The sequence below is a fragment of the Myotis nattereri genome (genome assembly GCF_964212035.1).
Source record: "Myotis nattereri genome assembly, chromosome: 9".
Classification (NCBI taxonomy): Eukaryota; Metazoa; Chordata; class Mammalia; order Chiroptera; family Vespertilionidae; genus Myotis; species Myotis nattereri.
The window spans coordinates 56,843,488-56,987,666 of record NC_138084.1 but is presented as its reverse complement, the minus strand read 5'-3'; the positions used below and the strand labels follow the sequence as shown (position 1 = coordinate 56,987,666).

The 144,179-nt window shown below is 38.9% G+C and overlaps 1 protein-coding gene across 2 annotated transcripts; it reads right to left on the bottom strand.

Annotated features, from left to right (window-relative positions):
• Positions 1 to 87,810: 87,810 nt before the first annotated feature.
• FOLH1 (folate hydrolase 1) lies at positions 87,811 to 136,641 on the bottom strand. Of its 2 annotated transcripts, XM_081100407.1 has the most exons (19): positions 136,390 to 136,641; positions 133,794 to 133,899; positions 126,897 to 127,083; positions 121,771 to 121,872; positions 115,541 to 115,666; positions 113,840 to 114,026; positions 110,723 to 110,816; positions 108,524 to 108,622; positions 108,141 to 108,226; positions 106,355 to 106,474; positions 104,075 to 104,157; positions 102,592 to 102,655; positions 100,416 to 100,483; positions 99,118 to 99,209; positions 97,769 to 97,859; positions 95,514 to 95,778; positions 95,165 to 95,246; positions 91,425 to 91,517; positions 87,811 to 89,198 (listed from the first exon to the last, which is right to left on the bottom strand). In XM_081100407.1, the coding sequence occupies exons 1-19, from the start codon at positions 136,505 to 136,507 to the stop codon at positions 89,009 to 89,011; spliced, it is 2,253 nt and encodes a 750-aa protein (XP_080956533.1). In that variant the 5' UTR covers positions 136,508 to 136,641; the 3' UTR covers positions 87,811 to 89,008. The 2 variants fall into 2 exon arrangements, with proteins under 2 accessions (XP_080956533.1, XP_080956534.1); XM_081100408.1 differs by lacking the exons at positions 97,769 to 97,859; positions 99,118 to 99,209 and having other exon boundaries at positions 136,390 to 136,639.
• Between the last annotated feature and the right edge of the window lie 7,538 nt (positions 136,642 to 144,179).

Sequence of the window (144,179 nt, the reverse complement as noted above, 5' to 3'; positions counted from 1 at the left end):
GTTACCTTGGAGAAGATCCATGCATTCCAACAAATAAATTTGTATAAGAGAACATAGGCATGAAGATATTTACTTTAAATCCCATACTCACCAGATTTTAAAATTATTGGACTCACCTCTGGAAGTTCTTCCGAAATCAGAGTCGTAGGAACTCTTTGCGCTCAACTGGCAGCTCCGACTTTCGTCAGCCTACCCAGGAGACAAAGTGAAGTGGGCTCTGGAAAGACTGGCCTTTTATACCTAAGGCCACACCCACTTGCTGGGATTGGCTTATATCTTAAAAAGGTAATAGAATAGTAGGATTCCTGGGGCAGTAGGATGGCTGATTAATTTTAGAACTTACAGAAAACAACACTGGGGGCTGACACCCTAACACAGTGGTCAGCAAACTGTGGCTCGCGAGTTAACTTTAATAGTTTTGCTATTAAAGTTAGTGTCTGGTTGTTTCCCTGTCTCTTTGGCCCTTTGAGTGTGGCTCTTCCTAAACCTTAGGAGTACCCTAATTAAGTTAATAACACTGTACCTACCTATATAGCTTAAGTTTAAAAAATTTGGCTCTCAAAAGAAATTTCAATCGTTGTACTGTTGATATTTGACTCTGTTGACTAATGAGTTTGTCGACCACTGCCCTAACAGAATGTAAATGTGTTTTGTGATAAGATGCATGAAACTTTTAATTATGCAATACAGTATTATTAACTTTAGTCCCCATCTTATAGATGCTGTAGAAAATCATTTAACAGAAGTGCCATGCTCCATGGTACCAGGTCAGTAAAAAGGGACCTTCAGTACACCTCACATGGCAGGGTGGGGACAGGTGGGAGGTGCTCTGAGAACCCAGGGCAGAAGCAGCAACACAGCCATCTGAACTGTAACAGGGATTTTAACATGACCAGCGCAAGACTACCTTCATATTCTGGCATCTGCACATCCTGAGCAGAGCCGCCTGACTTTGTTATTAACAACCATTGATGAATTCTATTTGACATCAGTGTGATTGAAGGGATGAGTGACCAAGTTACAAAATTGCTTTCAGGACTCCTTGGGAAACTAGAGAGATGTGCACAGCTACTTAAGAAAAACAGCCCCAAAGAGGCTCACCTGGTCATCTGATGTTCAGCTGATATGAGCCATGCTGACTGGAACATCCAGAACAGACCCAGCCCTAAGCCAGTTATCAACTTGGCTTTCTCATCATGCTGGTAGCAACCGCCTGAAGGCAGCAGCTTTAATCTCGGTCAGAACTGGGTTTCAGGTGAACATTGGAAAGTATGTTACAGCCTCTTCTGATGCTATATCTCTTCAGAGGACAATAACCCCTAGCATATTTCCCAATAGTGCTGCGATGCACGTACTGCTCATTAGCGTACTTGGGATTCCACTTACAATATTTCAGAGGTTTTCCTGGTTCAAATGGGAGTTCAATTTTTAATTTGTTTGAAGAAACTCCAGTAATTCCACTCTTAGGAATATATCCCAAGAAACATGAAACACCAATCAGAAAGAACATTTGCACCATTATGTTCATAGCAGTGCAATTTACAATAGCTAAGATTTGGGAACACCTTAAGTGCCCATCAGCAGATGCGTGGGTTAGAAAACCATGGTACATCTACACAATGGAATACTATGCTGCTTACAATAGAAAGAACTCTTACCATCTGCAACAGCATGGATGAACCTGGAGAGAATTACGCTAAACGAAATAAGCCAGTCAGAGAAAGATCAATATCACATGATCTCACTCATTTGTGGAATATAATGAACAACATATACTGGTGAACAAAAATAGATCCAGAGACACAGAAGCATCGAACAGATCATCAAACCTCAGAGGGAAGGCAGGGGAGATTGGGCAGGGGGTGAGGGGGAGGTTGGGGGGGGGGAAAGAGATCAATCAAAGAACTTGTATGTATATATGGTAAGCATAACCAATGGACACAGACAATATGTGGGGGTGAAGGCCAGGGCTGGGGGGCAGGTGCAGGTGGGAGAGGACAATAGGGGAAAAAGGGGACATATGTAATACTTTCAACAATAATGAATTTATATATATACTAGAGGCCCGGAGCACAAAAATTTGTGCACTCGGGGGGAAGGAGGGGTCCCTCAGCCCTGCCTGTGCCCTCTCGCAGTCTGGGAGCCCTCGGGAGATAATGACCTGCTGGCTTAGGCCTGCTCCCAGGTGGCAGAGGGCAGGCCCAATCCCTAGGTGCAGCCCCTGGTCGGGCTCAGAGCAGGGCTGATTGGGGAGTTGGGGCACCGCCCCCTGTCACACTCAAGGCAGGGTCGATGGGCAGGTTGCAGCGCCACCCTCTATTACGCACAGAGCAGGGCCCATCAGGGGGTTGGGGTGCCGCCACTCTCACAACTCAGGGCAGGGCTGATGGGGAGGTTATGGCTCTACCCTGTCACACGCAGAGCAGGGCCCGTGGGGGTGGGGAGCTTGGGGCGCCGCACCCTGTCACACACAGAGGTGCAGGGCGATCAGGGGGTTGGGAAGCTCCCCCCTATCAGACACAGAGCAGGGCTGATCAGGGGGTTGGGGCACCTTCCCCTGTCACAAACAGAGCAGGGTGGATAGGGAAGTTGTGGCCCTGCCCGCTGTCACACACAGAGCCGCAGGGCAATCAGGGGGTTTGGGCGCTGCCCCCTGTCACACTGATCCCAGTGCTGGGAGGCATATTACCCTAGAGGCCTGGTGCATAAGTAGTGGCCGGCTGGTTTGCCCGGAAGGGTGTCCTGGATCAGGGTAGGGGTCCCCACTGGGGGTGCCTGGCCAGTCTGGGTGAGGGGCTGAGGGCTGTTTTCAGGCTGGGACTGAAGCTCCCAACTGCTCCTTTTTTTCTTTTTTTTTTTTTTCTGGGCCAGCTTTAGCTCTGAGGCTCCAGCTCTTAGGCCTCCTCTCCTGAAAGCAGGTATCTGGTTTCCATATCTCCCTGATTAGCCTATGGGAAGGGTAGTGGTTGTACGCCAATTACCATGTTTCTCTTTTATTAGTGTAGATATATATATATTTCATTCAGAAGTACTCATGAAACCCAATGTAGCTATTGCTTTTGTTAGACGTGTTTTTCAAGGAATATGTTCATAATCATCTAAATTTTCAATTGCATAGGCACAATATTGTTCATAAAATTCTCATATTACCTCATTAATGTTTGCCTTCTTATTATTGGTCTTGTGTTCTTGATTTGAACACCTTCTTTTTCTCTGATGTTTATCAATTTAATTGATTTATACAAAGAGCCAATTTTTCATCTTATCTATTGCATTTTTTTCAATTTCAGTGTTTCCTGTAGTTATGATTATAATTTTATTCCTAATTTATTTGGCATGGATTTTCTTCTCTTTTTCTTTTTTAAAATTGATTTCAGAGAGGAAGGGAGAGGAAGAGAGAGATAGAAACATCAATGATGAGAATCATTGATTTTCTGCTTCCTGTATGCCCCACAGGGGGGATTAAGCCTGCAACCCGGGCATGTGCCTTGACCTGGAATTGAACCATGACATTCTGGTTCATATTCCATCGCTCAACCACTGAGCCATGCTGGCCAGGCAAATTTGCTTTTCTTTACTTCCTTGAGATAGGCTTTTCTTCTTTTATAATATATTCATTTAGTACCCCACATTTTTCTCTAAGCATTGCTTTAATTGCAACTCAAAATTTTGTTTGGATGCATCCTTAATTGTACTCAAAAATACTTCCAAAAATATACTTCCATCATTGTTTTTCCTTTAATCCATTCAGTTGCAAGAGAACCACATAGGAGAATAAATCCTGTGCCAACAGGATGGACTGTGCCAGGCTGGGACTTGTATGTACTCAGCCTCTTTCCTCACCTCCTTGCTCCATATCAAAGGTAGCCCGACAGCACAGGCTGAGACTCCCAAGCTTTCACAAAGTGGCTTCTAGCGGACACTGGAAGGACATTAGAGGGTGAGAGGAAGGGAGAAGCACTGTATTTCTCCACCCTGTCTCTACCTGGAGCACCATCTCCTTCAAGTTCCAGGTTCCCTCCTGAATTTTGGCCTTGAGGGCTGGTAATACGTTTACATTTTTATTTCATGCTTTAGGATGGTAGTATCTCCCGCTGATGCTAGTGTCTGGCTGTTGCCCTGTCTCTTGTTTGGCTTCTCAACTCTTCCTTCACCAGTATAACCAATTCCTTGCATTATATCCCCTCTTTTAAATGCCCTGATTAATTTTCTTCCTTTTTTTTTGTTTAGATTCTTAGAGAATCTAGCTCTCTTTCATATTTTTAAGCCTCAAGACAAATTAGAATGGGATACAGCACTGTGTAACAAATTATACCTTAAAAAATAAAATAAATGCCAAGCTGTAATCTGTTCAAAAGTAAACTCGGTGTACCCTATTTGTATTTCCAAGATGAAAACATAATTGTTCCTCCTCTTTTTTTTTGTCATTTTTTTTGTAATCCATACCTGAGGATATTTTTCCAATTGATTTTTATAGAAAGTGGAAGGAAGGGGCAGAAACAGAGAGAAAAACATGGATGTGAGAGAGATGTGTCAATTAGTTGTCTCCCACACACACCCGAACAGGAGCTGGGTATGAAGCCTGGATGGAGGTACTTGCCCTTGACCAGAATTGAACCTGGGACCTTTTAGTCTGCAGGCTGAGGCACTAACTGCTGAGCCAAACCAGATAGGGCTTGTCAGAGATTTTGATTTACACATAACTATGAGCTGTGAATCAGTAAGTTTGAATAGTATTTTTTAAACTACATCTACAAACTAAAGGTTTTGAAGATAATATGAAGAATTTTATTCCACTACCTGTATTCCCAGTTGATTTAACACAATCAACCCATTTATATGAAACACTTGTTTTCACCTTAGGGTGGTTTTACGTGTCTGGGATGAACCAAAATAGGATAACTGAGACCTCTCCCCACAGAGAATTATTGTATAATAAGGAGGATGAGACAAACACCAAACAATTTGGGAGACATGCCAGATTTAATGAAAAGATTTAATAAAATAGAACTTAATGCTTAATTCATTTAAATATTTAAATAGTAAAATTTAGTACAGAAATATATTCTGAGCCCCATATGTATATTTAAATTTTCTAGTTGCCACAGAACAAAACCATTTAAAATAAATTTTAATAATATATTTAACCCAATACATCTAAACCATAATATTTTCAGCATATAGTTACTATTGAAAATATTAATGAGATATTTTACTTTTTTTCCTACAATTTTTGATATTCTGCATTCATTTTACCCCTACAATACAGCTCAATTCAGACTTCTCACATTTCAAGTGCTCAAGATCTGCATGTGACCACCCAACTAGACAAAACCAAATTAGACAAACCACCCATCCACATGGGGGACACCTTGTTTTGAAATCCTTAACTGACAGAATAATTTCAAGTATTCTAAGAGAGGGTGAGTAGAAACCCACATTCTCTAAATTCCACAGAAGGCCAATATAAACAGTCTTATGGTAATAGTTTTGGAGGAAACTTTGTCAAAGTTAGCCAGTCTGGTTGCTTTATAGAGCATGATTCACGGGAGGATGTAACTTGGCATTCTAATAACCCCCAGTGAGGGACTTTATTTTCTGGAAAATGTGGAGGACTGAATTTCATTCCTAAGTTCTTCTGTAGAATTTACAAAGACTAGACAATTTTCTTAACATTTGGATGGACTACACTCTTAACCAGAGATGAGGTTATGGTTGGCGCAAACAGGAGGCCCTCTGTTTGACTGGATTTACATATTGTTTAATCTATTTAAAATGGAAACAACATTTGGTGATAGATAATGAGATCAGTTGGTTTGATTCCATTGCTTGATTTTACATTTTTTACACCCACATAAGGTGACCATGTATGACTTTCAATGACCCTTCACTCTAAACATAAAATATATTAACTACAATAGGTCTTCTGCATAGATTTTTTTCAAATAGACTTTTGAGAACAGTTTTATGTTCACAGCAAAATTGAGGGAAAAATACAGAGGTTTCCCATATGCCCACTGACCACCTTATTCTGAATATCCCCCATCAGAGTGGTATATTTGTTATAATTGATGAACCTACAATGACACATCTTTATCACCCAGAGTCCCATACATAAACCCATAGTTTACCTTAGGGTTCATGCTTGGCAATGTACATTATATTGGTTTAGACAATTTATAATGAAATGTAATCACCATAATGTATCATACAGAATAATTTCACTACCCTAAAAATCCTCTCTGCTGCACTTGAATTCATTATTTGATTATAAATCTTTTTATAGTGGAGAATATTTTCCTACAAGGAAATTAAAAATAAATATTTTCTTATATAAATAACAAACTCTGAGTTCTGTCAGAAAATTAGGTTGAAATGCTTTATAAGCACTTGGTGTGTATATATTTTATTTTAAAGAACTGTTGTTTTTTGTGAACTTTTTTTAAGTTAGAAAAATTTCACAAAACAAGAAGGTTTTGAATGACTTTGACAACATATTTACTACTCAATAGCAGTACCCTTATGGGCGCTGAGTTATTGGTCTGAAACTATAACCATTGTGGGCCATGGGACCGGTGTCCTGAAGCATAAATTAGTTGAAGTGACTTAGAAAAATTCTGAAATCATAGAGCACAATGATTTCATAGATCAAAAGTTTGCAGTGGGTTGATGAGGTTCCCTGAGGATTGTCTAAATTTCTATAACTATGAAAAAAAGCAATCAAAACATTTTTGATGACATGGGTCAGACTGAGCAGTGTCTACTTGGTATAGGGTCCTTTCAACTCTGAGTTAATATAGTATGGAGATTATCCCTTATTGTGATCTGATCCACACATGCTTCTAATTTATTCTTGTTCAATAATCCTCTTGACTCTGCATCTAAACTTGCAATCTTCTTGTCCTATTATTATGATATTTTTTGCTTCCCCTGGTAATAGATTTCATTCTATCTGATGGTTGTGACTGAATTTCAAGGGTAGAAATCTTAACAGTATGCACTTTCATTCCATACTTCTTTGTGGCTTGGCTTTATGTTCTTAATCCTGTTGTTTTTAATCTCCTAACTTGAAAACACACACACACACACAAACACACACTCACCCTTAGGGGTGGGAGTTGGAATTGAATTATGAATATTGAACTGATTAGATGCCAGGCTATGGAGAACGAGTTGAGGTTATGCACCCTCTGGCAGATGACCCACTACCTGGAGTACTGCCCCAGGAGGCCTCCACTGCCCTGGGGCTGCTGTGCATGCCTGTGGCTGCAGGGATGTGCTCCCTCGCCTCACAGGTTCAACAGTATTACCAGCTCTCCTGGACCCGCTATCGCCCAAATCAGAGAACCCATGTGGAGCTGGTGGCGCAGGCCATGCAGGAACTATTTCAACACTGACCAGGCCCCAACTGGGGCCCAGTGCTGGCGCTCCTGACATCCATGGGGTTCCTGCTGGAGAGACCGCTGCCATGCCACACGTGGGCACTGAAGGAGTGGGTGCCACCATTGCCAAGGACTGCCAGAGCCTGGTGACCTTGCTGTGAGCTAGGCTCGTGGGGCTGCGCCGCACCTGGCTGGAGACACAGAGACACAGGGCCGCTGAGATGGCTTCTGTCAGGACTTCAGAGCTGCAAGGCCTCCTCGGAGCAGACTGCTGGCTCACGCTTCTGCCTTGCCTTACACTAACAATCTTAGCCTATTTGGGTACAAAATTATTGTGAGTTGCAAAAGTTTTACCCCATTTCTATCTGCCTACCTGTGACCATTCAAATGAAATTGAGACGTGAGAGAACAGAGTAAAGAACCTTCTGAGACCTTCTTACCAGCATCTGGATAAGGAGTCCTGTGGTGATACTGCAGCCAGTGTTTTAGCTCCTGACAAATACTCAAAGGTGTTAAGACAAAGGCACTTGAGTGGCTCTTCTCTGTCTGGGCGCAAATGGGAATCTAAAGGCTTAATGCTCCCATGAATAGTAAAAGAAACTGCATTTCATTAAAAGGGAAAACGGTGCTATTTCCTACATTTAGATTAATATGAGTATGAGACTGTCATCTATCCACAAATTTATGTGCTACTGCTGGCCAATTATCCAGACACTTGGTCAGGTGTGAAATGATATCAAAAGTGCTCCAATTACCATTCTAACAAAGAATGTAACAGTAGCACCTTCATAAGGAATTCTTTCTTAAGCCTTTTAAATTGAATTCTTGTGTTTCTAGAGTTAATATTAAGATGTTAGCCCTAGCTGGTTTGACTCAGTGGTTAGAGCATCAGCCTGTAGACTGCAGGGTCCTGGGTTCAATTCCAATCAAGGGCACATGCCTGGCTTGTGGTCTTTATCCCCAGAAGGGGGTGTGCAGGAGGCAGCCAATCAATGATTCTCTCTCATCATTGATGTTTCTATCTCTCTCTCTCCCTCTCCCATCCTCTCGGAAATCAATAAAATATATATTTTAAAAAATAGTTACTAATTTGATACACACATAACAGAACATTATTTTCATTTGTATTTTTGAATTATTAATGAATTTTAATATTTTTAATATCTGTTTCTGTACAGGTAGCATCCTCTTTTAAATTGTTTATCTTGGCAATGGACATGGCCAGCAGTATTTCCAACTTTGAGCTTTTGGATTTTCTTATTAATTTTCAAAGAAAATATTTTTATAATGGTTATATTGCTCCCTTTCCACATTTGCTGGAATGTGGAAAAACACAAGAAAAGAGGAACTGTCTTTGGGGAGGAGGGCGGGGAGGAGCAGGAACTCTTATGACAATGTGAGCTCCCCTCTCTCCCATCCTCGGACAATAGTGTGGAGACAGCCTGTCCCTCAGGGACTTCAGAAGAGGTTCCCCACTCTTTTACCTTTGTATTTGATAATTAGTTTTCATATAATTAACCATTGCATTGTTCTCAAATCTGGTTGGATTATCATTTCCCTATGGCTTGTAAACTTGAAATGTTACTCCCAAGTTTAAAATTTGACTAAAGAGTACTTCCACACCTGCTGCTTATGTTTGAATGTGATGTGAAGTGAGACCTTGAATTCACTTATCAGTTGCTAAAGAAACTTATACAACATTATGTTTGCATATGTCTATCCCCATTGATCTTGTATGTATCCTTCATTACAAATACATCCTTATAGAGCACTAGCTTATTTTCAGACCATCTATTCTTATATTTCCATGTCGTTTTTAAAAGATTTTTATTGAATTTTAGAGAGAGAGGGAGAGGGAGAGAAAGAGGGAAACATAGATCTCTGCTGCCTGCTACCTGGGATGGAGTCTGAAACTCAGGCATGTGCCTTGATTAGGAATCAAACCAGCAATCTTTCAATGCAGGGCTCTTTCTATGTAATTGTGCATTGATACCCAAGGATATATGTGTGTGATCATAAGGTGTTTAAGATAACATAGATGTTCACTCACAAAATTCTAACTTAAAAAATCCTTCATGTTTAAATATTATTTTTCCTCGTCTAAAAATATGTTCAAGTTAGGTTTTATTTGTGTGACTTTATACAGAATTAATCCTAAAATGATGGCTTTACAATATTTGTTACACGTAGAATTTTCCCAGGCAGAAGTGAAAAAATAACTCTTTGTGGAGATAATGACTTTAAGGAGAGAGAGAGAGAAGGTGTGTTCAGGAATATGAGTGTTTGGCTGAAGTATGATGAACAGAAACTGAAAGCACCAGAGAAAGCTGGAGAAGGCTTTGGTCACACGGTGGAGGCCCTTCAGTGGTCAGCGGGGGATGTTGCACCAATGAGTTGGCAGTGAAGGAGGCACCAGCATTTCTCAGCAGCACCGTTGCCACTCAGGATGTCAGAAGTGGGTCTTTCTTTGAGAAACATGGCAGCCTATATGCTTAGAGTGAAGGGTCGGAAGCAGCAAAAACTTGCAAAGATATTTCAACAAAAATGTCCATTTGAATCTCTTTTTAAGAATATCTATTATACACTTAAATTGTATTTGTGAAACATACTTGTTTTTATTCAAGTCTTTCAGTTGCTCGCTGAACTTGGAAGCAATTTCTGTAGTGTTCTTCACAGCAGAAAAGAGTGAGTCTGAAAGAGAAATTGATACCTACTGGTATTGCTCTACAGCTGAAGCAAATAAAACAAAAAAGTAAACTGTTTTCTTGGTATTTTACAAGGTATTTACATTTTGTATATTATAAGATAAGCATGAGTGAAATAAAAATTAATTTATAGACATGAAGAAAATATTTGATCATATAGAACAGCAATGAATAAAAATGGACCTCAGGCAGGTCATCATATTTTAGAGATTCAGAGAAACACACAGAAAATGAATTCTGAAAATGTATAGCATACCAAAGGACACACTGTATGTTTTCATCTCCTGTGGGTGTTTCATTGAAAATGTTGCAGATTTTGCCCGCATACTGTGTTAAAACTACAGCATAATCTCAACATTGGAAAGGGAGCACGATGGAACTGGCTAGTTCATATACCATCCCTCCTCCAACCTGGGCCACGGCATGGTGATATGTAAAAAGGTGGATCATAAAATTTTTCCACCAATTCATAGGTTTCATAAACACTGTGATACAGTGGATAGCTGCTGAATTTGTTTATTGCCTACAAAAAAAGCAAAGAATAAAATATATCTCTTGTAAGGTAGCTTATAATAAAATACAGTGCCATATTTACTATTAATATTAGTGAGACTATTTCGGACAATAATGAATAAAGGAAAGTGTTTAAGTACCTCAATAAGCCACATACTAAAGGGTTAATATAATATGAAAATCTGTCCCAGGTTTTTACTAGAGTAAACCCTACATTTTGGGAACCACGATTTAATGGGCTTTGTATGTAATAGACAAAAAGTTCCTGTCCTTATGTCATATGTGAAAATTAACATCCTGTCAATTTTAAAATGTTTTTAACCAAGATTTGCTTATAATTGAATTTACAGGTTATTTTTTGTTATTAATTCACTGTTATTTAGAACCAATTTTACAAAATAGGCCTTATGTTCAAAAAACAACACTGTAGTAATCTTACCACATAAATACATATTACATGTCTAAAAATGTAGTCTACATACTTGAATCCAAGTGGCAGCAGCCCGGATTTTAGATCCCAGTCAGAATCATGGGCAGCAGGCAAGGTGGCTCCTGGGTCCTCGGGGTGCCGCCATGCCTGCGACCCGGCTTTCCAAACGCAATCACCCGCTGGGGGCAGGCAAAGGCGCCCCAGTTCTCTGATCCAGGGCTAGGGAGCAGGGCAAAGTGCACATGGCTCCTGCCTGCCCCCTGGGTTTCTGATCATCTTTCTTCGATCCTTCTCCTTTCTTCTCCCATCATTGCACCTACATATGCAAATTAAAGGCCATCTTTCTTGGCAGTTAATTTGCATATCACCCTGATTAGCCAATGGGAAGCATAGCGAAGGTACAGTCAATTACCCCGTTTGTCTTTTATTAGATGGGTCTTTTATACTCCCCTAAGGCCAAACCCACTTGCCAAATTAAATGGATTATATGAATAATAGGATTAAGCTTAGAATTTATAGAAAACAACCCTGGGGCTAACAGCCTAAAAGAATGTAAATGTGTTTTGTGAAGAGATTCATGAAACTTTCAAATATGGAATACAGTGTTATTAACTGTAGTCACCATCTTATGGATGCTGTACAAAATGATTTTTAACAGAGGTGCCATGTTATTTGTATTTTGTTGCCACCTATCACAAGTTAGGAAATCAGTGATGCCCTGGCCATGTAAGTTGTTTCCTTAAATGATCAAATCTTTGAGAATTTAGCTCTATTTTATTAAAGTAATCTAACCTTGCAAGAAACATGAAGATTAAAAATCTAAATAAAACTCACCTTGTGCTCCTTTTGGCAGCACATATACTAAAATTGGAATGATACAGAGAAGATGAGCATGGCCCCTGGGCAAGGATGACATGCAAATTCATGAAGCATTCCATGTTTTTAAATAAATAAATAAATAAATAAATAAATAAATAAATAAATCTCATCTTTTAAAAACTATTGAAAAGCAAATAATAAAAGCCATCAAAGCCATCAAAGCCCACATATCCTAGAAAGAGTTGAAGTAGCTGCCCTCTTAATCAGTTTATAGAAATGAAAATTAACCCAAGGATCATTGACCAGCAATGGCACTTCAGGCACTGTTTCCTGAAGAGACCAAGAATAGTGCATATCCTATTAAGATACATTGCCCTAATCAGTTTGGCTCAGTGGATAGAGTGTTGGCCTGGGGACTAAAGAATCCCGGGTTTGATTCCCATCAAGGGCATGTACCTTGGTTGCAGGTACATTCTCAGTAGGGGGTGTGCAGGAGGCAGCTGATCAATGTTTCTCTCTCATCGATGTTTCTAAATCTTTATCCCTCTCTCTTCCTCTTTGTAGAAAATCAATAAAGTATATTTTTTTTAAAAAAGATACATGTACATGTGTATATGAGGACATTTAATAAGTTAATTTTAGGAAATGCCTCAAAAATTTCTCAATAGGTTGCAAATCCTTTACATAAGGTATAGAGAATGAAAAGTCTACTGTTCTCATTTTTTAGACCATATCAAGAATTATGTGGGCAGTCTATTACACGGTACTGTCTCTTACAGGGACTTGTCCAACCTTCCCTTGCAATATTAATTTCTGGATTGGTGATTGCGTCACAAAGCATTTTAAAATTCTAAAACATGGGGCCCTGCAATCTTATTCCTTCTTCAAATAATAAATACAGACAGTAAGCCATCCTAACTAAGTTTTTCTAGGTAGCATAGCAACTACAACAACATGTAAAGATAAAAATGTAAAAAGTGAAAAGCTAATAGGATCTTGAAAAAAAGGTATTATTTGTTAGGCCTAAAAAAAAAAAATACTAGTATTTCAAATATCAGACACTTTAGAAATAAAAAACAAAAGGAACAAAAGCTTTTTTAAAAGAACACTAATGCTCTGTAATGTAATGCTAAGACTTTCCCTTAGATTTCAGTTCACTAAAAAGGTACCTTCAGTTGACTTCCCGTGGCAGGGTGGGGACAGAGTGGGGATGCTGTGAGAACCCAGGGCAGAAGCAGCAACACAGCCATTTGACCTACAACAAGGATTTTAACATGACCAGTGCAAGGCTCCTTTCACAGTTTGGCACCTCCACATGCTGAGCAGAGCCTCCTGACTATGCTATTAGCAACCATTGATGAATTCTAGTTGACATCAGCATGATTAGAGGGAAGAGTTGGTGAGTGTTTCTAGCAGAAGGTGAACAAGTTACCAAATTGCATTCAGGACTCTTTGGGCATCTAGAGAGAGATGTGAAGAGCCAGTTATGAAAAGCAGCTCCCATCAGGCTCACCTGGTCATCTGATGTTCAGCTATTAGGAGCCGTGCTGACTGGAACATCCAGAACAGACCCAGCCCTAAGCCAGTTATCAACTTGGAGTTCTCATTATGCTGGTAGCAGCAGCCTGAAGGCAGCAGCTTCAAGCTCTGTCAGAACTGGGTTTCAGGTGAACATTTTTCTGGGAAATATGTTACCGCCTCTTCAGATGCTATATCTCTTCAGAGGACAGTAACCCCTAGCATATTTCCCAATAGTGCTGCGATGCACGTACTGCTCATTAGCCTACTTGGGATTCCACTTACAATATTTCAGAGGTTTTTCTGGTTCAAATGGGAGTTCAATTTTTAATTTGTTTGAAGAAACTTCAGTAATCCCACTCTTAGCAATATATCCCAAGAAACATGAAACACCAATCAGAAAGACCTTAAGCACCACTATGTTCATAGCAGCACAATTTACAATAGCTAAGATTTGGAAACTGCCTAAGTTCCCATCAGCAGATGCGTGGGTTAGAAAACCATGGTACATCTACATAATGGAATACTATGCTGTTTACAATAGAAAGAACTCTTACCATCTGCAACAGCATGGATGAACCTGGAGACCATTATACTAAAGGAAATAAGCCAGTCAGCGAAAGAGCAGTATCACATGATCTCACTCATTTGTGGAATATAATGAACAACATAAACAGATTAACAAAAATAGGATTAGAGACACAGAAGCATGGAACAGACCATCAAACCTAAGAGGGAAGGCTGAGGAGGTTAGGCAGGGGGTGAGGGGGCAGTTGCTGGGGGCAGTTGCGGGAGGACCTCAGGAGGCCAGAATGGTGAGGGATTATGAATTTACTCATCCAAACACCAGGTGGCTGAGTCTGGATGGCTCCAGCACCCAATGACAGGAGTTGGTGGTATTTAAAGGACTTTAGGTGGACTGTTTCTGGGCGGAGAACTCTCTGTGCAGGTCCGGAGGGGAGGAATAAGCCAACTGCCCCACAATAGCACCAATCGTACATATTTGAACAAAATATCTAAAGAAATCTACCTTAGTAAAAGCTCAACACAGCTCTGATTATAGTGTCCAATTTGACCATCAGCATTGCCCGGATACACTTATAATTTGGAATTTTGCATTGAAACATCACCAGTTCCACCAGCTCCATTATCATCAATCAATTTCCTCTTCATCATCCTCACCTTTCTCTCACTTAGGAGCCCACATCTACCAAATTGCATGAGAGGCACCACTTACCCAGTATTCCTCAGCAGACCGTTGTGCTGGGCTGTGGCTGTCAGCCACATGGTCCAGGGATTCAGAGCAGGGCCCACAGAACAATTCCTTTTCAACATCACAGAAGAGTCCCTTTGCTGCATCATAAGCCACACAGATATAATCCTCAGAATTGTTGACAGAATCAACTCTGGCCTATCTGGCTAGAGAAGTCAGGGTCCTGAGTGGGGTGTTGATATTGAAATCTGGCTTCTCTGGCACTTGTCTGCAATAAGGGCAGCGCATTGGAATCTGGGCTGCATCTCAGCTGAGGCACAGGCAGGGATGGCAAAAGCTGTGCCCACAGTTTAAGGTGACCAGGTCTAGGAAGTAGTTTGTACAGATGCGGCTGGTGAGTTCCATCAGCAAGGTTTGCAAGGGGTGTGACTCCATGTGTCTGAAATTGAAATACAAGAAAGACAGAATGAGAGGCAGAGAGACAGAAAGCTATTTTTCTTCCCAGATGAGAAAAAAAAAGACCTTTGGATAAAGGTATGTCTGCTTGAGCACTATCTACCTATTAACTTGGTATCTAACCTACCCTTTAATTTAATTCTAAAGACCTAGACATAACAAATCTAGACGGGTTGGGTTTATGCTAAAATATAAATGAGAAAATGAGACAAGAGAGTCCTCAGCATGCTTTTTGTTTAAAAAAACAGTGATCTGGGCCCTGTCTGGTAGGCTCAATTAGTTAGAGCGTCATCCGACACGCCAAGGTTTGGGGTTTGATCCCTGTTCAGGGTATATACAAGAATCAACCAAGGAATGAATGAAAGAATAGAACAACAAATCGATGTTTCACTTTCTCTATTCCTCTCCCTCTCTTTTTCTAAAATCGAATTTTTTAAAATAAAATAAAATAAGCCATGATCTCAATCATACCTCACTAACTTGCCACATGCTGATTGCCCACTAGTGTGTATACCGACTATAAATTAATGAACCAGTTTCTCTGTTTGTCTGTCTTTGTCTCTCTGATTCCATGACTTTAAACAAACACACCCTTAATATCTGTGCTAATAGTCTCTATGTGCCCCAATCAAACTGATTTCGTTAAACTATACTGGTTTAGTTTAGTGAAAGTGTTGACTTAACTTTGAACTCCTTAAACTATAAAGAGTTGAATTTAATCCTTAACTTTAATAACAAAACTCTTCCTTTGAAACAAGAAAATGTAAAGTTTTCTGTTATATCTTGTTCAAGAAAAAAAGTTTTCCTAGTCAGTTTATTTAGTCCATCATAGCACCTTCAAATTTTGAATTGGTCAATGTTCAAGCTACAGTGAAAATCAGCAAAAAGTAATCACTTGTTTTTTATTTTGTTGGTTTTTAATTAATGCTCTAACTGGTTAGGCGCAATTAGCTGGAGTGTTGTTTTATAAATACACAAGAAGGTGATGGGTTTGATTCCCAGTCCCTGTGAATGCCCAGTTGGTGTGTTCCATACCCAGATAGGGTACATACTGGAGGCAGCCAATACATGTTTATCTCACATCTATCTCTATCTCCTCTTAAATCTCTCTGCAATCAATTAAAAAAAAAACCCACAAACACGAGAAAACAACAACAACAACATGGGGGATTATTACTACACTAGAAAATCCAGAGATGCAGTTAATGGAAGCATGACTGGTTCATCTTTATTTCTGATAAAATCTCCCATTGTATCCATCTCCACTTCCTGGGAAGCCCTACAGTTGTTCAGATCTATTTCTAAGTTCCAAATGGAACCTGGAAATTTTAGGTTTTAAGGAAAGAGCAAATAGGACCTTAACAAGGCTTTTCTAATGAATTGTACACATACTTTGCAGGTTAATATGTATGAAGACTTATATTTATACATTGTGTTGAACATTATAGGTAGTTTTAGATTTCCATAACTTCACAAAAATATAAAGAAATCTCTTTTAAGACCGAAATGAAATTCCAGTAGCAAATGGTAATAAAATAAAAATAATCAAGTAATCTACACTGAGTGGCCAGATTATTGTGAAGGGCCAGATTATAATGACCACCCCATTAGTACTTCGTAGGGCCACCTTGTGCCTTCAATACTCTGGCGATTCTTCTTGGCATTGACTCCAGGAGATGTTGAAAAGTGATGCGAGGAATCTGACACCATGCCTGATGAATAGTACTGTCCAGTTCTGTGAGATTTGATGGTTGTGGAACCAGCTGCCTGATGGCTCAATTGGATTGAGATCTGGTGATTGTGGGGACACCTAAGCAAGGGAAAGTCTCCTTCATGTTCTTGAAACCACTCCTGCACAATATGAGCACCGTGGCATGCCTCATTGTCTTGTTGGAAGAAGCCATCTCCATTGGGATATGCCATCAACATGATAGGATGAACCTGATCAGCAATGATACTTCGGTATGTTGTGCTATTCAGATGTTTATAATGATCTGGCCCTCTAGCAACTTCAGGGCAAATTATAGCTAATTTGTCTATAAACGTCAGATGACCGTAATAATCTGGCGACTCAGTGTATAAGAGCAAATATCAATATATTACAAGTGCTCTAATCTCAGATACTTTAAATATTGGTATCATTTCTATTAACAACGAAATCTACTTGTTTGCTTGAAGTCTGTCCAAGCACGCCAACAGGTAAATTAAAAGTATTTGTAGAAGAGAACATTGGCATGAAGGTATTTACTTTAAATTCCATACTCAACAGAGTTTAAGATGAGTGGTCTCACCTCTGGAAGTTCTGTCAATATCAGGGTCAGTAGGAACTCTGCGCTCAACTGCCATCTCAGACTTCTGCCAGTATCTCCTGGAGAAGGGAAATGGCCTCTGGAATCATGGGTCTTTTATTCTCCCCCAAGGCCACACATACTTACTAAATTAAGTGGATTACATGAATAATAGGATTAATCTTAGAATTTATAGAAAACAATCCTGGGGCTAACAGCCTAAAAGAATGTAACTGTGTTTTTTGATGAGATTCATGAAACTTGCAAATATGGAATACAGTGTTATTAACTGTAGTCACCATCTTATGGATGCTGTACAAAATGATTTTTAACAGAGGTGCCATGTTATTTGTATTTTGTTGCCACCTATCAAAGTTATGTAATCAGTGATGCCCCAGCCATGTAAGTTGTTTCCTTAAATGATCAAATCTTTGAGAATTTAGCTCTATTTTATTAAAGTAATCTAACCTTGCAAGAAACATGAAGATTAAAAATCTAAATAAAACTCACCTTGTGCTCGCTTTGACAGCACATATACTAAAATTTCAACTATACAGAGAAGATAAGCATGGCCCCTGTGCAAGGATGACATGCAAATTCGTGAAGCATTCCATGTTTTTAAATAAATAAATAAATATGTAAATAAATAAATAAATCTCATCTTTTAAAAACTATTGAAAAGCAAATAAAGAAAGCCATCGAGCCCACATATCCTAGAAAGTGTTGAAGTAGCTGCCCTCTTAATCAGTTTATAGAAATGAAAATTAACCCAAGGTTCATTGACCAGCAATGGCACTTCAGGCACTGTTTCCTGAGGAGACCAAAGAAAGGAAAGGGAATAGTGCATATCCTATTAAGATACAAGGCCCTAATCAGTTTGGCTCAGTGGACAGAGTGTTGCCCTGGGGACTAAAGGATCCTAGGTTCAATTCCCATCAAGGGCATGTACCTTGGTTGCAGGTACATTCTCAGTAGGGGGTGTGCAGGAGGCAGCTGATCCATGTTTCTCTTTCATTGATGTTTCCAACTCTCTATGCCTCTCCCTTCTTCTCCATAAAAAATCGATAAAATATATTTTTTAAAGAAAGATACATGTACATGTGTATATGAGGACATTTAATAAGTTAATTTTGGGAAATGCCTCAAACATTTCTCAATAGGTTGCAAGTCATTTACATAAGGTATAGAGAACGAAATGTCTACTGTTCTCATTTTTTAGACCATATCAAGTATTATGTGGGCAGTCTATTACACGGTGCTGTCCCTTACAGGGACTTGTCCAACCTTTCCTTGCAATATTAATTCCTGGATGTGTGATTGCGTCACATAGCATTTTAAAATTCTAAAACCTGGGCCCTGCAATCTTATTCCTTCTTCAAATAATAAATACAGACAGTAAGCCATCCTAAGTAAGTTTTTCTAGTTAGCATAGTCACTACAACAACATGTGAAGATAAAAATGTAAAAAGTGAAAAGCTAATAGGATCTTGAAAAAAAGGTATTATTTGTTAGAAAAAACAAAAACAAAAACAACAACAACAAAAAACAAAGAAAACCTAGTATTTCAAATATCAGACACTTTGGAAATAAAACACAGAAGCACCAATGGCTATTTTCAATAGAACACTAATGCTCTGTAATGTAATGCTAAGACTTTCCCTTAGATTTCAGTTCACTAAAAAGGGACCTTCAGTTGCTTCCCATGGCAGGGTGGGGACAGAGTGGGGATGCTGTGAGAACCCAGGGCAGAAGCAGCAACACAGCCTTTGGACTACAACAAGGGTTTTAACATGACCAGTGCAAGTCTCCTTTCACAGTTTGGCACCTCCACATCCTGAGTAGAGCCTCCTGACTTTGCTATTAGCAACCACTGATCAATTCTAGTTGACATCAGCATGATTAGAGGGAAGAGTGGGTGAGTGTTTCTAGCAGAAGGTGAACAAGTTACCAAATTGCATTCAGGACTCTTTGGGCATCTAGAGAGAGATGTGAAGAGCCAGTTATGCAAAGCAGCCCCCATCAGGCTCACCTGATCATCTGATGTTTAGCTGATATGAGCCACTCTGACTGGAAGAGCCAGAACAGACCCAGCCCTAAGCCAGTTATCAACTTGGCTTTCTCATCATGCTGGTAGCAGCAGCCTGAAGGCAGCAGCTTCAAGCTCTGTCAGAACTGGGTTTCAGGTGAACATTGGAAAGTATGTTACTGCCTCTTCAGATGCTATATCTCTTCAGAGGACAGTAACCCCTAGCATATTTCCCAATAGTGCTGCGATGCATGTACTGCTCATTAGCCTACTTGGGATTCCACTTACAATATTTCAGAGGTTTTCCTGGGTCAAATGGGAGTTCAATTTTTAATTTGTTTGAAGAAACTTCAGTAATTCCACGCTTAGGAATATATACCAAGAAACATGAAACACCAATCAGAAAGACCATAAGCACCACTATGTTCATAGCAGCACAATTACAATAGGTAAGTTTTGGGAACACCTTAGGTGCCCATCAGCAGATGCGTGGGTTAGAAAACCTTGGTTCATCTACATAATGAAATACTATGCTGCTTACAATAGAAAAAACTCTTACCATCTGCAACAGCATAGATGAACCTGGAGTGCATTATGCTAAACGAAATAAGCCATGCAGAGAAAGAGCAGTATCACATGATCTCACTCATTTGTGGAATATAATGAATAACAGAAACAGATTAACAGAAATAGGCCTAGAGACACAGAAGCATGGAACAGACCATCAAACCTAAGAGGGAAGGCTGAGGAGGTTAGGCAGGGGGTGAGGGGGCAGTTGCTGGGGGCAGTTGCAGGAGGAAGTCACGAGGCCAGAATGGTGAGAGATTATGTATTTACTGAATCATCTGAACACCAGGTGACTGAGTCTGGATGGCTGCAGCACCCTATGACAGGAGTTGGCGGTTTTTAAAGGACTTTTGGTGGGCTTTTTCTGGATAGAGAACTCTCTGTGCAGGTCCAGAGGGGAGGAATAAGGGAATGTGTGCTCAGCAAGTAAAGTATGGTCTCAGCAAACGGGAATGTCCTTAGTGAAATGGCCTGAAAAGTCAGTTCCCGGGGTAGGGCTATCGATTCACTTATTTGACCAGGCCTAAAAGGAAAAATAATGTGATCTAAGGCTTACCAAAGCAAACTACACTAATCCTTAGTTTCCTCATATATAATACAGAAATAATGAAAGTGACAACAAAAAAACCTTATATGGCTTCCATAACCACATATTAGAGATTTTTAATTCTTTTTGGGAAAGTCCTTATAATTACATGAAATAATTCATCTAAAGCACATAGCGCATTGCCTTCCATATTGAATATACTTAAAATATTAATTAATTATAAACGGCCACACAGGAGCTATTTCAACAACTGCCCAGGCCGCAACTGGGGCCCAGTGCTCACGCTCCTGACATCCATGGGGTTCCTGCTGGAGAGACCGCTGCCATGCCACACGTGGGCACTGAAGGAGTGGGTGCCACCATTGCCAAGGACTGCCAGAGCCTGGTGACCTTGCTGTGAGCTTGGCTCCTGGGGCAGCGCCCCACCTGGCTGGAGACACAGAGACACAGGGACGCTGAGATGGCTTCTGTCAGGACTTCAGAGCTGCAAGGCCTCCTCGGAGCAGACTGCTGGCTCACGCTTCTGCCTTGCCTTACACTAACTATCTTAGCCTATTTGAGTACAAAATTATTGTGAGTTGTAAAAGGTTTACCCCATTTCTATCTGCCTACCTGTGACCATTCAAGTGAATTTGAGACGTGAGAGAACAGAGTAAAGAACCTTCTGAGACCTTTTTTACCGGCATCCAGAAAAGAAGTCCTGTGGTGGTACTGTGTTTTAGCTCCTGACACATGCTCAAAGGTGTTTAGACAAAGGCACTTGAGTGGCTCTTCTCTGTCTGGGGGCAAATGGGAATCTAAAGGCTTAATGCTCCCATGAATAGTAAAAGAAACTGCATTTCATTAAACGGGAAACCTGTGCAATTTAGTACATTTAGATTAATATGAGTATGAGACTGTCATCTATCCACAATTTCATGTGCTACTGCTGGCCAATTATCCAGGCACTTGGTCAGGTGTGAAATGTTATCAAAAGTGCTCCAATTACCATTCTAACAAAGAACGTAATTGTAACACCTTTGTAAGGAATTCTCTCTTAAGCCTTGTAAATTGAATTTTTGTGTTGCTAGAGTTAATATTAAGAATTTAGTCCTAGTTGGTTTGACTCAGTGGTTAGAGCATCAGCCTGTACACTGCAGGGTCCTGGGTTCAATTCCAGGCTAGGGCACATGCCTGAGTTGTGGTCTTGATCCCCAGAAGGGGTCGTGCAGGAGGCAGCCAATCAATGATTCTCTCTCATCATTGATGTTTCTCTCTCTCTCTCTCCCTCTCCCTTCGTCTCTGAAATCAATACAAATATCTTTTTAAAAAACTAGTTACTAATTTGATACACACATAATAGACCATTATTTTTATTTGTATTTTTGAATTATTAATGAATTTGAATATTTTTAATATCTGTTTCTGTACTGGTGGCATCCTCTTTTAGATTTGTTTATCTTGGCAATGGACATGGCCAGCAGTATTTCCAACTTTGAGCTTTTGGATTTTCTTCTTAATTTAAAAATATATGTTTTTTTATAATGGTTATATTGCTCCCTTTCCACATTTGTTGAAATGTGGATAAAGACAGGAAAAAGAGGAACTGTCTTTGGGGAGGAGGGCGGGGAGGAGCAGGAACACTTATGACAATGTGAGCTCCCCCCTCTCCCATCCTCTGACAATAGTGAGGAGACAGCCTGTCCCTCAGGGACTTCAGAAGAGGTTCCCCACTCTTTTACCTTTGCATTTGATAATTAGTTTTCATATAATTAACCATTGCATTGTTCTCAAATCTGGTTGTATTATTATTTCTCTGTGGCTTCTAAACTTGAAATGTTACTTCCAATTTTTAAAATTTAACTAAAGAGTTCATCCTCACCTGTTGCTTATGTTTGGATGCAATGTGAAGTGAGACTTTGAATTCACTTATCAGTTGCTAAAGACACTTATACAACATTATGTTTGAATATGTCTTTCTTTCTCCATTGATCTTGTATGTATCCACCCTTATAGAGCACTAGCTTATTTTCAGACCATCTATTCTTATATTTCCATGAAGTTTTTAAGATTTTTATTGATGTTTAGAGAGAGAGGGAGAGGCAGAGAATGAGGGAAACATAGATCTTCTACATTTGCTCCTGGGATGGAGCCTGAAATCCAGGCATGTGCCCTGATTGGGATTCAAACCAGCAACCTTTAGATGCAGGGCTCTTTCTATGTAATTGTGCATTGATCCCCACAGATTTGATATTTGAGTGATCATAAGGTGTTTAAGGTAACATAGATGTTCACCCACAAAATTCTACTTTAAAAAAATAAAGACATAAAGAAAATATTTGATCATATAGAACAGCAATGAATACAAATGGACCTCAGGTAGGTCATCATATTTTAGAGATTCACAGAAACACACAGAAAATGAATTTTGAATTGTGTAGCATACCAAAGGACACACTGTATGATTTCATCTCATGTAGATGTTTCATTGAAAATGTTGCAGATTTTGCCAGCATACTGTCTTAAAATTACAGCATAATCTCATCAGTTGAAAGGGAGCACGATGGAACTGGCTAGTTCATATACCATCCCTCCTCCCACCTGGGCCATGGCATGGTAATACATCAAAATGTGGATCATAAAACTTTTCCACCAATTCATAGGTTTCATAAACACTGTGATACAGTGGATAGCTGCTGAATTTGTTTATTGCCTACAAAAAAAAGCAAAGAATAAAATATATCTCTTGTAAGGTAGCTTATAATAAAATACAGTGCCATATGTACTATTAATATTAGTGAGACTATTTCGGACAATAATGAATAAAGGAAAGTGTTTAAGTACCTCAATAAGCCACTTACTAAAGGGTTAATATAATATGAAAATCTGTCCCAGGTTTTTACTAGAGTAAACCCTACATTTTCGGGACCACAATTTAATGGGCTTTTAAAATAGAAAAAGAACTTATAAACCTAAGAACTACAAATAAATTGAGGCCTAATGCCACAGGGCAAGCTCTGACCTCTGAACCTGCTCAGCATGACTAGGAGTACAGTGCAGCATCACAAGGTGAGCTCAGGAATCACTGGCTGAGGCTTTTGATTCTGCACCAATTCCGTCCTATAAACAATGACATCAGTGGCATTTGGAGGCAAAGATTACTCACACAACCACTCTAAATATCATAGCTTTTCATCCAGGATATTTCATCAGGATCCTCCCACTCTGAGCTAATGGGGTATACACTATAGTCTACCCTCTTAGTGATATAAGAAATGTTACCTAATTTTTTTCTAAAGATATAAATTATATCACATGTCAACTTCCCCATTCTCCTCAGATATCATTGCATTTCTAAAATGATTGACAATCATTTCCTCCATCTACTCCACCCCAGAGAATGCAAACCCCTGGGTATCTGACAGGGAGCAGAACATCCAGGCAGAGCCTTTGGGACTTGAGTCTCAGAGTTGTCACCAATGAGACATTCAGTGTCTGAAAGGGGAGAGTCCACTAAGCCAGACAGCTCTCCCCCTTTTTTTTAGCTCAAGCAAGGAAACCTAACTCCTGCCTGGCAGGCTGCTCCTGAAGGTCTAACTCCTTAGGGGGCACCAAGAGGTCATTCCCCTGAGGTCTGACCTGCAGTGATGGAACAAGCTGAGTCATTGCTAGTCCTGGGAACAAAATCGACCCCCATACATTCATAGCAAAGCTCCTACGCCTGCTCTTTTCACCTTCTACCTGTGAAGTGTAGGTACCTTTTCTGTGATTCCTTAAAAATCACAACTGTGATGTTTATTGTGCTAAATAGGGAGAGGATAGGGGTGACGTGCAGGAAGAAAACCCAGAGATCAGATGTTTTCAGGTACATATGAATTCAGTCACATGCAAAGGAAACTTCTGAGAACAGAAGGCCTCAGGGCCACTTTTGAAAGAAAACAGGAAATACCTACAGAGGACAAGGTTTCTAGCTCAAAACGTGTTCATCTCCCTCATCCAGACGAGAATGACTTTCTCAGAAAGAATTAGTGTTACCTCAACACAGTTTCCAAATCCTGCAAAACAAACAGAAAAAGAAAGGAAACATGCAAAGTGTGTCGTTTTATATGTTTTCTAGAGTTTGTTTTAATAATGTACCTTTTTCTATTCCCCTTGAAGGAACAACCAGAGGCCATCTTAATAACAGCACTTCCACTAAAACACACAGAGCTTCCTCAAGGTGTTCTGAGGATGGCAGAAGGTCAGGCAGACAAGTGAAGTGATGCAACCAGATCTAGGTTTCCAATGTCACTCATTTCCAAGTGTTATTCCCAAGGAGAGATCTGACCATGTATAACAATGAAAGCAACACAAGGCATCCAATAAAAAACAAAGAAAGCTTTAAAATAGATAGCCAAATTCTAGAAATCATACTTAGGCAAAGGTCAAAACCTCAATGTCTTTAGCAAGTTGCTTTTATGGCAGTAACAGAGAGTGACAGTAGATTAGGTGAATGCAAATAGAAAATTATCACAGCAAAGGTAGTGTTGCCCTGCTGAGGGATTGACCACATTTGGACAATCTGTCTGTGGAGGTGGTGCTTCAGATTACACTGAAAGCACCTTATCCTATGTCAGCTACTTAGGCGAAGAGCTCCCAAAGATTACCAGGATACAAGAAAATAAGTGACTGACTGGATGGACACCATGATGGGCGTCCAGGAGCGTAATCACTTAGCTGAGGGTAATGGTGCATGCAGGCATCATAGCCACATTGTCCAGAAAAGGATTCCTGTCTCTATTGATGGACCTTCCCCTCTCACCTTGAGCATCTCCACATCTGGCTTGTGGCACATGTTCATCAGCTCTCTAAACATCTCTTTGAGGCTTTCTGTCTGTTGGGTCATTCTGACTTTGCTTTCCTGCAGTTGTTGGAAGATCTCCTCTGCTTCTCTCAACATTGTATCCAAATAAAGGCGCTCCTCCTCATAGAGAAATAGATGCAACTTCTTATACTCAGCTTTGATTAACACCTTCCTAAGGGCCCATACTCCTGGACAGATAGAGGATCAAAGGAATTACACATTCTCAATCTAAAAAGATTGTCAAACTTCCATTATTTTCCTTAGCCTCATCAAGAAAATATTTGAGAAACTTTTTGCCTCATACTTCAAAGTGTCTTGAGTATTTGTAAGCCCTTCTGTACATCCTTACCTAATGCTCCTGGTCCCTTTTCCAGGTAAAACAAGCCCTCCACAGGGTCACACACTAGCCCACCTGATGTGACTACGGGGTTGGGTGTCCATCTATGAACCAAGAGGTCAGGTTAAATTCCAGGTCAGGACTCATACTGGGCTTTAAGTCTGAATTCCCTGCAGGAGATATAAGGAAGGCAGCTGATCAATGATTCCCTCTCATCACTGATATTTCTATTTCTTTCTCCCTTCCTCTCTGAAATCAATAAAAACATTTTAAAAATAAAAAATAAAGAGTCCCTGTGATGTTGCTTCTCAGTTCTTACTCCATCAATCATTTCTTCTTCACTGTCTTCTTTTTATATTGCTCCTTTGTTTTATTTCATTATGTATTTTAAAATATTTAACTATACACCATATTATACAGATTTTTAAAAATTCTCTATTTTTTTTTCTTGGTGCTACTTTCTTTCTCTCCTCTCTTTCACAGTTAAACTTAGCGTGGTATTGTCTTTTACTCCATTTCTGAAAAGATTTATAAAACCTTCGAAGTTGAACTGGGGATACCTCTAAAGGCTTGCAGACACACAGTTGATTGACCCTTGAACAACATCCATATGGACTGTGATTTTTTTCAATAGATATTCAGTTGACCATCTATGTCTGCATATTTCTTATTCAAGTATTCATCCCTTGGCAGATCCAAGACCATATTTATGGTCTGATGTTGGAATTTATGAACGCAAAGGGTCAACTCTATGCATTGTTTTATAACACTTTATATAAAGAATTTGAACACCCCAAGAATTTGGTATCCCTGGGACCCAGCAAACAATGCCTCACAGATAAGAAAGAATAAGGAAATGGTGGGAAAGCCCAAGGTTATATGTGGATGTTTGACTGCAAGCAGTTGGGACACTGGCCTCTGACCCTGTTCCACAGTCCCCTGTATTAGCATTCTTTCCACTCGCTTCCAGGAGTGCAGAGGGTGAACCGCATGCATTGTTTTAAACCGTGTATATAGTTGGCCATTATATTTGTGATTGCTGATATAGTTTTTAAAACAACTGCTTTTTCCTAGGCAGAAACTATATCCTTTAAGCATTATTTTTGAACTCCAATTTACCGAAAACTATAAGGCAGCATTTCTCAATCCGAATAAATATATTAAAGTAAAAATAAGCAGAACATGTTCATTCCTACCTCCAATGACACAGCTTTCCTAGCTTATTGCTTCACATTGTTTTGCATTTCGTGAGTCATATTCCATAAGGAACACATCCTCTTGAGAAGTTTCTCCTGCAAATATAACCATGAGGTTTACTGACACCTAAGATGGTTATTGTAAATTTTATCCTCTTTTTTATGGTTAAAGGCAGATATTGAAAGCACTGTCACCTTGAGTTAGAATGAAGACGTCTGTTCTTTTCACATTAATCTGATTTGATTCCTATATTTGGATCATCAGAAGTGACAGCGACATATAGTCTGAAGTTTAGGGAGGACCTTACAGACCCTTTCTTGAGAAACTGGCACCCAGATTTTCATCTATCTTCACAATGAAGAAGGCAAACTTCCATGAGAAGCCAGCGTTCCTGGTGCTAGCCACTTGCCCCACTATAGCACCAATCCTACATATTTGAACAAAATATCTAAAGAAATCTACCTTAGTAAAAGCTCAACACAGCTCTGATTATCGTGTCCAAGTTGACCATCAGCATTGCCCAGATACACTTATAATTTGGAATTTTGAATTGAAACATCACCAGTTCCACCAGCTCCATTATCATCAACCAATTTCCTTTTCATCATCCTCACCTTTCTCTCACTTAGGAGCCCACATCTACCAAATTGCATGAGAGGCACTACTTACCCAGTATTCCTCAGCAGCCCGTTGTGCTGGGCTGTGGCTGTGAGCCACATGGTCCAGGGATTCAGAGCAGAGCCCACAGAACAATTCCTTTTCAACATCACAGAAGAGTCCCTTTGCTGCATCGTGAGCCACACAGATATAATCCTCAGAATTGTTGACAGAATCAGCTCTGGCCTATCTGGCTAGAGAAGTCAGGGTCCTGAGAGGGGTATTGATATTGAAATCTGGCTTCTCTGGCACTTGTCTGCAATAAGGGCAGCGCATTGGAGTCTGGGCTGCATCTCAGCTGAGGCACAGGCAGGGATGGCAAAAGCTGTGCCCACAGTTTAAGGTGACCAGGTCTAGGAAGTAGTTCTTAAAGATGCGGCAGGTGAGTTCCATCAGCAAGGCTTGCAAGGTGTGTGACTCCATGTGTCTGAAATTGAAATAAAAGAAAGACAGAATGAGAGGGGGAGAGACAGAAAGTTATTCTTCTTCCCAGATGAGAAAAAAAAAGACCTTTGGATAAAGGTATGTCTGCTTGAGCACTATCTACTTATTAACTTGGTATCTAACCTACCCTTTAATTTAATTCTAAAGACATAGACATAACAAATCTAGAAAGGTTGGGTTTATGCTAAGATATAAATGAGAAAATGAGACAAGAGAGTCCTCAGCATGCTTTTTGTTTAAAAAAACAGTGATCTGGGCACTGTCAGGTAGGCTCAATTAGTTAGAGCGTCATCCGACACGCCAAGGTTTGGGGTTTGATCCCTGTTCAGGGTATATAGGAGAATCAACCAAGGAATGAATAAAAGAGTAGAAAAACAAATAGATGTTTCACTTTCTCTATCCCTCTCCCTCTCTTTTTCTAAAATCGATGAATTTTTTAAAATAAAATAAAATAAGCCATGATCTCAATCATACCTCACTAACTTGCCACATGCTGATTGCCCACTAGTGTGTATACCGACTATAAATTAATGAACCAGTTTCTCTGTTTGTCTGTCTTTGTCTCTCTGATTCCATGACTTTAAACAAACACACCCTTAATATCTGTGCTAATAGTCTCTATGTGCCCCCAATCAAACCGATTTCGTTAAACTAAACTGGTTTAGTGTAGTCAAAGTGTTGACTTAACTTTGAACTCCTTAAACTGTAAACAGTTGAATTTAATCCTTAACTTTAATAACAAAACTCTTCCTTTGAAAGAAGAAAATGTAAAGTTTTCTGTTATATCTTGTTCAAGAAAACAAAGTTTCCCAAGTCAGTTTATTTCATCCATCATAGCACCTTCAAATTTTGAATTGGCCACTGTTCAAGCTACAGTGATAATCAGCAAAAAGTAATCACTTCTTTTTGATTTTGTTGGTTTTTAATTAATGCCCTGACTGGTGAGGCGCAATTAGCTGGAGTGTTGTTTTATAAATACACAAGAAGGTGATGGGTTTGATTCCCAGTCCCAGTGGATGCCCAGTTGGTGTGTTCCATACCCAGTTAGGGTGCATACTGGAGGCAGCCGATCCATGTTTATCTCACATCTATCTCTATCTCCTCCTAAATCTCTCTGCAATCAATTAAAAAAAAAAAACCCACACACAGGAGAAAACAACAACAACAACATGGGGGATTATTACTACACTAGAAAATCCAGAGATGCAGTTAATGAAAGCATGACTGGTTCATCTTTATTTCTGAGAAAATCTCCCATTGTATCCATCTCCACTTCCTGGGAAGCCCTACAGTTGTTCAGATCTATTTCAAAGTTCTAAATGGAACCTGGAAATTTTAGGTTTTAAGGAAAGGGCAAATAGGACCTTAACAAGGCTTTTCTAATGAATTGTACACATACTTTGCAGGTTAATATGTATGAAGACTTCTATTTATACATTGTGTTGAACATTATAGGTAGTTTTAGATTTCCATAACTTCACAAAAAAATAAAGAAATCTCTTTTAAGACCGAAATGAAATTCCAGTAGCAAATGGTAATAAAATAAAAATAATCAAGTAATCTACACTGAGTGGCCCGATTATTGTGAAGGGCCAGATTATTATGACCACCCCATCAGTACTTCGTAGGGCCACCTTGTGCCTTCAATACTCTGGCGATTCTTCTTGGCATTGACTCCACGAGATGCTGAAAAGTGATGCGAGGAATCTGACACCATGCCTGATGAATAGTACTGTCCAGTTCTGTGAGATTTGATGGTTTTGGAACCAGCTGCCTGATGGCTCAATTGGATTGAGATCTGGTGATTGTGGGGACACCTAAGCAAGGTAAAGTCTCCTTCATGTTCTTGAAACCACTCCTACACAATATGAGCACCGTGGCATGGTGTATTGTCTTGTTGGAAGAATCCATCTCCATGGGGATACGCAATCAACATGGTAGGATGAACTTGATTAGCAATGATATTTAGGTTTGTTGTGCTATTCAGATGTTTATAATGATCTGGCCCTCTAGCAACTTTAGGGGAAATTATAGCTAATTTGTCTATAAACGTCAGATGGCCATAATAATCTGGCGACTCAGTGTATAATAGCAAATATCAATATATTACAAGTGCTCTAATCTCAGATACTTTAAATATTGAAAGCATTTCTATTAACAACGAAATCTACTTGTTTGCTTGAAGTCTGTCCAAGCACGCCAACAGGTAAATTAAAAGTATTTGTAGAAGAGAACATTGACATGAAGGTATTTACTTTAAATTCCATACTCAACAGAGTTTAAGATGAGTGGTCTCACCTCTGGAAGTTCTGTCAATATCAGGGTCAGTAGAAACTCTGCCCTCAACTGGCATCTCAGACTTCTGCCAGTATCTCCTGGAGAAGGGAGATGGCCTCTGGAAACATGGGTCTTTTATTCTCCCCTAAGACCACACCCACTTAATAAATTAAGTGGATTACATGGATAATAGGATTAATCTTAGAATTTATAGAAAACAATCCTGGGGGCTAACAGCCTAAAAGAATGTAAATGTGTTTTGTGATGAGATTCAGGAAATTTTCAAATATGGAATACAGTGTTATTAACTGTAGTCACCATCTTATGGATGCTGTACAAAATGATTTTTAACAGAGGTGCCATGTTATTTGTATTTTGTTGCCACCTATCACAAGTTATGAAATCAGTGATGACCCGGCCATGTAAGTTGTTTCCTTAAATGATCAAATCTTTGAGAATTTAGCTCTATTTTATGAAAGTAGTCTAACCTTGCAAGAAACATGAAGATTAAAAATCTAAATAAAACTCGCCTTGTGCTTGCTTTGACAGCACATATACTAAAATTTCAACTATACAGAGAAGATGAGCATGGCCCCTGTGCAAGGATGACATGCAAATTCATGAAGCAGTCCATGTTTTTAAATAAATAACTGAATATGTAAATAAATAAATAAATCTCAGCTTTTACAAACTTTTGAAAAGCAAATAATGAAAGCCATCAAAGCCCACATATCCTATAAAGTGTTGAAGTAGCTGCCCTCTTAATCAGTTTGTAGAAATGAAAATTAAACCAAGGTTCATTGACCAGCAATGGCACTTCAGGCACTGTTTCCTGAGGAGACCAAGGAAAGGAAAGGGAATAGTGTATATCCTATTAAGATACATTGCCCTAATCAGTTTGGCTCAGTGGATAGAGTGTTGGCCTGGGGACTTTATGATCCCGGGTTTGATTCCCATCAAGGGCATGTACCTTGGTTGCAGGTACATTCTCAGTAGGGGGTGTGCAGGAGGCAGCTGATCCATGTTTCTCTTTCATTGATGTTTCCAACTCTCTATACCTCTCCCTTCCTCTCCATAAAAATCGATAAAATATATTTTTTAAAGAAAGATACATGTATATGTGTATATGAGGACATTTAATAAGTTATTTTGGGGAAATACCTCAAACATTTCTCAATAGGTTGCAAGTCATTTGCATAAGGTATAGAGAACGAAATGTCTACCGTTCTCATTTTTTAGACCATATCAAGTATTATGTGGGCAGTGGATTACACGGTGCTGTCTCTTACAGGGACTTGTCCAACCTTCCCTTGCAATATTAATTCCTGGATTGGTGATTGCATCACATAGCATTTTAAAATTCTAAAACCTGGGGCCCTGCAATCTTATTCCTTCTTCAAATAATAAATGCAGACAGTAAGCCATCCTAACTAAGTTTTTCTAGGTAGCATAGTCACTACAACAACATGTGAAGATAAAAATGTAAAAGGTGAAAAGCTAATAGGATCTTGAAAAAAAGGTATTATTTGTTAGGCCAAAAAAAAAAATACTAGTATTTCAAATATCAGACACTTTGGAAATAAAAAACAGAAGCACCAAAAGCTATTTTCAAAAGAACACTAATGTTCTGTGATGTAATGCTAAGACTTTCCCTTAGATTTCAGTTCACTAAAAAGGGACCTTCAGTTGCTTCCCATGGCAGGGTGGGGACAGAGTGGGGATGCTGTGAGAACCCAGGGCAGAAGCAGCAACACAGCCTTTGGACTACAACAAGGATTTAACATGACCAGTGCAAGTCTCCTTTCACAGTTTGGCACCTCCACATCCTGAGTAGAGCTGCCTGACTTTGCTATTAGCAACCACTGTTCAATTCTAGTTGACATCAGTGTGATTAGAGGGAAGAGTTGGTGAGTGTTTCTAGCAGAAGGTGAACAAGTTACCAAATTGCATTCAGGACTCTTTGGGCATCTAGAGAGAGATGTGAAGAGCCAGTTATGCAAAGCAGCCCCCATCAGGCTCACCTGATCATCTGATGTTCAGCTGATATGAGCCACTCCTGACTGGAGGAGCCAGAACAGACCCAGCCCTAAGCCAGTTATCAACTTGGCTTTCTCATCATGCTGGTAGCAGCAGCCTGAAGGCAGCAGCTTCAAGCTCTGTCAGAACTGGGTTTCAGGTGAACATTGGAAAGTATGTTACCGCCTCTTCAGATGCTATATCTCTTCAGAGGACAGTAACCCCTAGCATATTTCCCAATAGTGCTGCGATGCACGTACTGCTCATTAGCCTACTTGGGATTCCACTGACAATATTTCAGAGGTTTTCCTGGTTCAAATGGGAGTTCAATTTTTAATTTGTTTGAAGAAACTTCAGTAATTCCACTCTTAGGAATATATCCCAAGAAACATGAAACACCAATCAGAAAGTACATAAGCACCACTATGTTCCTAGCAGCACAATTTACATTAGCTAAGATTTGGGAAAACCTTAGGTGCCCATCAGCAGATGCGTGGGTTAGAAAACCATGGTACATCTACATAATGGAATACTATGCTGCTTACAATAGAAAGAACTCTTACCATCTGCAACAGCATGGATGAACCTGGAGAGCATTATGCTAAACGAAATGAGCCAGTCGGAGAAAGATCAGTATCACATGATCTCACTCATTTGTGGAATATAATGAACAACAGAAACAGATTAACAGAAATAGGCCTAGAGACACAGAAGCATGGAACAGACCATCAAACCTAAGAGGGAAGGCTGAGGAGGTTAGGCAGGTGGTGAGGGGGCAGTTGCTGGGGGCAGTTGCAGGAGGAAGTCACGAGGCCTGAATGGTGAGAGATTATGTATTTACTGAATCATCTGAACACCAGGTGACTGAGTCTGGATGGCTGCAGCACCCTATGACAGGAGTTGGCGGTTTTTAAAGGACTTTTGGTGGGCTTTTTCTGGATAGAGAACTCTCTGTGCAGGTCCGGAGGGGAGGAATAAGGGAATGTGTGCTCAGCAAGTAAAGTATGGTCTCAGCAAACGGGAATGTCCTTAGTGAAATGGCCTGAAAAGTCAGTTCCCGGGGTAGGGGTATCAATTCCGTTATTTGACCAGACCTAGCAGGAAGTATAATGTGATCTAAGGCTTACCAAAGCAAACTACACTGATCCTTAGTTTCCTCATATATAATACAGAAATAATGAAAGTGACAACAAAAAACCCTCATATGGCTTCCATAACCACATATTAGAGATTTTTAATTCTTTTTGAGAAACTCCTTATAATTACATGTAATAATTCCTCTAAAGCACATAGCGCATTGCCTTCCATATTGAATATACTTATAATATTAATTAATTATAAAAGGACACACAGGAGCTATTTCAAGACTGCCTAGGTCACAACTGGGGCCCAGTGCTCGCGCTCCTGACATCCATGGGGTTCCTGCTGGAGAGACCGCTGCCATGCCACACGTGGGCACTGAAGGAGTGGGTGCCACCATTGCCAAGGACTGCCAGAGCCTGGTGACCTTGCTGTGAGCTTGGCTCCTGGGACAGCGCTGCACCTGGCTGGAGACACAGAGACACAGGGCCGCTGAGATGGCTTCTGTCAGGACTTCAGAGCTGCAAGGCCTCCTCGGAGCAGACTGCTGGCTCACGCTTCTGCCTTGCCTTACACTAACTATCTTAGCCTATTTGAGTACAAAATTATTGTAAGTTGTAAAAGTTTTACCCCATTTCTATCTGCCTACCTGTGACCATTCAAATGAAATTGAGACGTGAGAGAACAGAGTAAAGAACCTTCTGAGACCTTTTTTACCGGCATCCAGAAAAGAAGTCCTGTGGTGGTACTGTGTTTTAGCTCCTGACACATGCTCAAAGGTGTTTACACAAAGGCACTTGAGTGGCTCTTCTCTGTCTGGGGGCAAATGGGAATCTAAAGGCTTAATGCTCCCATGAATAGTAAAAGAAACTGCATTTCATTAAACGGGAAACCTGTGCAATTTACTACTTTTAGATTTACATGAGTATGAGACTGTCATCTATCCACAATATCATGTGCTACTGCTGGCCAATTATCCAGACACTTGGTCAGGTGTGAAATGTTATCAAAAGTGCTCCAATTACCATTCTAACAAAGAACGTAATTGTAACACCTTTGTAAGGAATTCTCTCTTAAGCCTTGTAAATTGAATTTTTGTGTTGCTAGAGTTAATATTAAGAATTTAGTCCTAGTTGGTTTGACTCAGTGGTTAGAGCATCAGCCTGTACACTGCAGGGTCCTGGGTTCAATTCCAGTTTAGGGCACATGCCTGAGTTGTGGTCTTGATCCCCAGAGGGGGGCGTGTAGGAGGCAGCCAATCAATGATTCTCTCTCATCATTGATGTTTCTCTCTCTCTCTCTCCCTCTCCCTTCGTCTCTGAAATCAATACAAATATCTTTTTAAAAAACTAGTTACTAATTTGATACGCACATAATAGACCATTATTTTTATTTGTATTTTTGAATTATTAATGAATTTGAATATTTTTAATATCTGTTTCTGTACTGGTGGCATCCTCTTTTAGATTTGTTTATCTTGGCAATGGACATGGCCAGCAGTATTTCCAACTTTGAGCTTTTGGATTTTCTTCTTAATTTAAAAATATATGTTTTTTTATAATGGTTATATTGCTCCCTTTCCACATTTGTTGAAATGTGCAAAAAGACAGGAAAAAGAGGAACTGTCTTTGGGGAGGAGGGCGGGGAGGAGCAGGAACACTTATGACAATGTGTGCTCCCCCCTCTCCCATCCTCTGACAATAGTGAGGAGACAGCCTGTCCCTCAGGGACTTCAGAAGAGGTTCCCCACTCTTTTACCTTTGCATTTGATAATTAGTTTTCATATAATTAACCGTTGCATTATTCTCAATTCTGGTTGTGTTATTATTTCTCTGTGGCTTCTAAACTTGAAATGTTACTTCCAATTTTTAAAATTTAACTAAAGAGTTCATCCTCACCTGTTGCTTATATTTGCATGCAATGTGAAGTGAGACTTTGAATTCACTTACCTGTTGCTAAAGACACTTATACAACATTATGTTTGAATATGTCTTTCTTCCTCCATTGATCTTGTATGTATCCATCATTATAGAGCACTAGCTTATTTTCAGACCATCTATTCTTATATTTCCATGAAGTTTTTAAGATTTTTATTGATGTTTAGAGAGAGAGGGAGAGGGAGAGAAAGAGGGAAACATAGATCTTCTACATCTGCTCCTGGGTTGGAGCCTGAAATCCAGGCATGTGCCCTGATTGGGATTCAAACCAGGAACCTTTAGATGCAGGACTCTTTCTATGTAATTGTGCATTGATCCCAATGGATTTGATATTTGTGTGATCATAAGGTGTTTAAGGTAACATAGATGTTCACCCACAAAATTCTCCTTTAAAAAAATATAGACATGAAGAAAATATTTGATCATATAGAACAGCAATGAATAAAAATGGACCTCAGATAGGTCATCATATTTTAGAGATTCACAGAAACTCACAGAAAATGAATTCTGAAATGTGTAGCATACCAAAGGACACATTGTATGTTTTCATCTCCTGTGGATGTTTCATTCAAGATGTTGCAGATTTTGCCAGCATACTGTCTTAAAACTACAGCATAATCTCATCAGTCAAAAGGGAGCACGATGGGACTGGCTAGTTCATATACCATCCCTCCTCCCACCTGGGCCACGGAATGGTGATACATCAAAATGTGGATCATAAAACTTTTCCACCAATCCATAGGTTTCATAAACACTGTGATACAGTGGATAGCTGCTGAATTTGTTTATTGCCTACAAAAAAAAGCAAAGAATAAAATATATCTCTTGTAAGGTAGCTTATAATAAAATACAGTGCCATATGTACTATTAATATTAGTGAGACTATTTCGGACAATAATGAATAAAGGAAAGTGTTTAAGTACCTCAATAAGCCACATACTAAAGGGTTAATATAATATGAAAATCTGTCCCAGGTTTTTACTACAGTAAACCCTACATTTTCGGGACCACAATTTAATGGGCTTTTAAAATAGAAAAAGAACCTATAAACCTAAGAACTACAAATAAATTGAGGCCTAATACCACAGGGCAAGCTCTGACCTCTGAACCTGTTCAGCATGACTAGGAGTCCAGTGCAGCACCATGAGGTGAGCTCAGGATTCACTGGCTGAGGCTTTGATTCTGCACCAATTCGGTCCTATAAATAATGACAACAGTGGCATTTGGAGGCAAAGGGTAGTCACACAACCACTCTAAATATCATAGTTTTTCAACCAGGATATTTGATCAGGATCCTCCCACTCTGAGATAATGGGGTATACATTATAGTCTACCCTCTTAGGGATATAAGAAATGTTACCTAATTTTTTTCTAAATTTATCAATTATATCACATGTCAACTTCCCCATTCTCCTCAGATATTATTGCGTTTCTAAAATGATTGACAAACATTTCCTCCATCTACTCCACCCCAGAGAGTGCAAACCCCTGGGTATCTGACTGGGAGCAGAACATCCAGGCAGAGCCTTTGGGACCTGAGTCTCAAAGTCATCACCAATGAGACATTCAGTGTCTGAAAGGGGAGAGTCCACTAAGCCAGACAGCTCTCCCCTTTGTTTTTTTCTCAAGCAAGGAAACCTAACTCCTGCCTGGCTGCCTGCTTCTGAAGGTCTAACTCCTTAGGGGGCACCAAGAGGTCATTCCCCTGAGGTCTGACCTGCAGTGATGGAACAAGCTGAGTCATTGCTAGTCCTTGGAACAAAATCGACCCCCATACATTCATAGCAAAGCTCCTGTTCCTGCTCTTTTCACCTTCCACCTGTGCAGTGTAGGTACCTTTTCTGTGATTCCTTAAGAATCACTCCTGTGATGTTTATTGTGCTAAATACGGAGGATAGGGGTGACGTGCAGGAAGAAAACCCAGAGATCAGATGTTTTCAGGTACATATGAATTCAGTCACATGCAAAGGAAACTTCTGAGAACAGAAGGCCTCAGGGCCACTTTTGAAAGAAAACAGGAAATACCTACAGAGGACAAGGTTTCTAGCTCAAAACGTGTTCAGCTCCCTCATCCAGAAGAGAATGACTTTCTCAAAAAGAATTAGTGTTACCTCAACACAGTTTCCAAATCCTGCAAAACAAACAGAAAAGGAAAGTAAACATGCAAAGTGTGTCCTTTTATATCTTTTCTAGAGTTTGTTTTAATAATGTACCATTTCCTATTCCCCTTGAAGGAACAACCAGAGGCCATCTTAATAACAGCACTTCAACTAAAACACACAGAGATTCCTCATGGTGTTCTGAGTATGAATGAAGGTCAGGCAGAGAAGTGAAGTGATGCAACCAGATCTAGGTTTCCAATGTCACTCATTTCCAAGTGTTATTCCCAAGGAGAGATCTGACCATTTATTATTTTGAAAGCAACACAGGGCATCAAATGAAAAACAGAGAGAGCTTAAAAATTGATTGCCATATTTTTGAAATCATGCCTAGACAAGGGTCAAAACCTCAATGTCTTTAGCCAGGTCCTTTTATGGCAGTAACAGAGAGTGACAATAGATTAGGTGAATGTAAACAGAAAATTGTAACAGCAAAGTTAATATTGCCATGCTGAGATTTTGACTGCATTTGGACGATCTGTCTGTGGAGTTGGTGCTTCGGATTACACTGAAATCACCCTATTCTATGTCAGCTACTTAGGCAAAGAGCTCCCAAAGATTACCAGGATACAAGAAAATAAGTGCCTGAAGAGATGGACACAATGATCAGAGTCCAGGAGTAGAATCAGTTAGCTGAGGGTAATGGTGTATGCAGGCATCATAGCCACATTGTCCAGAAAAGGATTCCAGTCTCTATTGATAGACCCTGCCCTCTGACCTGGTGCATCTCTGCATCTGGATTGTGGCACATAGCTATATGCTCACTAAACATCTCTTTGAGGCTTTCTTTCTGTTAGGTCATTCTGACTTTGCTTTCCTGCAGTTGTTGGAAGATCTCCTCTGCTTCTCTCTACATTGTATCAAAATAGAGGCGCTCCTCCTCATAGAGAAATAGATGCAACTTCTGATATTCAGCTTTGATCATCACCTCCCTAAGGGCCACATACTCCTGCACAGATAGAGGATCAAAGGGCTTACACATTATCACTCTAAAAAGATTGTCAAACTTCCATTTTTTCCTTAGTCTATCAAGAAAATATTTGGAAAACTTTTTGCTTCATACTTCAAAGTGTCTTGAGTATTTGCAAGCCATTCTATACATCCTGACGCTATGTTCCTGGTCCCTTTTCCAGTTAAATCAAGCCCTCCACAGGGTCACACACTACTCCATCTGATGTGACTCAGGGGTTGGGTGTCCACCTATGAACCAAGAGGTCAGGTTCAATTCCAGGTCACGACTCAAGCTGGGCTTTAGGGCTGAATTCCCTGCAGGGGATATAAGGAAGGCAGCTGATCAATGATTCCCTCTCATCACTGATATTTCTATTTCTTTCTCCCTTCCTCTCTGAAATCAATAAAAACATTTTAAAAATAAAAAATAAAGAGTCCCTGTGATCTTGCTTCTCAGTTCTTACTCCATCAATCATTTCTTCTTCACTATCTTCTTTTTCTATTGCTCTTTTGTTTTATTTTATTATGTAGTTTAAAATATTTAACTATACACCATATTATACAGATTTTTTAACATTCTCCATGTTTTTTCTTGGTGCTGCTTTATTTCTCTCCTCTCTTTCACAGTTAAACTTAGCGTGGTATTGTCTTTTACTCCATTTCTGAAAAGATTTATAAAACCTTCGAAGTTGAACTGGGAATACCTCTCAAGGCTTGCAGACACACAGTTGATTGACCCTTGAACAACATCCATATGGACTGTGATTTTTTTCAATAGATATTCAGTTGACCATCTATGCCTGCATATTTCCTATTCAAGTATTCATCCCTTGGCAGATCCAAGACCATATATATGGTCTGATGTTGGAATTTATGAACGCAAAGGGTCAACTCTATGCATTGTTTTACAACACTTTATATAAAGAATTTGAACACCCCAAGAATTTGGTATCCCTGGGATCCAGCAAACAATGCCTCACAGATAAGAAAGAATAAGAAAATGGTGGGAAAGCCCAAGGTTATATGTGGATGTTTGACTGCAAGCAGTTGGGACCCTAGCCTCTGACCCTGTTCCACAGTCCCCTGTGTTAGCATTCTTTCCACTCGCTTCCATGAGTGCAGAGGGTGAACTGCATGCACTGTTTTAAACCGTATATATACTTGGCCATTATATTTGTGATTGCTGATACAGTTTTTAAAACAACTGCTTTTTCCTGGGCAGAAACTATTATCTTTTAACCATTATTTTTGAACTCCAATTTACCTAAAACTATAATCTAGCATTTCTCAATCTGAATAAATATATTAAAGTAAAAATAAGCAGAACATGTTCATTCCTACCTCCAATGAAACAGCTTTCCCAGCTTCTAGCTTTACATTGTTTTGCATTTCATGAGTCATATTCCATAAGGAACACATCCTCTTGAGAAGTTTCTCCTGCAAATATAACCATGAGGTTTACTGACACCTAAGATGGTTATTGTAAATTTTATCCTCTTTTTTATGGTTAAAGGCAGTATTGAAAGCACTGTTACCTTGAGTTAGAATGAAGACGTCTGTTCTTTTCACATTAATCTGATTTGATTCCTATATTTGGATCATCAGAGGTGACAGAGACATATCATCAGAAGTTTAGAGAGGACCTTACAGACCCTTTCTTGAGAAACTGACACCCAGATTTTCATCTATCTTGACAATGAAGAAGGCAAACTTCCATGAGAAGCCAGCGTTCCTGGTGCTAGCCACCTGCCCCACAATAGCACCAATCCTACATATTTGAACAAAATATCTAAAGAAATCTACCTTAGTAAAAGCTCAACACAGCTCTGATTATCGTGTCCAATTTGACCATCAGCATTGCCCGGATATACTTATAATTTGGAATTTTGCATTGAAACATCACCAGTTCCACCAGCTCCATTATCATCAATCAATTTCCTTTTCATCATCCTCACCTTTCTCTCACTTAGGAGCCCACATCTACCAAATTGCATGAGAGGCACCACTTACCCAGTATTCCTCAGCAGCCCGTTGTGCTGGGCTGTGGCTGTGAGTCACATGGTCCAGGGATTCAGAGCAGAGCCCACGGAACAATTCCTTTTCAACATCACAGAAGAGTCCCTTTGCTGCATCGTGAGCCACACAGATAAAATCCTCAGAATTTTTGACAGAATCAGCTCTGGCCTATCTGGCTAGAGAAGCCAGAGTCCTGAGTGGGATGTTGATATTGAAATCTGGCTTCTCTGGCACTTGTCTGCAATAAGGGCAGCGCATTGGAGTCTGGGATTCATCTCAGCTGAGGCACAGGCAGGGATGGCAAAAGCTGTGCCCACAGATTAAGGTGACCAGGTCTAGGAAGTAGTTCGTACAGATGCGGCAGGTGAGTTCCATCAGCAAGGCTTGCAAGGTGTGTGACTCCATGTGTCAGAAATTGAAATAAAAGAAAGACAGAATGAGAGGGGGAGAGACAGAAAGGTATTCTTCTTCCCAGATGAGAAAAAAAAGACTTTTGGATAAAGGTATGTCTGCTTGAGCACTATCTACCTATTAACTTGGTATCTAACCTACCCTTTAATTTAATTCTAAAGACCTAGACATAAAAAATCTAGACAGGTTGGGTTTATGCTAAGATATAAATGAGAAAATGAGACAAGAGAGTCCTCAGCATGCTTTTTGTTTAAAAAAACAGTGATCTGGGCCCTGTCAGGTAGGCTCAATTAGTTAGAGCGTCATCCGACAGGCCAAGGTTTGGGGTTTGATCCCTGTTCAGGGTAAATACAAGAATCAACCAAGGAATGAATAAAAGAGTAGAACAACAAATCGATGTTACACTTTCTCTATTCCTCTCCCTCTCTTTTTCTAAAATCGATGAATTTTTTTAAAATAAAATAAAATAAGCCATGATCTCAATCATACCTCACTAACTTGCCACATGCTGATTGCCCACTAGTGTGTATACCGACTATAAATTAATGAACCAGTTTCTCTGTTTGTCTGTCTTTGTCTCTCTGATTCCATGACTTTAAATAAACACACCCTTAATATCTGTGCTAATAGTCTCTATGTGCCCCAATCAAACCGATTTGGTTAAACTATACTGGTTTAGTTTAGTCAAAGTGTTGACTTAACTTTGAACTCCTTAAACTATAAACAGTTGAATTTAATCCTTAACTTTAATAACAAAACTCTTCCTTTGAAAGAAGAAAATGTAAAGTTTTCTGTTATATTTTGTTCAAGAAAACAAAGTTTCCCAAGTCAGTTTATTTCATCCATCATAGCACCTTCAAACTTTGAATTGGCCACTGTTCAAGCTACAGTGATAATCAGCAAAAAGTAATCACTTCTTTTTGATTTTGTTGGTTTTTAATTAATGCCCTGACTGGTGAGGCGCAATTAGCTGGAGTGTTGTTTTATAAATACACAAGAAGGTGATGAGTTTGATTCCCAGTCCCAGTGGATGCCCAGTTGGTGGGTTCCATACCCAGTTAGGGTGCATACTGGAGGCAGCCGATCCATGTTTATCTCACATCTATCTCTATCTCCTCCTAAATCTCTCTGCAATCAATTAAAAAAAAAACCACACACAGGAGAAAACAACAACAACAACTTGGGGGATTATCTCTACACTAGAAAACCAAGAGATGCAGTTAATGGAAGCATGACTGGTTCATCTTTATTTCTGATAAAATCTCCCATTGTATCCATCTCCACTTCCTGGGAAGCCCTACAGTTGTTCATATCTATTTCAAAGTTCCAAATGGAACCTGGAAATTTTAGGTTTTAAGGAAAGGGCAAATAGGACCTTAACAAGGCTTTTCTCATGAATTGTACACATACTTTGCAGGTTAATATGTATGAAGACTTCTATTTATACATTGTGTTGAACATTATAGGTAGTTTTAGATTTCCATAACTTCACACAAAAATAAAGAAATCTCTTTTAAGACCGAAATGAAATTCCAGTAGCAAATGGTAATAAAATAAAAATAATCAAGTAATCTACACTGAGTGGCCAGATTATTGTGAAGGGCCAGATTATTATGACCACCCCATCAGTACTTCGTAGGGCCACCTTGTGCCTTCAATACTCTGGTGATTCTTCTTGGTATTGACTCCACGAGATGCTGAAAAGTGATGCGAGGAATCTGACACCATGCCTGATGAATAGTACTGTCCAGTTCTGTGAGATTTGATGGTTTTGGAACCAGCTGCCTGATGGCTCAATTGGATTGAGATCTGGTGATTGTGGGGACACCTAAGTAAGGTAAAGTCTCCTTCATGTTCTTGAAACCACTCCTACACAATATGAGCACCGTGGCATGGTGTATTGTCTTTTTGGAAGAAGCCATCTCCATTGGGATACGCAATCAACATGATAGGATGAACCTGATCAGCAATGATACTTCGGTATGTTGTGCTACTCAGATGTTTATAATGATCTGGCCCTCTAGCAACTTCAGGGGAAATTATAGCTAATTTGTCTATAAACGTCAGATGACCATAATAATCTGACAAATCAGTGTATAAGAGCAAATATCAATATATTACAAGTGCTCTAATCTCAGATACTTTAAATATTGAAAGCATTTCTATTAACAACGAAATCTACTTGTTTGCTTGAAGTCTGTCCAAGCACGCCAACAGGTAAATTAAAAGTATTTGTAGAAGAGAACATTGTCATGAAGGTATTTACTTTAAATTCCATACTCATCAGAGTTTAAGATGAGTGGTCTCACCTCTGGAAGTTCTGTCAATATCAGGGTCAGTAGGAACTCTGCGCTCAACTGGCATCTCAGGCTTCTGCCAGTATCTCCTGGAGAAGGGAAATGGCCTCTGGAAACATGGGTCTTTTATTCTCCCCTAAGGCCACACCCACTTAATAAATTAAGTGGATTACATGGATAATAGGATTAATCTTAGAATTTATAGAAAACAATCCTGGGGGCTAACAGCCTAAAAGAATGTAACTGTGTTTTGTGATGAGATTCATGAAACTTGCAAATATGGAATACAGTGTTATTACCTGTAGTCACCATCTTATGGATGCTGTAGAAAATCATTTTTAACAGAGGTGCCATGTTATTTGTATTTTGTTGCCACCTATCACAAGTTATGTAATCACTGATGCCCCGGCCATGTAAGTTGTTTCCTTAAATGATCAAATCTTTGAGAATTTAGCTCTATTTTATGAAAGTAGTCTAACCTTGCAAGAAACATGAAGACTAAAATCTAAATAAAACTCGCCTTGTGCTTGCTTTGACAGCACATATACTAAAATTTCAACGATACAGGAAAGATGAGAATGGCCCCTGTGCACGGATGACATGCAAATTCGTGAAGCAGTCCATGTTTTAAATAAATAAATGAATATGTAAATAAATAAATAAATCTCAGCTTTTACAAACTTTTGAAAAGCAAATAATGAAAGCCATCAAAGCCCACACATCCTAGAAAGTGTTGAAGTAGCTGCCCTCTTAATCAGTTTATAGAAATGTAAATTAAACCAAGGTTCATTGACCAGCAATGGCACTTCAGGCACTGTTTCCTGAGGAGACCAAGGAAAGGAAAGGGAATAGTGTATATCCTATTAAGACACAAGGCCCTAATCAGTTTGGCTCAGTGGATAGAGTGTTGGCCTGGGGACTAAAGGATCCCAGGTTCAATTCCCATGAAGGGCATGTACCTTGGTTTGCAGGTACATTCTCAGTAGGGGGTGTGCAGGAGGCAGCTGATCCATGTTTCTCTTTCATTGATGTTTCCAACTCTCTATGCCTCTCCCTTCCTCTCCATAAAAATCGATAAAATATATTTTTTAAAGAAAGATACATGTACATGTGTATATGAGGACATTTAATAAGTTAATTTTGGGAAATGCCTCAAACATTTCTCAATAGGTTGCAAGTCATTTACATAAGGTATAGAGAACGAAATGTCTACCGTTCTCATTTTTTAGACCATATCAAGTATTATGTGGGCAGTCTATTACACGGTGCTGTCCCTTACAGGGACTTGTCCAACCTTCCCTTGCAATATTAATTCCTGGATGTGTGATTGCGTCACATAGCATTTTAAAATTCTAAAACCTGGGCCCTGCAATCTTATTCCTTCTTCAAATAATAAATACAGACAGTAAGCCATCCTAAGTAAGTTTTTCTAGTTAGCATAGTCACTACAACAACATGTGAAGATAAAAATGTAAAAAGTGAAAAGCTAATAGGATCTTGAACAAAAGGTATTATTTGTTAGAAAAAACAAAAACAAAAACAACAACAAAAAAAACAAAGAAAACCTAGTATTTCAAATATCAGACACTTTGGAAATAAAACACAGAAGCACCAATGGCTATTTTCAATAGAACACTAATGCTCTGTAATGTAATGCTAAGACTTTCCCTTAGATTTCAGTTCACTAAAAAGGGACCTTCAGTTGCTTCCCATGGCAGGGTGGGGACAGAGTGGGGATGCTGTGAGAACCCAGGGCAGAAGCAACAATACAGCCTTTGGACTACAACAAGGATTTTAACATGACCAGTGCAAGTCTCCTTTCACAGTTTGGCACCTCCACATCCTGAGTAGAGCCTCCTGACTTTGCTATTAGCAACCACTGATCAATTCTAGTTGACATCAGCATGATTAGAGGGAAGAGTTGGTGAGTGTTTCTAGCAGAAGGTGAACAAGTTACCAAATTGCATTCAGGACTCTTTGGGCATCTAGAGAGAGATGTGAAGAGCCAGTTATGCAAAGCAGCCCCCATCAGGCTCACCTGATCATCTGATGTTCAGCTGATATGAGCCACTCCTGACTGGAGGAGCCAGAACAGACCCAGCCCTAAGCCAGTTATCAACTTGGCTTTCTCATCATGCTGGTAGCAGCAGCCTGAAGGCAGCAGCTTCAAGCTCTGTCAGAACTGGGTTTCAGGTGAACATTGGAAAGTATGTTACCGCCTCTTCAGATGCTATATCTCTTCAGAGGACAATAACCCCTAGCATATTTCCCAATAGTGCTGCGATGCACGTACTGCTCATTAGTGTACTTGGGATTCCACTGACAATATTTCAGAGGTTTTCCTGGTTCAAATGGGAGTTCAATTTTTAATTTGTTTGAAGAAACTTCAGTAATCCCACTCTTAGCAATATAGCCCAAGAAACATGAAACACCAATCAGAAAGACCATAAGCACCACTATGTTCATAGCAGCACAATTTACAATAGCTAATATTTGGGAACACCTTAGATACCCATCAGTAGATGTGTGGGTTAGAAAACTATGGTACATCTACATAATGGAATACTATGCTGCTTACAATAGAAAAAACTCTTACCATCTGCAACAGCATGGATGAACCTGGAGAGCATTATGCTAAAGGAAATAAGCCAGTCAGAGAAAGAGCAGTATCACATGATCTCACTCATTTGTGGAATATAATGAACAACAGAAACAGATTAACAGAAATAGGCCTAGAGACACAGAAGCATGGAACAGACCATCAAACCCAAGAGGGAAGGCCGAGGAGGTTAGGCAGGGGGTGAGGGGGCAGTTACTGGGGGCAGTTGCGGGAGGACCTCAGGAGGCCAGAATGGTGAGGGATTATGAATTTACTGATTCATCCAAACACCAGGTGGCTGAGTCTGGATGGCTCCAGCACCCAATGACAGGAGTTGGTGGTATTTAAAGGACTTTAGGTGGGCTTTTTCTGGATAGAGAACTCTCTGTGCAGGTCTGGAGTGGAGGAATAAGGGAATGTGTGCTCAGCAAGTAAAGTATGGTCTCAGCAAAAGGTAATGTTCATAGTGAAATGGCCTGAAAACTCAGTTCCTGGAGTAATGTTATCGATTCACTTATTTGACCAGACCTAAAAGTAAAAATAATGTGATCTAAGGCTTACCAAAACAAACTACACTAATCCTTAGTTTCCTCATATATAAAAGAGAAATAATGAAAATGACTACAATAAAGCCTTATATGGCTTGCACTACCACATATTAGAGATTTGTAATTCTTTTTGGGAAAGTCCTTATAATTACATGAAATAATTCATCTAAAGCACATAGTGCATTGCCTTCCATATTGAATATATTTATAATATTAATTAATTATAAACGGCCACACAGGAGCTATTTCAACACTGCCCAGGCCGCATCTGGGGCCCAGTGCTCACGCTCCTGACATCCATGGGGTTCCTGCTGGAGAGACCGCTGCCATGCCCCACGTGGGCACTGAAGGAGTGGGTGCCACCATTGCCAAGGACTGCCAGAGCCTGGTGACCTTGCTGTGAGCTTGGCTCCTGGGGCAGCCCCGCACCTGGCTGGAGACACAGAGACACAGGGCCGCTGAGACGGCTTCTGTCAGGACTTCAGAGCTGCAAGGCCTCCTCGGAGCAGACTGCTGGCTCACACTTCTGCCTTGCCTTACACTAACAATCTTAGCCTATTTGGGTACAAAATTATTGTGAGTTGCAGAAGTTTTACCCCATTTCTATCTGCCTACCTGTGACCCTTCAAATGAAATTGAGACGTGAGAGAACAGAGTAAAGAACCTTCTGAGACCTTTTTTACCGGCATCCAGAAAAGAAGTCCTGTGGTGGTACTGTGTTTTAGCTCCTGACACATGCTCAAAGGTGTTTAGACAAAGGCACTTGAGTGGCTCTTCTCTGTCTGGGGGCAAATGGGATTCTAAAGGCTTGATGCTCCCATGAATAGTAAAAGAAACTGCATTTCCTTAAATGGGAAAACGGTGCTATTTCCTACATTTAGATTAACATGAGTATGAGACTGTCATCTATCCACAATTTCATGTGCTACTGCTGGCCAATTATCCAGGCACTTGGTCAGGGGTGAAATGATGACATGATATCAAAAGTGCTCTAATTACCAGTCTAACAAAGAACGTAATAGTAGCACCTTCATAGGGAATTCTTTCTTAAGCCTTTCAAATTGAATTCTTATGTTTCTAGAGTTAACATTAAGAATTTAGCCCTAACTGGTTTGACTCAGTTAGAGCATCAGACTGTAGACTGCAGGGTTTGGGTTCAATTCCAGTCAAGGGCACATGCCTGAGTTGTGGTCTTGATCCCCAGAAGGGGGCTTGCAGGAGGCAGCCAATCAATGATTCTCTCTCATCATTGATGCTTCTCTCTCTCTCTCTCTCTCTCTCCCTCTCCCTTCCTGTCTGAAATCAGTGCAAATATCTTTTTAAAAAAATAGTTAAAATTTGATATGCACATAATAGAACATTATTTTTATTTGTATTTTTGAACGGTTAATGAATTTGAATATTTGTAATATCTGTTTCTGTACTGGTGGCATCCTCTTTTAGATTTGTTTATCTTGGCAATGGACAAAGACAGCAGTATTTCCACCTTTGAGATTTTGGATTTTCTTATTAATTTAAAAAAATATTTTTTTTATAATGCTTATATTGCTTCCTTTCCACATTTGTTGAAATGTGGAAAAAGACAGGAAAAAGAGGAACTGTCTTTGGGGAGGTGGGGGGCGGGGGGGCGCAGGAACTCTTAGGACAATGTGAGCTCCCCCCTCTCCCATCCTCTGACAATAGTGAGGAGACAGCCTGTTTCTCAGGGACTTCAGAAGAGGTTCCCCATTCTTTTACCTTTGTATTTGATGATTAGTTTTCATATAATTAACCATTGCATTGTTCTCAAATCTGGTTGTGTTATCATTTCCCTGTGGCTTGTAAACCTGAAATGTTACATCTAATTTTTAAAATTTGGCTAAAGACTTGCTCTACCCCTGTTGCTTATGTTTGGATGTAATGTGAAGTGAGACTTTGAATTCACTTATCAGTTGCTAAAGACACTTATACAACATTATGTATGAATGTCTTTCTTTTCCCATTGATCTTGTATGTATCATCATTACAAATACATGCTTATAGAGCACTAGCTTATTTTCAGACCATCTATTCTTATATTTCCATAAATTTTTTAAGATTTTTATTGATTTTTAGAGAGCGGGAGACGGAGAGAAAGAGGGAAACATAGATCTCTGCTGCCTGCTACCTTGGATGGAGCCTGAAACCCAGGCATGTGCCCTGATAGGGATTCAAACCAGCAACCTTTAGATGCCGTGCCGTTTCTATGTAATTGTGCATTGATACCCAAGGATATGATATTTGTGTGATCATAAGGTGTTTAAGATAACATAGACGTTCACCCACAAAATTCTACTTTAAAAAAATATAGACATAAAGAAAATATTTGATCATATAGAACAGCAATGAATAAAAATGGACCTCAGGTAGGTCATCATATTTTAAGATTCACAGAAACACACAGAAAATGAATTCTGAAATGTGTAGCATACCAAAGGACACACTGTGTGATTTCATCTCCTGTGGATGTTTCATTGAAAATGTTGCAGATTTTGCCAGCATACTGTCTTAAAACTACAGCATAATCTCATCAGTTGAAAAGGAGCACGATGGAACTGGCTAGTTCATATACCATCCCTCCTCCCACCTGGGCCACGGAATGGTGATACATCAAAATGTGGATCATAAAACTTTTCCACCAATTCATAGGTTTCATAAACACTGTCATACAGTGGATAGCTGCTGAATTTGTTTATTGCCTACAAAAAAAAAAAGCAAAGAATAAAATATATCTCTTGTTAGGTAGCTTATAATAAAATACAGTGCGATATTTACTATTAATATTAGTGAGACTATTTCAGACAATAATGAATAAAGGAAAGTGTTTAAGTACCTCAATAAGCCACTTACTAAAGGGTTAATATAATATGAAAATCTGTCCCAGGTTTTTACTACAGTAAACCCTACATTTTCGGGACCACAATTTAATGGGCTTTTAAAATAGAAAAAGAACCTATAAACCTAAGAACTACAAATAAATTGAGGCCTAATGCCACAGGGCAAGCTCTGACCTCTGAACCTGCTCAGCATGACTAGGAGTACAGTGCAGCACCATGAGGTGAGCTCAGGATTCACTGGCTGAGGCTTTGATTCTGCACCAATTCAGTCCTATAAACAATGACAACAGTGGCATTTGGAGGCAAAGATTACTCACACAACCACTCTAACTATCATAGCTTTTCATCCAGGATATTTCATCAGGATCCACCCACTCTGAGCTAATGGGGTATACATTATAGTCTACCCTCTTAGGGATATAAGAAATGTTACCTAATTTTTTTCTAAAGATATAAATTATATCACATGTCAACTTCCCCATTCTCCTCAGATATCATTGCATTTCTGCAATGATTGACAATCATTTCCTCCATCTACTCCACCCTAGAGAATGCAAACCCCTGGGTATCTCACAGGGAGCAGAACATCCAGGCAGAGCCTTTGGGACTTGAGTCTCAGAGTTGTCACCAATGAGACATTCAGTGTCTGAAAGGGGAGAGTCCACAGAGCCAGACAGCTCTCCCCTTTTTTTTTCTTTCTCAAGCAAGGAAACCTAACTCCTGCCTGGCAGGCTGCTCCTGAAGGTCTAACTCCTTAGGGGGCACCAAGAGGTCATTCCCCTGAGGTCTGACCTGCAGTGATGGAACAAGCTGAGTCATTGCTAGTCCTGGGAACAAAATCGACCCCCATACATTCATAGCAAAGCTCCTGTTCCTGCTCTTTTCACCTTCCACCTGTGAAGTGTAGGTACCTTTTCTGTGATTCCTTAAGAATCACAACTGTGATGTTTATTGTGCTAAATAGGGAGAGGATAGAGGTGATGTGCAAGAAGAAAACCCAGAGATCAGATGTTTTCAGGTACATATGAATTCAGTCACATGCAAAGGAAACTTCTGAGAACAGAAGGCCTCAGGGCCACTTTTGAAAGAAAACAGGAAATACCTACAGAGGACAAGGTTTCTAGCTCAAAACGTGTTCAGCTCCCTCATCCAGAAGAGAATGACTTTCTCAGAAAGAATTAGTGTTAGCTCAACACAGTTCCCAAATCCTGCAAAGCAAACAGAAAAAGGAAGTAAACATGCAAAGTGTGTCGTTTTATATCTTTTCTAGAGTTTGTTTTAATAATGTACCCTTTTCTATTCCCCTTGAAGGAACCACCAGAGGCCATCTTAATAACAGCACTTCAACTAAAACACCCAGACTTCCTCAAGGTGTTCTGAGGATGGCAGCAGGTCAGGCAGAGAAGTGAAGTGATGCAACCAGATCTAGGTTTCCAATGTCACTCATTTCCAAGTGTTATTCCCAAGGAGAGATCTGACCATTTATAACAATGAAAGAAAAACAAGGCATCCAATGAAAAACAAAGAAAGCTTTAAAATAGATTGCCAAAATCTAGAAACCATGCCGAGGCAAAGGTCAAAACCTCAATGTCTTTAGCAAGTTGCTTCTATGGCAGTAACAGAGAGTGACAGTAGATTAGGTGAATGCAAATAGAAAATTATCACAGCAAAGGTAATGTTGCCATGCTGAGGGATTGACTGCATTTGGAGAATCTGTCTGTGGAGGTGGTGCTTCAGATTTCTCTGAAAGCACCTTATCCTATGTCAGCTACTTAGGCGAAGAGCTCCCAAAGATTACCAGGATACAAGGAAATATGTGACTGACTGGATGGACACCATGATGGGTGTCCAGGAGTATAATCACTTAGCTGAGGGTAATGGTGTATGCAGGCATCATAGCCACATTGTCCAGAAAAGGATTCCTGTCTCTATTGAGGGACCCTCCCCTCTCACCTGGAGCATCTCCACATCTGGCTTGTGGCACATATCCATCTGATCTCTAAACATCTCTTTGAGGCTTTCTGTCTGTTGGGTCATTCTGACTTTGCATTCCTCCAGTTGTTGGAAGATCTCCTCTGCTTCTCTCTCCATTGTATCAAAATAGAGGCGCTCCTCCTCATAGAAAAATAGATGTATTTTCTTATACTCAGCTTTGATTAACACCTTCCTAAGGGCCCATACTCCTGCACAGATAGAGGATCAAAGGGCTTACACATTATCACTCTAAAAAGATTGTCAAACTTCCATTTTTTTCCTAAGCCTCATCAAAAAAATATTTGAGAAACTTTTTGCCTCATACTTCAAAGTGTCTTGAGTATTTGTACGCCCTTCTGTACATCCTGACCTTATAATCCTGGTCCCTTTTCCAGTTAAATCAAGCCCTCCACAGGGTCCCAGACTGGCCCACCTGATGTGACTACGGGGTTGGGTGTCCACCTATGAACCAAGAGGTCAGGTTCAATTCCAGGTCAAGACTCATACTGGGCTTTAATCTGAATTCCCTGCAGGGGATATAAGGAAGGCAGCTGATCAATGATTCCCTCACATCATTGATATTTCTTTCTTTCTCCCTTCCTCTCTGAAATCAATAAAAACATTTTAAAAATAAAAAATAAAGAGTTCCTGTGATGTTGCTTCTCAGTTCTTACTCCATGAATCATTTCTTCTTCACTGTCTTCTTTTTACATTGCTCCTTTGTTTTATTTTATTATGTATTTTAAAATATTTAACTATACACCATATTATACAGATTTTTAAAAATTCTCTATTTTTTTTTCTTGGTGCTGCTTTATTTCTCTCCTCTCTTTCACAGTTAAACTTAGCGTGGTATTGTCTTTTACTCCATTTCTGAAAAGATTTACTAAACCTTCGAAGTTGAACTGGGAATACCTCTCAAGGCTTGCAGACACACAGTTGATTGACCCTTGAACAACATCCATATGGACTGTGATTTTTTTTCATAAATACTCAGTTGACCATCTATGTCTGCATATTTCCTATTCAAGTATTCATCCCTTGGTAGATCCAAGACCACATTTTTGGTCTGATGTTGGAATTTATGAACGCAAAGGGTCAACTCTATGCATTGTTTTACACTTTATATAAAGAATTTGAACACCCCAAGAATTTGGTATCCCTGGGACCCAGCAAACAATGCCTCACAGATAAGAAAGAATAAGAAAATGGTGGGAAAGCCCAAGGTTATATGTGGATGTTTGACTGCAAGCAGTTGGGACCCTAGCCTCTGACCCTGTTCCACAGTCCCCTGTATTAGCATTCTTTCCACTCGATTCCATGAGTGCAGAGGGTGAACTGTATGCATTGTTTTAAACCATATATATACTTGGCCATTATATTTGTGATTGCTGATACAGTTTTTAAAACAACTGCTTTTTCCTGGGCAGAAACTATTATCTTTTAAGCATTATTTTTGAACTCCAATTTACCTAAAACTATAATCTAGCATTTCTCAATCTGAATAAATATATTAAAGTAAAAATAAGCAGAACATGTTCATTCCTACCTCCAATGACACAGCTTTCCTAGCTTCTAGCTTCACATTGTTTTGCATTTCATGAGTCATATTCCATAAGGAGCCCAGCCTCTTGAGAAGTTTCTCCTGCAAATATAACCATGAGGTTTACTGACACCTAAGATGGTTATTGTAAATTTTATCCTCTTTTTTATGGTTAAAGGCAGATATTGAAAGCACTGTCACCTTGAGTTAGAATGAAGACGTCTGTTCTTTTCACATTAATCTGATTTGATTCCTATATTTGGATCATCAGAGGTGACAGAGACATATCATCAGAAGTTTAGGGAGGACCGTACAGACCCTTTCTTGAGAAACTGGCACCCAGATTTTCATCTATCTTGACAATGAAGAAGGCAAATTGGCATGAGAAGCCAGCGTTCTTGGTGCTAGCCACCTGCCCCACAATAGCACCAATCCTACATATTTGAACAAAATATCTAAAGAAATCTACCTCAGTAAAAGCTCAACACAGCTCTAATTATAGTATCCAAGTTGACCATCAGCATTGCCCAGATATACTTATAATTTGGAATTTTGCATTGAAACATCACCAGTTCCACCAGCTCCATTATCATCAATCAATTTCCTTTTCATCATCCTCACCTTTCTCTCACTTAGGAGCCCACATCTACCAAATTGCATGAGAGGCACCACTTACCCAGTATTCCTCAGCAGCCCGTTGTGCTGGACTGGGGCTGTGAGCCACATCGTCCAGGGATTCAGAGCAGAGCCCACAGAACAATTCCTTTTCAACATCACAGAAGAGTCCCTTTGCTGCATCGTGAGCCACACAGATATAATCCTCAGAATTGTTGACAGAATCAGCTCTGGCCTATCTGGCTAGAGAAGTCAGGGTCCTGAGTGGGATGTTGATATTGAAATCTGGCTTCTCTGGCACTTGTCTGCAATAAGGGCAGCGCATTGGAATCTGGGCTGCATCTCAGCTGAGGCACAGGCAGGGATGGCAAAAGCTGTGCCCACAGTTTAAGGTGACCAGGTCTAGGAAGTAGTTCGTACAGATGCGGCAGGTGAGTTCCATCAGCAAGGCTTGCAAGGTGTGTGACTCCATGTGTCTGAAATTGAAATAAAAGAAAGACAGAATGAGAGGGGGAGAGACAGAAAGGTATTCTTCCCAGATGAGAAAAAAAAGACCTTTGGATAAATGTATGTCTGCTTGAGCACTATCTACCTATTAACTTGGTATCTAACTTACCCTTTAATTTAATTCCAAAGACCTAGACATAACAAATCTAGACAGGTTGGGTTTATGCTAAGATATAAATGAGAAAATGAGACAAGAGAGTCCTCAGCATGCTTTTTGTTTAAAAAAACAGTGATCTGGGCCCTGTCTGGTAGGCTCAATTAGTTAGAGCGTCATCCGACACGCCAAGGTTTGGGGTTTGATCCCTGTTCAGGGTATATACAAGAATCAACCAAGGAATGAATAAAAGAGTAGAACAACAAATTGATGTTTCACTTTCTCTATCCCTCTCCCTCTCTTTTTCTAAAATCGATGAATTTTTTTAAAATAAAATAAAATAAGCCATGATCTCAATCATACCTCACTAACTTGCCACATGCTGATTGCCCACTAGTGTGTATACCGACTATAAATTAATGAACCAGTTTCTCTGTTTGTCTGTGTTTGTCTCTCTGATTCCATGACTTTAAATAAACACACCCTTAATATCTGTGGTAATAGTCTCTATGTGCCCCAATCAAACCGATTTGGTTAAACTATACTGGTTTAGTTTATTCAAAGTGTTGACTTAACTTTGAACTCCTTAAACTATAAACAGTTGAATTTAATCCTTAACTCTAATAACAAAACTGTTCCTTTGAAAGAAGAAAATGTAAAGTTTTCTGTTATATCTTGTTCAAGAAAACAAAGTTTTCCAAGTCAGTTTATTTCGTCCATCATAGCACCTTCAAATTTTGAATTGGTCAATGTCCAAGCTACAGTGATAATCAGCAAAAAGTAATCACTTGTTTTTGATTTTGTTAGTTTTTAATTAATGCCCTAACTGGTGAGGCGCAATTAGCTGGAGTGTTGTTTTATAAATACACAAGAAGGTGATGAGTTTGATTCCCAGTCCCAGTGGATGCCCAGTTGGTGTGTTCCATACCCAGTTAGGGTGCATACTGGAGGCAGCCGATCCATGTTTATCTCACATCTATCTCTATCTCCTCCTAAATCTCTCTGCAATCAATTAAAAAAAAAAAACCACACACAGGAGAAAACAACAACAACAACTTGGGGGATTATCTCTACACTAAAAAATCCAGAGATGCAGTTAATGAAAGCATGACTGGTTCATCTTTATTTCTGATAAAATCTCCCATTGTATCCATCTCCACTTCCTGGGAAGCCCTACAGTTGTTCAGATCTATTTCAAAGTTCTAAATGGAACCTGGAAATTTTAGGTTTTAAGGAAAGGGCAAATAGGACCTTAACAAGGCTTTTCTAATGAATTGTACACATACTTTGCAGGTTAATATGTATGAAGACTTCTATTTATACATTGTGTTGAACATTATAGGTAGTTTTAGATTTCCATAACTTCACAAAAAAATAAAGAAATATCTTTTAAGACCGAAATGAAATTCCAGTAGCAAATGGTAATAAAATAAAAATAATCAAGTAATCTACACTGAGTAGCCAGATTATTGTGAAGGGCCAGATTATTATGACCACCCCATCAGTACTTCGTAGGGCCACCTTGTGCCTTCAATACTCTGGCGATTCTTCTTGGTATTGACTCCACGAGATGCTGAAAAGTGATGCGAGGAATCTGACACCATGCCTGATGAATAGTACTGTCCAGTTCTGTGAGATTTGATGGTTGTGGAACCAGCTGCCTGATGGCTCAATTGGATTGAGATCTGGTGATTGTGGGGACACCTAAGCAAGGGAAAGTCTCCTTCATGTTCTTGAAACCACTCCTACACAATATGAGCACCGTGGCATGGTGTATTGTCTTTTTGGAAGAATCCATCTCCATGGGGATACGCAATCAACATGGTAGGATGAACTTGATTAGCAATGATATTTAGGTATGTTGTGCTATTCAGATGTTTATAATGATCTGGCCCTCTAGCAACTTCAGGGGAAATTATAGCTAATTTGTCTATAAACGTCAGATGGCCATAATAATCTGGCGACTCAGTGTATAATAGCAAATATCAATATATTACAAGTGCTCTAATCTCAGATACTTTAAATATTGAAAGCATTTCTATTAACAAAGAAATCTACTTGTTTGCTTGAAGTCTGTCCAAGCATGCCAACAGGTAAATTAAAAGTATTTGTAGAAGAGAACATTGACATGAAGGTATTTACTTTAAATTCCATACTCAACAGAGTTTAAGATGAGTGGTCTCACCTCTGGAAGTTCTGTCAATATCAGGGTCAGTAGAAACTCTGCCCTCAACTGGCTTCTCAGACTTCTGCCAGTATCTCCTGGAGAAGGGAGATGGCCTCTGGAAACATGGGTCTTTTATTCTCCCCTAAGGCCACACCCACTTACTAAATTAAGTGGATTACATGGATAATAGGATTAATCTTAGAATTTATAGAAAACAATCCTGGGGGCTAACAGCCTAAAAGAATGTAACTGTGTTTTGTGATGAGATTCAGGAAATTTTCAAATATGGAATACAGTGTTATTAACTGTAGTCACCATCTTATGGATGCTGTAGAAAATCATTTTTAACAGAGGTGCCATGTTATTTGTATTTTGTTGCCACCTATCACAAGTTATGAAAACAGTGATGACCCGGCCATGTAAGCTGTTTCCTTAAATGATCAAATCTTTGAGAATTTAGCTCTATTTTATGAAAGTAATCTAACCTTGCAAGAAACATGAAGATTAAAAATCTAAATAAAACTCGCCTTGTGCTTGCTTTGACAGCACATATACTAAAATTTCAACGATACAGAGAAGATGAGCATGGTCCCTGTGCAAGGATGACATGCAAATTCATGAAGCAGTCCATGTTTTTAAATAAATAAATGAATATGTAAATAAATAAATAAATCTCAGCTTTTACAAACTTTTGAAAAGCAAATAATGAAAGCCATCAAAGCCCACATATCCTATAAAGTGTTGAAGTAGCTGCCCTCTTAATCAGTTTGTAGAAATGAAAATTAAACCAAGGTTCATTGACCAGCAATGGCACTTCAAGCACTGTTTCCTGAGGAGACCAAGGAAAGGAAAGGGAATAGTGTATATCCTATTAAGATACATTGCCCTAATCAGTTTGGCTCAGTGGATAGAGTGTTGGCCTGGGGACTTTATGATCCCGGGTTTTATTCCCATCAAGGGCATGTACCTTGGTTGCAGGTACATTCTCAGTAGGGGGTGTGCAGGAGGCAGCTGATACATGTTTCTCTTTCATTGATGTTTCCAACACTCTATACCTCTCCCTTCCTCTCCATAAAAATCGATAAAATATATTTTTTAAAGAAAGATACATGTACATGTGTATATGAGGACATTTAATAATTTATTTTGGGGAAATACCTCAAATATTTCTCAATAGGTTGCAAGTCATTTACATAAGGTATAGAGAATGAAATGTCTACTGTTCTCATTTTTTAGACCATATCAAGTATTATGTGGGCAGTGGATTACACGGTGCTGTCTCTTACAGGGACTTGTCCAACCTTCCCTTGCAATATTAATTCCTGGATTGGTGATTGCGTCACATAGCATTTTAAATTTCTAAAACCTGGGCCCTGCAATCTTATTCCTTCTTCAAATAATAAATGCAGACAGTTAGCCATCCTAACTAAGCTTTTCTAGGTAGCATAGTCACTACAACAACATGTAAAGATAAAAATGTAAAAGGTGAAAAGCTAATAGGATCTTGAAAAAAAGGTTTTATTTGTTAGGCCAAAAAAAAAAAATACTAGTATTTCAAATATCAGACACTTTGGAAATAAAAAACAGAAGCACCAAAAGCTATTTTCAAAAGAACACTAATGCTCTGTGATGTAATGCTAAGACTTTCCCTTAGATTTCAGTTCACTAAAAAGGGACCTTCAATTGCTTCCCATGGCAGGGTGGGGACAGAGTGGGGCTGCTGTGAGAACCCAGGGCAGAAGCAGCAACACAGCCTTTGGACTACAACAAGGATTCAACATGACCAGTGCAAGGCTCCTTTCACAGTTTGGCACCTCTACATCCTGAGTAGAGCTGCCTGACTTTGCTATTAGCAACCACTGTTCAATTCTAGTTGACATCAGTGTGATTAGAGGGAAGAGTTGGTGAGTGTTTCTAGCAGAAGGTGAACAAGTTACCAAATTGCATTCAGGACTCTTTGGGCATCTAGAGAGAGATGTGAACAGCCAGTTATGCAAAGCAGCCCCCATCTGGCTCACCTGATCATCTGATGTTCAGCTGATATGAGCCACTCCTGACTGGAGGAGCCAGAACAGACCCAGCCCTAAGCCAGTTATCAACTTGGCTTTCTCATCATGCTGGTAGCAGCAGCCTGAAGGCAGCAGCTTCAAGCTCTGTCAGAACTGGGTTTCAGGTGAACATTGGAAAGTATGTTACCGCCTCTTCAGATGCTATATCTCTTCAGAGGACAGTAACCCCTAGCATATTTCCCAATAGTGCTGCGATGCACGTACTGCTCATTAGCCTACTTGGGATTCCACTTACAATATTTCAGAGGTTTTCCTGGTTCAAATGGGAGTTCAATTTTTAATTTGTTTGAAGAAACTTCAGTAATTCCACTCTTAGGAATATATCACAAGAAACATGAAACACCAATCAGAAAGTACATAAGCACCACTATGTTCCTAGCAGCACAATTTACAATAGCTAAGATTTGGAAAAACCTTAGGTGCCCATCAGCAGATGCGTGGGTTAGAAAACCATGGTACATCTACATAATGGAATACTATGCTGCTTACAATAGAAAAAACTCTTACCATCTGCAACAGCATGGATGAACCTGGAGAGCATTATGCTAAAGGAAATAAGCCAGTCAGAGAAATAGCAGTATCACATGTTCTCACTCATTTGTGGAATATAATGAACAACAGAAACAGATTAACAGAAATAGGCCTAGAGACACAGAAGCATGGAACAGACCATCAAACCTAAGAGGGAAGGCTGAGGAGGTTAGGCAGGGGGTGAGGGGGAAGTTGGAAGGGACAGTTGCAGGAGGAAGTCACGAGGCCTGAATGGTGAGAGATTATGTATTTACTTAATCATCTGAACACCAGGTGACTGAGTCTGGATGGCTGCAACACCCAATGACAGGAGTTGGCGGTTTTTAAAGGACTTTTGGTGGGCTTTTTCTGGATAGAGAACTCTCTTGCAGGTCCGGAGGGGAGGAATAAGGGAATGTGTGCTCAGCAAGTAAAGTATGGTCTCAGGAAAAGGGAATGTCCTTAGTGAAATGGCCTGAAAAGTCAGTTCCCGGGGTAGGGGTATCGATTCCGTTATTTGACCAGACCTAGCAGGAAGAATGATGTGATCTAAAGCTTACCAAAGCAAACTACACTAATCCTTAGTTTCCTCATATATAATACAGAAATAATGAAAGTGACAACAAAAAAACCTCATATGGCTTGCATAACCACATATTAGAGATTTTTAATTCTTTTTGAGAAACTCCTTATAATTACATGTAATAATTCATCTAAAGCACATAGTGCATTGCCTTCCATATTGAATATACTTATAATATTAATTAATTATAAAAGGCCACACAGGAGCTATTTCAACAACTGCCCAGGCCGCATCTGGGGCCCAGTGCTCACGCTCCTGACATTCATGGGGTTCCTGCTGGAGAGACCGCTGCCATGCCACACGTGGGCACTGAAGGAGTGGGTGCCACCATTGCCAAGGACTGCCAGAGCCTGGTGACCTTGCTGTGAGCTTGGCTCCTGGGGCAGCGCCGCACCTGGCTGGAGACACAGAGACACAGGGCCGCTGAGATGGCTTCTGTCAGGACTTCAGAGCTGCAAGGCCTCCTCGGAGCAGACTGCTGGCTCACGCTTCTGCCTTGCCTTACACTAACTATCTTAGCCTATTTGGGTACAAAATTATTGTAAGTTGCAAAAGGTTTACCCCATTTCTATCTGCCTACCTGTGACCATTCAAATGAAATTGAGACGTGAGAGAACAGAGTAAAGAACCTTCTGAGACCTTTTTTACCGGCATCCAGAAAAGAAGTCCTGTGGTGGTACTGTGTTTTAGCTCCTGACAAATGCTCAAAGGTCTTTAGACAAAGGCACTTGAGTGGCTCTTCTCTGTCTGGGGGCAAATGGGAATCTAAAGGCTTGATGCTCCCATGAATAGTAAAAGAAACTGCATTTCATTAAACGGGAAACCTGTGCAATTTACTACTTTTAGATTTACATGAGTATGAGACTGTCATCTATCCACAATTTCATGTGCTACTGCTGGCCAATTATCCAGACACTTGGTCAGGTGTGAAATGTTATCAAAAGTGCTCCAATTACCATTCTAACAAAGAACGTAATTGTAACACCTTTGTAAGGAATTCTCTCCTAAGCCTTGTAAATGGAATTTTTGTGTTTCTAGAGTTAATATTAAGAATTTAGTCCTAGTTGGTTTGACTCAGTGGTTAGAGCATCAGCCTGTACACTGCAGGGTCCTGGGTTCAATTCCAGGCTAGGGCACATGCCTGAGTTGTGGTCTTGATCCCCAGAGGGGGGTGTGTAGGAGGCAGCCAATCAATGAGTCTCTCTCATCATTGATGTTTCTCTCTCTCTCTCCCTCTCCCTTCGTCTCTGAAATCAATACAAATATCTTTTTAAAAAACTAGTTACTAATTTGATATGCACATAATAGACCATTATTTTTATTTGTATTTTTGAATTATTAATGAATTTGAATATTTTTAATATCTGTTTCTGTACTGGTGGCATCCTCTTTTAGATTTGTTTATCTTGGAAATGGACATGGCCAGCAGTATTTCCAATTTTGAGCTTTTGGATTTTCTTATTAATTTAAAAATATGTTTTTTTGTAATGGTTATATTGCTCCCTTTCCACATTTGTTGAAATGTGGATAAAGACAGGAAAAAGAGGAACTGTCTTTGGGGAGGAGGGCGGGGAGGAGCAGGAACACTTATGACAATGTGAGCTCCCCCCTCTCCCATCCTCTGACAATAGTGAGGAGACAGCCTGTCCCTCAGGGACTTCAGAAGAGGTTCCCCACTCTTTTACCTTTTCATTTGATAATTAGTTTTCATATAATTAACCGTTGCATTATTCTCAATTCTGGTTGTGTTATTATTTCTCTGTGGCTTCTAAACTTGAAATGTTACTTCCAATTTTTAAAATTTAACTAAAGAGTTCATCCTCACCTGTTGCTTATATTTGCATGCAATGTGAAGTGAGACTTTGAATTCACTTACCTGTTGCTAAAGACACTTATACAACATTATGTTTGAATATGTCTTTCTTTCTCCATTGATCTTGTATGTATCCATCGTTATAGAGCACTAGCTTATTTTCAGACCATCTATTCTTATATTTCCATGAAGTTTTTAAGATTTTTATTGATGTTTAGAGAGAGAGGGAGAGGGAGAGAAAGAGGGAAACATAGATCTTCTACATCTGCTCCTGGGTTGGAGCCTGAAATCCAGGCATGTGCCCTGATTGGGATTCAAACCAGGAATCTTTAGATGCAGGACTCTTTCTATGTAATTGTGCATTGATCCCAATGGATTTGATATTTGTGTGATCATAAGGTGTTTAAGATAACATAGATGTTCACATACAAAATTCTCCTTTAAAAAAATATAGACATGAAGAAAATCTTTGATCATATAGAACAGCAATGAATAACAATGGACCTCAGGTAGGTCATCATATTTTAGAGATTCACAGAAACACACAGAAAATGAATTCTGAAATGTGTAGCATACCAAAGGACACACTGTATGTTTTCATCTCCTGTGGATGTTTCATTGAAAATGTTGCAGATTTTGCCAGCATACTGTCTTAAAACTACAGCATAATCTCATCAGTCGAAAGGGAGCACGATGGGACTGGCTAGTTCATATACCATCCCTCCTCCCACCTGGGCCACGGCTTGGTGATACGTCAAAATATGGATCATAAAACTTTTACACCAATCCATAGGTTTCATAAACACTGTGATACAGTGGATAGCTGCTGAATTTGTTTATTGCCTACAAAAAAAGCAAAGAATAAAATATATCTCTTGTTAGGTAGCTTATAATAAAATACAGTGCCATATGTACTATTAATATTAGTGAGACTATTTCAGACAATAATGAATAAAGGAAAGTGTTTAAGTACCTCAATAAGCCACATACTAAAGGGTTAATATAATATGAAAATCTGTCCCAGGTTTTTACTACAGTAAACCCTACATTTTCGGGACCACAATTTAATGGGCTTTTAAAATAGAAAAAGAACCTATAAACCTAAGAACTACAAATAAATTGAGGCCTAATACCACAGGGCAAGCTCTGACCTCTGAACCTGTTCAGCATGACTAGGAGTCCAGTGCAGCACCATGAGGTGAGCTCAGGATTCACTGGCTGAGGCTTTGATTCTGCACCAATTCAGTCCTATAAATAATGACAACAGTGGCATTTGGAGGCAAAGGGTAGTCACACAACCACTCTAAATATCATAGTTTTTCAATCAGGATATTTGATCAGGATCCTCCCACTCTGAGATAATGGGGTATACATTATAGTCTACCCTCTTAGGGATATAAGAAATGTTACCTAATTTTTTTCTAAAGATAAAAATTCTATCACATGTCAACTTCCCCATTCTCCTCAGATATTATTGCATTTCTAAAATGATTTACAAACATTTCCTCCATCTACTCCACCCCAGAGAATGCAAACCCCTGGGTATCTGACTGGGAGCAGAACATCCAGGCAGAGCCTTTGGGGCCTGAGTCTCAAAGTCATCACCAATGAGACATTCAGTGTCTGAAAGGGGAGAGTCCACAGAGCCAGACAGCTCTCCCCCTTTTTTTTTTCTCAAGCAAGGAAACCTAACTCCTGCCTGGCTGCCTGCTTCTGAAGGTCTAACTCCTTAGGGGGCACCAAGAGGTCATTCCCCTGAGGTCTGACCTGCAGTGATGGAACAAGCTGAGTCATTGCTAGTCCTGGGAACAAAATCGACCCCCATACATTCATAGCAAAGCTCCTGTTCCTGCTCTTTTCACCTTCCACCTGTGAAGTGTAGGTACCTTTTCTGTGATTCCTTAAGAATCACAACTGTGATGTTTATTGTGCTAAATACGGAGGATAGGGGTGACGTGCAGGAAGAAAACCCAGAGATCAGATGTTTTCAGGTACATATGAATTCAGTCACATGGAAAGGAAACTTCTGAGAACAGAAGGCCTCAGGGCCACTTTTGAAAGAAAACAGGAAATACCTACAGAGGACAAGGTTTCTAGCTCAAAACGTGTTCAGCTCCCTCATCCAGAAGAGAATGACTTTCTCAAAAAGAATTAGTGTTAGCTCAACACAGTTCCCAAATCCTGCAAAACAAACAGAAAAGGAAAGTAAACATGCAAAGTGTGTCCTTTTATATCTTTTCTAGAGTTTGTTTTAATAATGTACCATTTCCTATTCCCCTTGAAGAAACAAAAAGAGGCCATCTTAATAACAGCACTTCAACTAAAACACCCAGACTTCCTCAAGGTGTTCTGAGGATGGCAGAAGGTCAGGCAGAGAAGTGAAGTGATGTAACCAGATCTAGGTTTCCAATGACACTCATTTCCAAGTGTTATTCCCAAGGAGAGATCTGACCATTTATTATTTTGAAAGCAACACAGGGCATCAAATGAAAAACAGAGAGAGCTTAAAAATTGATTGCCATATTTTTGAAATCATGCCTAGACAAGGGTCAAAACCTCAATGTCTTTAGCCAGGTCCTTTTATGGCAGTAACAGAGAGTGACAGTAGATTAGGTGAATGTAAACAGAAAATTGTAACAGCAAAGTTAATATTGCCATGCTGAGATTTTGACTGCATTTGGACGATCTGTCTGTGGAGTTGGTGCTTCAGATTACACTGAAATCACCCTATTCTATGTCAGCTACTTAGGCAAAGAGCTCCCAAAGATTACCAGGATACAAGAAAATAAGTGCCTGAAGAGATGGACACAATGATCAGAGTCCAGGAGTAGAATCAGTTAGCTGAGGGTAATGGTGTATGCAGGCATCATAGCCACATTGTCCAGAAAAGGATTCCAGTCTCTATTGATAGACCCTGCCCTCTGACCTGGTGCATCTCTGCATCTGGATTGTGGCACATAGCTATATGCTCTCTAAACATCTCTTTGAGGCTTTCTTTCTGTTAGGTCATTCTGACTTTGCTTTCCTGCAGTTGTTGGAAGATCTCCTCTGCTTCTCTCTCCATTGTATCAAAATAGAGGCGCTCCTCCTCATAGAGAAATAGATGCAACTTCTGATATTCAGCTTTGATCATCACCTCCCTAAGGGCCACATACTCCTGCACAGATAGAGGATCAAAGGGCTTACACATTCTCACTCTAAAAAGATTGTCAAACTTCCATTTTTCCTTAGTCTATCAAGAAAATATTTGGAAAACTTTTTGCTTCATACTTCATAGTGTCTTGAGTATTTGCAAGCCATTCTGTACATCCTGACCCTATGTTCCTGGTCCCTTTTCCAGTTAAATCAAGCCCTCCACAGGGTCACACACTAGCCCACCTGATGTGACTCAGGGGTTGGGTGTCCACCTATGAACCAAGAGGTCAGGTTCAATTCCAGGTCAGGACTCAAGCTAGGCTTTAGGGCTGAATTCCCTACAGAGGATGTGAGGAAGGCAGCTGATCAATGATTCCCTCACATCATTGATATTTCTCTTTCTTTCTCCCTTCCTCTCTGAAATTAATAAAAACATTTTAAAAATTAAAAAATAAAGAGTCCCTGTGATCTTGCTTCTCAGTTCTTACTCCATCAATCATTTCTTCTTCACTATCTTCTTTTTACATTGCTCTTTTGTTTTATTTTATTATGTAGTTTAAAATATTTAACTATACACCATATCGTACAGATTTTTTAACATTCTCCATGTTTTTTCTTGGTGCTGCTTTATTTCTCTCCTCTCTTTCACAGTTAAACTTAGCGTGGTATTGTCTTTTACTCCATTTCTGAAAAGATTTATAAAACCTTCTAAGTTGAGCTGGGAATACCTCTCAAGGCTTGCAGACACACAGTTGATTGACCCTTGAACAACATCCATATGGACTGTGATTTTTTTTCATAAATACTCAGTTGACCATCTATGTCTGCATATTTCCTATTCAAGTATTCATCCCTTGGTAGATCCAGGAGTATATATTTTGTCTGATGTTGGATATTGAATGCAAAGGGTCAACTCTATGCATTGTTTTACAACACTTTATATAAAGAATTTGAACACCCCAAGAATTTGGTATTCCTGGGATCCAGCAAACAATGCCTCACAGATAAGAAAGAATAAGAAAATGGTGAGAAAGCCCAAGGTTATATGTGGATGTTTGACTGCAAGCAGTTGGGACCCTATCCTCTGACCCTGTTCCACAGTCCCCTGTGTTAGCATTCTTTCCACTCGCTTCCAGGAGTGCAGAGGGTGAACTGCATGCATTGTTTTAAACCATATATATATATATATATATATATATATATATATATATATATATATTTGCCATTATATTTGTGATTGCTGATGTATTTTTTTAAAAAACTGCTTTTTCCTGGGCAGAAACTATTATCCTTTAACCATTATTTTTGAACTCTAATTTACCAAAAACTATAATCTAGCATTTCTCAATCTGAATAAGTTTATTAAAGTAAAAATAAGCAGAACATGTTCATTCCTACCTCCAATGACACAGCTTTCCTAGCTTCTAGCTTCACATTGTTTTGCATTTCATGAGTCATATTCCATAAGGAGCCCAGCCTCTTGAGAAGTTTCTCCTGCAAATATAACCATGAGGTTTACTGACACCTAAGATGGTTATTGTAAATTTTATCCTCTTTTTTAGGGTTAAAGGCAGATATTGAAAGCACTGTCACCTTGAGTTAGAATGAAGACGTCTGTTCTTTTCACATTAATCTGATTTGATTCCTATATTTGGATCATCAGAGGTGACAGCGACATATCATCAGAAGTTTAGGGAGGACCTTACAGACCATTTCGTGATAAATTGGCACCCAGATTTTCATCCATCCTGACTATAAAGAAGAAAAACTGGCATGAGAAGCCAGCGTTCCTGGTGCTAACCACCTGCCCCACAATAGCACCAATCCTACATATTTGAACAAAATATCTAAAGAAATCTACCTCAGTAGAAGCTCAACACAGCTCTGATTATAGTGTCCAAGTTTACCATCAGCATTGCCCAGATACACTTATAATTTCGAATTTTGCATTGAAACATCACCAGTTCCACCAGCTCCATTATCATCAATCAATTTCCTTTTCATCATCCTCACCTTTCTCTCACTTAGGAGCCTACATCTTCCAAATCTTTTTATATTGCTCTTTTGTTTTATTTTATTATGTATTTTAAAATATTTAACTATACAGCATATCGTACAGATTTTTTAACATTCTCTATGTTTTTTCTTGGTGCTCCTTTATTTTTCTCCTCTCTTTCACAGTTAAACTTAGAGTGGTATTGTCTTTTACTTAATTTCTGAAAAGATTTATCATTCGAAGTTGAACTGGGAATACCTCTCAAGGCTTGCATACACACAGTTGATTGAGTGATGAGAGGCACCACTTAAACTGTATTCCTCAGCAGCCCGTTGTGCTGGCCTGTGGCTGTGAGCCACATGGTTTTTGGATTCAGAGCAGAGCCCACAGAACAATTTCTTTTCAAAATCACAGAAGAGCCCCTTTGCTGCATCAAGTGCCACACAGATCTCTTCCTCAGAAGAGGAATCTCACCTTTTAAAAACTATTGAAAAACAAATAATAAAAGCCATCAAAGCCCACATATACTAGAAAGAGTTGAAGTAGCTTCCCTCTTAATCAGTTTATAGAAATGTAAATTAACCCAAGGTTCATTGATCAGCAATGGCACTTCAGGCACTATTTCCTGAGGAGACCAAGGAAAAGAAAGGGAATAGTGCATATCCTATTAAGATACATGGCCATAATCAGTTTGGCTCAGTGGATAGAGTGTTGTACTGGGGACTAAAGGATCCCAGGTTTGGTTCAGGTCAAGGGCATGTACCTTGGTTGCAGGCATATTCCCAGTAGGGGATGTGCAGGAGGCAGCTGATCAATGTTTCCAACTGTCTATCCCTCTCCCTTCATCTCTGTAAAAAATCAATAAAATATATATTTTTTTAAAAGATACATGTACATGTGTATATGAGGACATTTAATAAGTTAATTTTGGGAAATGCCTCAAATATTTCTCAATAGGTTGCAAGTCATTTACATAAGGTATAGAGAATAAAATGTCTACTGTTCTCATTTTTTAGACCATATCAACTATTATGTGGGCAGTGGATTACACGGTGCTATTTCTTACAGGGACTTGTCCAACCTTCCCTTGCAATATTAATTCCTGGATTTGTGATTGTGTCACATAGCATTTTAAAATTCTAAAACCTGGGCCCTGTAATCTTATTCCTTCTTCTAATAATAAATACAGACAGTAAGCCATCCTAACTAAGTTTTTCTAGGTAGCATAGTAACTACAACAACATGTGAAGATAAAAATGTAAAAAATGAAAAGCTAATAGGCTCTTGAAAAAAAGGTATTATTTGTTAGGCCAAAAAAAAAAAAATACTAGTATTTCAAATATCAGACACTTTGGAAATAAAAAACAGAAGGACCAAAAGCTGTTTTCAAAAGAACACTAATGCTCTGTAATGTAATGCTAAGACTTTCCCTTAGATTTCAGTTCACTAAAAAGGGACCTTCAGTTGCTTCCATGGCAGAGTGGGGACAGAGTGGGGATGCTGTGAGAACCCAGGGCAGAGGCAGCAACACAGCCATTTGTCCTACAACAAGGATTCAACATGACCAGTGCAAGTCTCCTTTCACAGTTTGGCACCTCCACATCCTGAGCAGAGCCACCTGACTTTGCTATTAGCAACCACTGATGAATTCTAGTTGACATCAGTATGATGAGAGTGAATAGTTGGTCAGTGTTTCTAGCAGAAGGTGAACAAGTTACCAAATTGCTTTCAGGACTCTTTGGGCATCTAGAGAGAGATGTGAAGAGCCAGTTATGAAAAGCAGCTCCCATCAGGCTCACCTGGTCATTTGATGTTCAGCTGATAGGAGCCATGCTGACTGGAAGATCCAGAACAGACCCAACCCTAAGCCAGTTATCAACTTGGCTTTCTCATCATGCTGGTAGCAACTGCCTGAAGGCAGCAGCTTTAATCTCGGTCAGAACTAGGTTTCAGGTGAACATTTTTCTGGGAAATATGTTACCGCCTCTTCAGATGCTATATCTCTTCAGAGGACAGTAACCCCTAGCATATTTCCCAATAGTGCTGCGATGCACGTACTGCTCATTAGTGTACTTGGGATTCCATTTACAATATTTCAGAGGTTTTCCTGGGTCAAATGGGAGTTCAATTTTTAATTTGTTTGAAGAAACTCCAGTAATTCCAATCTTGGGAATATATCCCAAGAAACATGAAACACCAATCAAAAAGAACATAAGCACCACTATGTTCATAGCAGCACAATTTACAATAGCTAAGATTTGGAAACAGCCTAAATTCCCAGCGGCAGCAGAGTGGATTAGAAAACCATGGTACATCTACATAATGGAATACTATGCTGCTTACAATAGAAAGAACTCTTACCATCTACAACAGCATGGATGAACCTGGAGAGCATTATGCTAAACGAAATAAGCCAGTCAGAGAAAGATCAGTATCACATGATCTCACTCATTTGTGGAATATAATGAACAACATAAACAGATGAACAAAAATAGGTCTCAAGACACAGAAGCATGGAACAGACCATCAAACCTAAGAGGGAAAGCAGAGGAGGTTAGGCAGGGGGTGAGGGGGCAGTTGCAGGAGGAACTCAGGAGGCCCGAATGGTGAGGGATTATGAATTTACTGAATAATCTGCACAACAGGTGGTTGAGTCTATATGGCTCCAGCACCCAATGACAGGAGTTGGCAGTTTTTAAAGGACTTTTGTTGGGCTTTTTCTGGATAGAGAACTCTCTTGCAGGTCCGGAGTGGAGGAATAAGGGAATGTGTGCTCAGCAAGTAAAGTATGGTCTCAGGAGAAGGGAATGTCCTTAGTGAAATGGCCTGAAAAGTCAGTTCCCGGGGTAGGGCTATCGATTCACTTTTTTGACCAGACCTAAAAGGAAGAGTGATGTGATCTAAGGCTTACCAAAGCAAACTACACTTCATTTTATGAAGTTTATGCCTACATTACTTTCTCAAAAGAAAAAGCTATAAAATTATCATTATCATTATCAGCATCAACAATAAAAATAAGACTTGTATTATGCCAGTAACGTCTACCAGAGGTGAAGGTATGAGTTCCCCAAGTCACAAAACTCTGCACTCTCTGGGGCTCCCTGGACATGTGATCGACAGCTTGAAACAGCACACTCCTCACATCCTCAGAAAGGCTCATGCAGAGACTGATGGTTCCATGACTCTGAACATTATCCACTGCAGAAAGAGGCAAAAATCAGGTCAATAAATGGAATTTCCATGGCAAGAGAGGCAGCGTCCCTTCATTTGTCCCTCCTCAAAGGAAATACAAACTAAAGAAAGCAAAGAGAGTGCAGACTGGCTCATATACAAAGAGAAAATGATCTCTCTACCTCTACAGCACACGGAAGTCCTTCACAGTACACAGAAGAGGAAAACAAACCTCTGCAAATATGAAGAGTGTGACTGTGTGAAGCAGAGATTTAATGTCAACCTCTGGGCAGTTTGTTTCAGGTCACACATAAAAACTTTTCTTTCCTTTAGAAAATTCTTTTTGTGTTGATTGTCCTTGATACTATTTAATACATAGATAGCGCTTTGCTATTATGTGGGTTGTTATTGGAGTATAAGTGGCACCTGTTACATTTTCAAGATTATAAATATTTGATGAAAATACATAATATGCATAAGTCAGTAACTGCTGAGGAGAATACTTTGGATTTTCATTATCTGTTCAGACCCTGAATTCTTTCTAATCTCAATTTCACTTCTGGGTGTTTAGATTTGCTCTCTATTATGAGCCTAATATGTATGGACCATGGTCACAAACCCTTCTCTGTCAGTGGTTTTGACATTGATCTAACAGCACTAAAATTATTCTGCTTATAACATTTTCAGTCACTTTTTGGACTTTCTGGTTTCATAAATAATAAATATTCTTAGTGAAATGCATGATATATGCACTTACAATATATAACAGATTTAAATCTATCAATGTCGTATTTAAACATTTAAAAGTGGAGTAACTGATTAAATATATAATATTGTTGGCTACTCTGAATACTAAACATTCTATCTCCTCATGACCACATGGTCAACCTAATTGCTCTTCTCTTCCTCTATGTATACCAAACATCAATAAAAATAGGCATCTTGCTTTGTATTTTCAATAAGTTGCAAATCATTGTGATATGACAAGGGAAGAAGATACTAATTTTGGAAAGTGATGGACTGCCTTCATGACAGAAAAGATTAAATTAAAATAGAAAAAGAACCTATTAACATAAAAATAACAAATAAATTGAGGCCTAATGCTCAGCATGACTAGGAATCCAGTGCAGCACCACGAGGTGAGCTCAGGATTCACTGGCTGAGGCTTTGATTCTGCATCAATTCAGTCCTATAAACAATGACATCAGTGGCATTTTGAGGCAAAGGTTAGTCACACAACCACTCTAAATATCATAGCTTTTCAACCAGGATATTTCATCAAGATCCTCCCACTCTGAACTAATGGGGTATACATTATAGTCTACCCTCTTAGGGATATAAGAAATGTTACCTTACTTTTTTTTCTAAATTTGTAAATTATATCACATGTCAACTTCCCCATTCTCCTCAGATATTATTGCATTTCTAAAATTATTGACAATCATTTCCTCCATCTACTCCTCCCCAGAGAATGCAAACCCCTGGGTATCTGACTGGGAGCAGAACATCCAGGCAGAGCCTTTGGGCCTGAGTCTCAAAGTCATCACCAATGAGACATTCAGTGTCTGAAAGGGGAGAGTCCACTAAGCCAGACAGCTCTCCCCTTTTTTTTTTCTCAAGCAAGGAAACCTAACTCCTGCCTGGCTGCCTGCTTCTGAAGGTCTAACTCCTTAGGGGGCACCAAGAGGTCATTCCCCTGAGGTCTGACCTGCAGTGATGGAACGAGCTGAGTCATTGCTAGTCCTGGGAGCAAAATCGACCTCCATACATTCATAGCAAAGCTCCTGTTCCTGCTCTTTTCACCTTCCACCTGTGCAGTGTAGGTACCTTTTCTGTGATTCCTTAAGAATCACAACTGTGATGTTTATTGTGCTAAATAGGGAGAGGACAGGGGTAAAGTGCTAGAAGAAAACCCAGGGATCAGAGGTTTTCAGGTACATATGAATTCAGTCACATGGAAAGGAAACTTCTGAGAACAGAAGGCCTCAGGGCCACTTTTGAAAGAAAACAGGAAATACCTACAGAGGACAAGGTTTCTAGCTCAAAACGTGTTCATCTCCCTCATCCAGAAGAGAATGACTTTCTCAGAAAGAATTAGTTTAAGCTTACCTTTGGAACACAGTTCCCAAATCCTTCAAAACAAACAGGAAATGAAAGTAAACATGCAAAGTGTGTCCTTTTATATCTTTTCTAGAGTTTGTTTTAATAATGTACCTTTTCCTATTCCCCTTTAAGGAACAACCAGAGGCCATCTTAATAACAGCACTTCAACTAAAACACACAGAGCTTCCTCAAGGTGTTCTGAGGATGGCAGAAGGTCAGGCAGAGAAGTGAAGTGATGCAATGAGATCTAGGTTTCCAATGTCACTCATTTCCAAGTGTTATTCCCAAGGAGAGATCTGACCATTTATAACAATGAAAGCAAAACAGGACATCCAATGAAAAACAGACAACGCTTTAAAATAGATAGCCAAATTCTAGAAATCATGCCTAGGCAAAGGTCAAAACCTCAAAGTTGTTAGCCAGGTCCTTTTATGGCAGTAACAGAGAGTGACAGTAGATTAGGTGAATGTAAACAGAAAATTATAACAGCAAAGTTAATATTGCCATGCTGAGAGATTGACTGCATTTGGACAATATGTGGAGGTGGTGCTTCAGATTACACGAAATCACCTTATCCTATGTCACCTACGTAGGCCAAGAGCTCCCAAAGATTACCAGGATACAAGAAAATAAGTGTCTGACTGGATGGACACCATGATGGGCGTCCAGTAGCGTAATCACTTAGCTGAGGGTAATGGTGCATGAGGCATCATAGCCACATTGTCCAGAAAAGGATTCCTGTCTCTATTGATGGACCTTCCCCTCTCACCTCTTGGATCTCCACATCTGGCTTGTGGCACATATCCATCTGCTCTCTAAACATCTCTTTGAGGCTTTCTGTCTGTTGGGTCATTCTGACTTTGCTTTCATGCAGTTGTTGGAAGATCTCCTCTGCTTCTCTCTCCATTGTATCAACATAGAGGTGCTCCTCCTCATAGAGAAATAGATGCAACTTCTGATATTCAGCTTTGATCATCACCTTCCTAAGGGCCCATACTCCTGCACAAATAGAGGATCAAAGGGCTTACACATTCTCACTCTAAAAAGATTGTCAAACTTCCATTTTTTCCTTAGTCTTATCAAGAAAATATTTGGAAAACTTTTTGCCTCATACTTCAAAGTGTCTTGAGTATTTGCAAGCCATTCTGTACATCCTGACCCTATGTTCCTGGTCCCTTTTCCAGTTAAATCAAGCCCTCCACAGGGTCACACACTAGCCCATCTGATGTGACTCAGGGGTTGGGTGTCCACCTATGAACCAAGAGGTCAGGTTCAATTCCAGGTCAGGACTCATACTGGGCTTTAGGGCTGAATCCCCTGCAGGGGATATAAGGAAGGCAGCTGATCAATGATTCCCTCACATCATTGATATTTCTCTTTCTTTCTCCCTTCCTCTCTGAAATTAATAAAAACATTTTTAAAATTAAAAAATAAAGAGTCCCTGTGATCTTGCTTCTCAGTTCTTACTCCATCAATCATTCCTTCTTCACTATCTTCTTTTTCTATTGCTCCGTTGTTGTATTTTTTTACGTATTTTAAAATATTTAACTATACACAATATTATACAGATTTTTAAAAATTCACTATGTTTTTTCTTGGTGCTGCTTAATTTCTCTCCTCTCTTTCACAGTTAAACTTAGCGTGGTATGGTCTTTTACTCCATTCCTGAAAAGATTTACTAAACCTTCGAAGTTGAACTGGGAATACCTCTCAAGGCTTGCAGACACACAGTTGATTGACCCTTGAACAACATCCATATGGACTGTGATTTTTTTTCATAAATACTCAGTTGACCATCTATGTCTGCATATTTCCTATTCAAGTATTCATCCCTTGGTAGATCCAGGAGTATATATTTTGTCTGATGTTGGATATTGAATGCAAAGGGTCAACTCTATGCATTGTTTTACAACACTTTATATAAAGAATTTGAACACCCCAAGAATTTGGTATCCCTGGGATCCAGCAAACAATGCCTCACAGATAAGAAAGAATAAGAAAATGGTGGGAAAGCCCAAGGTTATATGTGGATGTTTGACTGCAAGCAGTTGGGACCCTATCCTCTGACCCTGTTCCACAGTCCCCTGTGTTAGCATTCTTTCCACTCGCTTCCAGGAGTGCAGAGGGTGAACTGCATGCACTGTTTTAAACCGTATATATACTTGGCCATTATATTTGTGATTGCTGATATAGTTTTTAAAACGACTGCTTTTTCCTGGGCAGAAACTATTATCCTTTAACCATTATTTTTGAACTCTAATGTACCGAAAACTATAAGCCAGGATTTTTCAACCTGCATAAATATATTAAAGTAAAAATACGCAGAACATGTTCATTCCTACCTCCAATGACACAGCTTTCCTAGCTTCTAGCTTCACATTGTTCTGCATTTCATGAGTCATATTCCATAAGGAGCCCAGCCTCTTGAGAATTTTCTCCTGCAAAAATAACCATAAGGTTTACTGACACCTAAGATGGTTATTGTAAACTTTATCCTCTTTTTTATGGTTAAAGGCAGTATTGAAAGCACTGTCACCTTGAGGTAGAATGAAGACGTCTGTTCTTTTCACATTAATCTGATTTGATTCCTATATTTGGATCATCAGAGGTGACAGTGACATATAGTCAGAAGTTTAGGGAGGACCTTACAGACCATTTCGTGATAAATTGGCACCCAGATTTTCATCCATCCTGACTATGAAGAAGAAAAACTTGCATCAGAAGCCAGTGTTGCTGGTGCTAGCCACTTGCCCCACAATAGCACCAATCCTACATATTTGAACCAAATATCTAAAGAAATCTACCTTAGTAAAAGCTCAACACAGCTCTGATTATAGTGTCCAATTTGACCATCAGCATTACCCGGATACACTTATAATTTCGAATTTTGCATTGAAACATCACCAGTTCCACCAGCTCCATTCTCATCAATCAATTTCCTTTTCATCATCCTCACCTTTCTCTCACTTAGGAGCCCACATCTACCAAATTGCATGAGAGGCACCACTTACCCAGTATTCCTCAGCAGACCGTTGTGCTGGGCTGTGGCTGTGAGCCACATGGTCGGGTGATTCAGAGCAGAGCCCACAGAACAATTTCTTTTCAACGTCACAGAAGAGCCCCTTTGCTGCATTATGTGCCACACAGATCTGTTCCTCAGAATTGTTGACAGAATCAGCTCTGGCCTATCTGGCTAGAGAAGCCAGAGTCCTGAGTGTGATGTTGATATTGAAATCTGGCTTCTCTGGCACTTGTCTGCAATAAGGGCAGCGCATTGGAGTCTGGGCTTCATCCCAGCTGAGGCACAGGCAGGGATGGCAAAAGCTGTGCCAGCTGAGGCACAGGCAGGGATGGCAAAAGCTGTGCCAGCTGAGGCACAGGCAGGGATGGCAAAAGCTGTGCCAGCTGAGGCACAGGCAGGGATGGCAAAAGCTGTGCCCACAGTTTAAGGTGACTGGGTCTAGGAAGTAGTTCGTACAGATGGGGCAGGTGAGTTCCATCAGCAAGGCTTGCAAGGTGTGTGACTCCATGTGTCTGAAATTGAAATAAAAGAAAGACAGAATGAGAGGCAGAGAAACAGAAAGTTATTCTTTTTCCCAGATGAGAAAAGAAAGACCTTTGGATAAAGGTATGTCTGCTTGAGCACTATCTACCTATTAACTTGGTATCTAACCTACCCTTTAATTTAATTCTAAAGACCTAGACATAAAATATCTAGACAGGTTGGGTTTATGCTAAAATATAAATGAGAAAATGAGACAAGAGAGTCCTCAGCTTGCTTTTTGTTTAAAAAAACAGTGAGCTGGGCCCTGTCTGGTAGGCTCAATTAGTTAGAATGTCATCCGACACGCCAATGTTTGGGGTTTGGTCCCTGGTCAGGGTAAATACTAGAATCAACCAAGGAATGAATAAATGAGTAGAACAGCAAGTCGATGTTTCACTTTCTCTATCCCTCTTCCTCTCTTTCTCTAAAATCGATGAATTTTTTAAAATAAAATAAAATAAGCCATGATCTCAATCATACCTCACTAACTTGCCACATGCTGATTGGTCCACTAGTGCATATACAGACTATAAATTGATGAACCACTTTCTCTCTTTTTGTCTGTCTTTGTCTCTCTGATTTCATGACTTTAAATAAACACACCCTTAATATCTGTGCTAATAGTCTCTATGTGCCCCCAATCAAACAGATTTGGGTAAACTATACTGGTTTAGTTTAGTCAAAGTGTTGACTTTAACTTTGAACTCCTTAAACTATAAAAAGTTGAATTTATTCCTTCAGTTTAATGACAAAACTCTTTCTTTTAAACAAGAAAATGTAAAATTTTCTGTTATATTTTGTTAAGGAAAACAAAGTTTTCCTACTCAGTTTATTTCGTCCATCATAGCACCTTCAAATTTTGAATTGGCCAATGTTCAAGCTACAGTGATAATCAGCAAAAAGTAATCACTTGTTTTTGATTTTGTTGGTTTTAAAATAATGCCCTAACTGGTGAGGCGCAATTGGTTGGAGTGCTGTTTTATAAATACACAAGGTGATGTGTTTGATTCCCAGTCCCAGTGGATGCCCAGTTGGTGGGTTTCATACCCATTTAGGGTGCATACTGGAGGCAGCTGAGCCATGTTTATCTCACATCTATCTCTATCTCCTCTTAAATCTCTCTGCAATCAATTAAAACATACACAAACACACACACACACACACACACACACACACACAGGAGAAAACAACAACAGCAATATGGGGTATTATCACTACAATAGAAAATCCAGAGATGCAGTTAATGGAAGCATGACTGGGTCATCTTTATTTTTGATAATCTCCCATTGTATCCATCTCCACTTCCTGGAAGCCCTACAGTTGTTCAGATCTATTTCAAAGTTCCAAATGGAGCCTGGAAACTTTAGGTTTTAAGGAAAGAGCAAATAGGATCTTAACAAGGTTTTTCTAATGAATTTCACATGTACTTAGTAGGTTAATATACATGAAGACTTACATGTATACAATGTGTTGAACATTATAGGGAGTTTTAGATTTCCATAAGTTCAGAAAAAATAAAGAAATCTCTTTTAAGACCAAAATTAAATTCTAGTAGCAAATGGTAATAAAATAAAAATAATCAAGTAATCTACATTATGTGGCCATATTATTGTGTCGGGCCAGATTATTATGACCACCCCATCAGTACTTTCACCTTCAATACTCTGGCAATTCTTCTTGGCATTGACTCCACGAGATGCTGAAAAGTGATGCGAGGAATCTGACACCATGACTGATGAATAGCACTGTCCAGTTCTGGGAGATTTGATGGTTGTGGAACCAGCTGCCTGATGGCTCAATTGGATTGAGATCTGGTGATTGTGGGGGACACCTAAGCAAGGTAAAGTCTCTTTCATATTCTTGAAACCACTCCTGCACAATACGAGCACTTTGGCATGGTGTATTGTCTTGTTGGAAGAAGCCATCTCTATTGGGATATGCCATCAACATGATAGGATGAACCTGATCAGCAATGATATTTAGCTATGTTGTGCTATTCAGATGTTTATAATAATCTGCCCCTCTAGCAACTTCAGTGGGAAATTATTGCTAAATTGCCTACAAATATCAGAGGGCCATAATAATCTGGCCACTCAGTATATTATAGCAAATATCAATATATTACAAATTCTCTAATCTCAGATATTTTAAAAATTGATATCATTTCTATTAACTAAGAAATCTACTTGTTTGCTTGAAGTATATCCAAGCAGGCCAACAGGTAAATTAAAAGTACTTGTATAAGAGAAAATAGACATGAAGGTATTTACTTTAAATTCCATACTCATCAGAGTTTAAGATGAGTGGTCTCACCTCTGGAAGTTCTGTCAATATCAGGGTCATTGGGAACTCTCTGCCCTCAACTGGCAGGTCCCACTTCTGTCAGTCTCCCCTGGAGAAGGGAAATGGCTTCTTTTATACTCCCCTAAAGCCACACCCATTTGCCAAATTGAGTGGATTACATGGATAATAGGTGGCTGGTTAAGCTTAGAATTTAAAGAAAACAACCCAGGGGTCTAACAGCCTAAAAGAATGTAAATGTGTTTTGTGATGAGATTCATGAAACTTGCAAATATGGAATACAGTGTTATTAACTGTAGTCACCATCTTATGGATGCTGTAGAAAATCATTTTTAACAGAGGTGCCATGTTATTTGTATTTTGTTGCCACCTATCGCAAGTTATGAAATCAGTGATACCCTGGCCATGTAAGTTGTTTCCCTAAATGATCAAATCTTTGAGAATTTAGCTCTATTTTATGAAAATAATCTAACCTTGCAAGGAACATGAAAATTAAAAATCTAAATAAAACTCACCTTGTGCTAGCTTTGGCAGCACATATACTGATATTGGAACAATACAGAGAAGATGAGCATGGCCCCTGCGCAAGGATGACATGCGAATTCGTGAAGCATTCCTTGTTTTTAAAGAAAGAAAGAAAGAAAGAAAGAAAGAAAGAAAGAAAGAAAGAAAGAAAGAAAGAAAGAAAGAAAGAAAGGTCACGTTTTAAAAACTATTGAAAAACAAAATAAAAGCCATCAAAGCCCACATATACTAGAAAGAGTTGAAGTAGCTGCCCTCTTAATCAGTTTATAGAAATGTAAATTAACCAAGGTTCATTGATCAGCAATGGCACTTCAGGCACTGTTTCCTGAGGAGACCAAGGAAAAGAATGGGAATAGTGCATAGCCTATTAAGATACAAGGCCCTAATCAGTTTGGCTCAGTGGACAGAATGTTGGCCTGGGGACTAAAGGATCCCAGGTCCAATTCAGGTCAAGGGCATGTACCTTGGTTGCAGGCACATTCCCAGTAGGGGGTGTGCAGGGGGCAACTGATCAATGTTTCCAACTCTATCGCTCTCCCTTACTCTCTGTAAAAAAATCAATAAATTATATATTTTTAAAAGAGATACATGTAAATATGTATATGAGGACATTTAATAAGTTAATTTTGGGAAATGCCTCAAACATTTCTCAATAGGTTGCAAGTCATTTACATAAGGTATAGAGAATGAAATGTCTACTGTTCTCATTTTTTAGACCATATCAAGAATTATGTGGGCAGTGGATAACACGGTGCTGTCCCTTACAGGGACTTATCCAACCTTCCCTTGTAATATTAATTCCTGGACTTGTGATTGTGTCACATAGCATTTTAAAATTCTAAAACCTGGGCCCTGTAATCTTATTCCTTCTTCAAATAATAAATACAGACAGTAAGCCATCCTAACTAAGTTTTTCTAGGTAGCATAGTAACTACAACAACATGTAAAGATAAAAATGTAAAAAATGAAAAGCTAATAGGCTCTTGAAAAAAAGGTATTATTTGTTAGGAAAAAAAAAATACTAGTATTTCAAATATCAGACACTTTGGAAATAAAAAACTGAAGGACCAAAAGCTATTTTCAAAAGAACACTAATGCTCTGTAATGTAATGCTTAGAGTTTCCCTTAGATTTCAGTTCACTAAAAAGGGACCTTCAGTTGCTTCCATGGCAGGGTGGGGACGGAGTGGGGATGCTGTGAGAACCCAGGACAGAGGCAGCAACACAGCCATTTGACCTACAACAAGGATTTAACATGACCAGTGCAAGGCTCCTTTCACAGTTTGTAACCTCCACATCCTGAACAGAGCTGCCTGATTGTGCTATTAGCAACCACTGATGAATTCTAGTTGACATCAGTGTGATTAGAGGGAAGAGTTGGTGAGTGTTTCTAGCAGAAGTTGAACAAGTTACCAAATTGCATTCAGGTCTCTTTGGGCATCTAGAGAGAGATGTTAACAGCCAGTTATGAAAAGCAGCCCCCATCAGGCTCATCTGGTCATCTGATGTTCAGCTAATAGGAGCCATGCTGACTGGAACATCCAGAACAGACCCAGCCCTAAGCCAGTTATCAACTTGGAGTTCTCATCATGCTGGTAGCAACTGCCTGAAGGCAGCAGCTTTAATCTTGGTCAGAACTGGGTTTCAGGTGAACATTTTTCTGGGAAATATGTTACCGCCTCTTCAGATGCTATATCTCTTCAGAGGACAGTAACCCCTAGCATATTTCCCAATAGTGCTGCGATGCACGTACTGCTCATTAGCCTACTTGGGATTCCACTTACAATATTTCAGCGGTTTTCCTGGTTCAAATGGGAGTTCAATTTTTAATTTGTTTGAAGAAACTCCAGTAATTCCAATCTTGGGAATATATCCCAAGAAACATGAAACACCAATCAGAAAGAACATAAGCACCACTATGTTCATAGCAGCACAATTTACAATAGCTAAGATTTGGAAACAGCCTAAGTTCCCAGCAGCAGCAGAGTGGATTAGAAAACCATGGTACATCTACATTATGAAATACTATGTGCTTACAATAGAAAGAACTCTTACCATCTGCAACAGCATGGATGAACCTGGAGAGCATTATGCTAAACGAAATAAGCCAGTAAGAGAAAGATCAATATCACATGATCTCACTCATTTGTGGAATATAATGAACAACATAAACAGATTAACAGAAATAGGTCTAGAGACACAGAAGCATGGAACAGACCATCAAACCTAAGAGGGAAGGCTGAGGAGGTCAGGCAGGGGTTTAGGGAGCAGTTGTGGGGGGCAGTTGGGGGAGGAATATACTAGGCCAGAATGGTGGGAGATTCCGTATTTATAGAATCACCCGCACACCAGGTGGCTTACTCTGGATGGCTCCAGCACCCAATGACAGGAGTTGGCAGTTTTTAAAGGACTTTTGGTGGACTTTTTCTGGGCTGAGAACTCTCTGTGCAGGTCCAGAGGGGAGGAATAAGGGAATGTGAGCTCAGCAAGTAAAGTATGGTCTCAGCAAAAGGGAATGTCCTTAGTGAAATGGCCTGAAAAGTCAGTTCCCGGGGAAGGGGTATGGATTCACTTATTTGACCAGACCTAGCAGGAAGTATAATGTGATCTAAGGCTTACCAAAGCAAACTACACTAATCCTTAGTTTCCTCATATATAAAAGAGAAATATTGAAAGTGACAACAAAAAAACCTCATTTCTTTCCCCTCTTAAATCTCTCTGCAATCAATTGAAAAAAAAAAAAAAAAACCACACACAGGAGAAAACAACAACATGGGGTATTATCTCTACACTAGAAAATCCAGAGATGCAGTTAATGGAAGCATGACTGGGTCATCTTTATTTCTGATAATCTCCCATTGTATCCATCTCCACTTCCTGGGAAGCCCTACAGTTGTACAGATCTATTTCAAAGTTCTAAATGGAGCCTGGAAACATTAGGTTTTAAGGAAAGAGCAAATAGGACCTTAACAAGGTTTTTCTAATGAATTGCACATGTACTTAGTAGGTTAATATATATGAAGACTTATATGTATACATTGTTTTGAACATTATAAGTATTTTCAGATTTCCATAACTTCAGAAAAAACAAAGAAATCTCTTTTAAGACCAAAATTAAATTCTAGTAGCAAATGGTAATAAAATAAAAAATAGTCAAGTAATCTACACTGAGTGGCCAGATTATTATGACGGGCCAGATTATTATGACCACCCCATCAGTACTTTCACCTTCAATACTCTGGCGATTCTTCTTGGCATTGACTCCACGAGATGCTGAAAAGTGATGCGAGGAATCTGACACCATGACTGATGAATAGCACTGTCCAGTTCTGGGAGATTTGATGGTTGTGGAACCAGCTGCCTGATGGCTCAATTGGATTGAGATCTGGTGACTGTGGGGGACACCTAAGCAAGGTAAAGTCTCCTTCTTGTTCTTGAATACACTCCTGCACAATATGAGCACCGTGGCATGGCGCATTGTCTTGTTGGAAAAAGCCAACTCCATTGGGATATGCCATCAACATGATAGGATGAACCTGATCAGCAATGATACTTCGGTATGTTGTGCTATTCAGATGTTTATAATGATCTGGCCCTCTAGCAACTTCAGGGGAAATTATAGCTAATTTGCCTACAAATGTCAGTGGGTCATAATAATCTGGCCACTCAGTGTATTATAGCAAATATCAATATATTACAAGTGCTCTAATTACAGATACTTTAAATACTGATATAATTTCTATTAACTAAGAAATCTACTTGTTTGCTTGAAGTATATCCAAGCAGGCCAACAGGTAAATTAAAAGTATTTGTAGAAGAGAACATTGACATGAAGGTATTTACTTTAAATTCCTTACTCATCAGAGTTTAAGATGAGTGGTCTCACCTCTGGAAGTTCTGTCAATATCAGGGTCAGTAGGAACTCTCTGCCCTCAACTGGCAGCTCCCACTTCTGTCAGTCTCCCCTGGAGAAGGGAGATGGCCTCTGGAAACATGGGTCTTTTATACTCCCCTAAGACCACACCCATTTGCCAAATTAAGTGGATTACAAGAATAATAGGATTAAGCTTAGAATGTACAGAAAACAACCCTGGGGGCTAACAGCCTAAAAGAATGTAAATGTGTTTTGTGATGAGATTCATGAAACTTGCAAATATGGAATACAGTGTTATTAACTGTAGTCACCATCTTATGGATGCTGTAGAAAATCATTTTTAACAGAGGTGCCATGTTATTTGTATTTTGTTGCCACCTATCGCAAGTTATGAAATCAGTGATGCCCTGGCCATGTAAGTTGTTTCCCTAAATGATCAAATCTTTGAGAATTTAGCTCTATTTTATGAAAGTAATCTAACCTTGCAAGAAACATGAAGAGTAAAAATCTAAATAAAACTCACCTTGTGCTAGCTTTGGCAGCACATATACTGATATTGGAACAATACAGAGAAGATGAGCATGGCCCCTGCGCAAGGATGACATGCGAATTCGTGAAGCATTCCATGTTTTTAAATAAATAAATAAATAACTAAATAAACTTTTTAAAAACTATTGAAAAACAAATAATAAAAGTCATCAAAGCCCACATATACTAGAAAGAGTTGAAGTAGCTGCCCTCTTAATCAGTTTATAGAAATGTAAATTAACCCAAAGTTCATTGATCAGCAATGGCACTTCAGGCACTGTTTCCTGAGGAGAACAAGGATAAGAAAGGGAATAGTGCATATCCTACTAAGACACATGGCCCTAATCAGTTTGGCTCAGTGGAAAGAGTGTTGGCCTGGGGACTAAAGGATCCCAGGTTCACTTCCAGTCAAGGGCATGTACCTTGGTTGCAGGCACATTCCCAGTAGGGGGTGTGCAGGAAGCAGCTGATCAATATTTCTCTCATCGATGTTTCCAACTCTCTATCTCTCTCCCTTCCTCTCTCTAAAAAATCAATAAAATATATATTTTTTAAAAAGGTACATGTACATGTGTATATGAAGACATTTAATAAGTTAATTTTGGGAAATGCCTCAAACATTTCTCAATAGGTTATAAGTCATTTACATAAGGTATAGAGAATAAAATGTCTACTGTTCTCATTTTTTAGACCATATCAACTATTATGTAGACTATCTATTACATGGTGCTGTCCCTTACAGGGACTTGTCCAACCTTCCCTTGTAATATTAATTCCTGGATTTGTGATTGTGTCACATAGCATTTTAAAATTCTAAAACCTGGGCCCTGTAATCTTATTCCTTCTTCAAATAATAAATACAGACAGTAAGCCATCCTAACTAAGTTTTTCTAGGTAGCATAGTAACTACAACAACATGTAAAGATAAAAATGTAAAAAATGAAAAGCTAATAGGCTCATGAAAAAAAGGTATTTTTTTTTAGGCAAAAAAAAAAAAAAATACTAGTATTTCAAATATCAGACACTTTGGAAATAAAATCAGAAGGACCAAAAGCTATTTTCAAAAGAACACTAATGCTCTGTAATGTAATGCTAAGACTTTCCCTTAGATTTCAGTTCACTAAAAAGGGACCTTCAGTTGCTTCCCATGGCAGGGTGGGGACAGAGTGGGGATGCTGTGAGAACCCAGGGCAGAAGCAGCAACATAGCCATTTGAACTACAACAAGGATTTAACATGACCAGTGCAAGGCTCCTTTCACAGTTTGGCACCTCCACATGCTGAGCAGAGCCTCCTGACTTTGCTATTAGCAACCACTGATGAATTCTAGTTGACATCAGTATGATGAGAGTGAATAGTTGGTCAGTGTTTCTAGCAGAAGGTGAACAAGTTACCAAATTGCTTTCAGGACTCTTTGGGCATCTAGAGAGAGATGTTAACAGCCAGTTATGAAAAGCAGCCCCCATCAGGCTCATCTGGTCATCTGATGTTCAGCTAATAGGAGCCATGCTGACTGGAACATCCAGAACAGACCCAGCCCTAAGCCAGTTATCAACTTGGAGTTCTCATTATGCTGGTAGCAGCAGCCTGAAGGCAGCAGCTTTAACCTCTATCAGAACTAGGTTTCAGGTGAACATTTTTCTGGGAAATATGTTACCGCCTCTTCAGATGCTATATCTCTTCAGAGGACAGTAACCCCTAGCATATTTCCCAATAGTGCTGCGATGCACGTACTGCTCATTAGCCTACTTGGGATTCCACTTACAATATTTCAGAGGTTTTCCTGGTTCAAATGGGAGTTCAATTTTTAATTTGTTTGAAGAAACTCCAGTAATCCCACTCTTAGGAATATATCCCAAGGAACATGAAACACCAATCAGAAAGAACATAAGCACCACTATGTTCATAGCAGCACAATTTACAATAGCTAAGATTTGGAAACAGCCTAAGTTCCCAGCAGCAGCAGAGTGGATTAGAAAACCATGGTACATCTACATAATGGAATACTACGTGCTGCTTACAATAGAAAGAACTCTTACCATCTGCAACAGCATGGATGAACTTGGAGAGCATTATGCTAAAGGAAATAAACCATGCAGAGAAAGATCAGTATCACATGATCTCACTCACTTGTGGACTATAATGAACAACATAAACAGATTAACAAAAATAGGTCTAGAGACACAGAAGCATGGAACAGATCATCAAACCTAACAGGGAAGGCAGAGGAGGTTAGGCAAGGGTGAGGGGTAGTTGTGGGGGGAAGAGATCAACCAAAGAACTTGGATGCATATAAGCATAACCAATGGACACAGGCAATATGTGGGGGTGAAGGCCAGGGCTGGGGCGCAGGTGCAGGCTGGAGGAGGACAACAGGGGGAAAGGGGACATATGTAATACTTTCAACAAAAAGGAATATATATATATATATCACAAAATCCAATGTAGCGATAGCTTTTGTAAGATATGTTTTTCAAAGAATGTATTCATAATCATCTAAAATTTCAATTGCATAGGCACAATATTGTTCATAAAATCCTCATATTACCTCATTAATGTTTGCCTTCTTATTATTGGTCTTATGTTCTTGATGAACACCTCCTTTTTCTCTGATGTTTATCAATTTAATTGATTTATACAAAGACCCAATTTTTGATGTTGCTGATTTTATTTATTTATATTTTTAATTTCAGTATTTTCTGTGATTATTATAATTTTATTTTTAATTTATTTGACAGGAATTTGCTTTTCTTTTCTTCTTTTTTATTGATTTCAGAGAGGAAGGGAGAGGGAGAGAGAGATAGAAATAATGGAGAAAATCATTGATTGGTTGCCTCCTGCACATCCCACACAGCCTGCAACCCAGACAAGTGCCCTGACCTGGAATCCAACTGTGGCCTTCTGGTTCATAGGTCAACACTCAACCACTGAGCCATGCTGGCCAGGCAAATTTGCTTTTCTTTACCTCCTTGAGATAGGCTTTTCTTCTTTTATAATATATTCATTTAGTAGCCCACATTTTTCTCTAAGCATTGCTTTAATTGCAACTCAAAATTTTGTTTGGATGCATCCTTAATTTTACTCAATTAAAAATATTTCCAAAATATACTTCCATCATTGTTTTTCCTTTAACCCATGCAGTTTCATGGGAACCACATAGGAGAACAAATGCTGTGCCAACAAGGATGGACTGTGCCAGGCTGGGACTTGTATGTGCTCAGCCTCTTTCCTCACCTCCTTTGCTCCCTATCACAGGTAGCCCAACAGCACAGGCTGAGACTCCCAAGCTTTTCACAGAGTGGTTTCCAGCAGACACTGGAAGGACATTAGAGGGTGAGAGGAAGGGAGAAGCACTGTATTTCTCCACCCTGTCTCTACCTGGAGCACCATCTTCAAGGTACCAGCATCCCTCCATGATTTTGGCCCTGAGGGCTGGTAAAACCTTAATGTCCTTATTCCATGGTCTAGGGTGGTAGTGTCTCCCTGCTGATGCCAATGTCTGATTTTCTCACTGTGTCTTGTTTGGCTTTTAAACATTGGCTTCACCAGTACAACCAGTTCCTTGCATTATATCCCCCTCTTTTAAATGCAAAGATTAATTTTCTTTTTCTTGTTTTGATTCTTGGAGACCTGGTTCCCTTTCATATTTCTAAAGCCTGAAGACAAATTATAATGAGATACAGCACCATGTAACAAATTATACCTTTAAAAATAAAATAAATGCAGTACTGAAATCTGTTTAAAGGCAAACTAAGGTTTTCTTATTTGTGTTTCAACATAGTCTTTTCTCTCTCCTTTGTTTGTTTGTTTGTTTGTTTGTGAGAGATTTTTCATTAATCCTCAGCTGAGGGTATTTTTCCCATTGATTTTTAACTAAGAGCAGAAGGGAGGGGGAAAGACAGAAAGAGAGTCACATGGATGTGAGAGAGACACATCAATTGGCTGCCTCCTGTACACTCCTGGAATGGCTCAGGAGGTTGAGTCTGTAACCGCGGCATATGCCTGTGTCAGAAATTGAACCTATGACCCTTCAGTCCATAGACAGAGGATCTAACCAATGAGAAAAACCAGCCTAGGCTTATCACATATTTTTTGAAATATATTTTTATTGATTTCAGAAAAGAATGGAGAGGAGGAGAGAGATATAAATATCAACAATGAGAGAGAATCATTGATTGGCTGCCTCCAGTCACCCTCTTCCCCACACTGGGGACATAGCCTACAACCCTGGCATGTGCACTGACCTGGAATCAAAGTGTGGCCACCTGGTTCATAGGTTGACTCTCAATAACTGAGTAACACCAGCCAGACCTTGTCAGAGATTTTGATTTACACATAACTATGAGCTGTGAATCAGTAAGTTTGAAATCAGGCTTTTAAAAACTATATCTGCAAACTAAAGATTTTAAAAATATATAAAGAACTGCATTCCACTACCTGTAGTCCCAGTTTATTTAACACAATCAACCAATTTATAGGAAATACATGTTTTCACCTTAGCACCTTTCCAAGCAACTGGGGTGAACCAAAATAAGACAACTGAGGCCTCTCCCCAGGGAAACTTATTGTATAATAAGACAAGGAAGATGAGGCAAACAGAAAATAATTGGGGAGATACACCAGATTTAATTACAAAATTAAATAAAATAAAACTTAGCTTAATTCATCAAAATATATAAATAGTAAAAAATTTTACAGAAATATATTCTGAGTGCCACATGTATTTTTAAGTTTTCCAGTGGCCACATAAATAAACCAATTGACAACATTTAAAATAAATTTTATTAATATATTTAACCCCATACAGGATCATTTCAGCATGTAATTACTATTGAAAATATTAATGAGATATTTTACTTTCTTTATTGTTAGTTGTTGACACAATTCAAGCATTTTCCCTTTACAAAACAGCTCAATGCACACTACTCACAATTCAAGTGTGCAATATCTGCATGTGACTACCCAACTACACAGAGAAAATTTAAACAACCCACCCGTCCATATGGGGGACACCTTGTTTTGAAATCCTTAGCTGGCAGAACAATTTCAAGTAGTCCTAGGGAAGATTTCTCCAGCATCGGGCCCTGCCATGGACATGGCTTCACCAGCATGCCCTTCCTGTCGTAAAGCTGCTGCTACAGCGCTTGCCTGGTACTTGCAGTTCCCAGTGGCCAGCAAAACCAGCAGCAGGATCATCTTCTTCCAACGCTGCCCTTGGCTGGTTTTGTTGTCAAGTGTCTCTGAAAGACACTTCTCTGTCAACAGCTCCCACCGTGGTCTAGAGTCGGGTTTCTGGGGGGTTCTGGGGTAGATTTACAGCAAGTTCTGCTAGTGCAGCTCCAGAGTACTTCTCTAATAATTGGGAGGACCAGGGTGGGGCAAGACTTCATTGGCTGCTCCATGTCAGACCTGGGGATAGTGACCACTCCTTGTATCTGCTATTCTCTTGTCTTGGAGCTCTCTTTCCCTTTCACTAGACAGTACCTCGTTGCTGCAGTGTTGTTATGATCAATCATTCTTTAGAGTCACTTTCCCTATTGATGTTTCTGTGTCTTGCCTAAACCTTGGCTCATAAATGTAATATTCATGCAAGTATATGCTCTGTGTCAGTGAAATCTAGTGGACTACAGCCACAATAATGCATTCGCCAGCCTCCCAAGGTTAGTGAAAAACTCAAGTCCTAGACTAATGCACGTGGTATAATTTTATTTATTAAAAAAGCTCAAAAAATACACAAAGCCAAAATCACATACATGATCTAGCCATGCGTGGTAAAATTATAAATAACGGGAAACAGCAACAAAATTCAAGAAAGTGGGTATCTCTGCCAGGAGAGGAAGGCACACCAGGCAGCAGCATATGGTGGGGACCAAGGGTATTGGTAATGTTCCTTTTGTTCGTATAGTTATTCAGTTGATAGGGTCACAAATGTTATTTTCTTTATTATTTTTCACCACACGTGTTGTCTATCCTCTCAACCTTGGCAACCAGGCAGGGCTTACGGCCTCTGACCTGGAGCAGCCCTATGAATTTTCCCGTGTGCTCTTACACAAACATGTTTCTCCCTTCCTCTCTTTCTCTCTTTCTTTTTCTTTCTTTCCCGAGGATATTTTTCCATTGACTTTTAGAGAGAGTGGAAGGTAGTGAGGGAGAAGAAAGTGAGAGGGAGAGAAAGAGAGAGAGATTGATCTAAGAATGGCACATCAATTGGTTGCCTCCTGCACACACCTGGGCCAGGGCCTGGGATAGAACCTGCAACCCAGGTATGAGCTTTTGAGTGTGAATCAAACCCGAGACCCTTCATTGCTCAGGCCAAAGCTCTAACCATTGAGCATACTGGCCAGGGCCAAACTGATGCTATCTTTGTGTGCAATGCCAGGAGTAGGTTTGAAAGTGCTGAATTAGACTTGATTCCCTGATAATTCCACATAAGTCTTGACATATTAGGCTGTTCTCCTTCGTTTTAACACAGCGGTTCTCAACCTTGGCTCCACATTAGAATCACCTGGGAATCTTTTTAAAATCCTGATTTCTGGGCCTCATCCTCCAGAAATTCTGTTTCTTTGTTATTAATGTTGTGGCCTCACCCCATAACAAAGAAACAGAATTTCCGGAGGATGGGGCCCAGAAATCAGGATTTTAAAAAGATTCCCAGGTGATTCTAATGTGCAGCCAAGGTTGAGAACCATTGTTTTAACACATACTTCTACTCCAGGATAACCTATTGTAATTAGAAAATAAAAACCATCTATCTCTCTGTTTTGATCCATAGGGAGAAGAAAACAAATACTAAGATACACACAACTTTAATTTTTAGTTTGTCAATACACCCATGAGGATTCTTTCTGAGTGACAGATACTAATTCAATATGGGTTCTCCACAGCAGGGCGTTAGGCTACTTCCCTCAGAGTCCCGGCTGCAGCCTGCACCGTGAAGGCTGCGACAGAAATCTGTCTCTTCACTTCTCCCCAGGCCTTGGAAGGATCCACTTTGCTTTCGATATCAAACAGAGCATCATAAATCCCTGGGAATGACTCTCCTGCGTACTTATTGTGGCTGCTTGGTGCAAAGATGACATGCCTGTTGATAAAAAATGGTTTCCCATCTGTTAGTTGCCCAGTGACATATTCAAGGGAAAACAGGAGCACGCTACAATTCCTGGATCGCATAATTCTAATTTTATGATTTCAGTAAGCCACATCTCAACTTCCAAGTTCAACCACCTCCAAAGACTAGTCTTTGGAATGACTGTGCATTAATTAGCTAATTTAACTTTAGAAAGACAAAGTGGTTCTGAGCAACAAAAATAACAACGATAGCAAAAACAGCTTGTCACCTACTATGGGCCACACCTGAAATAATTTATCTATAATTTTACAATGCTTAAAAATAAACTCGAGAAAAGATAATATTAGCACTTCAAAGAAGGGGAAATTGAGGCCCGGGAGACTAGGTGATCAGTCTCAAGGCACATGGCAAAAAAGTGCTGACTTTTTACCATTCCATTCTATCCTCTGAAGTGCAGCAAAACTATTATTAAAGTCCTATTTGTGACCCACCAACTTACTATTTTGTTTTCCTTCTCTTTAAAATGAAGCCATGCAAACATATTAGACATTCCTCAGCTTAAAGCATGAGGAATCTTTAAAAACAGTTCTGTAATCTTCAACCAGATCTAGGCAAGAGGAGAGATGTTTTGTTGCGAGTTATGTCAGTTTCTATAGTAGCCCTGGCCGGGAAGAACAAGTTCCAAGATAAAAAGTAAAGAGCCGCCGGCATGGCTCAGTGGTTGAGAGTTGACTATGAAACTGGAGGTCAAAGTTTAATTCCAGATCAGGGCATATGCCCAGGTTTCGGGCTGGATCCTCACTAATGGGCATGCAAGTGGCAGCCAATCAATGATTCTCTACCATCATTGATGTTTCTCTCTCTCTCTCTCTCTCTCTCTCTCTCTCTCTCTCTCTCTCTCTCCCCCTTCCTCTCTGAAATCAAACTTCTTAAGTAAAGAAGAAAAGAGGCACAATCATTCCACTCTATCCCCCGAAATGTAGCAAAACTCTGATTATCAAAGTCCTATTTGTTAGCAGCCAAGTTACTATTTTGCTTTTCTTCTTCTTTAAAAAAGAAGCCAGGCAAACATGTTAGAATGCCTAGCTAAAAGCATGAGGAATCATTAAAAACAGTTCTGCCTTGTCCAGCCAGCATATCTCAGTGGTTGGGCATCGACCTATGAACCAGGAGGTCACGGTTCAATTCCCGTTCAGGGCACATGCCCAGGGTGCAGGCTTGATCCCATCCCCAGTGTGGGGCATGTAGGAAGCAGCCAATCAATGATTTTCTCTCGTTAGTGATGTTTCTAGCTTTCTCTCCCTCTCCTTTCTTCTCTGAAATCAATAAAAAAACAAACAAAAAAACCAGTTCTGCCTCCTGCATAATCATCCCACCAGGGAGCCAGTCACCCTGTTTGGACAATGCCCTTACTGCCAATTCCAATCCTTTGATAATCCCTACAGAAAGATTGGGCCATTTATAATTGTCAATAATTCATTCTGCAATACTTAGTAAGACCAACCTGGGGACAGAAATAATTACATCTCTCAAAATTAGAAAGAAAAAATAAACAAAACATGACGTCAATATTATAATAAATATTTGAGTAAATTATTGTTATATATTGTATATATTAATACAATAAGAGTAAATTATTGTTTTTATACAATAATTATTGTTTTTATAACAATTATTGTTTTTTATAACAATAATATTGTTATATATTGTATATATTTAACTATAAATACAGGGATGAGCATAAGTATCTTTACAGTTGTGAGTACATGAAACACAGTTTATTATTATATTATTATTTATTATTGTATTATTTATTTGCATTACAACTATAAAACTGCTTTGCCCAACCTTGTATATATTCATTATGTCTTATGTATATACATAAGCACAAATATATTTAAAATGAGAGAAGAGCTAAAATTATACACATCAAGATATAAACACAATTTTATGTCTGACTGATGGAAAAGGGGAGATTTTTAGTTTCTCCTTGGGACTTTCTGGGTCTCCTAAGTTTCTTATAATGAACATATATTCTTTTACTAGTATAATCAGAAACAAGACACTAAAAAGAAACATAAATACTGATCATTTATATCATATGAAGAAGAAACAGTATAGTCATATGCTGCATATAGTATTTTAACCTTTTCTATTTGCTTGCAAAAAATGATAATTTTTTTACAGTGCAAAAAATGAAATGGAATTTTAAAGTGTCACTTCCCCCCCCCCCCTTACCTATAGAATGGCCTGTCTGGTAGCCCTAAAGGATCAATAAATGCTCGTTCCAGAAACATCAGTTGATCATTCATAATTCTCAATAGCATTAGGCTAAAAAGGAAATGAATACAGTTATAACATCATGAAAATGAGTGCACTACCTTGCAAACAAAAACTTTAGAACAAAACTGAAAATGCTAATGTATTTTAAATTCCTATACTTTCCCAGTAAGAACAATAATGTAGTTACATTTTTAAAAGTTTATAAAATACTATTTTGGTGAGGCTTATAAAACCACAGAAACAGTTATGTGTGCCAATGGAAAAAATGACAGTAATTTTTAATTATGTTGAAATAATTAATTGATTAACCCGGGTAATCAATCAGGCAGACTTCTTGTTGTTGTTAATTCTCCACTGGGGATATTTTCCCATTGATTTAATAGAGAGAGTGGAGGGGGAGAGACAGAGAAAACGAAACATCAATGTGAGAGAGACACATGCATCCCGACCAAGGCTGGGGATCGAGCCTGCAACTGAGATATGGGCCCTTGACCAAAATTGAACCCAGGATCCTTCAGTCCATGGGCTGATGTTCTATTCACTGAGTCAAACTGGCTAGGGCATAGGCAAGACTTTTTTCATCTTGTCATCTTATTAATCTACTCATGGATGTAATTTCAATACACACACCTCTCTCTCTCTCTCTGATCTTGTGGTTATCACTGAAAACCAGCGAATATTTCTTTTACAGAGAGATTCAATGTGAAGTAACCCAGAACAGCAGAGTTCTGTGAACAGGACCTTTCACTCCTGAAGCAGCTGGCCTCCCAAGGAGACGGGAGAATGACAGGTCTTCAGGCTGAGTACTATGTGAGCATGAAGGTACCAAGGAGTCAACACTGTATCCTTTGATGGGTCGAGAAATTGATTCAAGAAAAGCAGGATTAAAGGAGTGTCTCCTCAGATTTTAGTTTTAGTTGAAAAACTCAACATCCAGTTTAATTTATTTTAGCCAGCATTTGCTATTATGACCTGCACTGCACTGCTCTCACTGTTCAGACTTTATAAATATAACATGGAGACACAAACTGTACCTAAAGTATCATTTAGAGCAAATAAAACAAATAGAAATACTCAAGAAAGTAAAGCCGAGTGTCCTTGAAAGCCATAATCCGAGCCATAGGTGGTTTGCCAGAGGAAGAAAATATCATTATTTTAAGACTAGAAAATCAGCTCATAGAATATATGGTGTTTGGATCTCTTTAAAATTTATTTTTCATTGTTGATTTTTTTTGGCACATAAATATTTGGAAAATATTACAAAGTATAATGAATAAAATCTCCATAATAGTCCAGGGTAACACAATTATTACACAAATTGGTTGACTTGTTCTGTTTGTTCAATAAAAATGTAATCAACTAGCTCTGGCCAGTTTTTCAGTGGTTAGACCTTCGGCCTGAAGACTGAAGGGTCATGGGTTCAATTCCTGTCAAGACGGTCCTGACCAATAGAAGTATCTCTCTCACATGATGTTTCTCCCCTCTCTCTGCCTTTCCCTCTCCCTTCCACCATCTATGAAAAAAAAAATCCATGGGAAAAAAATATCCTTAGGTGAGGATTAACAACAGCAACAAAAAAAGTTAAAAAAATGTAATCAACTAATTTACAATTTTATATACTTTTTGTTTACTTCACATTTTATTATAAATATCTTATATTTCTTTTTTAATGATCAATTTTAATGTTTACAAAATGTTTAAATTGGTGGGTATCTAGTTCAAGTAATTTCTTTCCTCTGAAGTATTAAAATTAATTTTAATTATTCAGGATTATAATCCATATTTTTCTTTGAGAAGCCTTTTTTTTTCAAACTTGAAACTCCTTAAGAAAAAGATTCAAGAAACAGAAATACAACAGCAAAGTGTAACAACTATGTGATGGTTCTTAAAAACTTCAGCAATATGTATATTTTTCAGAAGGTTAAAACAATTTACAATGCTTCAGTGAATAGCTTGTAGCAATCGGTACAACCACGATTAAAATAGTTACTAATTTGATATGCACATAGTATAACATTATTTTCATTTGTGTTTTTGAATTATTAATAAATTTGAGTATTTTTATATCTGTTTCTATACAGGTGGTACCCTCTTTTAGATTTGTTTATATTGTCCATTGCCAATATTTCCAATTTTGATATTTTGGATTTTCTTATCATTTTTCAAAAAAATATTTTTTATGTTTATATTACCCCCTTTTCAAATCTGCCGAAAAAGGTTTCCCAAGCTTTTGGGGGGGATGTGAGGGGTCTTAGTGAGGACAATGTGAGCTCCCCCCGCCATCCTCTGGCAATAGTGAGAAGCTGGGCTGTCCCTCGGGGACTTCGAAGAGGTTTCCCACTCTTTTACCTTTATATTTGATAATTAAATTTTATATAATTAACCACTGCTTTGTTCTCAAATCTGGTTGTATTGGCATTTCCCTGTGGCTTCTAAACTTGAAATTTCACTTCCAAAATTTTAAATTTTAGTACAGAGTTCTTCCACACCTGTTGCTTATGTTTGCATACAATGTGAAGTCTTTGAATTCACTTTAAAAAATATATATTTTTATTGATTTTAGAGAAAGGGAGGAGAGAGAGATTGAAACATAAATGATGAGAATCACTGATTGGCTGCCTCCTGCCCCCTACTGGGGACCGAGCCCGCAACCTGGGCATGTGCCCTTGACCAGAATCAAACCTGGGATCCTTCAGTCCACAGGCCAACTCTCTATCCGCTGAGCCAAACCAGAGAGGGCTGAATTCACTTTTTTATCAGTTCCTAAAAGAGCTTATACGACATTATTTTTAATACATCTTTCTTTCCCCATTGACCTTTTTATGTATCTTTCATTACAAATACATCCTTATATATCACTAGGTTATTTTTGGACCATCTACTCTGATCTTTCTATGTATTGATTTTTAAGATTTTTTATTGTATTTCAGAGAGAAAAGAAGAAAAAGGGAGAGAAAGAGGGAAACATCAATCAGCTGCCTCCTGCTGCTGGAGATGGAGCACTAAACCTAGGCATGTGCCCTGACTGGGAATCAAACCAACAGCCTTTTGGTGCATGGGACTATGCTGAATCCGCTGAACACACTGGCCATGGCTCTTTCAATGTATTCTTGCACCAATCCCCGAGGATTTGATATGTGTTTCATTGTAATATGTTTAATATAAAGATATATTCACCTTCAAATTTCTACCATTAAAAAAATTCCTTAGTGCTTTCACATTATTTATTTCCCATCTTAAAAATATGTTCAAATTACATTTTATTTTTGTGACTTTATACAGAATTAATCCTAAAATAATGGCTTTACAATATTTGTTATTCCAGATAAATAGAATTTTCCCAGGTGGAAACGGAAGAAAATAACTCTTTGCAGAGATAATGCCTTTCAGGAGAAGGAGAAAGAAAGTGTGTTGAGGATGAGGTATGATGGAGAGAAACTGAAAGCACCAGAGAAAGCTGGAGAAGGCTTTGGTCACACGGTGGAGGCCCTTCAGTGGTCAGCGGGGGATGTTGCACCAATGAGTTGGCAGTGAAGGAGGCACCAGCATTTCTCAGCAGCACCGTTGCCACTCAGGATGTCAGAAGTGGGTCTTTCTTTGAGACACATGGCAGCCTATATGCTTAGAGTGAAGGGTCGGAAGCAGCAAAAACTTGCAAAGATATTTCAACACCAAATTGTATACGTGGAACCTACTTGTTTTTATCCAAGTCTTGCAGTCTCTCGCTGAACTTAGAAGCAATTTCTGTAAAGTTCTTCACAGCAGAAAAGAGTGAATCTGAAAGAGAAATTAGGACCTAATAGTATTGCTCTACAGCTGAAGCAAAGAGAAAAATAGTGTAAGCTGTTCTTTGTATTTTACAAGGTATTAACATTTTATATATTTCCAGATAAGCACAAGTGGGAAAAATGCACTTAGAGATGTAAAGAAAATATTTGATCATATAGAACAACAATAAATGAAAAATGGACCTCAGGTAGGTCATCATATTTTAGAGATTCACAGAAACATACAAAAAATGAATTCTGAAAACGTGTAGCATACCAAAGGACACACTGTATGTTTTCATTTCCTGTGGATGTTTCATTGAAATGTTGTAGATTTTGTCAGCATACTTTCTTAAAACTATGGCATAATCTCGACAGTCGAAAGGGAGCACGATGGAATTGGCTAGTTCAAATACCATCCCTCCTCGAACCTGGGCCACGGCACGGTGATACTTAAAAGTTGGATCATAAAACTTTTCCACCAATTCATAGGTTTCATAAACACTGTGATACAGTGGATAGCTGCTGAATTTGTTTATTGCCTACAAAAAAAAGCAAAGAACAAAATACATCCCTTGTAAGATGGTTTATCATAAAATACATATTTACTATTAATATTAACTAGGCTATTTTGGTCAGTAATAAATACAGCAAAGTATTTAAGTACTTCAATAAGCCACTTATTAATAGGTTAATATAATATGAAAACCTGTCCCAAGTTTTTACTACAGTAAACCCTCGATTTTATGGACTTTGATTTAACGGACTTTGGATTTAATAGAGAAAATTTCCTGTCCCTATATGATATGTGAAAATTAACATCCTGTTCATTTTAAAACACTTTTAACCTAGATTTGCCTATAATTAAATTAACAGGTTAATTTTTTGTTATTAAGTCGCTGTTATTTTAACACATTTTAGAAAATGGGCCATACGTTTAAAAAAAAACAGCCCTATAATAATTTCGCTGATGTAAAGAAACATTACATATCTACAACTATAGTCTACCTACTTAAATCCAAGTGTCACCACTCGTAATAATGTTTGAGGAATGATTAGTACATGATCACACCACATCCTACACATTAATTGGTTCCGTTGTCACTGAACTGATTTCTACAGCAGTTTTAAACTCGCTGGCCGATTTTCCATGTGCACTAAGCCACCCCCAGCCTTGTGCATTTGTTTGCTCATGCTGAATGGTGAATGCACACGTTTATGCGAGCTATTTAGTATAAATTTAAAATTACAGTGTCTCTCTCATATCAATGTTTTTCTCTCTCTCCTCACCTCACTCCCTCCCACTCACTAAGAAAAAAAGAGAAGATACTGAAAATCTTCGTTTAAAAAATATCAGAGACAAACAAACTGGGATCAAATGACCCAAAATCTCAATAGCAATCCTGAAGGCTGGAAAACAATGAAGCCATGAATTCAAATTTCTGAGGGTACAGAATCTTCAACCAAAAGTTGATGCCCAGTTAAACTATGGAAGAATTGTGTGTGGCATAAATTGTGTGTGGCATAAATAACATGGTCTTTAGCTTTCATAGTGCCTGAAGGATGTGCTCCAAAACACGTAGAGAGTATACAAGAAAGAGGAGGAAACACAATCCGGAGAACAGAAGATGCAATAGAGGAGATAAATGAAGGTACCCTCAGATTTCTCTTTGAAAGAAAATTTCACAGACAGGAGCTGTGTCCCAGGCAGAGAGAATAACCAGAGAACCTAGAGGAACCAGAGAACAAATGTTGGGGGATAATGAAATCTGCCACATCACTTGATGTGTTTGAATATTTGAAGAGTTTGTGATAAATTAGTTATGGGTACATGGAAAAAAACAATAAAAGTCTTCTAATCCACAAATATAGTGTCACTATATACCGAGAAAATATGTTCAGGATTAAGTATTTTCGGGCTGAGAGTAGAGGCCATTTGAGAAAACTGAATGTCTATCATCCCTAGTAAGATGTAAATGGATAATGCATAAAACTGATTAGTTGGCCCTAGCTGGCTTGGCTCAGTGGATAGAGCATCGGCCTGTGGACTGAGGGGTCCCATGTTTGATTCTGGTCAAGGGCACGTGCCCTGGTAGCAGGCGCAATCCTCAGTGCGGGGTGTGCAGGTGGCAACCAATCAATGATTCTCTCTCATCATTGATATTTCTATCTCCCTCTCCCTTCAGGGGTCTCCTAAAACCATCGGAAAACACATATATAATTACATATTGTTTTTGTGATTAATCACTATGCTTTAATTATGTTCAATTTGTAACAATGAAAATACATCCTGCATATCAGATATTTACATTACGATTCATAACAATAGCAAAATTACAGTTATGAAGTAGCAATGAAAATAATTTTATGGTTGGGGGTCACCACAACATGAGGAACTGTATTAAAGGGTCGTGGCATTAGGAAGGTTGAGAACCACTTCTCTAGTGTTTCAGTCACTTTTCTTGATTCAGAATGATTTGTTTAGCTAAAATACATTCTAAATAATTCTGAATTACTTATGGATAGACTTACCAAATTTTTAGTATACCGTGCTCTGCCTGAAGCAATTCCGAGTCTTTGGAAGAACACCTCAAAATCATTACCAGATCCCAACTTGCTAATCCTTGTAGGGATAAAATTCAGGATTATTTGAGATTTCTTCATCAAGTACAGATTAAAGATTAATTAAACATCATTTTTATAGTAAAAGTTAAATATAATTTTTAAATGTATCACCTTAGACACCTAGAAAAACTTTTTAAGAGAAATATTAGTTTTGATCACAAAATATCTACTCCAAGAATATTTTGTTAGGGTGACCATTGTTCTTTTGGGTTCCTGGATCCAATTCCAATGAGTGGGACAGGAGGAAGGGGATTATCCCCACAGCAACAACAAGCAAGTTTTCAGGAAACCAATAGGGTGTCCTATCAGTCATCTCAATACTGACACTATATACCTGGAGATAGCATTAGGTTCTGTGGTAGGAAGTTAGACAGACATGAGCAGAGCAAGGTCAATGGGCTGGCTACAGAAGGTCACCAGGGCAGAAAAGCCCAGATGCCCAGCAACAGACAATCTTAGGATGGGATCTCACTCCCAGGGTGACCTATCCGCCCTTAGCATAAGGCTGGGCTTGCAGTTGGAGCCTCCTGAGCTTCCTTCCCTAGAGATCACATCTAGGCCTCAGTTGTATTTCAGCTCCAGGCCCACAAAGACAGCAACACCAGACAAGGGATGCCACAGCTGACCTCTGGGCCAGCTGTCTTGAATAATGACCCCCAGTCCTGGCTTCGACCAATCAATCAGACCCTGGCCCTGAAAGGACACACCTGGAAAGCTGCTGAATATCCTATTGAGATCTTCCCCCGGGGACCTCCCCTAAAATCTCTAACCTTAATATCCTTAGGATTGCCGGTCCTTTTTACTCAAGTAAATCAATGCTTTGTATATCCTATTACAGTTTAAATTGATTTTGATTTACACAACCAGAACTGCAATGGTGTCTATATTTTTCTTAGAGTCACTAAAATATTTGTTAATTGTATGGTGTTCAGAAAATAAGATAATGTATAGAGCCACTAGGGAAAATATGAGGGGACTTACGCTCCACCATTAAATTCTTCTGTTTACCATGCATATATACTATCTATTCAAAAGGAAAGCATCTCTTGATGACCTACAGATTTATCTTCAAACCCATACATAGTAATATTTTATTTGAGAACCTCAACATCACTTTTCCTTTATCAAATGTTAGAGAATTTTTAAAACAAATAAATTTTTTATTAATGATTGAAAAAAATACTGTTTTATTTCCAACACAATCCCATACTAAATTCGGTAGAGAGTTTTGTCTCTTTGCTTGTTTGATGGTTTACCTGGGCATGCCAATGAGCTCTGGTGAAGGGCTTTTTTTATTCCAGCTCTCATAGAGAGATCTGCCTTCAAAGCCTTCATCAGGACTTTGGAGCTGCACAAGTTGGAGAGAGAGAGAGAGAGAGAGAGAGAGAGAGAGAGAGAGAGAGAGAGAGAGAGAGAATACCTATGAATCAGATGTTTTAAAATCTGAATGTCCATTAACCAGGAAATGAGTAGCTAAACTGTGCTCAGCAAAACAAGAGAAGTACCCTGGCCAGGTTGCTCAGTTGGTTGGAGTGTCACCCCAACACCAAAAAGATTTTGGGAATTTGATTCATGGTCAGGGCACATACCTAGGTTGCAGGTTCAATCCCCAGTCAGGATGTGAACAGGGGCAACCAATCCATGTTTCTCTCTTACATCAAGGTCTCTCTTCCTGCCTCCCCTTCTCTCTTCTTTTCTTTTTCTAAAATCAATGCTCTATCAACTTAGTCAAACTGGCTAAGGCATTAAGCTTTTCTTGGTAATTACATTTCAATTAGTAATTTTATTAAATGGGCAAGTCTTTTTTTTCTTTTCCTTTTCCAATGCAAATTAGCAGTAATAAGAAAAATCTGGCACTCCAAAAACTCATTCATTTTGACTAACTTCAGGAATAATGGTTTTATGAGGCAGGAGAACACAAGTGTAGAGTTGCCTGTCCTTTACGGATTCAGGCATCACCTGTCCACCAAGTTCAGTACCTGGAGCTGCTGTCAGTATAAGAGAACTTGAGCTGTCAGCCCAGCCCAGTAGGACTCCATGGAATGGAGCCCAGGTCAGGAAGTCAGGAAAGGGGTGCATGTTCTCGCCTAGCCTCTTCCCCAGATTGCTTTGTCCCTGGCCGCCAGCACTTGGTGTGTATTTAATTACGTCCTTCCTCAATCAGAAACTTTGTCTTCTGGCATCCAGAGTTACTTGATATCATTCATTATATTAAGGAGTATAAACCGGTTTTAAAATTAAGGAATTAAACCCCAGAACCAAGTCTCAGTTCAGCTACTAGACAAGTTCTGTAACTTCAATGGCTAATGCTTTTTAAGCCCCAGCTTTCTCGTTTTCAAGTGGGAGTGTAGACCCGTTTCTTTAGGGTGATGAGGGGAGAAATGGGATAACGTGTGTAAACATTTTATTAGATGTGATGTCCTATGAAGTGGATATTTGCTATTTGAGGAAAAAAGACAAGTTATAAAACAACACAGATGCTTAACAATGATATCTCAAGACAATAGCATTTGCAGAACTCAGATTTTCTCAAATTATATGTAATTATTTGTACCTCCTTTGTTAGGTTGTATACCAAGCTGTACATCAGTGGAGTACAATCGACTCTCAGAGTGTAGTTTCCTGAAAGACCAGAAGTTTGATTATTTTTTATTTCATTTTTTAAATTTTATTTCTTTCATTCAAAGACCACTCTTAATTCCTTAGTCAAATGATCCTTTTAAAACCTGAGTCCAGTCAAACCTCATCATCCTCAGTGCCAAAGATGAAGCCACCTCAGGTCACCTGCCCAAACCTTCACCTCCCACCCTGCCCACACAGACTCCTTCTCGGGACCTTTGTACACACTGTTCCCTCAGCCTGGAACAGTGTTCGGCATGAGAGCTGCATGACTTACTCTCCCACTTCTCTTAGACCTCTGGCCTAATTTCATGTTTTCTTTGAACAAAAAAGGCAAGAGGCAGAAACATTTATCTGTCATATGATAACAAAAACCCGTATAAGGTAGGAAGAATGTAGTGGTTAGAAAGATAAAGTTGAAACAGACCAGTTTGCCTTGAGTCTCAGCCCCACCCTTTACAATCTGGGTGATCTTGGGAAAGTTACTTAATCCCTCTGAATCTCAGTTCCCTCTTCTGCACAAGAGGGATAACAATACTTACCTCACAGGGTTAGTATGAGTATAAAACTTTTACATATAATGCACTTAAGAAAACTACACTGTGGATTTGTGGGGGCTAAATTCTATATACGTTTGTGTCATTTGTTCTTGATCTTGAACATGACGGGGAGACAATGCAGCATTCTATTTTATTATTATTTTCAAACTATGTTGTTTTCTTAGAGAGAGAGAGGAAGGGAGAGAGAGAGAGAGAGAGAGAGAGAGAGAGAGAGAGAGAGAAACATCGATGAGAGAGGAACATCATTGATTAGCTGCCTCCTGCATGCCCCCACTGTGGATCAAACCCACACCCCAGGCATGTGCCCTGACAGGGAATCAAACTGTGACTTCCTGGTTCATAGGTGGATGCTCAACCACTGAGCCACACCAGCCAGGCCAATGTAGCATTTTACAACAGAGAATGACATAATCAGTAAAATCCCATGATTTAAAAATCTGCATTAAAAAGGACAGACAAGATGATATAAAAAAATAAAATTAAAAAACATTAAAAATCAAATCTTAAAAAAGACTAGCAATAAAGAGAAGAGTATGCTACTTTGGAAAAATATATGGAGTTATGGAGTATTTATTCAGTGTGGCCAAGTGTCTCATTTTACTGTGTGTTTTGAAGTAAGGGTAATAATAATACAAGCTAACATTTTTGAAGATTCACTCTGTGCAGGACAAAGGTCTGGGAGTTTTGCAAATATAAACCACTTTTGCCCTCACAAGCGCCTTTAAGGTATGTGCTTTTAGTAACTCCATATACAGATGAGAAAACTGAGACACAGAAAGTAACAATCTGAGGTCACACAACTAGGAAGTGATGATGACAGGAAGAAGGCCAGGCCCTTAGCCATGAACCTAAGACGAGGAGGAAAGAATAACTGAAATGCACTGTGTAAACTAAGTTAGGAGACAACGTAGCTCACACATGTGAACAAAGAAGAAAAGTGAAGGCCAACATGCCTTCATCAAAAGGGGTTGAGGGCGGAGTGAAAAAGGTGAAGGGACTGAGAGGTACAAATTGGCAGGTACATAATAGTCATGGGAATGCACAGTATAGCACAGGGAATGTAGTCAATAACACTGTACTAACTATATATGGTGCCAGATGGGCACTAGACTTATTGGGGGACCACTTGGTAAGTTATATAAAAGTCTAATCACAGTATGTTCAAACTAGCAATGAATATCAACTGTAATTGAAAAACATTTTTTAAATAAATAAACATCCATTAGTCTGAGAACAAGAACAAAATCATACCTTTTGTGCTACCTCATTCTAAAACCATTGAAATCTTTAGTTCCATGATATACCTATTCATTTAACAGGTATTTACTGAAGTCCTACTCTATACAAGGTAATATGCTTGATGAAGCAAAGTGCAGCTTTCCTAAATTAGCTCTCTGGGCTCAAAGCTGCTGAGTCAGGGGCAGGAACCTGACAAAGCAACAGCAGATGCCCTAACCACATGCCAATCAATTTGCCTTCTTATTAGTGTATGAACTAAACTGCTCCTACTTCTGTGATCCCATCTTTTCCTAGGAGACCAATGATATTCACCTTCTATAGAAGAATCTGCATTAATATAGGCCACACCACGCTCCTGAAGGAGTCTGGAATTCTCCTATAATATGAAAGAAGGAAAAGCATAAACATACAGCCATACCTTCCCCCTTAAAAAATGCACACCTCCATTAAATGTGTGCAGGTTTCTGAACTGAACTGGACTGGCCCAAATTATCCACAAATTTGACATATAAGATTATCAAAATCATTTGTTTGAAGGAATTTCAATAAGAAATATTGGTAAGAATAACAAGTAAAACATTTTTAAGGCTAAAATGTAAGCTAAGATTGTCCACGTTCTTAATCTGGAAAAAGGAAAGGAAGTTGATTTCTTAACCATAGTATAGTTTACCCCTCAAGAAATTCTCTTAGTAAATATGAACGACCTAAGAGGTCATTTCAGTGGAAGCCTTCTCATGAATGTCTCATTTAAGTATAGAATCTTGCCTGATCCACAGGGAATGAGTTATTTCAAATATACCCGTTAAAAATATGTGAACATCAATGTCCTCTACCCTGAAATATGAAGTTCTCCTGTAGGATGCCACCACCTACTGATCAGCATTGACCATTGCAGTTTTAAAACAAAAGTAAGTGTAGCAGTTTCTTTTAAGGTATCAAATGGATTCTGAATCTCTTAAATATGCAATTTCCTAAGCATCTTGAATATAAGAAAGAAAACAGAAAAACAATGCAACTCCACATGGTGAAAACAGTTTGAAAGAGACAAATGTCAATCTTAACATAGTTAGGCTCTTCCTGATGCCAACATAAACTTTGTCTACAGAAATACTACTTTTATTTTTCCCCAAAAGAAAATTGAAGGTTACAGAGCTTCCCATAATTTATGAAGTATAATAGGAGCCCAATAAATACTGATTGCATGACTTGAAGTGAATAGAATCAGTGTCAACTTTGCATGTATTTATAGCAAATGGCTATTACACAAAGCCAACAATACATGCAGGTAAAAATTACTTTCTAGGGGCCTCATAAGTATTATGTGGTGGGACTTTATGCCTCACTCTTAGCATGATTTAGTTCAGATTATGATATAGAGAAGATAATTAAGCATGATTTAATTCAGAGAGGTCATTATGATATAGAGAAGATAGCTGTGAAAGATATACCTTACTACACAAGCTCAGGGGATATTTCAAAGTGCTTAGCTCTAGGAGCTAATTTGGAGAAGGTAATAGAAACATGGTATCTTATTTTGCTGTTGGGTTTCTAGTGAATTTACTTAGTTCCTATCACACTCCCAAAAAATAAAGTTATTTTGACAACAGACATTAACTGGCTCTGAAATGTTCAAATGGAACTTAGTTCTTTGGTGACACAGATATCTTCATTGTTGATTTTTGAACACAGATATATTGCTTCACTGGATTCACGTGTTACGTTCACATCCTTGAGAATTAAGTTCAAACTGTTGTCTCATTATGAAAACATATATTGTAGCAAACTATCAACTAACCTCTGCCCACTCAGTAGAACCAAGAAGACCGAATTCTTCTGCATCCCAGCTTGCAAACAAAATTGTTCTTCTAGGCCTCCAGCCTAAAATAGTATGTATATACATATAAGTGCTGAAAAAAATGCAAACTTTATCCAAGACATTGCCAAGCCCAACAGGAACAACAACAAACAAAACCATGGATTGTTTAGGTTTATAAACATTGGCCAAGCATAGGAAACCATCTGTGACCCGCAGCTGCCTTGAGAGGAAGAAGACAGTGCTCGATGTGGTCTGTGTTTAGAGAGCAGATACAACTTGACAGCTCTTCCTGTTTGTTGTTCTGGCATCATGTGATTGTTCAGTGTCAGCTGGTTGTATGATTTCACTCAACTGTGCCAGGATTCCTCAACAGAAGCTCAGTTAACAATGCCAATGTCTGTGGCTACTGAAACCTACATAAAATTCAACAGGAAGATAGGATAGCTTGGACGCCGTGGTCAGCAAACTGCGGCTCACGAGACACATGCGGCTATTTGGCCCCTTGAGTGTGGCTCTTCCTAAGTCTTAGGAGTACCCTAATTAAGATAATAACGATGTACTATACAGTTTAAGTTTAAAAAATTTGGCTCTCAAAAGAAATTTCAATCGTTGTACTGTTGATATTTGGCTCTGTTGACTAATGAGTTTGCCGACCACTGGCTTGGAGTAACACTGGTGTGAAAGAAAGATCTTATGTCAAACGCTGGTTCTTTCACTAACTAGCAGTATGACCAAGGGAAAGCCACTCAAACTTACTAAACCTCTGTTTCTTCATTGGTATTCCAGGAACAACAAGGTAAAGATACTACTTGATTGTTGGAAGGATTAAATGGTTAGTATTTATAAATATAGCACTTAATAAGTGATCCAAAAAAGGTAAGTTTTCATTATTTTAGTAACTATTTCATTTGTGCTTATTCAGAAGACGTATCCCTATATGAGTTGAGTTCAGTGTTTCATTTTTGTCATGTTTCTTAATAGCATCATTCAAATTCCACTTAATATTATTCTTCATCTTTGCATTCTTTGGCACACTCTAGAATGATCCCAGTGATGTTTTGTGCTTAACACAGGAAGTCTTACAGAATCATGAAAGTTTTTGTAATAATATTAAACACTATCGAATTCATAAACTATGCAAATTCAGGTCTCCATCATTTTGTTTTCTAAAAATATAACATAGCTGTGTGGGGGGAAAAAGCACCTCCAACACTTTATTTTAAAGAGAGACATCATGGTTTTGTGGACTGGAAGCCAGAAATTTGAGTTTAAGCCCTGGTTCTCTGTCTTTGCCACACACTAGCTATAGAACCTTAAGTGAGTTCCCTGATTCTGTAAACCTTGGTTATCTTCATTGTAAAGGGAGAGTAGAAATAAGTAGGTTAACTTCTCCCTGGCGTCTACGAGTTCCATATAGACAACACATGTGAAAGCACCATTTCTCTGATATGCAAATTTAACATGTTTTTTATGGTTGTTTTCTTGTTGTTAAAAAAAATAGGGATCACATTTACAGCCCCAAGACACCTTGTTCACAGAGTCAGTAAACAGAGTGGACTTTCTGCTTTCATTGTATAATCATTATTTTAAAAAGCAACTATTTAAACTAAACTTTATTTGGATTTTATATGAAGATTTAAAATGACTGAAGTAATGCTGCTAAGAATATAAACCTAAATTCTGGAGAACAGTCCAAAGCTTGGGGTTTACGAATATGCAGATATTGAATTTTTGACAGTATCTCATTAGTCGAGAAGACCAGTATTTTTCTGAAAAGCTTTGATCTCCTCAGTTGCTTACACTTGACCTGAGGTGTGAGGCTGGAAGAGCCCAGGAACTTCTGCTCACAGTTCCCAGGCCAGGAAGCTTTGGCTTATGACCTAATTCTGGTGTGTACACTTCTTTGAGGAAAACCATCTCCATCTTCTTAGTTGCTAAGAGCAACCACTTATAGTGTAATCCCTTTATTTCAGATTACAGTTTAATATATAAATATCAATAAAATAAATATTACTATATAAATGCAAGCATGAATAAGCAATATAACTAATTAACCAACGTAAGTAATACAGCCCAGTTCATTGAAAGCTATTCTGTGCTACCACTAAGTACTCTGTGCTACTCAGATGACACAGTCTGCATGTATCCTGTCAGTTCACCCTTCATACAAACCTATGAGGTGACATTTTTACACTCACTCAACAGAGAACTAAACTGAGACTCAAAGAAGTAGGTATTTTTATTCTTCACTTACATTACCTTCTTTTTTCAGAATTCCAAAACTCCTCACAATTTCGTGAACAACAGCTGCTCCACTCTGAGGGTCAATGCCACCAAACACCCATGAGTCACGGTGACCTCCAAGAATGACATATCTGTCTAAAAAGCATCATTGCAAAATTACTTGTCATTCCAAGTCAGTAACAAAGCACACTGCAAGTGATTCCAGAGCATCTGATCACAGAGCATCAAGACTCAAAGGAAGTGCTGGCAGGGTAGCTCAGTTGGTTAGAGCATCGTCCTGATAGGCCAAGGTTTCCGGTTCGATCCCCAGTCAGGGCACATACAACAATAAACCAATGAATGTGTAAATCAGTAGAACATCAAATTGATGTTTCTCTCTCTCTCTCTTTCTCTCTCTCATCAAGAAATTAAATTTTAAAGAAAGACTCAGGAAGATAGCAAGGTTCCTGAACACGTGTGTAAACACATAATGTATTTTTTTCTGATTTTGATGTATGAAGAAAATATGAGTGATAAGCAAATGTATAGTATTATAGCAATTACAAGTATATATGTAATGATAATTAAGTATAACATTATCCTATTCACATCTTTACATAATTCTCTATTACTCCTCTCTTACCTACTTAGCACTATCTCCAGATTCAGAGAGCACAGTGGCCACTTACCAAGTCCTCCACTTCCTACTCCTATTTATTTTTAAGATTCGGGTCAAAGATTTTCCCCCTTTATGAACCATTCCTGGTTTCCATGGGGAGAGGGAATTGCTTCCCTACCCAGCCCTCAGGCAATCTTTTCATATCTGAAAAAGCATTTACCACACTTAAATGTATGGCCCCTCCCAGCCATTAGCTCCTTGTTCCCAGATGATGTCTTTTTTTTTATATCCCACCATCCCCAATGCTTAGCATAGAGCTGGCAAAAAAAAATAGGTACTCAGTAAAATTCAACAAATAGCCAGTTATATATTGTTTAGTTTTCATTGGAGCATATCAATGTTCTTGATCACTGAAGGAAAGCACTGGCTGCTTGTAAGAAAGATATACAATTTAATTCGATCTGTTTTGGTAAAAAATATATAACCCAATAATTTTTAAGGAACTGGAACATAATGAAGTAAGACTCTTTATAAGATATATTAATCCCCAGATCATCTGAAAGCCTTGGGAAATCATGTGTCTATATATTTCATCAACTTCAATGTAAAAAAAAAATTATTAATTCAAAGTTACTTTAATTTTCTGAGTGCTATCTCTTTTTAAAGACTTTATAATTCAATCATAGGGAGGAAAGGAGAGGGAGAGACAGAGAAACATTAATGTGAGTGTGAAACATCAATCAGCTGCCTCCTGCACGCCCTCTACTGGGAATTCAACCCAAAACAAAGGAATGTGCTCTGACCAGAAATCAAACCAACTGAGCCACATGGGCCAGGGCTCTAGAGCTATCTTTTATATAGAAATTTATAGTTATCATGAAGATATTTACGCATGCAAAACTGTGTGGTAAACAAATCCAAAAAACACCTAAAATCCATCTCTCCGTGTGCTTCCTCCCTTGATCCTCTAAGCAAAGCGTGCACACTTTATCAACCTAGCCCCACCATTCACTTCTCTCTCTCTCTTTTTTAACAACATATATCACAGCACAAAATTAGCTCATATTTATGTGTTTTGTATTTCTATGAGTTCCATTGGGACAAAGAGTTGCTTTGCTTTGCTCACCTGATAGACCCAAAGCTTGGAGCAGTACATACCTGGCAAAGAAAAGTTGCTCATTTGCTACGTGCTGATTAACTTACCTGGTTCCACTGCTCCTCTGAGAGTTCCAATCACATTGTAAATTCTTGTCACTTTATTGTTGGAATGGATGTGCATCTTGACTTTTCTAATGCAAACATAAAGAACACATTAAAAAATTACTGGTTGACAGATTACCACCCACAATTTTTAAATCTTACATTATTGTTTATAAGATTTATAAAGGCACACAGGCAAAAATTACATTGGCCACCTGTCCGACTATAATGATGTAAGTGTAGTCTCTCCAACCTGTGATTTTGTTTCCTGCTGATACTAGATAGGTTTTACTTTTCTTAGTCATCCTCTATAATTGCGTATTTTTTAATGGAAAAAAAAAGTGTCCTCCCCCTAAAGACAGTTAAAATAAAAGGAGGCTCTTAACTGTGTAGAGAAGTTTCCAGTAAAGCCAGGTCCAACGTTGTAGGGCACTTTGAGACTTCCTTTCCAACTGCTATCTGGAGGTGCCGTTCCACCCATTTTTCTGTTGAACACAAAAAAGTATTAATAGCTGAAGGTAATTTTGAAGTTGCAAGTTAAAATGTCAATAAACTTGCTTTCTTAAGTGTCTGTTCATATTAGTTTCTATGAGTCAGCAAGAGTGCAAAGTGCTTTGCAGATAATATGCCATTTAACTCTTTACTTCAGTCCTGGCCAGTATGGCTTGGTTGGTCATCTTCCTGTGCACTGAAGGGTTATTGGTTCGATTCCCAGTCAAGGTACATGCCTGGGTTTTGGCTCGATCCCTGTAGGGGGATAAGGGGTGTGCAGGAGGCAGCCAATGGATGTCTGACTATCATATCCATGTTTCTCTCTCTCTTTAAAAAATCTTTAAAAAAAATAAATCCTTACTACAACTCTTATGAAGTCAGTGCTATCATCTCCACTTCACAGATGAGGAGCCTGAGGCTTAGATTAGGTAACACAGCAAAGTCATACAATACAATTTTACATACAAACCATCAAATAACATGAGTAGTCATTTTTACATTGGCAAAAAAGCATGATCAATAGTCAAAACAGAAAAGACTTAAGTATTCAAAAGATGTTATATTAGGCAGGTGAAGAATATATACACATGCTTGGTTATACATAAATATTTCTACAGTGATATATTCTGTACTAATAACATTGAATACCTTTGGGGTGAAAATGAGTAAATGGGAAACTTTTTACTCTATACCCCTTTGAATTTTGAACTGTATCAATGTATTTCCTTTTACATAATTTCAATTACACTATACATTGTTTGAAATCCATTTTTTCTCTTAATAATATAGCATATGCATGCTTCCATATCCGTAAGTATTCCTGTACAATGTGCATTTTAATGGCTCCCGGTACTATCACAGCCTGTGAGGTATTTGACTACTTGTCAATTATTGGAGATTTGAGTAGTTTATAGTTTTCCACTATCAGAAGTTATGCTAAAATCGCTTTCATTTTATTCACTTTTATCTTTTAAATACCATGAATATTTAGACTTTATAAACATATTTAGACAAAAGCATAATCTATGTTGCCCTAAAAATCTGTACCCAACCCTGAATCCTTATCCATGTGGTAAAGCTAAGGTAAAAAGATAAAAAGACCAGAGTGCTGTTATTGAATGTGCCCTTAAATTGGAGAGATCCCTCCAACTCTCTGATGTCAGCCTCCTCACCTGTAAAAAATGAGGGCACCGCATTAGGCTTTATAGGGTTTTCTTATAGTCACTAAAATAAAATGATCAAGAATGTCTTGAACTCAAAGACAACTGGCCAGACAACAGACTAACTGGCCAGACACTGTGGAAGCAATTCTACTTTCAGAAGTCAGTGTCCTCTCCGGTCCTAAAGGATAAGGAAGAAGAGGGACATGCAGAAAGGAGAAAGCAGGGGGAGAAAGGAAAAAGAGTCCCCATGCCAGGTCAAGCAATAACACATTTGGAGGCATTTCAATAATGAAAGCAGAGAGGGAAGAGGAATAGAAAGGAAAACAAAATGGAAATTGTTATCAGTGAGTTATTCCAGGTCCTCAAGAAGTAGACAGTCAGAGGATTAGATGAGTAGGAGATTTATTAGTGGAGAGACCCCTGAGGAAAATAGCAAGGGATGTAGGGAAGACTGAGAAAGCCATTGGACTCCTATGCAGGTCTGATATGGGGTAAAAAGAAAGAGAAGAAAAGAGTGCTGGGTGGTAGCATCGAGTTAAGCAAGGATATTGGGGAGTCCTCGGCCAAAATTTCCCACCAGAAGAGTCCGGTGCTTTCCATAATGGGCCTGGTTTAGCATCCCTGCGGCACTCAGGCACTGACTGGGAGCAGCTGTGGGAAGCGTGGCCCTGACACAAACAGGGTGATGCATTTCAAGGCACGGTGGCTGGAGCAATTGATCAGTTATGCTCCCTGCATTTGGAGACCCAAAAGGCTCGTTTTCATGGCTGTCACACAGGACATACTGATATGTAAAGTAAATTCCAGAGCAGAACCATTGTTCTATAAAATGGTGATACAATTAAGTGTTTCACCCACCTCGGAGAATTTCAATATCAAATAATGGAGATAAAGAGAAGTACGCCATCTGATTGTTTCTTACAAACTTACTCCAGGAGCTTCTGTGCATCAGAGTATCCAATCGGATGAACAGGAATACTTGGAAGGCCCACAGCCTCTGGGATTTCACGTCGATAAGCATATTCTGAAAGAATAAAAAGTCAGTCCTTTTCAAAATATTTTCTGTAAGTCATGTTAAACATATTTTCATATTACATTTACTGGAATTGTTGAAATAAAAAGACAGGCAATTTCAAATGTTAGCCAGAATGGGGGTGGGGGAAACTCTCATACAGTGCTTGTGGAGGGTGTAAAATTGGGCAGTCACACTGGATCACTCTTTTGAAAAGCAATGTTAAACAGGAATGTGCACTATGGCAGAGGATTCTGTTTCTCAGTCAAAAAGATGAAAACATACCGTATCTCCACAAAAAGACTCATGTAAACTGCTCATAAAAGCCCCATTTATCTTAGCCAAATACTGGACACAGTCCAGGTGTCAGTCAATAGGAGAATGAATAAATAATCTGTAATATAGTCCCACAATACAATGCTACTCAGCTGTTAAAAGAAATTACTGCCCTGGCCATTTGCTTAGTGGTTAGAATGCCGGCCTGACCATCAAAGGGTTTTGGGTTCAATTCCTTATCAAGGGCATGAACTTGGGTTGTGGGTTCCACCCCAGTCCCTGTCAAGGTGCATGCAGGAGGCAACTAATTGATTTGTCTCTCTCACATAGATGTTGCTCTTTCTCTCTCTCCACTTGCCCCACTTCAACTCTCTCTAAAACTCAATGGAAAAAAATATCCTTGGGTGACGATTAACAACAACAACAAAAAAGGAACAAATTACTAATATAACATGGATAAATCTCAAATCATTATACTGAGTAAAAGAAGCAAGGCATAAAAGAATACATACTGTTTTATTCATTTTATATTAAGCCCCAAACCAGGCAAACTAACCAATGGTGACATCAGAAAGTGGCTGCTTCTGAGGGTACAATAAAAACAACCAGAACTTTCTGAACTCATGGAAGTGTTCTATATTTTATATTGAGTAACATAGATGTATGCAATTTTTATAATTTATTGAACCAAACTCTAAAGATCTGTGAATTTTAGTGCTTGTAAACTCAACTTCAAAATAGAAACATACATTCTGTCATTTCTTTAGATTAAAAAAATAAATAAAAGCAATTTTTTTCTCCAAAATTTTAAATTATCCACTGAGAACTTCACATAATGGCAAAATCTTTTTCTTTTTATGAGTAAAATGACAATATGTCACGTGACATTTGTTTTAAAATTCTCTAGAGCAGCTGTGGGCAAACTACAGGCCCTACAGCCCGTGGGCTGGATCCGGCCCGTTTGAAATGAATAAAACTAAAAAAAAAAAATGACCATACCCTTTTATGTAATGATGTTTACTTTGAATTTATATTAGTTCACACAAACACTCCATCCATGCTTTTGTTCCGGCCCTCGGGTCCAGTTTAAGAACCCATTGTGGCCCTCGAGTCAAAAAGTTTGCCCACCCCTGCTCTAGAGCAATAACAATAAATAAACAAATAAATGGGGATGAACAGATGAAACAAGATTAACAATGTTGATAATTATCTCTTATCATGTATTATATGTTATATGTTATGTATAATATATATGTTTGAACTGTTCCATAATAAATAATAAAATTTTTAAAGAATAGAGCAGGCGTTGGCTGGAGCTTTGTCCCGATATGCCAAGGTTATGGGTTTGATCCCCAGTCAGGGCACATACAAGAAATCAATCAATGAATGTATAAATAAGTGGAACAACAAATTGATGTTTCTCTTTCTCTCTCAAATCAATACATAAAAGTCAAAATATATATTTTTTAAAAAGATATGGGAATTCAATAACATGACTTTCCTTCCTAAAAAAATATCATGTTAAATTAGAGGGTGACATAAGTCCCAGTATATTTATGTGATTTACAAAGTCAAGGTATGTAAGCTTTAGAGGAATCTACAATTTGGTAAAGAAATAAAAAAAATAAAAGAAACACCAGACACTTGGCAACAGATTTTATTCAAGTTATACACCTCAGTTAATTTTAAACCACACAAACTAAGCACATTCAAATGAATTCACTCCCTTTGTTAATGATCTACAGCTGTACAGGGAACTATTTCAGCCCCAGACAAGCATGTGGACTCTGGAGCCAGACTGCCTGCCTTTGAACCCCCACTCCTCATTTAGTGGTGTCATAATCTGGGGCACACTGCTTCCTACTCCTAACCTCATTTCCGTCTTCTGCCAAATAGAGAGAACAATACTACCACACTTGAAGGATTTTTTTAAAATATATTTTTATTGATTTTTTACAGAGAGGAAGGGAGAGGGATAGAGAGTTAGAAACATCGATGAGAGAGAAACATCGATCAGCTGCCTCCAGCACACCCCCTACTGGGTATGTGCCCACAACCAAGATACATGCCCTTGACCGGGATCGAACCTGGGACCCTTGAGTCCGCAGGCCAATGCTCTATCCACTGAGCCAAACCGGTTAGGGCGACTTGAAGGATTTTTAACGCAGGTGAAGAGCTGGCCTTTAGGAAACACTCCTTAAAAGTTATCACTATTGTCTTTATATGGCAAAGATGCAATATAAAGCATTTTCTGGACTCTGTGTTCTAAATGTCTCGTTTCAGGGGGTTTTGAACTTCTGTTCTACTATCCTTTGTCCAAGATTGTGGAATTCCAAAACTGTGAAAACCATGCATTTGAAGGAGAGTCACTTGGCAACACAAGCCGATTTGACATAATTTACTCTGACAGCAAAATCTGACACAGGCTACTCATACTACTTTAACCCAGCTTGGTGTGATTATTCATACATTTTGCTGCAAAACTATGTATATGCTTGCTTCCTGTATTGTCCCAGCCTGTATTTGAGTATTACGCAATGTATGGTATATGCACCGTATTACTTTTAAATGTTTGAATTCCAAAACCCATCAGGCCCAAGGGTTCCAAACAAGGGATAAGGGAACTGAATTGATAATATTCAGAGTTCAAAACTCTTTAATTTTTTGCTTAGATGCAAAGCGAATAAGCAGAAGACATGCTATGTTGTCCTTTCATAAAGGGTTAATTTTCCTATGATAATGAGGGCCTGGTTGCTCACCATTTGCTGGGTAACCAGGTGTGAGAGGGTCGCCTGCACCATTAAGATTTAAGACATTGCCACGCTGGACACCGCCTCCAGGAAGATTCCAACCGTCTGGATAGGACGCCACCCCAGGAGCAAAGTAATCAGCAGGGTCTGAGTACAGAATGATTCCTTTGGCCCCCGCCAGCTGGGCATTCTTAACCTGTGAAACACAATGTCTCTTACTTCAGGTTGGTTGTTCCAAACCTGGTGATATCAATTCTCAAAATTATCCTTAAGTAAGTAACCAAACTTTCTATTTTTAATCTTTTATCGTTAAACCAACAACAAAGAATAATTCACAGAGAATTGGCTTTTTCCCACCCTACGACAGGTTCTAAAGTGTCAGCCCTAAAAGGAGCACATGCGGATAATGTACCCATTAGTGGTAGCAAGTACTTGCAGTTTTCTTCCACTAGTCTAAAAGCACAACAATCCCGCCAGATTCCCATTTATTCTATGGTTGAAAGGAATACCTTTGAAATTTAATTTCCCATGAAAGAGGAAAAAAATATATATATATATGTAAATATATATATATACAAGTCAAGTGATCATAACTTTAAAAACTGCTATATATACATACACATACTGGTTTCTAACATTACCTATAACAATTCATATTAACACATTGTGGATGGATCACGAGAATTCTCGTGTTTTCTGTTCTAAGGCTTGTGGCCAATCACGGGAATTCTTAAAAAAGATATTAGCTTATAAGAGCATGTAATACATACCTTTGAAATGCAGTGGATATTTAATTTTAAAGCATTCCTTTAACATTTATGTAAAACGTTTTTTGTACTTATTCAATAGAAATTTATCTGGCCACTGAGTAAAGCTAGCAATAAAACTACTGGTCAGCAATGTGGTAAAATTAAATGTAGTAAATAATTTCAAAGTTAATATTATAATAAAAGCTGCCAAATAAAGGTTAACAAATCCAGCACATACTTCTTTGTAGACCATAGGCATAATTTGTAGGCATGGAAAAAATCTTCTCTATCCTCCCTGATCTATCACACTAGCCACATTGCAATGGCCCCTCAAAACCCCTGTCTAGCCCGGCCAGCATGGCTCAGTGGTTGAGCATCAACCTATGAATCAGGAGGTCACAGGTTCGATTCCCAGTCTGGGCACATGCCCAAGTTGTGAGCTCAATCCTCAGTAGGGGGCATGCAGGAGGCAGCCAATCAATGATTCTCTCTCATCACTGATGTTTCTATCTCTCACTCCCTCTCTCTTCCTCTCTGAAATCAATAAAAAAATAATAATAAAGAAACAAAAATCCAGTCTATGGCCCTGACCAGTTTGGCTCAGTGGATAGAGCGTCGGCCTGTGGACTGAGGGGTCCCAGGTTCGATTCCGGTCAAGGGCATGTACCTTGGTTGTGGGCACATCCCCAGTGGCGGGTGTGCAGAAGGCAGCTGATCGATGTTTCTCTCTCATGGATGTTTCTGACTCTCTATCCCTCTCCCTTCCTCTCTGTAAAAAATCAATCAAAATATTAAAAAAAACAAACCCAGTCTATGAGCTAGCAGAGGTGTCCTCACTATAAAGTGGGCATGTTACAGAACATGAGGGGATCATAATCCTCAAAAAGTTTTAAGGATATGATTCTACACATATGACACAATGTAACTTTATATTTGTGGAGAACAAAAAGGAGATTTTTACCTTATTTCCTCTAAAAATTTTCCCATATCTGGCAATAACAATCTTCCCAGAGCAATTGATTTTCATATCCCGCTCGAGTTTAAAGAAGTCTTCCGTCCGTGCATAGTTCACATACACTAGATCACCCTGTTGAGATCATGCATGACTTAGAACAAGTAAAACTGAATACAAGCAAGTTGCTCTGCACTATTTCACATCTTTTAAAATAGGGAAGAGCAAGAGCACACAGGAGGGTCAGAGAAGCATGAGCCTCAGATAAAAGATTCAAGGAGAAAGAACTTGCATTCAGAAGGCGATTAGCTGGATTAGACATAGGAACTTAACAGTAAGTTTTTTTTGTTTGTTTTTTAATTCATCTGTCTCCTCCATAGCATCTATAAAGCCATAGAAGTATTCCCCAGGAAGGAAATGTATATACATATACACATTGCTGCATGCAATTTAAAGGAGTCCAGACACCTTAGGTTAAGAAGTCCTTGATGAGAGCTTTATTCTCTTTGGAGTATATTCAGAAACGGTAGCTTAATGGGTCTTACAACCACTAGGTAAGGGAGAAAGGTCAGAGGTCAGGTAATATCACTGCTCTAAGGTCTGGCTTCATATCATTAGTGTGATTATGTGCAAGTCTTACAACATCTCAGAGTTTCAATATAGTCACATGCTACATAACGATGTTTCGGTCAACCAGGGACGCATTACAGCAGAGACATACCATCTAGCCTAGGAGTGTCATAGGCTCTACTACCCAGGCTTGTGTAAGTGCCCTCTATGATGTTTACACAGTGACGGAGTCGCCTAACAATGCACTTCCCAGAACATGTCCCAAGTGGCATATGACTGGACTCTCATTTATAAAATGGTCTATTAGATAAGATCAATAGTCTTCAAACGTATTTTGCTCACCTACTTCCTATACTGACTTTGAAATACAATATTTTTAAGTTGGCATCTAAAAGTTTTTATCAGGACACATATGTAATAACTTAATCAATAAAAAAATTTAAAATAAAATAAAATTTGTTGTCATACTTTTAAGGAGTTGTAAATGATGCAATTTTCAGTATATAAGTATTAACATTTTTCAAGAAATTTTTCCTCACTTTTTGTGTCCAAAAATATTAAAGACTGTTATGATTTACTATTCAATATCATCATTTTAAAAATACAGAAATACACTATTCTCTTTAGTCAGAATTTTATCATTGTTTCTCCCCTTGAACTTCTGTCCCTCTTCCCCCAAAACATTCTCCTCTAAAATAAAATGTATCTGCGCTGGGCACTGGCATGTGCTGCCAGATCTCCCTTGGGTGAGAGAGTCTTGCTCCAGCTGCAGGAAGGCTCTCAGCAGGCAGCCTTCTGGTGTTAGCCCCTTGCTCAAGGTTTGCTACAGACAGCCACCTTGCTCAAAGTCATGTCCTTTCTTTAGAATGCAACACATTCAATGACTGAATGACATGGAAGTGATAAGACCTGGACATCTTAGTCCAACCCAGGACCAATATGATGGGCAATTCTGACTCCAGAGCTGCCCGTCATGTCAGCTGAGGGTGTCCGTGAGCTGACATTGAGGTGAAACTTCTCCCTCTGCGTAATCCAGCTTGCTTCCCCTCCCTGCCAAAAATATCGATCCCAAGAGAACAAACACTTCCTAATTAACACCTCGCATGTTAAATTCCACTTCAGTCTCTGGGTATGCTTGAGAGTCTTTTATTAATCACTGGCAAACTTCCCTTGATTAACATATAAATTGAATTTTTAAAAATATGTATTTCCTCCCTGGCCAGAGTTAGGAAGTGATTAGGGCGTTGGCACACACCCGAAGGGTTGAGGATTCGATTCCCAGTCAAGGGCACATACCTAGGTTGCAGGTTCAATCCCCAGCACAGGTCAGGGTGTGTAGGGGGAGGCAACCAGTGAATGTGTCTCTCTCACGTTGATGTTTCTCTCTCCCTTTCTCTTTTTCCCCCACCCACCCTCCCTTCCAACTCTTACTAAATGTCAATGGAAAAATATCCTTTGGTGAGGATTAACAAAACAAAACAACAAAAAAGTATTTCCTATGACAGGCTATCTGTGTAATGAAAATGCTCCAGAAGTAAGTTATAATAATAGTAGTATCTAATTGAGTCTAGCAACATCATTACAATTTTTTATAAATTGTACTTAAGCATCAAATTGTACTTGAAAAATATCTCTTGACGCTATGAAATATTAAAAATTGGGCCACGGATCTGTGAATGAACAAACTATGGCTAGAATGAGACAGGACTCAGCATCAGCTCTGTTCACATTTCCTGTTTTTAGATAAAAGTTCTTGGAAACCTTGGGATAGGAATGAAAAAATTTTGTCATGAAACCTTCACTAAATTACTTAAATTCCTCCCAAGTTATAACCCCCAAATCATGCACTGACCTATATCATCCAAGTGAATTCTAACGATAACAGTAGGAAACTTAATTAGGCTCAGCTTTAATTTTGTTCCATTGCAAATCATTTGATTTGTCAAATCATTTGTTACCCAGCCAGCTGTTAGAATCTTGCACCACCATCTCTTTGTGTGGAGCTGCAGGGATTTTTTTTGACAAATCAAAAATATGCTTTATATTGTTTTAGAACGGGTGGGTGATGTCTTTCATTATTAAGAGGAAAAAAATGACTATAAATAAGGAGATGGTGACAGAGGACCAGCAGGATCTCAGCACAGGCTAGTTCCCGCTTCCATCAGAGAGTACACTGAGAAATGGATGACGCAACTCATCTCTTTAAAATGGTCCCCTGCCTGCCTTTGGAAAGTCTTCACACATTCTCGCTTGAAGCCCCTGTCCTAGACGATTTCTAACATCTTTGTTTCCCTCTTTGACTACATTTCTCATGGCATATGCACAGCATATTTATAACAGATACTCAAATGAAGTCATTTCCAAGCGTATTCTAAGACTTGACAAATTTGTGGAAGATATATATATGATTTTATTATGTGCTCAGTAGAGTTCTAGAAATTAGAGATATGTCAAATTCTTGGCCTTGAAGGAACTTACATGCATGTGGAAGGAGAGATAAGATAATAAACAATAAAGTTACTAAGTAAATGACACAGTATATTAAAAGGTGATAGTTGCTGTAGAGAAATTTTTTAAAAAATGTAAATAGAGTGGACAAACAATGAACTGGGACTCAGGCAGGACCATTTTTAAATAAAAAGAGGAAAGGAAAGTCTATTGAGAAGGTGGCAATTGAATCTTTGCTTTGGTGAAAGGATTACTTTTATTTCTCCTAATATCAAAGCAATGTTAATGCACTATTAATGATAGTTCTGTATGTCTGATTTATCACTGTAAGGCCTCTTTGGACTTCACTCTTATTCTAATTGTGACTACAGAGTAATGAAGCAATTTGATTTTAGTGAATTTTGTTTTAGTGTAAGCATCCTACCTGAAATTTATCCATATTTAAAGACTACTTTTTTAAATCTCTGTAAATTTTGGCTATCTTTTGATAAATCTGCAGTTTTCACAAAAATTATAATAGAGAAGGGACTAAAGAGGACAGTAGTTTTAAAATGACAGTAGACTTTGAAAATGAAAACAGTGTTCTAGATATGCAAGTTGCCACTGTGAATTAGAAAAAAGCTTTGTTTTCAGACAATGACCTTGTAAAATTTACACTGCACCATTGTTCTATGACTGGGAATAAATACAATCTTGCACTGTTAGCCTAGAATTTTCCATTTCTTTCAAGCTTCCATCTTTCTGCTCCTGTTAATAGAACACAAAACTCGGAGGCAAGACCAGTGGTTTTTAAAGCATGGTTCTTGAACCCTCAGAATCAACATCACCTGAGACCATGGGAACAAACGCCCAACCTTCACCTATGACCTACTGAAACTCAGGGGGGAGGGACCAGAATCTGAATTTTACAAACCCTCTGGATTACTTTGATTTATGCTAAAGTTCGAGAACCCCTAGATTAGACTACATTTTATTGACATTGTCAAATTGCTAATTTCAAATAGGCTAAAGCAAAACCCAGAATTTCATACTCCAGAGGATTCAGATGAAGATTCAAAATTACTGACAGGGAAATACCTTAAGCCTACAGACAAACAGACATAATTTTAAAAGAATTAACACTCCTTTAGGCGGTTACAGGGGACCCAGTGAGGCATACCAGCCAGCAAACTCATCTAATATTTGAACACAAACAGCAGTCCCATGAAGAATCACATGCTCCTTTGGTCCTCCCATTAATCTGGAATAGCTTAAGTATACTTGAAAAATGTGAATTAATAATCTCTATGGCTCTCTTATGAATAGAATAATTCTGTCAAAGTTCAAAATTATTTAGGGAGTTTTACTGATTATACAGTAAAACCCCAAACTAATGTGGGTATACTTTCCTCCTTATAACCCTGTCTTCCCATCCAGAAATACAATGTTTCTTTATACATAATATTTTCACTGCTCAATAAATTTCAGTGTTCTTCAGCTAGTTCATACTCATTTAACTTTAAGATTTTTAAAGTGTATTTTATATTTTATGGCCATTTTATTTATTTTTATGTCTATTTTAAATTAAATTTGTTATATTTTTTGCTATTATATATTATTTGTGTACACACACATACACACACATTTAACTCCAATCTGGTAATATTATGCTATTTTTATAATAAAGATGTGTTCGTGCTTTTTTATATTCCACTTATACAAACATATCACTATAAATAATGGAGGTGATTAATAAAGGAGATCCAAATTGTATAAAAATAACAATTATACAATATCAAAACTAAAGATTTATTTTAAATAAAGGGCAATGTAAGTAACAAATAGGTGAAAAAACTAGAAGTTATTTGCAATATTTAAACCAATATGAGATGAATAACAAATACTTAAGAAACAATATTGCTTACTGTTATATTCCTTATTTTTATCTCATGTCAATTATAAAATTATTAAATAATTGCAAACATTCTGTTTATGTGCTAATTTTAGGGAAATTTTTTCCAATATTATATCATTAGATAAAATATCAATTACTCATTCAAAGTAAGTTTCAAACAACAACAAGAAATCCTCCAAAGTTTGTGACATTTTAAAATTATAAATAAGTTAATTAATCAAATACATTTGAAAATAATAAAAATAATATAAATTTTAATTTTCTTATTAAAATATGGCATTATCTGATATTAACTTGTCCCTATAAATCCTGATTGGTGAAGATAGTTTTGTAAATATCAATTTAATTCTAAATGTGATTTTTTTAACCCAGGATGCTTCTAATAATAGCCCAAGCTCTTACCTCTCTATTGAGTGAGGCTTCAATATACCCAACTGTCAATTAGCAACTTCTTGTGAATATAACCTAGGCACCTTAAACTCAGTATGTCCAACTTGAATTTACTTCATATTAAATACTACAGCAGGAGAGAAAACTTGTAAAAAGATGCTAATAGATTATATTCAACTGTTTCAAATATAGTTTTCTCATAAAAAACAAAATACTGTGCAAATGCCTGGGGGTTAGCTGTACAGTTTCAGATGACTGTATGCACAGTGCTTTACTGGGCAAATCAGAAGATTCTCTAGAATGGACATTCAAGTTCTTCATTAGAAAATGACTACAATGTGATTATTCGAATTATTTGAAAATTTCAGTGCTATACAACAGTAAAATATTGTATTTTCATACAATAGGAATTACTTGGCAATAAAAAGGAACAAACTTCTGATAAATGCTAAAATGTGAATCTCACAGATTATGCTTTGTAAAAAGAACTAGAAACAAATGATTGCATGCTATACATTTCCATTTATATGAATTTCTATAATAGGCAAAACTAACCAACAGTGGCAAAAATATCAGAACGATGGTTGCCTCGGGGTGTGTGGAGTTGGTTGAGAAGGGGCATAAAGGCACTTTTGGAAGTAATAGCCTATATGTGGATGGGATTTGAATTGCACAGGTATAGGCATTTGTCAAAAGTCAATAAATGTACATTTTGATTTATGAATATCATTGTAGTAAATTTTATCTTAAAAAGCACTATGAACACAATAATAAATATTCCTTTTTTTAGTAAGAAATTCTAGTTTCCTAAATGTGGAAAAGGATGAATTTGGATTATATCAGAAAACCTTGTAATGCCCCCTTAATTATTGCCTGGATATATGAGGGGGTGCTGGGTTCTTTTTATTATTATTATTTTATTGGATTGGATTTTTACCTCTGGCATTCCTTGTGGAGAGAAAGCATTGTAAGGTGGCACAACATCTGAAATATTTCCATATCCTGGAGGAGGTGGTTCAAATAATGATGTGTTGAAAATCTAGAGAAATAGAATAATCAGAAGTAAATCAGGTAAAATTTGGATTCTACAATTAAATAAGGATAACCGTGTATTATCTTTTTTGTCAGTAGAGGGTTAATCAATCCTTCAGTATTTTGAGAATACACATCAAACACCTAGCACTATGCTGGAAGCTATGGAAGGCTTTTATGAGATGAATAAATTATAGACCCTGAGAAAATCTATATGTATACCAGCTTTTGTTTTAGGAGAAACATTTTATTCTAAAAATAAAAAGTAACACTGTATGGTAATCATAGTCACTTAGAACAATGCAAAGACAATAACTTAGAAGCACATTAAATATTAAGTTCACTTCGATAACAAAAATTACATTGGGGGGGAGATCTATATCTGATAGTATCTAGATATATAAACAACATTCACTCTGAAAAGAATTTAAAACACTGAACCAAACATAAACTATTATATTTTTAAGTGTATCACTGAATTGGGGGGTGGAAAAAAAGTTTAGGAAAGAATCAGAAGCTAAAGAACAACATGAAAGCAGGAATTCTGAGATGAGCAATAAAATCATTTTTTCCCTTAGCTGGATCTATCAAAGCCTGGGACTCTATGGGAGGGCAAAGGCATTAAAAAACAAGTCCGGAGCCCATCCAAATAATGGAGTGTAACAGGAGACCTCTGCATAAAGCTGGGTCTTCAAAAAGAAACATCCTTGCCCCAGCTGGTTTAGCTCACTGGATAGATCATCAGCCTGCAGACTGAAGGGTCCCCAGTTCAATTCCTGTCAAGGGCACATGTAGGGGTTTCAGGCTCCATCCCCAGTATGGGGCAGCCGATCTGATAGATGATTCTCATCATTCATGTTTCTATCTCTCTCTCCCTATCCCTTCCTCTCTGAAATCAATAAAAAAATATTTTTTTTATAAAAAGCAACATCCTTTAGAGTTAAGAGTAAACTAGAAGTAACAGTCAAATTACAGCAGGAAGGCTGGGAAGTGTTGGGGAGTGGGGGTAAGAGATCAACCGAAGGACTTGTATGCATGCATATAAGCATAACCAGTGGACACAGACACTGGGGGGTGGGGGGGTGAGGGCATGTACGGGGGGGGGGGGGTACGGGAGGCCGGGGGAAGGTCAATGGGGAAAAAAAGGAGACATATGTACTACTATTTGTAAGACTTTAAACAATAAAAAAAAGAATAAACTAGAAGTAAACCTGTCCTACAAAAAGTGATGGCTTTCAGTAGAGGGGAAACAAATTGCCCCAGAGAATTCCTAATTATATGATTTTGTAGTTACTGATACACAGTATGTAAGGTCACTTACATCTTTTTATTATATGATTTTTACTCTCCCTTTTCTTCCCCTAATGCTTCTTTTCCTTTCTTTCTTTCTTTCTTTCTTTCTTTTTGATAGGTTAATTATATCAGTTTTATGTCTTTTCGTAGTTTGGAAATTTGAAAAAATCTGATTCCTACTTAACATAGTTACAGCAAATATCAAAATTAATGATTAAAACATTCCCTCCAGTCAAGGATATCGCTATCACCACTTCTTTTGAACGTTTTGCCAGTGCAGCAGTACAAAGGGTGATGGGAGTTGGGGAGGGAATCAGGGCTAACATATTGTACTAACCAGAGCACTAGTAAGCTACTTCTCCTGAGGCTGACAGAACCCAACATAAAACCAAACTACTGTCCTCCAAAAATCCTCACATCTTCCATATTTCTCATAATTTTTCTTCTATCCACAAAGGGAGCAAACTCATCTGAATCACTGGGAAGGATTATAAAATAAAATAAACTACAGTGCAATAAAAATCCATCTAGAAACGAAGTCACTACATCAGCAAGCCTTTCAGCCAAGGGAGTATTCAGCTTGTCTCACTTGATTTGCCTCTATACTAATCTTCAGTTTTATAGCACTACTGAGCAAGCGGATTTCAAAGCATTTATGAGTTATCCTAACAACTACAAAAAGTTTTTTAAGGTCAAGGAAATAACTTTTTTGGGTGACTTTTTCAAAGGTCATATATATAGTCTTATATACCAGTGAACATTGTTCACTTTCCTAAATTCACTAATATAATTTTAACTATTCTGAGCATAACTAAAAAAATTTTGGCTTACAAATTTCTATTTACTTGTTATGATAAAGCAGTCAATATGTAGTTCAATTTATATTATATATTATATCTATATAAACAAAGGTAAAAGAATGTGTCTATATATACTTAAAATATTTCTGGAATCTACAAAACACTAATATCTGTTGCCTGTGGGAGGTGCAACTTGTCTGTGTTGCAGAGGAGAATAAAAGTTACAGTTTGCCCTGGCCAGTGTTGCTCAATGGTTGAACGTTGACCCATACACCAAGAGATCACCTGCTCAATTCCTGGTCAGGGAACATGCCTGGGTTGCAGGCTCCATCCCTGGTTGGGGCCGTGCAGGAGGCAGATAATCAATGTTTCCCTCTGGGCACGGATGTTTCTCTTTCTCTCTCCCTCTCCCCTTACTGGGAAGACAGTAAGAGCGTTTGTAGTTAGGACAGAGGGAGGAAAATGGAGCTGAACTATCAGGATGTCAAAAGATTATGCCTGAATCTGAAACACAAGCAATATAAGCATACTATTTAAGGAAACAGTGGTAAATATCAAAAGAATCAACTCAGGTTTGAATAGTGGTTGCCTCAGAGAAGGGGGAACTAGGAAGGAAGCAAGGCACTTTGGAGAACTATGTGATTATGTAATTCTTTATGTGCAGGTGTAACTTGGTTAAAAACATAAATGAAAATAGAGAAATCCCAGAGGGAAGATGGGGGATGGACAGGAGGAGAGATTAACCAAGGAATTTATATGCATACTAAAAGCCCGGTGCACGAAATTCCTGCACTTGTGGGGGTGACGGAGGGGTCCCCTCAGCCCGGCCTGCACCCTCTCACAATCTGGGAGCCCTTGGGGGATGTTCGAATGACAGCTTAGGCTGTAGGGGCGGGCCTAAGCCATCAGTCAGACATCCTTAGCGCTGCTGTGGAGGCAGGAGAGGCTCCCGCCACCTCCACTGTGCTCACCAGCTGTGAGCCCGGCTTCTGGCTGAACAGAGCTCCCCCTGTGGGAGCGCACTGACCACCAGGGGGCAGCTTCTGCATTGAGCATCTTCCCCCTGGTGGTCAGTGCTTGTCATAGCAACTGGTTGTTATGCTGTTCGGTCAATTTGCATATTAGCCTTTTATTATATACAAGAGGCCCAGTGCACAAATTCAGTCTGGCCTATGGGATTGGGCTGAAATTAGCTCTCCGACATCCCCTGAGGGGTCCCGGATTGCGAGAGGGCACAGGCCAGGCTGAGGGACCCCACTGGTGCAAGACAGGGGCCAGGGAGGGACGTGGAGGTTGGCCAGTTAGGGAAGGACCATGGGAGGGCTCCCGGGTATGTCCAGCCCATCTCACTCAGTCCTGATCGGCTGGACCCCAGCAGCAAGCTAACCTACTGGTCGGAGCATCTGCCCCCTGGTGGTTAGTGCATGTCATAGCAAGCAGTTGAGCAGCTTTAGCATATCATTAGCATATTACGCTTTGATTGATTGAATGGATGACCAGCCGACCGGACATTTAGCATCTTAGGTTTTTATTATATTATTATTTTCACTTATGTTGTTTATTTTCACTTAACATAAGTGAAAATAAACTAGTGATATAACTTTAAAAAATTAAGAAGCTTTAGGTAACTAACACCATTCAGGAAAACCTCCAAAATGAAACTTCTATGTGATATGCTTATATTATGTAACAGGCTTTAGGACTTGCATAAATGTTTGTAATGGCAAAAATAATGAAATGGAATAACAAAAGCAAAGCTACAGTCAAAATTGGGAGTTAACGAAGGAAAAACAGGACTGGAAGTTAGCTATTTTCCTGATTGTACATAAACAATCCCCAAATTTGTTAGACCAGGATAGAGATTTAAGCGTATGTATATTTTTAACATCAATATTGATCAAGCTTGATCACTAATCAAGCTAAACAAACTTGAAGCTATATATAATTTAGAAGCCCCAGCTAAGAAAAGAACTAAAGGAAGCTATCTGGATTGAAGAGGACTATTTTAGTTAGGTATGGTAGTTCTAAAACTAAGGTGTGCTAACTAGCAATGAATATATGAGCTCTGAGCTTTCATACTGAATATATTTCATGATAAGAAATAGCTCAATTATGTGGATTGCCTCCATCCCTCCCTCCCTTTTTTTGTTGTTTATTCTCAATGGAGGCTATTTTTTCCATTGATTTTTAGAGAGAATGGAAGAGCAGGGAAGAAACAGAGAGAATAACATTGATGTGAGAGAGACACATCGATGCCAGGGATAGAGCCTGCAACCAATGTACATGCCCTTTACTGAAATCAAACCCAGGACCCTTCCATCCATGGGCCAATGCTCTATCCACTGAGCCAAACTGGCCAGGGCTGTCTTCTCTTTAAGTATGTGCCCTAACTTGCAAACAAGATTGTAAATTCTTTATACTAGATATGCTATAGACTTTCCCTCCAAATACATCTGAGTTCTGGGTATGGAGCTGAACACATGACCATATGACCATATGAGACATAATCATTAAGAACCAATAAAAACTTTCTGGCTCAAATTGCACCCTGGGTCTCTGATTTTCCTAGCAACCCCCAACCTGGGCAGTGTCTTTTATGGTCTGAACCTCTCAGAAATGTATCAATTTTAGTTGCGTGGGAGCTTAATTTTATCTCATAGTTTAAGTTAGTGTACAATACTAAAAAAATAGAAAATAGCAACTGTTACCAAATATCAATTTCTCAGAATCTTTCCAACATCAGCATTAAATTCAAACAGCATAAGAAAGTTGATACTGGTAATGAAATATTCAAGGCATCATTTGACAGTTTCAATAATATTGATTTCTATCAATAACTAGAGATGTATAGTGCATTCTTTAATAGGAAGTATTTGAAAAAAATAGATGGGGATTTTCTTTCTTAACTTTTTTTTTTTTTTTTTTTTTTTTTTTTTACCTCATGTCCATCTTCATCAATTATTGATATGTAGTTGGGATGAGTCTTATTTGGATAGGACAACAGGACATCATAATGGGCTAAGTCAGCAGAATCCAGGCCAAATTCTTTCCACTGAGATTGAATTTGCTTTGCAAGCTGAAAGTTTTGTTCTGTTCCTGCTAAATGTGGAATCCGCGTAAAATTACTGGCGAACAAAAATTGAAAGTAGTTAGAAATTAATGTTTAGTCAGACTTTATCTCAAATCAACTAATTAAGGCAGATTTACATAAAAATACTTTGAAATGTGATACATTGAAAAAGGAAAATGGTAGAATTATTGCAGCAAATAGATTTTCAAAGTGTATTTTGAAGTTTTCATGCTCTAATTTGTACTCATTGAAGGGAAAAAGTGGAGAAACTGATCTCTGCAGAGAATTGTTACGTGTGACCCAGTGGACATATCCCTGAATAGCAGACGAGGGAAGTGCCATATTCTTTCCTTAAGAGCCATGACTCTTGGAACTTTCATAGAATTGCCTGTTTTTATGTCACTGTGCAAAATATTTGAGAGAGAAAAATATTTTCATCCAAAATACCAAGCTGTGACATGCCAAGAATTACTGGTAATTACAAATATTTTCAATATTTAAAGTTATATTCAAGTGAGAAGCCTTTTCATTAGTAAGGAATAATGTGAACGTATTTACAAGCTTAAAGTGAACTTATTGAACTCTATCCACCATGCATAGTAATACCCTTAAAAAGCAATAGTGAGAATTATTTTAACCAGGACGAACAGATTTAAGTTTCATGAGTAGACTAATTTCTCATTAAATATATGTGCAGATGCTGGTGTTTTTGTGTGTTTTAAATATTTTCTGCCTGGAAATTTGTTATTTCCTTGAAGATTCAGCTCATTGGTATTTTCAACTTAAACTCCTTAATGGAAAAAAAAAGAAGAAAAAGGAAAATTCCACATGTCAAAGCAACATATATCATGTAAAGACATTTATTTATTTCTAGCTCATTAACTTCTTGAACTTCATAAATTTCTGGTTTTAAATATGGAGGTTTTACTAAAATCAATCTGCCATTCTTACTCAATTTAAAAAAATTAATAGGCAATATAGCTATGATGATCCCAACTTCAAATGTTTAATTCTACAGTGTAGCTGAACTTTTAAGTTGAAAAATCAACTGCCAAGAAAAATAACTCTCAATTTAAAAAATTCCTGTGATTACTTGTTATACTTTTGTTAAAATATTTCAAATTGTATTTACAAAAATAGTATTAAAATCCCCATTCAGTAAATTTTAAGGCCTTAACAACCTACATAGGATTTATATTGTATATTTTCAAAATATAGTAACAAAAAAACACATTTTTTTATTGATTTTTATAGAGAGAGGAGGGGAGAGGGAGAAATAGAACCATCAATGAGAAACATCAGCATCTATCGGCTTCCTCTTGCATGCCCCCTACTGGTGATCAAGCCAAAAACCCAAGCATGTGCCCTGACCAGGAATTGACTGGTGACCTCTTGGTTTATGAGTGGACGCTCAACCACTGAGACATACCAGCCAGGCAAGAACACAATTTTTTAAATTGTATTTATTGGTGTGACATTAATTCACAAAACCATATAGTTTTCAAGTGTAGAACTCAACTAAACATCATCTGCCCGTTGCATTGTGTGCCAATTATTGCAAGTACAGGCTCTTTTCTCCCCCACCCCTCCTTTGCCCACCTCCATCTACCCCCCACCCGCCTTCTCCTCTATCACCAGACCATTGTATCCATGCGTTATGTGTACATGTTTTGGTTTTTGCTTAGTCCCTTCACCTTCTTTCATACAGACCCCCAAACCCCTTCCCTTTGTTATCTGTCAGTCTGCTCCATGTATCTATGCCCCTATTTCTATTTTGTTTGTCACTTTATTTTGTTCATTAGATTCTACAGGTAAATGAAATCATATGATATTTGTCTTTCTCTGATGGACTTACTTCATTTAGCATAATAATTTCTAGGTTTAGCCATGCTGTCCCAAAAGATAATTTTTTTTTTTTTTTTGCAGCCAAATAGTATTCTATTGTGTAAATGTACTCCTGCTTTTTTTCATCTGCTCATCTATAGATGGACACTTGGGCTGTTTCTGGATCTTACCTATTGTAAACAATGCAGCAATGAACATAGGGGTGCATATAGTCTTTCAAATTAGTGTTTTGGGTTTCTTCAGATATATTCCCAGAAGGAGGATCACTGGGACATAATGCAGTTCCATTTTTAATTTTTTGAGGAAACTCCAAACTGTTTTCCACAATGTCTACAGCAATCTGCATTCCCACCAACAGTGCACAAGAATTCCCTTTTCTCCACATCCTCACCAACACTTGTTCATTGACTTATTGAAGATAGCCATTCTGACAGGCCTGAGGTGATATATCACTATGGTTTTAATTTGCATTTCTTTGATGATTAGTGACTTTTAGCATTTTTTCATGTCTCTTAGCCATCTGCATGTCCTCTTTGGAGAAGTGTCTATTTAGGTCCTGTTCCCATTTTTTAAATTGGGTTGTTTGTCTTCTTGGTGTTGAGTTGTTTGATTTCTTTATATGTTTTTGAAATTCACCTCTTATCAGATATATCATTGGCAATTATGTTCTCCCATTCACTGGGTTCCCTTTTCATGTTGTTAATGGTTTTGCTGTACAAAAGCTTTTTGGTTTGATGTAGTTCCATTTGTTTATTTTTTTTTCTTTGTTTCCCTTGCTCCAGGAGATATATCTGCAAAAATATTGCCCTGAGAAATTTTATTGCCTTTTTACATATGGGATTTTTGTTTCCTGACTTACATTTAAGTCTACAAACCATTTTGAGTTTATTCTTGTGTATGGTATAAGTTGATAAGCTAGTATCATTTTTTGCATGTACATGTCAAATTTCCCCAGCACCATTTATTAGAGACTGTCCTTACCCCATTCGATATTCTTGCCTCTCTGTCAAATACTAAATAACAACAAACGTGAGGGTTTATTTCTGTGCTCTCTATTCTGTTCCATGGATCTAAATGCCTGTTGTATCAATATTATTCTGTTTTGATTACTATAGCCTTCTAGTATAGTTTGATATCAGGTAATGTGATACCTCCAGCCTTGGTTTTCTTTCACAAGCTTGCTGAGGCTAATCGGGGCCTTTTGTGGTTCCATATACATTTTTGTGCTGGGGATGACCAGCAGCCCCTGAACAACAGACGAACAGATTACTCCGACATGGTTTCCCTGTAGGGGGAAGGCTAAGGGACGGCCTGGAGGAAGAAGCCAGGCAGCCTTGATTGCCTGCCTCCTTAGGCTTTTATTAGAATTTTTTTCTTTAGATACAATCAGTAGGGTGAGTACTGGTAGTCCTTGGGTTACATTGGACTCGACTTATGTCGTTTCGTGGTTATATCGCCATCTTCCATTTACAATATTTATATATAAAAAAAAAGTTCCGTCATTTTGACGTAGGTACATATGTGCTTTATGGGTTTTTATTATTATTTATTTACCACAAGTAAAGGTCAGGAATTACCTTTCTTTTAATTTTTTTTTTTTTTTTTTTTTTTACTGTTTCACTTCATTACTGCTGTGTATGTGCTCCATGTGAGTGACATAAGTGCTTATGCAGGTGGTTTCCAACTTACAGTGAAAATCGCATTAGGTTGCTCGCCATAGGAATGGATCTTCGATGTAACCCGAGGACTGCTTGTAATCTTGGGAAGACACATGTGTTTACATTGTCCTCTAGGAAAGGGCACCCAGGGATTAAGCATAAGGATTCCAGTAAACACCTGGGGGTCTGCATGTACACAGGCTTGTTTGGAAAGGTCAGGGAATAATTTGGGGCGCTGCCTTCAACACTCCCCTAAGTCTCCCCTAAGTCAGAATTCCAATAAACAGGGCAGGCGGCCTTCCACACACTTCCCTTTTCTCAGAATGTCCTCCTTACAAACTTTCCAACCAATTCTCATGCTTCCCAACATTTTTGGAATATTTGTTCTAAATTGGTAAGAGTTTTTTTATTTCTACTTTGATTTTATTAGTTGTAATTGGTCTATTCAGGTTTTCTGATCCTTCCTGATTCAGCTTTGAAAGGTTGTATGTTTCTAGGAATTTATCCATTTGTCCAGGCTGTCAAATTTGTTGGCAGGTGGTCATTCATATTTTCTTGCAATCCTTCGTATTTCTGTGGTGTCAGGTGTTACTTCTCCTCTTTCATTTTCAATTTTATTTATTTAGGTCTGCTCTCTTTTTTTCTTGATGAGTCTGGTTAAAGATTCATCAATCTTGTTTATCTTTTCAAAGAACCAGTTCTTGGTTTCATTGATCTTTTATATTGTTGCAGAGGTTTTTTAGCTTCTTAGTCATTTATTTCCACTCTAATCTTTATTATTTCCTTCCTTTTACTTACTCTGGAAAAAGAACAGAAATTTAAGAGGCAGCTGAAAAGTCTATCTATTCCTTCATCAGTGTATACCTACTGCAAAGAAAGCAGCAAAACAGCTAACATGTTGCTATTTTCTTCTATTTTACACAGATCACAAACTGTGACATAACTGAAGTGGATGCAGATTAGGCATATTTCCTAAAGTCACAGCTACAACTCTGTCCCTACAAGCAAGAAGAGTTGATATGAGGAGTCTTGAACATGCTCACATCAAAAAAAAAAAAAAAAAAAAAAAAAAAAAAAAAAAAAGGAGAGAGACTTTATTACACTTTGCTATATGATTGAAACTTCTTTTATCAGTTTCGTCCTCACCAACCATGTGCTATGATCAAGGTTGAACCCACTCATTTAGAGCAAAGCTGATCCTGAAAAAGAATCAGCATGAAATCAGACAAGTGGTGTATCTCAGGTCTTGCCACTAATTTATGTAATCCTGGCTGTGTCAGAAATTTCTCATCTGTACATGGGAGGCTGTAGCCACCTCAATAGTTCTCAAATATTTGGAGCTCAATTAGATAATTGACATTAAACAGCAGTTTTGACATTATTTGTTGTTTTAATCAATTGAGAAGTATGTCACAAGTAATTTGTTGATCCTATAAGAATATCAATTTTTTTTTTCAAAAAATAGTAATAATTCTAAATTGTTTAAAATTGCTAACAATTTGTATGGGCAGATTGGAAATCTGGAGAGTTCAGAAGGCTTCTGGATATTCTTCAGTCCTTGGAGGGATGAATGAGGGATCTCTTAATCTCTTTCTTTTGTGTGTTAATGATAAACATCCTTGAATTCTGAACAGTGAGAACAGCCTGGGCAGGGCCGTAGAGAATAATCAAGATGCTGACTGTTTCAATTTTGCCTGAGCGTCCAAAAAAGAAATAAACAAAAGGCATTCATTTTTCTTCTTTGCTGGTCAATCCATACCACAGGAAAGGAAAGAGAGAAGGAAGCAGGGACAGCAGCTCTAAGAATAAATATTCACCCTTGCCAGACCTCCATTTTAATGATAGCTATTATAATTAGTTACAGTGAAATAGCAAGAGGCAGAGGAGGGATTTCCAAAGTTTAAACTTCAGGGTCTCTCCGTTGAAAAGGCCCTGCCAAAGACCTGGGAGGTGCCTCAGCAAATATTTACTCATAGTTTTAATTCTATCAAAATTAAAATAGGCATATGTGTCCATAGGATTATGTGTGTCACACCTATGCACATGTATGTGTGTATTTATATAAAACTCTTCTTATATAAAATTATAACTTGTATCACTAAAGAATCTTTTAATCACTATAAGGGACTTAAGTATTTTTTAACACATGCATTAAGCAAATTTGTTTAAAAAAAATGGACTTCACTCAGCCGGTGTTGTTCAGTGGTTAAATGTTAGCCCATGAACCAAGTGGTCACTGCTTCAATTCCCAGTCAGGGCACATGCCTGGGTTGCGGGGTCATGCAGAAGGCAGCCTATTGATGTTAATGTTTCTCTCTCATTGATATTTCTAGCTCTCTCTCTCTCCTTTCCTCTCTCTCTAAAATAAAGACATACTTAAAAATAAATGAACTTCATGCTTTGAAAAGCTAAAATTGTAGTCAACTGAATATACACATATATATTCATTTTATACAAGTGTTTTATTTTTAGAGCTTTACAAATAAATTTTTAATTTACTCAATTACCTCTTTGGCTCTATACTAGATAGCTATTTCAGGAAATAGAAAGCTAGATTGTAAACTATGTCACATATATGCTCTCTAAGCTCATCCTCATCACAGCTGTATCATTGTCCTCATGTTATAGATGCAGAAAGGAGGGCTGAGGAAGGTTAAGTATTCACTCAAAGTTACTTTGCTATCAATGGGCAAAGATGAAATGTAAAGTCAAGTTTGAATTTAAGTCCACATTTATTATTTTGACCAAAATACACTATCTTCCTCTAAAACAGAAGAAAATAAATTCCACAGACCAAATCCAGCACATATCCTGGTTTTGTATAGCCCACAGCTAAGACTGGTTATCACATTTCATAGGTGAAAAATCAAGAGGAATAATATTTTGTGACATAATTATATAAAATTGCAATTTTAGTGCCCATAACTAAAGTTTTATCAGAACTGGCACACTTGTTCGTTTATGCAGTTTCTATGGCTTCTTTTGTGCTACAATAGCAGAGCTGGGTTTGTGACAGAGATCAGCTGGCCTATAAAAGCAGGCCCTTCCCAGAGAGTTGGCTGACTCCTGCTTTAAAACATCCATACTGGTCTAGTTCAGCTGCAATACAAAATCCTGTCCAGATAAAATGTGATACAAGATCTTCAACAAATAAAGCTTTTAAAAAGTCAGTTCCTATATATATGCAATTTTGGATCAAAACTTTGAAACAGATTAAATTTTCCAACAAACTGTCCATACGAACTTTCAAGTATATGCTTACTATAAGAATGCTTTGATGTTCTCAGCTTTCAGTTCATCCAAAAATGCCTTCTTCATGTTACGCTGTGGAACGTCAGTAGCTTCATTGGAGGATTTTATAAACCATCCTGTAGAATACATACAAATATAGAAATGAGAAGTGAGCTCATAGACAGGCCCTATTTTTCCTTATTATTGTACCTACCATATGTAAACTATAAATTGCCAATGACCTCCAGCATTCATTGAAATTTTCTGAAATTTAATGTCTTTTGCCTACTTCTACAGGAAAAAAAAAATCATGCACACAGACTTTTAAATTATAAATCAGTTTCTACATATTTTTATCTGATTTCAATGATTAGATTGCTATTATTCTAGGAAATGTTTTATGAGAAAATCCATTCTAAAATTAAATGTTTCAACTAATGGGGATAAACAAGATCTCTTGAAAATTAAGGTTACAAGGAGCTCCATCTTCTTTTTTCCTTAAAGTTTCTATCCCCAGGGACTGCTCTCTGCTGACCCAGAATAAGCACTTAGTCAAAGTTTATAATGAAGTAATTATGAATATGTTTCAAGTACATAAGTTATTTCAAAGAGTTAAAGGAAACTCAGACCTGTAATTTGTTTTGGCTCAAAAACTAAAGGAAAATAAGCTAATATTTTATGTTTTCAGTTGAAGTAGGCTTGAGATGTTCAACTTCAGAAAGCCACAGTAAAATGATAATTTCCCCAACATCTCCGCAAGACACCCAGTGCACACAGGCCAGAGGCAATGGGTAGTCAGAAGACATAGAGAAGGAAGCCCTTGTAGTTGTTGGCTTTTAAACTCAGAGAAAGGAATACAGGATTTATTCAGAGAAATAATATGATCTGGGCATAAAGTAGTTACCAAAATCTGCACTCAGCTTTCCAGTTATATCACACACACACACACACACACACACACACACACACACAGAGGCATACTGAAATAAATGGTTGGCAGCAAGTGGAAATCCAGTGCCACCTGTTCATAAAACAAAGGATTAGCTGAGGGGTCTGGGAAGGACACACTGAGGATTAGATGCTGGAACTCAGATCTGGAGAATGAACTGGGTGAAGGGGAGGGAGGCTTGTGGGGGAGGGGAGAGCAGAAAATCCGAGGGAAAGTAGTGTGTCAGCCACTGAGCAATGAGTCCAAGATGGGGCTGAGGGCTAGAGTAGGAATAAAATGCCCTGAGGAGATGCAGGTATTGAGCCCCATCCCAACCTTGCCATTTTTACAACGGAGAAAACTGAAACTTAATTTGAAGTGTGTCCTTACTCAGCCCTTATCTCACTTAAGCCCCACAACAACCCTAGTCAGTTACTAATGTCCACGTGTCAGTATGAGTGGGATGTGGCTCAGGAATGTCTTTAATGATCCTTAAGGTAACGCAGGAGGCAAGAGAGCTAAGTTGAGTTAACCTAGCTGGCTGGTCTATGCACTGGTCGTCTAAATCCAGGAAAGGGCCCCACTGGTGTGGCTCAGTGGTTGAACATCCACCTATGAACCAGGAGGTCACAGTTCGTTCCCAGTGGTCAGGACACAGGCCCGGATTGTGGGCTGGATCCCCAGTAAGGGGCATGCAGGAGGCAGCCAATCGTTGAGTCTCTCTCATCTTTGATGTTTCTCTCTCTCTCCCTCTCCCTCTCCCTTCCTCTCTGAAATCAATAAAAATATATTAGCACGGGCAAGACTACCTGGCAACACCTTAGGCTAATCTTGCATGTTCCTGTCCAATGAGAAGCAGTAGAAGGAATAGAGAAAAGTGCCAATACCCCAATAGTGTGCTGGGAACTTTAGATGCTTTTCTATTCCCTATTCCCAATACATTGCAGATATTATTGTCATCCTATAGGTCGGGAAACTGAGGCTAAGAGACTGGGTAACTCGTTCAAGGCTGAGAAGAAGTGGCAGAGGCAAAATTAGAATTTAAAACAAACAGTCTGAGCTTGTCTGTGCTGCCCCTGGTTTTCTTAAGGAGTTGGGTCGGGTCTGCAAATCCCTACACAACAAAGCAAAAGAACTCTTCCTAGAGATCTCTTCAGAGAGCTGACAATCATGCCAGCCAGTTCCCAACTGTTTCTCTATTAGTTACTCCCCCCGGGAGAAAGAATGAGACGGGCTTCCCTGCAGCAGTGCCCTGGTGTCTACCTAAAGCATACCAGCAGCAGCTCCCGGCACAGGAGTAGATACAGACCCCCAACAGGTAAGAGTCATTTTTTGCAAAGCGCCCTGGACCACCCGCTCCCACTGCCTGAGACCTGCCGCTCCCCCTAAAACATACCAGTTTCCCAGGGCTCCAGCGGGTGGCCCTTCGGAAGCCCGGGTTCAGGGTCTCTCCCTCCTACTCCTTTACCCTGGGGGACTGTCCCGCAAGAGCTTGTCCAGAGCGCAGCCCTGCACCGCCCCCAGGAACCCCACCTCGCTCGCGGGGCTTCATCCCCACCTTCCCCCAATCCAAACCACTGTCCCGGGACCCCGCATCTCAGTGCGCCCGCGGGTCCCGGCCGGGTAAGCGCGGGGTGTGCGGGTTAAGCTCGGGGTGTGCGGGGTAAGCTCGGGGTGTGCGTGGCGGGCGCGCCCCTACCGAGGAGGAAGCCGCAGACGAAGAGCCCGGCGGCCAGCAGCAGCGCCCCGGCGCACAGCCAGCGCGGGCGGCGCAGGGCCACGAAGGTCGAGTCGGTCTCGGGAAGGGGATTCCACATCGCGCAGGGCGGCGGCTCCGGGGACCTGCGCCCCTGCTGCGGCCCGGCCGAGGGTCTGAGGCTTCCTGGCGCCGAGGCCCGGAGGATCAATCAGTTTCTCCCCAAGAGACTAGCATCCACTCCCTGCCCGGGTCTAGTGTCTCCGCCCTCAGGGTATTTCTAGCTGAAGCTCAGCCAATCCCAGCGAGAGGGAGGCAATAGGCATGGCCGGGAAAAGAAAACCCGGCCCCGCCCCTCGGGAGAAACGCTTAGAAAAGTTTATCTTGAAAAGTTCTATTTATCTTGAAAAGTTCTAGCTCTTGGCCGAAACCGGTTTGGCTCAGTGGATAGAGCATCGGCCTGCGGACCGAAAGGTCCCGGGTTCGAATCCGGTCAAGGGCATGTACCTGGGTTGTGGGCACATCCCCAGTGGGAGGTATGCAGGAGGCAGCTGATCGATGTTTCTAACTCTCTATCTCTCTCCCTTCCTCTCTGTAAAAAAATCAATAAAAATATATTAAAAAAAAAAGTTCTAGCTCTCATTTATTCAAAAATGTAAAGGGGGGGGGGGGGGGAGGAAGAAGGAAGCAGCTAGTATCCTTTCTTCACGTCCAGTCCCAAACCTGCTTCTCAGACAAGTAAAGATTGCCGGTGTAATTTAATAGAATGCTCCTCTTTTGTCTGTCCAGAAAAATGTGCAGGGAGGGACCTGGCTCCAGGCTAGTTGTTAGACTAAACTAAATGGTCTCTCAAATGTTTTTTTTCCAGCTCTGAAATCCTATTGAATACTTTATAGCACTATAGTGAGTAAAATCAAGTAGAAAAAAAGGAATCAGAGAGGGAAGGGGGAGTGGAGAGGGGATGAGAAGAGATCAACCAAAGACCTTGTATGCATATATGCATAACCCAAGGACACAGACCATAGGGTGGTGACGACCTGGGGCTGGGCGCAGGGGCGGGCTAGAAGGAGTCAAAGGGGGGGGGGGGAGAGAAGCGGGTACATATGTAATACTTTCAACAATAAAGCTTAAAAAAAGAAATGGTGTTCCATTCTGGCTGTTGGATTGTCAAGGAGGAGGTGGTGTCGATGTGAATTACCACTGTGCTCTTTCTCTTAATGAATATCATTGATTTTAATAAACTGTTTTATTAAACCAGTTTTAAAGAAATTATATTGGAACTTGCTGAAGGCAAGTTTTCCAGTTCAATCATTCATTCATTGAAAGTGCATTTATATATTTTGTTAATTCTCACCAGAGGATATATATTTTTTTTCATTGGTTTTTAGAAAGAGTGGAAGGGATGGGGAGAGACAGAGAGAAAGAAACATCCATGTGTCTCTCACATTGATTGGTTGCCACTTGCATGTGCCTGGAGTGGGCCTATGATTGAGCCTGCAACTGAGGTAACTGCCCTTGACAGAAATCAAACCAATGACCCTTCAGTCCATGCGCCTACACTCTAACTTAAAGAGCAAAACCAGATAAGGCTAAAAGTGTATTAATTAAATAGTTCTTTTGTACCCGGAATTATGGATACAAATATGTGTTAAAATAAAGTCCCTTCCCTCAAAAAGTTACAATATAGTATAATAATAGATATACAATCAAGAGAAACAAGAGAGTTTCCAACTGGGCTTCACATTCTTCTTCTTCTACAAGTCCTTATATGAAAAGTCATCGACCATCTTTCCTCAATAGTTGAAGAAGGAAGTGTTAGGTCGCCGAAGGAGGAACACAGGAGGCCAGAATGGTGAGGGATTATGAATTTACTGATTCATCCGCACACCAGGTGGCTGAGTCTGGATGGCTCCAGCACCCAATGACAGGAGTTGGCGGTGTTTAAAGGCCTTTTGGTGGGCTTTTTCTGGGCGGAGATTCTCTGTGCAGGTCGGGAGGGGAGGAATAAGGGAATGTGGGCTCAGCAAGTTAAGTGTGGTCTCAGCAAAAGGGAATGTCCATAGTGAAATGGCCTGAAAAGTCAGTTGCTGCTGGAGGAGTATCGATTCACTTATTTGACCAGACCTAACAGGAAGTATAATGTGATCTAAGGCTTACCAAAGCAAACTACACTAATCCTTAGTTTCCTCATATATAATACAGAAATAATGAAAGTGACAACAAAAAAAAAACCTCACATGGCTTGCATAACCACATATTAGAGATTTGTAATTCTTTTTGGGAAAGTCCTTATAATTACATGAAATAATTCATCTAAAGCACATAGTGCATTGCCTTCCATATTGAATGTATTTGAATGTAATATTAATTAGTTACAAAAGGTGTGTCTTCCCCACTAGACTGCAAGTTCCATGAGGGGAGGAGGAATCCTTTTCATAAGATCTGACACACATTTATTCCTGCTCTGATACTAATACACTGATCTCTATTTTTTTTTTTTCATTTTTAATTGTTAGCATTTTTTTTTTTTACACATTTTACTCTTTTATTTCCTTACAGATTTTGTTTCATGGTGGTAGGGACCATATGTTGTGCCTGTCTGTTTTCCAGAGTTACACAATGCCTGGAATACAAAAACATCCTTTGAAATGAATGAATGATATGTTAAGCAATGAAGTGATTATGAGGTATACAAAATGATTACTGTTATTGAAGGACTTTAGTCAAAGTGGGAAGATGGGGCCTAAATAAAAGGATAAATAACAATACCCGAAAGCAGAGATTAAAAACACAGCAGCAGCTTGTGTTCAGGAGAACATATGGGGACCTTATTCATACCTAATGATTCCAATTAACTTCAATAGCTCTTGCTGGAAAAAATATATTGAAATATTTTATAATGCCATATGCCCTTCCATACACATACACACAAGAAAATGTGTGGCACTACTTTGTGGGTAGGTAGATAAGGTAAAATATGACCTATCTTTTTCCTCAGTAAGTGCAGGAAATGGTAGATTCTAGAATAGAAATCCTATATAATAAAAGGCTAATATGCAAATCGCCCAAACAGCAGAACCACTGGTCGCTATGACACGCACAGACCACCAGGGGGCAGACACTCAATGCAAGAGCTGCCCCCTGGTGGTCAGTGTGCTCCCACAGGGGGAGCACAGCTCAGCCAGAAGCCTGAGCCAGGCTCACAGCTAGAGAGCGCAGTGGTGGCAGGAACCTCTCCCGCCTCCAAGGCAGTGCCAAGGACCCCTCAGGGGATGTCCAACTGATGGCTTAGGGGAGCGGGTCTAAGCCATCAGTTGGACACCCCCGAGGGCTCCTAGACTGCGAAAGGGCACAGGGGAGCTGAAGGACCCCCCTCCCCAAGTGCAGGAATGTTGTGTACCAGACCTCCAGTATTAAATAAGGAAAAGGTAATATACTTGCCTCTGCTACTAGCATTTCATCCAGTCTAAAATGCATTTCTTAATTATCACCATGGCCCAAGTACTGGGCTGGGTCATAGAAACACCAACAAAATAAAACAAAACAAAAAACAAACAAAAAACAAAAAAAAACAACAACCCTTCTTTTGCTTAAGCTGGGATTTCCGATTCCTGGAACTGTAATGTTTGGTAGCAGGCATATGACTCCCACCTGTGCCGGGCTAGAATTGACTACAGTAGCTCCACGCCCTGCCCTCCCCCAATATGGTTTAGCTTCGGATTTACTTTCCGTTGTTGCAGTTATCAGTGGTCAACCAAAGTCTGAAAATATTAGCTAGATAATCCCCAAAATAAACAATTCATTAAATTGCGAGTTCTTTTGCATAGCATGCTGAAATCCCGCGATATCCTGCTCAGTCCCACCCTGGACAAGAACAATCGCTTTCTTTATCCACACAGCAGCTGGCCAGGTTATAGTGATGCTGGCAATTGGAATATGACAAAGAGAAGCCACAAAGTGCTTCCGTTAAGAAAAAAAAGTGGAAGTTCTTAAGAAAAAAAACTGCCTATACAGTGGGGCCTTGACTTACGAGTGTCCCGACTAACGAGTTTTTCGAGATACGAGCTATCTCTCCACTGACTTTTTGCTTTGAGTTGCCAGCTAAAATTCTGGTTACAAGCCAGCTTCAGATACCTCACCGCTAGTTGGTGCAGCGAACATCACAGTGAACGCCACAACATCAGCCGAGCATTTCAATTCATTGAAATGGTGAAAATTGATTTGACATAGGAGTAATTTGAGTTACGAGCTCTGTCACGGAACGAATTAAACTCGTAAGTCAAGGCCCCACTGTACTCAGATTGTTAAGTTCTACGGTGAGAACAGAGTCTTCTTCCGGTGAAGTTGTGAAGAAGGAAAAAGAAATTCATGCTAGTTTTGCTGCTGCAGCTCAAACTGCAAAAATCACGGCCACAGTGCATGATAAGTAATTATTTAAGATGGGAAAGGTATTAAATTTATGAGTAGAAGACAAGACTTAGTCTGTCATGGCTCCATGATCAGCCTGATGAATCTTCAGAAGGCCAATAGTCACCTAACGCTGCATCACCACGTCTACGTCACCACGCTACGTCACCACGCTACGTCATTTACCTCACGTCAAATCCTCACGTAGGCATTGTGTCGGCTAACATCGCCAGAAGGGTGAGTACAGTACAATAGGATATTTTGAGAGAGAGAGAGACCGCATTTACATAACTCATTACAATATATTGTTATAATTTTTTAATTAGTTGTTAATCTTTTACTGTGTCTAATTTATAAAATAAATTTTATCATAGGTATGTATACATAGGATAAACAGTATGTTGGTTGTGTTAGTAGCTGTGGTTTCAGACATCTACTGGGGGGTCTTGGAACATATCCGCTGCAAATAAGGGGGGACTACAGTATTTTTAAATCAGAAAAAATAGTTATAGGCTAACCAGCCTTGGAGGGAGTGTATATAATCTAACCTTGTTAGGATGAGATAGTTTAAAACAGCATGGACCAAGAAATCCTGGAATTTTCCTGTGAACTCAGGTGGAAGAAGTCTGGAGAGCTCTAACAGGCCAGATTAATTTTCCAAGGTCTCTATTCTGACTTTAATTCCCCAATTCAGAACTACATGTGGATTCTAATTTTTTTTTAAACCTCATCAGAAGATATCTTCCATTGATTTTTAGAGAGAGTGGAAGGGAGAGGAAGAGACAGAGAGAAATACTGACGTGAGAAAGATACATCAATTGGTCGCCTCCTACCAGGGCCAGGAGCCTGCAACCAGGTACATGCCCTTGACTGGAATGGAACTGGGGACCCTTCAGTCTGCAGGCAGATTTTCCATCCACTGAGCCAAACTGGCTAGGGCTGGATTCTAAAATCTTTAATGAAGCATTATAGCCTGTCTACTTTTTGAACTCTTTTTGACAGCATTCTCCATTTATTTTCCTGTCATATACTTTTATGTAATTTACTTAGTCTTGCTAATTCTGTTTACTCATCTATAAAATAGGAATAATAAAAATTCCATTTGCACATAGTAGTTTAAAAGGTTAGCAAAGAGGTCTAGCATTTAGATAACTGAATGACTGACAAATGCAGTCATTCTATATATTTTTAAAAATTCATATAAAATCAATAGCTTCTTTGAACAGACCATTTTAAATAAACCCTCATATATGTACTCAGTAATCTCCTATGTTTAAAACCAATACATTATCATTATGGTAACCTAAGGTTAAGGAAAACCCATTTTTATTAAAACAGTAAATAAACACATTCCAAATAGTAAAAATAAAATAATCTATGCATAATACTAAGATTTCTTTTACAAGTTGAAAGAGATCATATCAGTAGAAATGACAATGCAGATAAGATGTATCTGTCTTTCTACAGACATGAACTAAATGAAAGTGTTATACTCATCTCTGGGATCTGTTCAAGAGAAAACAAGGTAAGTTATTTTAGTTACTTTTATCCCAGCCTCAAATACATATTTACTTTTCAAAAATACTTCCTCAAGGAAAAAAAAATTAATATTTCTTGAATGCTACTTAAAGTATAAACACAGCATTCCTGAACTCTAAATTATATATAAAAGACATAGCATAGAAAGATAAAAGAACCAACTCCTCCAAGTGAATACACACACACACACACACACACACACACACACACTAAGTGGCCAGATTATTATGACCACCTGACATTTATAGGCAAATTAGCTATAATTTTGCAATGAAGTTGCTAGAGGGCTAGACCATTATAAATAGGGAAGCAGGTTGTTTACCACGACAGTACAAGTGATTTTTTTCTGAAGATATGGGTAAACAATGCGATTTAACAGCTTTTGAACATGGGATGGATATATATATATATATGTATATGTATATGTATATGTATATGCATATATGTATATATATACATATATATACACACACACACACATATACATACACACACACACACACACACTCACTGAGTGGCCAGATTATTATGACCACCTGATGTTTGTAGGCAAATTAGCCGTACACTGCATCCTATGGGATATGGAAGCTGAAGGCCTGTTCGAACACCTTTGCTGTCTGCAGTTACCAAGATAAAACGTCTCCAATTCGCACAGGAACACAAGGATTAGACAGTCAAGCATTGGAAAAAAGTCATGTGGTCCGATGAATCACGTTTCCAGTTGCATCATGCAGGTGGCAGAGTGAGAATTTGGCGGAAACAGCATGAAAGCATGCACCCCACATGCATGAGTACAACCCTTCAAGCTGTTGGGGGCAGTGTTATGGTTTGGGGCAGTGGTCGGCAAACTCATTAGTCAACAGAGCCAAATAGCAACAGTACTTCTTCAAAATAGACTCGCCCAGGCTGAAAACCGACTTCTGCGCAGGGGCCACAAAGTTTCAATCGCACCATATGCCTGCCCGCACGTGGTATTTTGTGGAAGAGCCACACTCAAGGGGCCAAAGAGCCGCATGTGGCTCGCGAGCCACAGTTTGCCGACCACGGGTTTGGGGCATGTTTTCCTGGAATGATTTGGGCCCTTTAATTCATGTAGAACAACGTCTGAATAGCACAACATACCTAAGTATTGTTGCTGATCAAGTTCATCCTATCATGTTGATGGCATATCCCAATGGAGATGGCTTCTTCCAACAAGACAATGAGCCATGCCACGGTGCTCGTATTGTGCAGGAGTGGTTTCAAGAACATGAGGGAGACTTTACCTTGCTTAGGTGGCCCCCACAATCACCAGGTCTCAATCCAATTGAGCATTTGTGGGACGAAGTTAAAAGAGCCATCAGGCAGCTGGTTCCACAACCATCAAATCTCATAGATTGGACAGTGCTATTCATCAGGCATGGTGTCAGATTCCTCGCATCACCTTTCAACATCTCATGGAGCCAATGCCAAGAAGAATGCTGCAATATTGAAGGCAAAAGGTGGCCCAGCGAAGTACTGATGAGGTGGTCATAATAATCTGGCCACTCAGCATGTATGTATGTATATGTATGTATGTGTGTGTGTGTGTGTGTGTGTGTGTATCCCACATACAAAGGCTGTTAAATCGTGTTGTTTACCCATATCTTCAGAAAAAAAAAATCACTTCTACTGTCGTGGTAAACAACCTGCTTCCCTATTTATAATGGTCTGGCACTCTAGCAACTTCATTGCAAAATTATAGCTAATTTGCCTACAAATGTCAGGTGGTCATAATAATCTGGTCACTCAGGCTGTGTGTGTGTGTGTCTGTGTGTGTCTGTTTGTTTTTAATTTTTCAATCCTTTTACGTTGGAGGCTGGTTATAT

What these genes read in the sequence shown, in the direction of transcription:
- FOLH1 (XM_081100407.1), bottom strand. Translation starts at nt 136,507, where the DNA reads ATGTGGAATCCCCTTCCCGAGACCGACTCGACCTTCGTGGCCCTGCGC. An exon ending in AACATCAAAGCATTCTTATA is followed by an intron (nt 127,084 to 133,793) that starts GTAAGCATATAC and finishes TTTGTTCGCCAG; the next exon opens with TAATTTTACGCGGATTCCAC. An exon ending in CAGAGGAGCAGTGGAACCAG is followed by an intron (nt 106,475 to 108,140) that starts GTAAGTTAATCA and finishes GATGCTTTTTAG; the next exon opens with ACAGATATGTCATTCTTGGA.